Here is a 103,351-nt window from a genome sequence, read left to right on the forward strand (position 1 = left end):
ATTTCCCACCCTGCTGTAAGCCGAGGGTAATGCCTTACTCCTCCAATAGCCCCACTGACTTCACTGTGACTACTTGTCCTGTGAGGGACTGTTCACTTGTAATTGCATTATAATCTGGCTCTTAATTAACAGAAATCCCTCTGTTGCCATTATTATTTATTTGTATTATTGTAGTGAGGCACTGTACAAACACAGAGACAAAAAAATCTCCCTGTTATTTTGGGAGGGATCTGACTTGTGTTCCTGGCACAGAGTCTAGAAAAGTATTTCCTTCTCTGAGGCTTTCCATTGCGGTGCAACGAGTTTATGCTAAAAGCAGGGCAAGTATTTTTGCAGAATGGTTTATATGAATAGAGCTGTGGCATATTGGGGAAATAACCACTAATTTATTTCCCTTCTCTTCCCCACTCCCCTGCCACTGCTGTCATGTGGACGGTTACACTGGTGATTTGTTCAGCAGCCATCATCTACGGCTGGCTGAAATTCTGTTGCTGATAGACATGCCAGGCACAGTAATTATAGCTGTGTATGAGTCCTCTTTGTGTAGTTAGTAACTGCTTGTAACAGCTGTTTGAGTAGTACCATGGTCTGAACCAGCAGGCACTGGTATCACCTATAGCTTACCAATCTGTCACTCTCCTCCATTGTAACCATGAACATGTCATGTCCAATAGGAAATCACTCAGTGGGGGGCTGAAAGCTGTAGGACCTTGTTCCTTCCTCATTCCTATCTCTTGCTTTAGAAAGTCCCAGTGTTTCCTCTTGCTGAGGAATTTCCCCCACCCCTACCTCTCTCAAGCTACTTACAAATAGATCATGGCTTGGCCAGTAGTTCTGATCCGCTCACACTGACCAATGGACTCCAGAAAAACCAGAAAAAGCCGGGATTCAAGTGTGACTGTCCCTGGTGAATGCTGTCAGATGATAAATTTTTCCAAGTGAATGTAGCTATACAGGCCCAACTCCACAAAGGTATTCAGGTGCCTAACTTCCACTAATCCAGCCTAAGCACCTTTGTGGATCTGGGTCCAATTGCTTTACTGATATGACCAGCAAATGCTTCCTTAGCTAACACATCCCGCTGGTGAGGGGGAGCTTTTGGACTGACCCTGAACCCAGAAAGAACTTAGAAAATTCAACCAACTGCACTTAGCTGTGGTGGTGGGTTTTTCAGTTTAGGCAGGTGAACTGCTGGTGAGGACTGCGGGCACTGCACTGATGGGCATTTTTTTTTACTACCACAAGACCTGAAGCATTAGGCTTTTATGCAGGTAATGAAAGTGAGTGATGTAGCCTGGACCTAGCCAATCCAAGTAGTCTCACACATATTGTCATACGGGGGCACAAAAAATCCTTTGTGAGTTACTTTTAACTGCCTAACAAGCAATTCCAAGTGAGTGAGGAGTTTCTTCCCATGTTAAATGCCAATGAAGACTTGTCTCTATGTAAGCAGAACACAAACCCTTCAGGATTCCATTCCATGGCTAAATTTTGAATCCACAGTGTCTTAGCGGGTTGTAAGTTTGCTGAATTGGGTCCCATTATGTTTTTCACCCAGGATAAACATAAGCAAATTCCAAATGTGTAAACAGATCATCTCATCAAGGAGTTATGCATTTGAGAGTTCCAATGGGTAACTTCTGGGGGCAGGTTTTTCTTCGCATAGGCAATAACCCATGTGGGGCTAGATTTTTAAAAGCTGACCCTTGTACTGCAATTATCCATGGGCAAAAATGTCAGAGATCTAGCTAACTGACTGTATCCAAGATCAGGTTCCTAGCCCTCTAAGTGATGTTGATTACAGCCTCAAAAATGGTGGGTAAAAAAAAAGTGCAAAAAGGGGAGTCTAGGTTGTCATTTGTTTCCAAAAAGTCAGGACCTTTATCTGTCCAAATGCACATTGTGTTGCTTGCCCCAGCATATGAACGTTCTAATGGGCATAATTCAGAATTTTTTAAATGTGCAAAGAAAGCACCTTTTACCTCTTCACCTGCTCATCGCAAACTCCCCCACCCCCATTGTGTCTTCATTGTCCCTGACAGCAAGAGGTTTAACATACAATACATACATACCCAGAGCAGCATTCAGCATTTGAATTAATGTAGGTTCTGTAGATTTTGGACATGTTTCCACTTTAAGGAATGGGAAAAATACAGAATGGCTCTTTGGCCTTTACAAATCAAAATATTCAGAGTTCAACAACTTGTGTCCAGTATGTCCATCCCCTTAAATATATTTACTTTAAACATCAAATTCACAATGTTTTATATTTGTCCCTCTGCTGCCTCCCTTTTCTGGGCCCTGGGGATCGTGCCCTGACGACACTTTGTCTAAGCTGTAAGGCTCACTGATTTAGAAGTCACATTTAAAAGCTTGCCAATTTTGCCTTAAGTAAATAGAAAGTTGCCTCCATAGTTACAGTATTGCTTTAGACTTTACAATAGGAACGTTCATCATTCTGCAAATACTCACCTTAGGCAAAAGTCCTAGAAAATTACTAATGATGAATCCAATAGAGTCTGATACAAATTATTCAGTATTTACAGAATGTAATGATCTTCTTTCTATGTTTTGTGCACTGTCCTAGCTGGGTTATGACTCTCTAGACAAGTCTATGTAATTATTCAAAAAGATCGACAGAAAGGCTAAAATGTATTACATTCTAGACTTTTCCGTAAGGGTGAGGAATATTATTTAGTTACTGCATCTGAGCCATATTTTTGTAGGGAGGACTTCTGTATCTATCTTGGGTATTTCTAAGGGGCCTAGCAACATGGTTCCTAAATGTTGGATCATTATGGACTGGAATGTCAAGCGGGTTAGCTGAGCACAGTTACCAGTACTGCAAATGGAAATGCGTGATTGTGTATGCACATGACCACCACAAGCCATTTGTGTAGAGTTATCCAGTGTGCCCATAATTAGAGGAAATGTGCACACACATTATGTGTGTGTTGCTCCTTTTTTTGTATCTAAGCTTCTTTGTAGAAGCGATTCAAGAAGAGTCGGTCCAGATTTTCAAACGCCAGTGACATTTTATTCACAGAACTTGCTCTTCTGTGTGTCGATAATCCAGGTTCAGGAGCAATTATTTGAAAGCAGTTACAATGTAGCTCTGGTCTGGGACCAATACAAGCTGGTACAATATAAAATAACAAACTATTACCATTAAGGTGTTGCATTACTAGTATCAATATAAATTTGGTATGAATATGAATTGTGGCCTGTACAATTAGAATGTCAGACAATAACAAATACCTCTAGTATCCTACTGATAGAAGTGAGGCCTATGGCTATGCAGTATTCTATGTGATACAATGGAAGACTGTTACTAAGTGCCTCGAAGGCAGATATGGAAAAGGCCAAGGAGGTTACCTAGGCCATGCCTTGTCAATACACACATGCTCTATTTTTTAGTACTTTGCTTGAGATGTATAAAACTAGACTAGGCACCTGGGCTTCCACCATTCCTCTACAAAGGTGATTCCATAGTCTAATGATAGTCATGTATATAAGGAAACGGGGAGGAAGACTTCAAGATTGTGCCAAAGGCAGAAGCAGTAGCAACAGTATTAGACTTTATTCCATTGGCACCCCTCAGACAACATGGCAGTGTTGCCATTTTATGGATTTTCATCTTTCAGTACCTTGTGCTGTTTTGCTCAGCTACTGGTGACCCACAATAATGGCTGAAAAAATAAAGCACAAGTGGACAAACATGAGCCATTGCTCCAGACTGTTTCTGACCATTTCATATACCACTAACGTTACTTTTGGCTCAGCTCTCTTGTAATTTTGAAAACTTGAACCTTGAACTGTATTTCTTTGCCCTGGTGTGGGACTCCTGACATCAGTTCAGACACACCAACTGTCCAGTGCAAAATGGTTCAGATAATAACACAGAAATATAGGTGAGAGAGGATGACTAGATATTATCTGCATACAGTCCGGTTTTGTGGGTAGTGTTTTATGCTTAGTTTAGAGTTCTATACTTCCGTACAAAAATCCAGTGCAACCGGGGGAGGGGGGGGGGAGCTCCTATTGGGTGTTCAAGTTGCAGTTACACTCTGGGTAGACAGAACCTTAGTGCAGAATTTTCCAAAGGACGGAGACCTGTCCACAGTGGTCCATGCCTCAATCATCAGGGGATGAAATCTGCGTTTGGAGACAAAACCAGGAGATACTACTGAACAGAAGAATAAATACAACATAAAGTACTGAGGACGGAGGGTGCATAATTAGTTCTCCCTCCTTAACAATCTTCTCTCAGGCACCAATTAGTGTCTGTACTTTATAGGACTTAATGTAGCTGGGAATCTCTTATTCTATGAGATGGGGAGGTATATCAAGGCATTAATATATCCTGTCATTGGTACCATGAAAATGCCTAAAGTTAATTGACAAGATACGCCAATAACTAAATTGGGTAGTTCAGTATTAGGAGAAAAAGGGAAAATAAGGCCATCCATGTGGAAAATAGGGCCATCCATATGGAGCAGAAGCATCTTTAAAAATCTACTTTGCCTTCTTCAGGTGTGGTCCACATAAATGGAGAAAAAAGGAAATCCAGGTACAGTTAAATAAAGAAGCACAGCTTCATCTGACAGGGACAGTGAAAATATAATTCAGGAGAAGTTTTGAACCAGTTCCCCTTCCTGGACATGATTGCATAGAAGGCCAGGTTACAGACATGGCTGCTCTGAAAAAATGGCTATTTTGATGGGGAAGGTCAATATTACAGGCTATAAATGGCTAGTCACATGAGAATGCCTTATTGCAGTAGAAGTTTCTTTAATGACTCCAGATTGAATATAAGAACTAGAGATTAAACTGTGGCTTAACTATTTAATATTTTACATAGGCCAAAGTCAAATGTATCCAGTTCAAGGAGGACACGAGTGCCTTGTACTGACACCTCTTGAAGTGCATTATTGCTCTGCCAAGTGACCATGAGCTCTTCACCTATGAGAGGGATATGAATCTAGAAGGACGATGCAGCAGATAGCCTGGTGGCTTGTAGAAACCCTGCATAACTGCTTCTCAGGAAGAATTCCCTAGTTCCTTCATGAGGTATGGAGCAGAGGTCATATCCAAGTAGCTCTAACCCACCAGGAATAGCATTATCTCATGCAACCCAAAGCCTCCAAAACTGACTTTAGTTTGCCACATAATGTCTTTTGTTGTGAGAAGGGGAAAAATTATGTTAGAGAGAGATGGACAGACGAGTAAAGAGCAGAGCTATGCAGTTATTCCAACCATTGCTGAAGGTTCAGCAGCCAGTCAGAAGAACTTTTTCCACATGGTTTGTGTTAAGTACTAAGTAAAGAATGTTCTCCAGGATAGACTATCCTTGAAGCATAGGGAAAATAAATTAAGTAATAATAATAATAATAGTTCTCATATAGGTTAGCCAGGTAGCAAAAGATACATGAATGGGGAAGCTTCTAAAATCATCACCTTCATATAAAGAATCAGGACTTACCTCTTGTGCTTGCCCTGTAGCATCCAGTGTTAGCACAACCACCTGGGTAGCCAGGTGCCCCAGGATTGCCTCTGGCACCAGGAAAACCTGGAGGACCGGTGCTCCCGGGGGAACCCTTCAGACCTGACTCCCCTATGGCTTGTTCTCCTGGAGGGCCTGAAAAATGAATGGCATCTCAAACAGTACAGTATAACTCTGCTGGTCCAATGCAATATCTATTGTCTGATGGCGTACTGCCAGTTATCTGGGGACTTTCCCAGCTCCCTTTTGAAGGAAGATGAGGTTGGAGAGTCCCCACTGGATCCCGATGAAGACCTATGGACCTCTTTCCTATTTCCCACAATTTAACCCTTTCCTGCTGTTCACCAGTGCTCTAGAAGCTTTGTGATGTGGCCAGCATCACTCTGGCTGAAGAAAGCTAGAAAGAACTCTTGTCTGCATTCATCAGTGCTGTCTCCTAAACATCAGGAAGAAGAATTGCTCAGGAGTGTGATGACATATCCTCGCCCTGAGGGAGCGCTTCCAGCCCCTGGAGAGCAGGGATCAGGATTAGGGAATCTCATCACCATCTCCCATGTGGAGACTTACCAACCACCAAGCCCAAGATCCTGATGGGGTTCATTGGTTTTATATCTTTATATGTCAACAGTAACAATCATAAATATATGAAAAAATACTTTCTATAATGCTTCCCTGCTGAAGCCTGCTGTCACTTATGTCTGCAATAGTCCCATTGACTTCAGCTAAAGCAGATCAGGCTCTTAGGGACTGGAGAATTTACAGAGATTTTAGGTTCCAACGAAGTGGGGCCAATTTTCAAAGGGCCTTCCACTTTGTGAGCCATATCCTCAACTGGTTTATACCATCTGAACATCTGGCTGTGTGTGTGTACAAAACTCTGCAATAGTGTAGGCAATGTGAAAAGTCTGTGTGTAAATTGTGTAATTAAAACACACAATTACCTAGTTGGTATGCTCAGATATTGGGGATTTCTGCCTCTGCACTGGCAGATGTTTACCAAAGGGAGGCTCTTAGGAAAATATGCCCCATAGGGTCTTAGGAACAGAGCAATTGAAATCCTGGAGCAGACCCATGGGCCATATAGTCTAGTTTCTTGTCTCTGATAATGGCCAGCACCAGATGCTTCAGATGAAGGTGCCAGAAACCCCACTAGAGGCAGATTTAGGCTCATCTTTTGAATTTGGGATGTGGCTGTTGCAAGCTATGCCTAAACTGTTTGCTCAAACCCCTTGGGAGCACAGATGAAGAATCAACATTACGATTGAAACCACAAGACTGTATTCACTGTACCTGCTCGTCCTCTTGGTCCCTGGACTCCTTTCTCCCTGGCTCCAGCCATCCCTTTCTCACCCTTGGGTCCTGGTCCTCCAGTTTGAGGATGAGAGAAAGAGATGTCACTTACCAGAGCTTAACAGCTTCCCCTGCATTAACACCCTCTACTCCAGCCTCCCCATAAGGTGGCTCTCGGGTGCTATGGTCTTTTAGGAGGTTGTGGCCTTTAGTACCACACTCAGCAAAACAGGATCCCCTCTTTTAACCCCTCCCGTGCAGCCCGGCATATGTATCCTTGGACAGCCCTTGGCATTGTCCCTCAAATAGGATCATGCCCCTACACACTGAATTTAAGTTTGTGGCTATTAGTGGCTAAGTATAAATCAAGTCATCTTTTAATATTATTTATACCTGGTCTTTAAATACAGTGCAGTGTATCATACAGTGTTAGGGAGCCTGTTAACCCTTCACTGTTGAATACCATTTTAGTGGTGCAGTAGAAATGACATCAATCAATCTGTATTGCTCTGCTGTGCCTGCAGCCCTCTGTGCGTCAGAGCCAGTCTGCCTGAGCTCTTCCAGCTCTTCCTCCCCTTACCACCTCTAGGGACCAGCACACAGCTGCAGCTTTCTCAGGGCAACTGGGGCAACTGCATACGCCAGGCTCTAGCTGCTCAGGGAGGACGCACTGGAAAACGGCAATTCCATTGTGTGAAATGTTTTGGAGGTTTGGGAATCTGTTTCCATTCTGATGAGGAATGAAACTGAGACCTTGTAAAAGTTTCCACAGGGTCACCAGCCTGTGCGGGTGCTCGCCTCAAATTCAAGTCCCTGCTCTGACTCTAATCTGGTCTCCCACGTTCCAGGTCAATATCCTGACCCCTAGGCTAATGAGTTAGTCTCACCTTCCTGACGAAACTGTCATCACTGATATGCTTCCATACTGGCACCTGAAGAAAAGCTCTGTGTAGCTCAAAAGTGTCTCTCTCTCACCGAACAGAAGCTGGTCCAATAAAAGATATTACCTCCCCAACTCGTGTCTCAAGACATTTCTCTTGAGGAAATGGCTTTTTTTTAACAGAAGTTTTGGCAAAGAGATTCTGACCAGTTCTACACGTAAGTTCCACCTGTGTTCTTTGTCTAGGGGCTCCATCTCCTCACTTAACCAGCTGGAAATAGTCGCACGTTGCTTCGTCCCCTCTCCACTTTGTTGTCATTTCGATAAGCTTTACATTTTCAGTCCAGAATTGAATGACTGACCAGCTTGACCTAGCAGTTGGCTTTTCAGAAGGGTTCAGCCGCCACTGAAGCCAGAGCAGTTTCAATTAATGTTGCACGAGACTCTCCAATAAATATTTTACAAAAATATCCACTCAGACATTATCTCCTCCCATTAACACCTGGCTTTGCCTCTCCTACCATCAAAAACCTGCATCCATATGCGAGACCTGCTTCTGAAGTGGGGCCCTTTCATGGGAATACGTGCTTGTGAGGGAGAGCGGCAGGACAGGCCCAGGACTCAAACTGCAGAAGAACATTCAGTGCTTGAAGGGGTCCTTTGCGTTAGCAGCGAAAATAGTTGCTTGCCCTACGTCTCTTTTCAGCTGGACAGAAACAGAGCTTCAGTTTGTGAATGCGGGAGATTTTCTTGTAATGGGAAGAAGAAAAAACTTGTATTTGTTTTAAACCATCCCTCATGTGAAAACAATCTGTCAGTATGATTGCTATATACCCTTAGTGCTTGTTCCCCTCCTGTTCTCACTGGATGCTATGCATAAAGACTGGGGAAGGTGGGGGGAGCAGGAAACAATGGCACAGAATCGTCCTTGAGCGCTCCTGACAGATTCAGGTTGCTGTGTGAGTGGCCGTGTGAAACATGCCAATTAAACCACAAACTTAGACTAAAAATGGAAGGAAATTCTACATGAAAAAGGAGGGAGAGGCTCTCCTTGCACATGCACACAGCAATTTCCTTTTCTTTCTCTCCCAGTGTTTTCATGCTGCATGTGCCTCTTTGGAGCTGTAGCCAAAAGGTTCTTTTAACAGCCTGTCCGTAATACGCTGTTTTATTAAACCAATGGTGGCTGCCCGAATGACGGTGCAGTCAAGATTTGTCCTGTAATTAAACAAAAGTTCCAGCAACACTTTCTCCTTGCAAGTGCAGGAGCTTTAAGTTTGAGGCCAAGAGGCCAGAGATAAGAGACTATTCTCACCAAAGCTCACGAGTTCTACTCCAAAAAGGAGCCAGCAAATGCTTTGCCCACTGAGGGGGAGATAAGAAGCTTTGCACGTTGCTCTTATTCCTACACTGGAAAAACCCGTTGGCCATATGCTGGCACCTTTACTTAGTCCTTACATTGACTTCAAGTGGAGTTTTGACCAAGTAAGACTTTCAGATTTGGCCCTGTGAATTCCTTTTGTGCTGGCCTAAGAGGCAGAGACCCTAAAGGGTCCAGCCTTGTGCCCAGAGAAAATTGAGAGCCCACCTTGGATGGTGGGTGATGCTGCTGGGTAGAAGGGCCTCCTGTTTTTTGTTGGTTAATACTTATGGGCACATGTGTGTCTGGAGGCATCCATCAGGACTGCACTCCATTAGGCTGGGTGATGTGAACACACGCGCGCACGTACAAACACACATGGTCCCTACGCCAAAGAGCTTGCACTCTGAGATGGGTTACAATACAATGGGTGGGAGAAAGAGGTACAATCCAATACTGGAATCCTTCCTGCCCCATCAAACTTTGCTTCGGGGCACAAAGAAGGTTCCACCACCCCCATCTGTCCTGGGCTACTCTTTGCATATAATGGAAAGGTCATTGTAATATAAACCTCAGCCATACCTGGCAGAGCATTAAAGGATCTGACAATAAACACACCTGGTGTGTGTAAGCAAGCTCCATAGCCAGTCTATATCTGGTACAGGAGTACATGACACTGCATGTCCCAAGTCCCACAAGTTTCTCCCTAAGTACTGTTTGATGGCAGGAGGGATTCTTTTAGTTGGCCCCTTTTATGTATTTCTCCAGCTGCCCAATGGCACACCTGCCACAGCAGATGCTTTGGCTTTGGTCTTAACATATGTCCAGATATTTCCATCTTTTTTTTTCCTGTAGACATCATTAAATGGCTGATTTCTTAGAAACGACAGAGGTGAGACCTGCATGAGGTGAGATCAGCTCAGGAAGGGTATTCCACAAGTCAGGGGCAGTGTGAAGGGATGTGGAGAAGAGTCACTGGCAAAGCTGAGGAAGGGAGTGTGACAAGTGATGAGTGGCTCACAGCTACTTGAGAGATCCAGTTAGAGAATGGGTGCTGCGGGATCCACTTTGCGAAACAGCTAATGCCAGTATGAGATTACTGGGTCAGAAGTGGAGGGGAACGAGATACAGATATTCAGGCAGACCAGACAGACACTCGGGCATGATAATCCTAGGCAGACATTCCACTTGTTTGTAATATTCATGGGGTGAGTGTGACTCAAAGTGTCTTCGACCCATAATTTTGTAGTCACTCCTGAAAACTGGGTGAGACGGTACTAGGCTGCATATCCTGCTCATTGCGAGACCTAGAGCTGAATAAACCCCTCTGATCCAGTAACCTCCAAACTTTGTGGACACATGGATCGTGAGGGAATCTTTGTGGTTGGTGCCTATCCCTATACCACGCTGAATCAACGTGAAATAGACCTGAGCTCAGTGCTCATATCTATCTGGAACAAGAGTTCATTTCAGGTGAAGAAGCTACTCTTCATTAGCCACTATGTCTGAAAGTATGAAGGCCATGGTGAAGCCCTACTTAAGAACATTTCAGTCAGTACCTCTTTCCCCAGGATACCCATCTTTGCCTGGCTGTCCTGGGATACCGTCTTCTCCTCTTTCTCCTCTGGTACCAGCGATACCCGGAAGACCTGGTGGTCCAGGTCCTCCTGGCTTCAATGTGTTATCCCACACAGGAACTGGCTTCCTTGTATGTTCGTGGATGAATGAGTCGAATTTCAACACATGAGCTGAGAAGGCAAGTCAGACAATAAAATGCCTCATCTCCACTGCAGAGGAGATGTTGAGATGAGCAAAAGGCCTCAGGTCAGAACTTCTGCTGGCATAAATTTAACCTGTGTGGATAAAATAAGAAAGGGTCCAAGAGCATTTTGCCCACCCTTGGGCCAAGCCCTAACCTTTTACCAGACTCAGGAAAGGTTATGTAAGTTCTTCCAACCAAAGAAACAGTCGGAGTCTGCCAAATGTAGAGCTAGAGAGGACTTGGCTTAGGTTTGGAGCCAAGTCAGGGCCAGCATGTGGGTTGAGATCCAATAGTGCCAACAAATCTCTCAAAATATTGGCTGCATCTATACAAGACATCACCCCCTTCCCTCCCCCTCAAAAAAGCCCTTTCTGTTTCTGGATCTGTCACTACATTTAGTTCCAAGGACTCACATCAGAACCCATCACCAAGCCCTTGAAATCTGAAGCCGTTTAGAAGTCAGGTCCTCGTTTTGGCCCATTTTTAGTTTCCCATATGCAGTTCTGATGCCATAAGGTTATACTTTGGTTACATCACTTACATAGAGAGAAGGCAATACTGCAGCCAGTCTTAAAAGTGCAACGTACCTAACATCAGACCATAGAATCATAGAATCATAGAATATCAGGGTTGGAAGGGACCCCAGAAGGTCATCTAGTCCAACCCCCTGCTCAAAGCAGGACCAATTCCCAGTTAAATCATCCCAGCCAGGGCTTTGTCAAGCCTGACCTTAAAAACCTCTAAGGAAGGAGATTCTACCACCTCCCTAGGTAACGCATTCCAGTGTTTCACCACCCTCTTAGTGAAAAAGTTTTTCCTAATATCCAATCTAAACCTAACCCACTGCAACTTGAGACCATTACTCCTCGTTCTGTCATCTGCTACCATTGAGAACAGTCTAGAGCCATCCTCTTTGGAACCCCCTTTCAGGTAGTTGAAAGCAGCTATCAAATCCCCCCTCATTCTTCTCTTCTGCAGGCTAAACAATCCCAGCTCCCTCAGCCTCTCCTCATAAGTCATGTGTTCCAGTCCCCTAATCATTTTTGTTGCCCTTCGCTGGACTCTCTCCAATTTATCCACATCCTTCTTGAAGTGTGGGGCCCAAAACTGGACACAGTACTCCAGATGAGGCCTCACCAATGTCGAATAGAGGGGAACGATCACGTCCCTCGATCTGCTCGCTATGCCCCTACTTATACATCCCAAAATGCCATTGGCCTTCTTGGCAACAAGGGCACACTGCTGACTCATATCCAGCTTCTCGTCCACTGTCACCCCTAGGTCCTTTTCTGCAGAACTGCTGCCTAGCCATTCGGTCCCTAGTCTGTAGCTGTGCATTGGGTTCTTCCATCCTAAGTGCAGGACCCTGCACTTATCCTTATTGAACCTCATCAGATTCCTTTTGGCCCAATCTTCCAATTGGTCTAGGTCCTTCTGTATCCTATCCCTCCCCTCCAGCGTATCTACCACTCCTCCCAGTTTAGTAACATCCGCAAATTTGCTGAGAGTGCAATCCACACCATCCTCCAGATCATTTATGAAGATATTGAATAAAACCGGCCCCAGGACCGACCCTTGGGGCACTCCACTTGATACCGGCTGCCAACTAGACATGGAGCCATTGATCACTACCCGTTGAGCCCGACAATTTAGCCAGCTTTCTACCCACCTTATAGTGCATTCATCCAGCCCATACTTCCTTAACTTGCAAAGGCAAAGGGCGGTTTGGGTTTGAAAAAAGTACTAGCGGGAAACTTCATTGAGTTTGCAAAACCACAATTGGGGCAGGCAAAGGGCGGTTTGGGTTTGAAAAAAGTACTAGCGGGAAACTTCATTGAGTTTGCAAAACCACAATTGGGGTGGTTCAGATCCACTTCTGTTTTGTCTGCACCCCAAAGTTCAGGGAGAGAGAGGGGAAGTAGGGTGGTAGACAAGTGAAAGTGGTTCCAGTGTTGGCTCATACCTATTTTACATAGATGGGAGTCAAACTATGGAAACTTGTGATATTACAGAACCGTTCTCTAGTTCTGGTTTTGTTTGCAAAACTCATGTCAGGATGAATGATGTGGTCTGATTTTATTCTGTGTATTCTATGTTGCCCCATCTCTAAAAAACTTGATATATAAATAAAAATCACCAGGTACTATGATGTTGTCAGTCCAAATTGCAGAGGTCATGAACTGAAGAGGAAGACTCTGCGGAGTCATGGTCTTGCTATCTGACCTTGGACAAAGCACTAACTTGATCTCCCTGTGCATCAGTCGACCCCAAGCAAATCTTGCTGACAACTCTTCATCCCAGGAAAAGCAAACACACACATCCCTGGTGCATTCCATGGGCACTGCACTTGGTCCAGGATGCATCATCTGAGTTAAGCTTTCCAAGTTCCACCCACCCAAAATCAAGCCTCCTGTTTTTCTCTGCTGTAGAAACTGAGGGATCAATTAATGAAACATTGGAGTGATTTTTCCTAAAACAGTCAAGTTTCAATCCAAGCCTTTTCCTACCCTTGAAAGGAAAATCCAGTACATGATACCAGGTCGGACTGTTAAGTAATATTTCACAGGTCTTTGTGCTAATACAACTCGTGTTGGGGGGGCGTGGGGGGATGTTCAATTTTGAGGGCCTGCCTGAGAGATTCCTCCTCACTTTTAATGCTCACAGGATCAGACTCTTAGGGTATGATCCAAAGCCTACTGAAGTCAATAGAAGGCCCTTTGCCAATGGATTTTGGATCAGGTTCTTCATTATGTGGTAAAACGTCAAGTACCGTAGAAGCACTGTTGCCCAAGGAGACATGTGATACTCACTCTGAATCATCTGCTCACAAGCCTGACTAACCAGCTGGTAAATGGTGGCCAGGGATTGTGGTTCACCCTGAAGTAAAATTAAAAATAATTAAATACTTTTGAAATGAAGTGGATAGCATGTAAGTTTTCTGATGGCACATTCTTACCAACAGCTTGAGCTCTCGAGATATTCATCACCATGAGATCTCTATTTATTCATCAATAGGCTTTGAAACAATAAAATCTTAACTGGTAATATCAATAATTTTGTTTTTCCCTGTACCCACAAATTGATTAAATCAATTTTCAGTCATTAATAAATGAAATTAACCACAGCTGGAGAGTATATTTGCATATATGTTTATCTAGTTTGAAGACTGATAAGTGTGTCTAACATAAAAGTTAGTACTCAGTGATGCTTAAAATTAACATGATTAAATATAAAAATGTTATGCCTTTGTTTCTGAATCTTTAATGAATGAATCTTGACTCCTACGGTCATCATCTGCTGAATAAACAATGGTTGCTTTCTGAGTTTTTTCTTAAAGTTTTTGCACAGCAGGATATAAACTACTTGGAAATAAACGTTGATACTAGCCATGAAAATTCATAACTAAAAAAACTGAACCCTTCCAAACCTCTTCAGAAAACTTCCATCTGTGGCTGGTTCTGTTGCGATCGATGTGCAATCTTACACAGAATTCAACAAAAACTGGCCACAAGGCCCAGGAAAAACCAGCAACCACAACATAAAAAAAGTCCACAAAAGGAAGAGCTGGTGAAAAAGGGAGGTGACGAAATAGAAAATAGAAAAGTCTTGCACCCAGTCTCGAAGGCCATCGGGGCTGGAAGTAGGGGTGCTGCTGCCCTTCCTGGCTTGAAGTAGTAATAGCAACCCACATACATGGTTTCCGCCTTCAACACCCGCACTTTAAAAACTCTTCCAGCACCACTTTCTAAGGGTACATCTACTCTGCAAAGAAAATCCCGCGGTGTCAGGCCTCAGGGCCTGTGTCAACTGACTTGGGCTCATGGGACTTGGGCCGTGGGGCTGACAATAGCAATGTAGATGTTCCCGCTCAGGCTGGAGCGCAGGCTCTGAAACCCTGTGACAGGGGAGGGTCTCAAAACAGGAATGTCTACACTGCTACTTTTAGCCCCATAGCACGAGCCTGAGGCAATTGACCTGGGCTCTGAGACTCGGTGCCGTGTGTTTTTTCTTTGCAGCGCAGATGTACCCGGAGACAGGTGCAAAGGGAACCCACTGAGAAAGAGGCCCAGCAAAGAGGCTTCTCAGAGCATGAGCCAAAGCCCACTGAAGATAATGGAATGACTTCCATTGACTTCAATGTCTGTCAGTCAAGTCCTGCATGAGGAGAAACACACTGGCAAATTCCATATTTGCATCACCTACAGACAAGGCTTGAGTTTTGCCAGATCTCAGGTGTAATTTACTGGCTGACTGATTGCATGCTGGTACAAGAGCTGTGTGCATTCTCTGGCACCTAGTGCTACCTAGCAGCAGACAGGCCACGTAACAAAGGGTCAACACCAGCCAAGTCATTTAGGAGTGTACTTGAAAGTCAGTGGAACTTACGCTCCTAAGGCCTGAAATCAAGGGAAGGCAGGTGCCTAAGTGCTCAAGTCACCCTTGAAAATAGGACTCAGGCACTTTAGAAAATTTTAGCTAGAGTTGCCAGGGGAAAGCTCCCCCTCAATATCTAAACCCAGACTTTCAGCTGGTGGAAATCCCCTGATTCCAGTGGAGCTGCAGCTATTTACAGTAGCTGAGGATCTGACCCACAACATTTTGTTCTGAGTTAGTCAATTAGCATGAAATACATTTTTATAGAAAAATCCTTAATGAGACTCAAGTTGGTGGTGGTGGTGGGCTCCCTCCACTCCCCGCCATTACTGCGACTGAGCCTGTTGCAATATTATGTCAGGTTCCCATGGGACGGTCATTCAGGTGAATGGAAAGCCAAGAAGCAACAGGTAAATGAGAGTTCAGCACTGAAATGGCTTAATCACGTCACTGTCACTTGTACAGCTGCTTAGCGTGCGTGGCCCGTTCAGTGCGGCACTCAGTAACTGCACTGCGCAATATAAAGAACTCCAAGGAGAAAAACTCACTTTCTCTCCCCTTTCCCCCTTTGGACCAGGCAGACCCTGTTGAAAAACAGAGCAAAAATAAACACTTTTTAAACTGGGAGGAGGTGAAAAATGGGAAGTAAAAGGTCAATTTAATAAAAGCCAGCATGATTACAGTACTGTTGTGATTCTCAAGAGAACAGCCAGTGGTATGTTTACAGGCTAACTCCAAATTAAGGACCACATTTGCAGTGGATCTTTTCAGGTGCTCCTTCCAAAACTGTAGTCTCAGCCATTAGCATGCACAAACCCCTACAAATGTGCATGCAATTGTACAGGGGAAGCTGATCTGTACATGCACAGCCCGATTCTTTGATATCTTATGGTGTATATCACAGAATTATGCAAAATGAATGTACAAATGTCATTTTGTTTGGCCACAAACATGTGAACCAGTAAATACTGTGGCTGTAGTTAAGGAGATATACACTCCCCCCACAACAGAAGACCAAATGCATACAAATAATGGAGGGTTTTTATTAAGGATAACAACAAATAAGGAGCAACAGGAAAAGACTGATGCCATCAAAAAGGCAGAATCAGAGCTGTCAAAACACTACAGATCTGCCTTGATCCAAGGTAAGTTCTCCTCACATGCAAAGAGTTCTTCATCTGAGCTAAATGGACAACTGCAAAGTGCCGATGTGGGCTAAGGCTTGCCCAAAAAGTTTGGTTCTGTGGGTTTGGTTCAGGCCCATCTCTAGTGATTTCTTTCTCCAGTTCAGGATCTTACACAGGAAATATTTGACCACTGGATTTTATTTAGCTCAGAATCCTGCAGAGGGCAACGCCTGCCATGAACAACTAGCCCTGAGTCTACTCCAAGACATTTGCCAGCCAGGTCTTTGATGAATAGACAAAGTCCCTTCCACCAGAAGAGATGGATCTGAACTAACACCCTCAGAGCTACACACATTCAAACTTTGAGGAAGTTCAGATGCAGAGCTGAACTTTGCAGCTGCAACTCATCTCCATGTAGGACTCTGTCAGGTTCCATGCTCTCATCAGGCACTCCTGGAGTACCACAACATAAAACACCAGAACAAAAAACAACAACTTACTGTGGGTCCAACATCACCTGGAGGTCCTCGCTCTCCGCTACTGCCTCGGGCACCTGTTATTCCTTGGAAACCCTGCAGAGATTAAATTGTGAGATGCAGCTATAGAGAAGGCCCGGTCAGCTGCACACTTTCTTCTTCTGCTACTTGAGGCTGACATCTCCCTATGGCTCCAAGGGCACCAGCAGAAACAGTTTAGAGGGCTCAGTTAAAGGCATTGTGCCCTTAAGGTTCATGTCAGAGCATCATCCAACCATGAAGACAATGTTAAGAGTATATCATGTATAAGTCATGTTCACATCATTTCCTATTAATGTCTCAGTTATGGTCAGGAGAGCAGATGTGAGTTGTGCCCACGACCTGCAATGTGGTTTTCACCCTTCAGTTTTTAGTTCTTTCATTCTATATTGAGATTATTTTAGTCTTAACCCAGAGCACATCTATTTTTGGACAGTTAATGCCTCTCTTTTACAGCTGAGCTTCCCTCCAATGTGTAATTGCATCAATAATGAAGAATTGTTTAAAGAGAAAAAAAAACAACCTGCATGCTCTAGACATCTCCGTCTGCTCCCCGGTTGTATTTCTACTATTGCCAGAATTGTATAGGAAAAGGGCCAGTTATTGGCTATATATTTGTAATTTTTCACCCACTGGATTCCAGCCAATAGTGATTGACAGCTATTTAGTGGCCCAGGGGAAATGAGATGGAAGATTCAATGCAATTCCTAGTCCACAGGTGGCATCTTTGCTATTGAAAGGCTGGTCTGGTGGTTCATGCTGGGACTCAGTGAATCTGAGTTCACTTCCCGTGTCTGCCATGTACTGCCTGAAGTTCAGTAGTAGGTCATTGAGCCTCTCAATCCCCCATCTTATTATCTGTAAGGTGGGGACATAATACTTCACTACCTCAACACTCAATGAGACACTCAACACTAATGTGACTGGAGCCTTAAAAATATGTAGATGAACTCTAAGGCTGTCCTTGGTGAAACCGAAGCTAGGGAGCAGCTCAGGTCTCACTGGCTGGGCAGAGCTGAGTGAGGAGATCTTGCGTGGCATCATGCCCAGCTCCAGTTAGTGACTTCAGTCTAGCATCCTGTATGCCTTAAACTCATCCACCGAGGAACAGTAGCCAGCTGGACCACCTAACCCTGTGGCAAAGCACGTGTCCCTCTAGAGGCTGTCCACTAGATAAGTCTACTACTGCTACCAGCTAACAGAGTTACGCCTTAAGCTGAAGCAGTAGAGGTCTCTGCTGCAGTGTGGAAAGTCCCAGGTTCTATACCTGGGATGGACCCATGCCAGAGAGTGGTTACATTGGCTCCAGTGGAAAATGCAGCAAGTCAGCAGGAAGTGAAAGTTATTGCTGATGACAAGCTTTATACTGACAGTTTGTGCAAGCTCTTACCCTGGGTCCTGGTGGCCCCGGAGGCCCTGCTGTGCCTTCCAGTCCTCTCACCCCCTGCAAACCCAACAGTGTGTTAACGAGAGGGTCCTCACAGCATTGGTGAGAGCTGAGGGTACAGTGATGTGATGCCTTACTCCAAAGGTTGTTTAGCCAGGGCTTATCCACGGAACATAACTGCCAAACACACAAGAATGTTGGCAACTACTCAGCCACATAAATCTAGCTGAAGAATTTTTTGGACACATTTGAGATGTCTGGATCATCAATTCACCCATCTCTGCTGCCACAGGCTTACCCTGTGCTAGCAATATCAACTGCAGGGCAGAGAGTAGAGAAAACTGCCTCTCGACAGCAGAACGTCCATGCTTTACTCCAAGATGCTGTGAGAAGAATAGGACCCCAGAGCTCTTTGCTAGGTAAGGTGCCATGGGGGAAGTACCAGAGAGTAAATCTCTAATCCGCAGTCTCAAGCCAATTCCTCCCCTCTCCCCGTACACTTTGCCATGCACTTTTTACAGGAAGTGGTGCAGCTACAGTCTGGCCCAAGTTTTCAAACCTGAGTGAGTAAAGTTAGGCACCCAAGTCCATATTTGTGCACCTCAAAGCAGGCCAGTTTTCAGAGGTGCAATGCAACCTCAGTTTCCCACACACACACCAGGACCTGTGGGTGCTCAGCATCTCTGCAAATCAGGCCACATATGGAGTGTTAGGTGCCCAAGTTTGAAAATCCGAGTCTGTGTGTTTTTACCTTTGCACCCTGAATGCCGTCTCTGCCTGGGGCTCCCTGGGCACCAGGAATACCCTGGAAAACAGAATTGCTGGTTAAGTCTGGCGTCCAGCAATTACATTCCACTTCATATTTTTAATGGTGGAAACAGAGGCAGCCGCCAAAGAGGACAATCAAGCACAGCAGAACAAAAAAGGAACAGAGCACTAAAATGTCAACGAAATTCCATTTTCAACCTGCTCTATTTTCAGGTATATGAAACTGAACCCCACCCCTATTTACCATCGTAAGGTCAGACTCCTCTCTCCTCCCCTATGTCTTACATTTTAATAACACCTTCCACAACAGGGAGTCCCAAAAGAATTTTACAGGCCCAATTGGATTTCCTGCCTCTTCTGCACTGGGGATACTTAGGAAGTGGTAGAGAAGAGGGGTGGAAGTCAGTCTGCTGGCTCTGCCATTGCTTTACTGTTTGTCCATTGCCCAGTTTATTTTTCAGGGAAATGGGCCCCATAATACTTGCAAGATTGGTGGGAGGCTGAACTGATTCATGTTTGCCAAGCTCCTGTGCGGGCTCGGATAACAGTGCAACGTGTTCCTGCAGATTTCCTGCGTGGAGGAGATGGGGTTTCATAGTGGGGATGGCAATAAAGACAGCTAACTCCTTGGATTTCAAATGTTCAGCAGGAAAAGAGGTAGCTCTTTGAGTCAAAGGAGTGATATCGATTATATTACCTGCATGCCTGGGATTCCAGTGTCTCCTTTATCCCCTTTAATTCCTGGTGGTCCCTGGAATCAAAATGGAACAATAGAGTTGCATGCATTCTGCACCATCCCTTAAGTTGGGCAGCAGCCTATCTGTCCATGGCTACTCATCACTCATGGTCAGTTCAGCAGGGCCATGACCCAACTACCTCCACACAACCTTTGAAGTGATTTGTGCCCACAGGGATCCTTGCACACCTCCATAGCTCACCCTTTTGCCTGGCATTTGTAGGCAGGTATTTGTGTATATACACCTACGTAACCATTGCCCATTGCTTCTCTAACCATGATGACTGTGCTACTGAAATGTTAATACTCCGTTGGGCTCTTTTTCAGGGGCTAGACTAGGGATCAGCTATCCCACGTGGCCAGTTTTTAAACCAGAATTTAGGGTCTTGTCAACATTAGAAAAACTAGCCATCCCTACAATAGCAACAGCTCAGCTAGTAGTAATAGCATTGTAAGCACTGTCGTAGATAGGGCTCAGGTGTTTTTATCACCACATCCCTGTAACAAACAAAACCAGACCCCACATACAGTTGTATCTTTCACACAGAGTAAAAGATGGGATAAAAGCAATGGGAGAGATCACGTACCACTGGGCCCTGCACGGTGATTCCTTGGGAGCCTAGTGACCCTTGTTGTTCACTAGGACCCTCTGGTCCAACTTGTCCAGGAGGACCTGGCTCACCCTAAAGCCAGTCAAAAAAATTAAACAAAATGTCAGGAGGAACACCAGTGACTTCCATACGCATTGACTGTACCATACGACCTGTTTCAGCACAAAGCAGCTACTGGATGCAAAAGGAAGAGGCAAGGCCTGGAAGTGTCCAGTACCCTCAACTGTACAGCCCTTTGCCTTTGCAGTCCAAGGTTTTGATCTGGCTTCCAGGGAAATCAATGACAAAACTCCCACTGGTTTCCAGGGAAGCAGGAGCAGCCCTGCCCTATAGCAAATTATTCTAGTGATTGAAGCTGGACAAAAGATGGGGGGAAAGGTTCTGCAAAGACTTAACTGAAAACGGTGTCCATTTTTCAATGTCTTTTTCTGACCAGCTCTATCAATGATGTTGGCTTCTGTGCAGTTAGTTTGAAAAAGGAAAGCAGTGGGGGGTTTTCCCTTGCTTCTTTACTGGATTCTCTCAATCATGCTTTGATGGGTAACACATAGCAATGACTCCAATTTGCAAACGCTCTAAGTGTGGATTTCAATGCCTTCTCCACTCCTCCCAAATTCCAGGATGTTCAGATCCAGCTTTTGTTTCATGCTCGTCTCTGCTCCTTTTCCGCAGAGATATACCCAGTTTCTGTGGCTCTCCCTGTACTTCGCACCTTTCCCAAGCATGCCGAGGCACGGGGTCAAATCAGCCATGCACGGCAGGGAGAAAAAGAACACCACAAAACTGGGATAAACGTTTTCTGATGGAGCTGGGTTGTTTTCTTAGAAAGAAGCTTACTGGAGCCATGTAGTTAATCAACACAACTAGGTGTCTGGAGAATTTTGGAGCAGGGATCAGTCTATATCACACAGCTCTGAGCACCCACTTGGTGCTTAAACAATCATGTCATTTTCTATTTGATTACAGACATTTTCATTGTTCTATTTCTCAAAATCTCTGGATCCCTGCCCTAAGTAGGCAGAAGTATCATTAATGTAGGGATGAATTCAGACCTGGGGTAAGTTAATGTAAGTCCATTGAAGTTAATGGAGTTGCACTTGCTCATCCCTATGACCTATAGGCATATAGCTGTCTGAAAGAAAATCAGAGTCGGAGTGCTGTCATTACTCACCTTCGGCCCTGGTTCCCCTTGTGGTCCTCTTCTCCCAGGACTGCCCTGCCAAAGTGGGACAAAGCACAAGACTCTCCTGTTATTAATATTAAGTGGTGTCTGTGCTGCGGTAACGCTTAGGAACTGCAATACAGTGCCACAGTGCTAGATACTGTACACACACATCATAAGATGCTCCCTGCCTCCCAAAGAGTGTGTTAGAGGGGGATGTGACAAACAGAGCAGGACGCAAAAGGTAACAGCGAGACACTAGTGAGCGGTCACTGCACACCTGCTGCCGGACCATCCACCACAGCAGACTTCTAAGGAGAGATCTGAAGGGAGGACAATGAGGTGGCTTTGTGGATGCTTATTTCTTCCAGGCATGAGAAGCAGCACAGGAGAAAGCCTGAAGTTGCTTGGTTTTGTAGCTGTAACAAACGGGTGCCGAAGGCGACATCGGTGGCAGTGGGGGTTGACTCATTGTGGTTTTGCACTTCCATGGAAAATCTAGGATGGAAGGAACTTTTCTGCTCCATCTGCTTCGTTCCAGAGCAGCACGGGTTGCTCTGCAAATGGTGACGTTGACCCAAAGCAAAGAGTTCAGGTGAGAGGCGGCCCCCAAGAGGTGAAGAGTGGCTCTGAAGGCAGATCCAAATTAGGGCTTCACCCAATTTTGGAAGGACTCAGATCTGGCATTCTAGTTGAGCCCCATCTCTGGTTAACACTCAGCTCAGTCCACACAGGAACTGCAATCATGAAAACCCTCAGCGCGGCCGTGAGTGGATGTGGAAAGCTCCTCTCATGCTCCCGGCACAGACACATGATGGTCTTGTCCCCATATGGCCATAGCTAAGACTGTAGGCTGCCACAAATGCATTTTGAGAGGGCTGAACAGTAACAAACATCCCCATGGTTGCATCCCCTGTGGCAAGCTCCCCTCAGGTCAATGGTGTAAGAAAGATCAGAATCAGACCCTCCGTATTTTAGCATATTCCATAAAAAGGAAAGGTATTCAGTGGGACCATGGAAATGCAAAGGAAGCATTTCGTGATGGCACTGAGATTACACACTCATTTCTCAAAGTGTTTCTCATGGAGTCATGCTGATTAATCTCTATTCCAGACACTTGCAGCAAGATGGGGATGGAACAGCAGCTCATACTTGTACAGAGACTAGAGCACACATTCTACTTTACATAATCTCCAAATGAGCACACTCACAGCAGGGAAGAGTAGTGTTTCCAGGGAGACCTGGTTTATCTGCGCATCTGCATAACCACCGGATCTAAGAGGAATCTAATCTTCTAGCATGTACAGGTGCTGTATGAACTATTGACGTTTTAATCTGATGGCTTCTGTTCTTGAATCTAAATAGCAGTAGATTTGGATTAAGCAAGTCTGACTAGGAGCTTTGCTAGAGGTTGTTTATGGGGTGCCCCAAGGGGGCCTATCCCTGCTCAAAAAGAGTTCATTAAGGAAGAGTGGATGTGCATGAGACATCCTTGCTCACTATGGAATAACTTTTGACACGTTAAGTGTCTTGGCCCTGTAGCAAATCGATCAGCATTTCATGCTGCATGAAGCATGTTATAACTGTATTCCCAATCAGGCTGAAAGAAAACCCCTTATTCTCATGAGCTCATTACTATGCATGTAGCAGATTATCATAGGACTGGAAGAGACCTCGAGAGGTCATCTAGTCCAGTCCCCTGCATTCGTGGCAGGACTAATTATCTAGACCACCCCGACAGATGTTTGTCTAACCTGTTCTTAAAAGTCTTCAATGATGGAGATTCCATCACCTCCCTAGGCAATTTATTCCAGTGCTTAATCACCCTGACAGGTAGGAAGTTTTTCCTAATGTCCAACCTAAACCTCCCTTGGTGCAATTTAAGCCCATTGTTTCTTGTCCTATCCTCAGAGATTAAGAAGAAAATTTTTTCTCCCTCCTCCTTGTAACAACCCCTCCGTCTTCTCTTTTCCAGACTAAAGAAACCATTTTTTTTTCAATCTTCCCTCACAGGTCATGTTTTCTAGACCTTTAATAATTTTTGTTGCTCTTCTTTGGACTTTCTCCAATTTGTCCACATCTTTCCTGAAATGTGGTGCCCAGAACTGGACACAATACTCCAGTTGAGGCCTAATCAGAGCGGAGTAGAGCGGAAGAATTACGTCTTGTGTCTTGCTTACAACATTCCTGCTAATACATCCCAGAATGATGTTCGCTTTTATTGGAACAGTGTTATACTGTTGACTCATATTTAGCTTTTAGTCTGCTATGACCCCCAGATCCCTTTCCACAGTACTCCTTCCGAGGCAGTCATTTCCCATTTTGTATGTGTGCAACTGATTGTTCCTTCCTAAGTGGAGTACTTTGCATTTGTCCTTTATGGAATTTCATCCTATTTACTTCAGACCATTTCTCCAATTTGTCCAGATCATTTTGAATTTTAATCCTAACCTCCAAAGCACTTGCAACCCCTCCCAGCTTGGTATCATCCACAAACTTTATAAGTGTACTCTCTATGCCATTATCTAAATCATTGAGGAAGATATTGAACAGAACTGGACCCAAAACCGATCCCTGAGGGACCCCACTCGTTATGCCCTTCCAGCATGTCTGTGAACTACTGATCACTACTCTCTAGGAATGGTTTTCCAACCAGTTTTGCACCCACCTTATAGTAGCTCCATCTAGGTTGCATTTCCCTAGTTTATTTATGAGACGGTCATGTGAGACAGTATCCAAAGCCTTACTAAAGTCGAGATATACCACGTCTACCGCTTCCCCTCTATCCACAAGGCTTGTTACCCTGTTAAAGAAAGCTATCAAGTTGGTTTGACATGATTTGTTTTTGACAAATGACATACTGTGATGAAGCAATGTGCTGTGTAATTAACACTTCCATTGGAATTAACCACTAGTTATTATGTAACAAACTGTTAATTATGAAATTGACCTCACAGATGAATCCTAATATCTCACAGTCCTGTTTATTGGTGTGAGAAGGGCACATAGGCTGCTGCCCTGTCCCCTCACTCCAGGCAGAAGTGACTCCACATCCAGTCAGGGGCAGGTCCTTTTCTCAGGCCTTCAACTTTAAAATTAGCACAGCACAATTCTCCCTTCCCCATACTCAGGGTCTTCCTCAGGGGCCTATCTACTCCCTACAGGGTTCCATATTACAGGCCACCTGTCTGAGAGTCCAACCCTGCCCCAGAGCTGCCACAGAAGCCAGACAGCTTCCTGTAGTCCTGTTCTCCAACCCAGCTTCCGACCAGCACCTCCCTGCTCCTGGCAGCTTTCTCCTCCACTGGGCCACCAGCTGGATTTTGTAATCACCCGATCACTAGCTGCTCTCTCTCAGCTGGGAGGAAGCTGATCCTTCACAGATGAGGCTGGGCCCAACTCCCCTTAAAGGGCCAGCCACCCTGTGACAGGATATTTATTATTAAAACATATTTATTTGACACAGAGAAAGATTTTTTCTATGTTGTGAAAGATGCTCTGGGCTAGATTTTCAGCCCTTAGCTTCTTCATGCAAAAATTCCAATTGCACTCTGCAGGTTCAAATACCTGCTTGGTATTCCCATATCTCCGCTCCTTGTTTAAACAGTCCTGTGGGGAAATGTTAACATTTGCACCCAAAAAAACCCACTGCAGCAAGTTGGTGCATGCATTACATGTACACAGGGGAGAGTGGGTACAGCCTTGGTTGTAAACGTTCCCCTCTCTCTGTGTAATGTGCATTAGGAAACACAGAATTTGTGGTAATTATACAATTTTTCTGCAGTGGCTGAACAACAAATAGGAAGAACCAGAACTTCTGAGAGCCAGAGTCAATACACACTCCTCCTATGTTAAATCTTTATTGAATCCAGCCCTGAGTACACCTGGATTCAAGGTTGCCATGCCATGCCTTCTGCATTTCAAGTCTTTGTACAGGGTTTCAGAGCTTCCTATCCAACAGATCTGTACAGACAGACAAAAAGAGAAGCCAGCCCTTCTCCCATAAGAGGATTAGTACAGTAATGCTCTCTTGGCCCCCAGCTGTCACTGTTGCCTTGCAAGATAACTTATTTTGCTTTGGCAGTAGGAGAGGAAAATGAAAGGAAAGGCCAGCCCAGGTTGAGACGGCTGCCTTGAGAGACACGAACTTTGGCAGTTGTTATATTATTCAGCATTATAAAAATACAAATACCTATGCAGAGATGGGCTTGGACCATGATGCCAGCTCCATGCACCCTTTGCTTTGTTGGCACTTGGTATCTGGATCGATACGTTTTGGCTTCATTGCACCTCTGATATTCAGGGGTCTTAAACCTCCCCCAAAAGTTGGGAAGTTCAGAGTTCAGGATGGAAATCTGCCAGCATTTATTCAGTGTTCAGAACCAAGGGAAGAGGAACCCAGCTCTGCAAGTCAAAGTCACTGGGTCCAAGTTGAGCAGAGAAGGACTGCCACTCCTTTAGATGATAAACATGGAGTCACATGCCATGCAACATAGTTCATTGCTTAAACTCCTGTTTCTTTATGATGCTTTCCTTCTCTCCCTCTGTCCAGTGTCTGCCGAGATTGTGAGTTCATGGCAGGGACCTTGTTCTTTACACATGGCTGTTAAATGCCACATGGGTGCCAGACAATACAAACATTTCTAGGAACAAATGTCAGAAGGCAAACTTACAGGGAACCCTGGAGGACCTGGCGGGCCTGGGATACCTGGAGTGCAGGTGCAGGAAGGAGTTAAGGCAGGGCAGGTCTCTTCATTTCTCTGAAAGAAAGAAAGTTATGGGTAACCCTCTCAAAAATTCACTATGATTTTCATGACTCAGGCACCTAAGTCTCATTGAAAGTAGGGTTGTCGATTAATCGCAGTTAACTCACACGATTAACTCAAAAAAATTAACCGTGATTAATCACAGTTTTAATCGCACTGTTAAACAATAGAATATCAATTGAAATTTGTTAAATATGGTTGGGTGTTTTTCTACATTTTCAAATATATTGATTTCAATTATAACACAGAATACAAAGTGCACAGTGCTCATTTTGTAATAAAAAAGAATATAAATATTTGCACTGTTAAAATTATAAAAAAATTGTATTTTTCAATTCACCTCATACAAGTACTGTAGTGCAATCTCTGTATTGTGAAGGTGCAATTTACAAATATCGATTTTTTTGTTACATAACTGCACTCCAAAACAAAACAATGTAAAACTTTAGAGCCTGCAAGTCCACTCAGTCCTACTTCTTATTCAGCCAATTGCTAAGGCTAACAAGTTTGTTTACGTTTACAGGAGATAATGCTGCCTGCTTCTTATTTACAATGTCACCAGAAAGTGAGAACAAGCTTTCTTTTGCATGGCACTTTTGTAGCCAGCACTGCAAGGTATTTATGTGCCAGATATGCTAAACATTCGTATGCCCCTTCATGCTTCAACCACCATTCCAGAAGACATGCTTCCATCCTGATGATGCTTGTTAAAAGAAGAACTCATTAATTAAATTTGTGACTGAACTTCTTGGGAGAGAATTATATGTCTCCTGCTCTGTTTTACCCACATTTCATGTTATAGCAGTCTCGGATGATGACCCAGCACATGTTCACTTTAAGAACACCTTTACCACAGATTTGACAAAATGCAAAGAAGGTACCAATGTGAGCCTTTTAAAGATAGCTACAGCACTTGACCCAAGGTTTAAGAATCTGAAGTGCCTTCCAAAATCTGAGAGGGACGAGGTGTGGAGCATGCTTTCAGAAGTCTTAAAAGAGCAACACTCCGATGTGGAAACTACAGAACCCGAACCACCAAAAAAAGAAAATCAACCTTCTGCTGGTGGCATCTGGCTCAGATGATGAAAATAAATGCATGTTGGTCCGCATTGCTTTGGATTGTTATCGAGCAAAAATCATCGGTATGGACGCATGTCCCCTAGAATGGTGGTTGAAGCATGAAGGGACATATGAATCTCTAGTACATCTGGCACGTAAATATCTTGTGACGCCAGCTACAACACAGCCACATGAATGCCTGTTCTCACTTTCAGGTGCCATTGTAAACAAGAAGCAGGCAACATTATCTCCTGCAAATGTATTCAAACTTGTTTGTTTGAGTGATTGGCTGAACAAGAAGTAGGACTGAGTGGACTCGTAGGCTCTAAAGTTTTCCATTGTTGTATTTTTGAATGTAGTTATTTTTTGTACATAATTCTGTATTTGTAATTTCAACTTTCATGATAAAGAGATTGCACTGTGGTACTTGTATTAGGTGAATTGAAAAATAATATTTCTTTTGTTTTTTACGGTGTAAATATTTGTAATAAAAATAAATATAAAGTGAGCACTGTACACTATATTTGAAAATGTAGAAAACATCCAAAATATTTAAATAAATGGTATTCTATTATTGTTTAATAGCACGATAAATTGCATGATTAATTTTGTAAATCACTTGACAGCACTAATTTAAATGGTACTTAGCCTCCTAAGTCCCTTTTGAACATGGGACTTAGGCACTGCTGAAAATTTTACCTTATCATTCTAGTACTTAGCTGGATTACATTTCCCATGATGCACCATGGTCTCGCCTCTTGGTGATATGAGGCAGTGCATCATGGGAGTCCAAGGGCCATAGTGCATTATGGGAAATAAAGTCCAGCTGAGAAACAATATTCAAACTGAAATATTTTTGTTTTCATCTGAAATATTTCAAGTTTTAAGCTCAAAACCAAAACATTTTTGGATTTTGAGCATTCATTTTTTCAGAGAAAATCTAAATTTTCTGCAGATAGCAGATGGTTTGTGTGAAAAATTATGTTTAATCAAAGACCCAATTTTCCATCAAAAAACAATTTAAAAAGGAAAATTTTCCAACCAGCCCTACATTTTATAGTCACTGAGATGTACAATAAATATATCCTGAGGAAAAGAATCAATCTACTCCTTTCTAAATATTTGCCCAAAAAACAAACCTCCTCTCAGTTCAGGAGGAATAAGTTTTTTTGTGTGCAGTAGAAGCCGGAGTGGAAAGGAATAGCAGGGGAATGTTATAACTTCAACTGACAAATTCGGGATTTCCGGTTCACGGGAGAATTTGAAATATCAGAAGTTCCCACAGACTGGAAATCCCAAGAAAAAAATGTGTCAGAAACCTGACACATGGCACTTCCAAAACCAAACATAGTTGCCAGAATCCTGGCAGCTACTACTTAAAACTGACATTCTTGTCCGCTGAATGTCAATTTCAGACAGCAGCTGCTGGGCCAGCGACCTTGGGGCTTTCAGACTCATGGGCCAGCTGGTCCCCAAAGCTATTTTCACCAATCATTTTAGGTTTGATGAATTGGCATTTTCTGATGAAGCTTTGTTTCATCAGAAAATTTCCAACTGGCTGTAGTTATAACTCAGAACGGAAGGCCAACAGCCGAGCTGTGTGGCCGTCAGTGCTGGCTTGGTAGGTCTGATTCAGGACAGGAATTACGTGCCCTGGTGGAGATGTCTTTGAGAAGCCAACAGGCATTTTGCTATTAATTTCATTGGGAGTAGACACAGACTCACTTGGACTTAGATCGAGCTAGTTTTATTAGTTTCTCAGGAAAATATAAAAATTGATCTTCTGGCCTATCAATTTTCTATTTAAAGTGTCATTTCCTTGTGACGCACTCCCCAGTCTCATCCCAATGAGCACATAGGTCATTCATATCTTACCAGTGCCGGGAGATCACAACATCTATCTTCCTCTGCCCATGAGCCACTGCAAACTATCTGTAAAGACTGCAGCTGGAACTGTGGAGCAAAGAGAATTAGACGAGTCATGAGAAGAATTACAAATGTGACAGGTGGGTTGGCCGTGCATAATTATTCTACCCGCTGCTGAAGAAGAGAGGCCACCTAACGAGAATGTAGGTGTAGAAAAAAGGATAGAACTGCACACTTGTTTTTTTTAAATATAGTGCCTGCAGGTGTCCTGATGAACAGCAATTATACAGGTTATTGTACGTTCCCAGCAATAGCTCACGCCAAGTCTTGTTAAGATGCCAGTGAGAATAATAGCTCATCCTACTGCAAGCCGCAGGGTGGTCTGGCAGAAAGTTGTGTAAATTCTTGGCCACTTCTGGCTGCAGTAGAATGTAAAAATAACCTTATGTAAAAGACCATCATGCACTTTCTCCCCTCCCCCTAACCACCACCCATAGACACATTCTTTCAGAAGCAATTGTACAAACTGCAGACACAAGGCAACGAATACAGACTTTAGAAGGGGTGGCTGGTCATTGGACTGCATTGCAAGTCTCAGGCCTCTGAGGCCAGAGCCTTGCAAAGTGAACTCTATAAGCTCATCCATGCTAACGAAACCTCAGTTTCCGATTTATTCACATTTCAGCAGCAGCCGCTCCCAAGGCCCCAGGTAATTGGCTTCAACACAAACCAAAATGTAAAAAGACAACTTTGCTCCACTGCCACTCAAAGAAAGTGGTAGAAGAACAAAAGTAGCAGATATTCCTGGGAGATGCATCCTCCCCATCCAAATAAATCTGCCCTCCTTCTCAGCCTCTCCCTAGACTGCCAGATCTTTCCGTTTTGATTAGCAAAAGGGCAAATGCCGCATGAGACCAATAAAAGAAAAAGGGGGGGAGATATATTTAAACTCCACAGTTTTTAAGAATGCCATTTTTACCCAATCAAATCTTTTCCCCCAGACATTTAATGATGAGTGAGCAGTGCGACTGAAAGAGTGGGATGTGCAGCATATGGATAGAAAATGAGCCCCATACATCAAATGACACTTAGAGATGTCTTAAATAAGGTTTGATGATAACCAATAATGAGGCGCTCTGTCTCCTCAAGGGTGGTAGAGCTGCAGAAGACATGAAACTTTGTTAGGCTTGAAGCATGATGGGAGTAGAGAAGGTCTGGGCTGTTCATTAGTAGCTCTTCAATGACTGGATCCAGCTCGCTAAGCTGCTAAAAGGAAAAACTGGGGAGGGATAGAGGATATTTTCCTCCAAGGCAGAGGTCTGACATGGCTGCTGTCACTCTAAACCACCACAGTATTTCTTTGGCAAATAAAATTAGAGCTGCTTGAATCCCACTTTTATTATGAATCTGTTCCCATATGGTACAGCTCATTCCTTTGATGGCATTTGTCACGGTACATTGCATGATTCCACTTCCTCCTGGTGTTAGCTGAGGCTGCATGCAATACAGATGGGCCAGATTGCTTGTTCAATGCTGCCTTCATGTGTGGAACGTTGCAGTCAGCTGATCTGTTCTTATTTGCACTCCCTAGATCTATGGTCAGAGTGCTGTGGAGCACTAATTTATCCTTGCCCTGAACCCTGTGTAATCATTCAAACCAGTGCAAATCATTCCCATGAAATCAAGGGGAGTCAGGTGCCAAAATACCTTTGAGGATCTGGGCCCAGGGGCATAAAACACAACCAGATCAGCCACTGGAGTATTTTTACACTTATTTTGCAGCGGTGTAAATGGCAACATGAGGTATAAGGTAATGAAGAATCAGATTCAGGGTGCTTTTTGTCTCTGGTGCTTGCTTTTCTAATGGGTCAATCAGCCCAAGACCATTGATCTTCAGGGCACGGGGCAAAGCCAAGATGTTTATTTTTTTCCTTTACCTGTGGGGCAAAAGTGGGCTTTTGTCTGCTGCTGAGTCTGGTGTTGAGAGGGTTTTTTGAGTTGTAATTTATGGTGACTGCTCTGAGTATTGTTTGACAGTCATTCAGGGACAGTGCACTTTTGAGATTTTTAGACCAAATGAAACCCATCTGAACATGTTGCCCCCCGTGATTATTAGCATGTGGCTGCTGCCAGTCCAAGGGAGCTGATGTATAAAGCCTTCTCTTTTAGAAGCAATCTAGTAACCCTTCTGCCTTTTTCAGCCAATTACAACAAGATCTGTATGTCCTCGGGTTTCAAGACTATGTAGTATTAAAGCACCATGTAAGCTGCTCACCCACAGATCAGGGTGCGAGCTGACGTGGCTACGTGGCACACACATGCTGTGCTACATCTCATCACAAATTCCCAAAGGCAGGAGGAGAATGTGCAAAACATTGCATTAAAAATGCTCAACAAATTTCAAAAGCTTCCCTACTTCAGGGGGTGAACTCAACACAAGAGCAATGGGGGGAGGGGACAGTAGTTCTGCTCTGATTTGTATCCCATCCAATCCTGAATTTAGACACAAGACTCCTCATTAAAACTAATAAACGCTGGACTTACTGCTGCTGACCCACTCCTGGGTCCTCTGGTTCCTGTCAGTTTTCCTAGCATGATGAAGCCAGCAGTGGAGATGCTTCCCATAGCATTGATCGGTTTCTCTGCTATTTTCTTACAGTCCAAGTAGAGTTTGATCCTGAAATGGCTCACAGCTATGTGCACCTGGATAACAATTAAAAATAGATGCGTTGGACCCCACCTGTTGGACGGAGGATTCTTTTTAATCATGTATCTGGCAGAGTTCATATCCACTTCGGCAATCAAAGGCATCTTTTTTTGTGCATGTAATGATCGCAAAAGATATTGGGTGAAAGCCCTAGAGAGTGAACTCCTCCATGGACAATAATACCTTGTCCTAAGGGACATCAAAACCATTGGAGAATCAAAATTTCAGACGAGTGAGAAGGGGGTGGGAGGGCTAGTCCAACCAGCACTGAAATCTGCACTCAGGATCTCCTATTTTTAGCTCCCCAGACTATGAACAGCGGGACAGTTTTCCCAGGGACAGCCAGCTCCTCAGCTCCTCAATACTCCTGCAGAGTTTAGGGGCTATGCAAGAGAAGAGCTCTTCTTCAGATTCCCAGGCCTCTCCCCCAGCCAGCCCTGAGCAAGCCAGGAATCCTTGTGCGCAGAAGCCTTCAGCCCATAACAGTGTCAGTAAAGATGGCAAAAAGTGCTGTGAGCTTCAGCACACAGTTTCCGTCAAAACAACAACAAACAGCCCACTTTATGCACAGAAGGCTTTGGAGCACAGGACTTTTGGCATCCTCGTGGCCAGTTCTTGGGCTGGAGAAAAGGGACGCAGGATAGGGCTGAGAGCTGGAGCACAGTTCTTCTGCAGTCAAACCCTGAAAGACATACACGAGCTTGGGATAACCAAGAGTTTGAGTAAACGGAGATATAGTTAATTAGACTTTGCCTGCATCTACAGAGCCATAAGAGCCCACTGCTGGATGTCAACCCTCTTCTGGAGGAGCCATCCCTGGAGTTGTGATGTGAAGTAGATCAGCCTCCATAATTAGTTTCGTCCTTGGGTTGTCTACTGAGACAGCTGTTAAGTAGAGCAGGACAATTTTTTTGGCAAATAGTAAGTTTGCCAAAAAAATTATTTTTTTCAAAACTCCTCAACTATTCATGAATTCGGGTCGAATTCAGCAAAGCGTTTTAGCTGGCAAAAAAAATAAAAAGGAAAGCTTTTACCATTTTGTGTTGACGTTTCTGAAACAAAATGTTGAGACATTTTGAAACGAAATGGTGCTTTGTTTTGAAATATAGCTAATTTACAAAGACAAAAAAAAGTGAGAAAACACCCCAAACATTACCTGAAACAAAATGAAAAGACCCCAGAATTGTTTTGTTTGACTCAAATCAAACAACAAAAATGTCAGTTTCAGCTGGAACCAAACCACGCCCCCCGCCACCCCAAAGTTTTCAGATGGACTCCCAAACCAAAAAGTCCATTATTTGCTCAGGTCTAGTTGTAAGGTGCTAATTTGGGTGGAGGGTTTTAATTTCTAAATTAAAAAAAAAAGTTGGGGACTATTTTGATGAAATTTTCTTTTTAAAATGTTCCCTGATTTTCAGTCAAACAAGTTAAACTTTTTCTAAGTTTTTGAACTTCAAATCAATAATAAATAAATAAATAAATAATACACATAGAGGGGTGCAGGGAATTATTAGTTTTTCTCTCCCAACCAGTTATACTGTCATTAGCAACCTGGTCCAGATTTGAAGTGGTGAACTAGTGGTGAAAGAATACCCCATTAGCAGTCCCTGAGCTACGTTATGAAAGACCTCTGAAAATGGGCCGGTATTTTAACAAAAAGATCTCTCTTTCTGCCACACATGAAAATGCAGGGCTTTCCTTTTATAATCTTCTAGTGCTGGTCTTGGTCTCACAGTTATTATTCTGTTTGGAAAGTGGTTATTAACAGCAAATACAAGATGATGTTTGGTACAGATGGGAAAAAAGAATGTGTTTTTCTCTTGCATATTTAACACAAAACTAAACAAAAAACACTTAAAGATGAAAATGTATGCAGAACATTTAAGGTAATAGGCAGTATAGAGTGCACCGATTGATGGATGGGACATGAAATCCCCACTGTGTTTGTAACTGCTTTAAAGCACCATGAAAGGTGTTTTTGGAAACCTACTTCACTGTAGCTTTGAGTGCGACTGAAATCCATGCCTTCATCATGACAAATACTGTACACTACAGGCATTGCACTTTTGAGTGATCATACCTGCCACTGGGGGTCTGGTCAGGGGGTTAGAAGGCACACAGCCAAACGATAAGCAGCTTTAGCAACCTGAGAAGTCAGTTAAGGTTCAAAATGTACTGCCTGTCTCCACTCACAACTAGGAACGAATCCATGTTGAAATTAAAAATCTCAATCTAGATGGGACCTCCGCCATAGCTCAGGGAGGCAGGGTGGTCCAGCCTAGGACTTGAGTGACCTGGATTCAATTCCCTGCTCTGCCACAGATGGCCTGTGTGACCCTGGGCAACTCAATTCGCCCCTCTGTGCCTCAGTTTCCCATATGTAAAAGGCGGATAGTGGAACTACCCTCGCTCATGAGTAATGTGAGAATAAATACTTTCAAAATGGTGAGGCAGTCAGATAATATGGTGATGGTGGCCATAGAAGTACCTAAAATAGATATATAGACTAGTTAGATCTGCAGCTTTTGTTGACTCCATGACTGGAAGAGGACTGAGCTGTGAAGTTTGGAGCCAGAAATGAATGTACTCATAGATCAGGGATGTTTGGATTTGGGGCTTGATTTTCAGTCCATCTCAATTCTTTCTCTTCTTGTGCAGCTTCTTTGTAAAATAAAAAAAAGACCTGAACATTTGTAGCACTAAGCGTTTTAGACCTAGCAATGAAGACTGTGACAGATTGCCTTTAATATGACAATAGCTCAGATTCAATCTAAAGAAAAAGAAGTTCAGAGGGAACTAAAAGGCAAAAAGTGAGTCCTGCCTCTTTAAACTAAAGCAAACCAAGTTGGATTTATGTTGACACCTCCAGCCAAGATCATTAATATTCCAAAGCCTGGTCATAAGCTAGAAGAAAGGGCAGAGAGAGATGCTTTTAGGAGTAATAAGGTGGGCTGAGGAAGAACTGTGCGGAGACCCCTTCAAAGGAGCTTTTCAAGTTTTGGAAGGTGGGCAGTAAAACAGGAACTTAATCAGTGTCTCCAGTGCAGCAGCTACATTGCAGAGTGACTTCAGGAAAAATAAGAGACAGAATAATATTGTCCCCCAGTGTCTCTGCACAGGGGACTATTGTGTGAGGGAGCCTGAGGATGGTAATAAGCCAGGCACGTGAAAAAATCTTGAAAAGCATAGGAGCCAGGTCGGATGGCAGTCACCTGCAGGGCAGAGGCAATCTCACTGACAAACTGCCCCAGGCGAGGGGCCAAGGAGAAAGGGACAGCAGACCTGAGATGATAAATGTGACACGGCTTCTTTTCCATAATCTGAACTGCACCTACCTAGCTGAGATCTTGCCAGGCAGGGCCCAAGCTGCGCTATGCAGACGCTTCGTTTTACTCCCTCTTGAATACATTAGGCTTTTAATGAGAGTGTTCAAGGCTTGCATTGTGTCAAGGTAAAGCCACATGGAAGGTCCTAGGAGGGAAGACACTCTTCTAACCTCTTGCAAGAGGCATTCCGGAATAAAACACGACCTACTCTGGATGAGGCAGTCCCCTAAGGAGTGCCTGCTGCCTAGATACAGGCTGTGGGGAGTGCAATATTAAAAAGAACACACTGTCTTTACAAGGTGAGAAATTAGAGTGCCCCAGCTCTCGCCATTTTCCCCTCATTTCTCCCTGTCTCCAAATCCCCATCTATCTTGTGCTGACCCATCTATCTTTAACCATCCCCCTCTCCAGCCTCCAGAACACAGAGCTACTTCTCTTCTTGAAATCTTGTGTTACTTCTTGTGTTACTTGCCCCCTTTTATTCAGGTTAGAACTGAGCTTCTCTGCAAAAGTGTTTTATGGATCATGTATGAAGGATGCTCCACAAAAAGCCATTGTTTTCCACCGCTTTGTAATGTTGTTGTCCCAAAATCAAAAGGCAATAAACAGCCTAATTTCTAACAGCCTCTGACAAATCTGCTAGGTGCCCTCAACCTTGAGCTTAAAAAACGATTACTTCTGGCACTTCAGCGGGGAATAATACCACCACCTAGTTCTTATCTAGCGCTGTTCATCTTTAGAGCTCAAAGCACTTTAGAATGGAGGTTAGTATCATTATCCCCATTTTTACAGATGGGGAAATTGAGGCACAGGAAATGACGACACATGCCAAAGGTCACCCAGCAAGTCAGTGGCAGAGCTGGGAATTGGACCCAGGCCTCCTGTGTCCCAGACCTGTGCATATCCACTGGCTATATTGCCTTAGAATGTGCTCCATGGTAACTCACCTTTTTATAGGTTAGCAGAGTGAACAGCTGTGGCCATCTGACAAACTGTGGGTCTATCACATACCCAATTGCCTTACTTCAGTACCTTCCTGTTTCCTACGTTTCCCTTTTTAATTATTACTCTTATATGAGGAAGAAAGTGATGGGAATGAAAGAGAAACTGGTGACTCCAGTTAGATCCAGGAATAGAGCAATCAGCCACTGGGCAAGCTCCCCTGGCACTTGTGTGCCAGGGCACTTACACCCTGACCTGTAACCCCGTGCAAACCTAGCTTGGCCAGCCCTTTCACAGGTTATCCCATGTCCCCCCCAAACGCCTACTATTAGGATTATCCACCACAACCCCAGTTCATACTACAATCAGCCATTCCAGTCCTTTGCCTCTCGTGAGTAGACGATTCCTTCTGCTGAACTGAGTGGTGATTTTATGGTGGGGGTCAGGACTAGACAAAGACTCGCAAATTCTTTTGCACTTAGACCACGATTCTGCATAGACATACACATACCTTTAACTTTAAGGCCAATAGGCCTTCAGTAGTCTCACTGACTTCCACAGGACAATTTAAAAGCTTAAATCTTTGCTTGGCTGGGACTAGAGGTGACATTTCAACGATATATCCAGAGAAAAAGGGATAGTGCAGTTACATAAGTACCATTCTATTCACCACTGGGACTACAACACTGCATCATAAATGGACATGCATACACGCTAATAAACAGATCAGCTGAGCGACACATATCGGGCAATATTAAAATCAAGGCGAGTGAACTGAAAGAGCTACCATGTTAGCTCTTATAATGCATCCCTTATGGAGAAAAATACATATTTTTTCACAGGGTGGTTATATCTTTGCTAACGCGTTTATGTGAAAATATATAAAATATACTGTACAAAACTGGCAAAAATTTCATATTTAAAAAGGAAGCACGTGATTCAACATGTATTACATACATTTCACTACTGTAGCATTTCATGTTTCCACCAAATATTACATTTTAAATATGACAATTAGCCAAGTTTGTAATGTGTGGATATATTTTATATACTCATATGTCTTTTAAATATATCTAACTATGTTAGATATGTTCAATACTTGGAAAATATGTATTTTTCATATGGGATGACTCAAAATTCCTTACAATTGCAAATCAACACAAACAGGTTGGCCAATTGGCTAATGACTTTTTAAAGAACATTCTCATAACCACTCTTCAGTACAAATAATATATACTGACTGCATTTTTTTCTCAGCCTGCCCTTGTGAGATAATGATCTAAGTTACTCCCTCCCTTGATAAGGACCTTATGAAAGCTCCCATAGAATATCTTCTTCACTTCCTGTTGGTCAAAGGTGACTTCCTGTAAATCAGCCTTGTAGTCATGATTGAAATAGGTCAAGGATTTCTTACTGGCTACAGGGGAAAATAGGACAAATAAGAACTTAGAATTAAAATAGAATTTGATTTCACCTACAGCATGTTGAAAAAAAATATAGGCTTAAACATACTGAAACATTTAATACTTGTCAAGCTTTAAAAGCACAAAAAAGGAAAATAATGGTCAAAGTCAAGCATACATTGCAAAATGGAGTAAATAAAATTAGAGTTTTTAGTGGGTTTTTAACTATACAGAAAAACATTTCCATATGTTATTTCGATAGCTTCTGAAATGTTCATGCTGGACACTGGCAAGTTTCAATAATAAAACTGTCCAACTGAGTATAGAAGTTGGTTCTGTTACTCTTTCAAATACCTGAATCTGATCTATACTACATGAAACCTTACAGTCAAGTATAACCCCGAGGATTGGCTGGAAGTCCTCATCTGTTAGCTGCCACACGGCAAAGGGCACTTTGGGAGTCTCCGGAAGGAGCCGGAGGAGGATGCTGATGGTGTGCACAGACGGAATCCCAGAGAGAAGCACTTCACTGGAATGAGACAAGCAGAAGTCAGCTCAGTGACTAATGATAATGAATGGCAGGGAGCTAATGTTCTACTTTCCTGGCAACCAGAACAGTTCTGAGCTACATACAGAGTGGTGTTACTGAGGCATGATGGCCTGAGTGAGGCTCATTTGTGGAAATCAAATACAGGGTCAGATCCTTTGCTGGTGTAACTCGGTTGAAGTTGAAGGAGTTACCCCAGTAGAGAATTTGCTCCGTATTTTGTACATTCCTCTTGGGTTTAAAAAACACATGCCCTAGAATTTTGCATGTGCAGGGCATCCCTGTGGCCTTGTCATAGCATCAAAAGGGAGGTACAGGTCCAGCCATCATGGTCAATCTCTCACTCCCTGTGTTGGGTCAGGGAATGCTGAAGACACAGTGAATGCAGCCTTGCATTATTCAAAAGAGACACTTCTGGTAGCTTATCGAGTTACTTTGATGGGCTCTGAAAGGGTCCTATCCAAAACTCCTTGTCAAGAAGAATGAATGATGGCTGTGATGGATGGGGTAGAAAACTAGGGGAAGACCTTCAGGCCTTGACAGAGGTACTTAGAAGTACCTTGCAAAAAGACACATGAGCCATACTAAGATCACTTGTGAAATTTGGGACTCAAAAATGAAACCCGTGAGAGGACATGTAACAAGTCAAGCCATGGACTCCTGAGAAGGTCTTGCTTTCTCTTCTAGACTTCTGTTCCAAACTTGTTACAAAGCACTTACTGCATGCAAATGTCACTCAAAAGGCATAGGTCAAAAGTGAATGAAGAAAGAAAAATTTGCCATGTCACAGATACATTTGTAATCTGTATGGGCCACATTTGCATGGGTAGATACACAACACTTCAACAATCTTTTCAGGACTGCTTCAAACATAACATCAAGTTTTGTTTTGTTTTAAATTATATAATGTCCTTGGAAGGTCATATTTGTGTATCTGATACTCCTACTGGTTGAGCAAATGGATTTGTCTATGCTTTTTTAATTACTTAGAGCCTTCTGAATTCCCCTACTCTGTTTACTGTAAGAAGCTTTGCTTCTTTAAATAAGATTTAAATGTTCCCAGTGCTTTAGTAATTAGGCTTCAAAATAAAATAAAACTGACTATTAAGAGTCAAATCTGCCATGATTTATACTCCATAATGCTACTGGGGTCATTGGCACTGCCTGGAATGAAAGTTGACCCATGACAATGCATAGGACTTTGAGAAGGATCCCAACTAATGAGGTGCACAGTAAAGTCACATTCCAAAGTCACTGGTTAATCCTTCTTGTCAATCAAAGTCAAGCTGCCCAGTGGAGCTATAAACTTGTATTCTACAACAGTAATTGTCAGACTGCAAACCAGGAACATTAGGGGAAAGGGTGAAAGAGGTTAAAAAGGCCCGGCCCCAATCATGTTTCTAGCTGAAACTTTGCCTCAAAGTTTGGTCTTTTAAATGCATGTGGATGAGGAGAGGAGTGGTCATGGAAAGAATTAAATGTATCCCCAACAGAGGACAATTAAACAGAACTCAATGGTCATCACATGCAGTCTTTCAGCACTTAATTCTGGACAACAGCGATATTGAAGGCACACAGCTAAAACAGGGAAGGTGCCAGTAGGCACCTACAATCTGAGCTTGGCCTTGCAAAAGTTCAGTGCCCCAATCACCCCACTGTATTCAATGAAGTTCCTGTGACATGTCCCATCATGTGATCCATCTTGAGGCAGTTCAGGGGGTGATTTATCGATCAGCACAGAATACATGTCTTCTAAGGGGGGAAAAAATCTTTGCATGCTTTTCAGTTTCACTAGGGTGGGGTTAGCATTCATGCTATTTTCACTAGGAAATGGCCAGTTGAGTGTTCACTAGGCCAGTATCTACACCCACCCCCATCAGTCGATACCCTTCATTGTGTGGACCAGAGCCAATGTTTATGCAACAGACAGAGAATAAACTTTTGTTGGAATCAATGTGGTTCTCAGCTATCTTCCCAAACTACCTTGTTCTCTGGGTTAGCTGAATATCTCTGAAGAGAGTGTAAGTACGGGTCCCGCCGAACACATATGGTTCCATGGCCACTCCTTTAATGGAGGCATATTCTCTTTCCACCAGTCCAAAAGCCTCCATCATGTCAAATCCTGGTGCAGTCAGAGAAGGGCAGAGAAAGAAACACTTTGAGATAGTAGGGAAAACAATGGTTTGTAAGGGATCTGCCTGAGCAATGGTTGCTCTTTGTTTTCGCCAAGGGCAAGCACATTCCAGTAAGGAGAAGGCTAGTAGGTATAACGAATCATCAGCCTGATCAAAACACTCTGCATACTGTGTCAGTGTTCTGACTTGAATGCTCCGTGTTTCCATTAAAGTGCCCCTTTGGCCTAGAAGACATATGCATAGATCCATTTTCCAGATGCAGGTAACAGAGAAACAGAAAAATTTCAGGCTAGATTTTTCCAAAGTGCCCAGAAGGGAACTGCAAATTCTACCCATTTGGAACAATGGGCGGAGCACTTTTGAAACTCTGGTCCTCAGTGACTTGCTAAAAGTTATAGGGAAAGTTTGTGGCAGAGTTGGTGGGAACAGAACCTAATCCCTGAAGTGGTTGACCTTTGTCTACTCATTAGACCAGACAAAATGCTTCAGATCTGTGTTGGTTAGGCCACCTGCTGGATGGAGAGAGCAATGCTCACCCCTGTGACATTCTTTGAGATCCACAGATGAAAACTAACTAGGCAGGTGCAAAGAATTATTATTAAGCACATTTTTCAGCAGAGATAATTAAAAGCCCAGAGAGGCTGAGTGAGCTAGCTGGAAGGTAGTGTTGCTTAGTTGCTTAGGCACTGGCCATGCAACCAAAAGATTTATTTTGAGATAAATGATGAATGAATATTTATTATGGAGCAGAGTTAAGGTGGTTTTATGATAAAATATGATTTTTTTTACATTTGAGAAAAATGACATGTTTGTTCACTATGTGAGCAGTGTAAGATCCAGAAGGTCATTAACTTGTTTTCTTGCTTTAACATCCTTGAGTTTTATAAACGATAGGTAAATACAGTCTGTCACCTAGGAACCTTAAAAATATATTTGAGTTATTTGTTCCTGGAATGAATTAATTACGGTTTGTAAGGGCCTCAGCCACTGTAGCAGACCTAATAAATAAGAGTGGCATTTTTTTAAAATCTATTAAATGGAAAAAAAAACCCTAAAAAATTTGCTCTGAAAAAAAGCACAAGTTATAATGAGTTCTGCCTTTTCAACTTGATGCCAAATATCATAAAAGAAGTGGATTCTGTCCAGTAATTGCTTAGGAAAGGGAAAAAAGAGAGAATTATTCTCTGCTGCAAAATGTATCCTCTCATGTGCGAGAGTCATGAAAGTTGGTAAAGTAAAGTATTTCCATTTCTCTCTTCATTTTTCAAGTATTGCCCAGAGGTGTGATCTGCCTTATGCGGTCTATAAAGATTTTTCCCCTGACATCTTTGACATCTCATCTCCAGCTTCATGTAGCTTCATCTCTTTTTCCCAGTTCATCATTAAAGCTCTATGAGTCACTTTCTTATTTCAGATTTTAATACAAGCAGACCTTGCAGTCGGGGGGTTGGGGTTTTTTTAGCTTATCGGAACTTACAGCAGGCTGGGGAGGGTAAAGGGAAATAACCAGTTTGTTTTAAAGAGAAAGGGGGACAAGTTCATCACATCATTTCCCTTTCAATCTGTACTCTCCCACCTCAGCACCACTTACTATTGATTGGATCTTGGTTCTGGTGGGTATTTTGCATTTGGGCTGCTATAATGCACACTGTCACTATGCAGTGTTCAGAGAGCTCATCAGATTATTCTGACCGGTTTCAGACCCATTTCTCTCTGATTTAAGAACCCTGGGATTGGTATATTACCATGTCCATTAAAATGTATATCAAATATAATAACAATGTTTAAAAGCAAAATTTAAATTACAGTTATAACCATATTATTAATCCACCAGTGAGACAGTTATGGCACTGGGCTATTTCTCTTGATGAATCACCTGTGTCATGTAAGACAGGCACAGAGATGTTTGCTTGGGTATTATGGCTTGATTAGTTTGGCCTGGACATACACAGACTGAATAGTCTTGCAGGAATGGGGGGAAGAGAGGTCAAACAGGGCAGTCTATGGATCTTAGATACTTATCTGGCCCCCTTTACAAGAGGATCTGAGCACCTCCCAGTCTGTGACGTATATATCCTCACAACACCCCTGTGAGGCAGAGAAGTCCTATTATCGTTATTCCCCTTTTATGGTTGGGGAACTCTGGCAGAGAGAGACGAAGGGTATGTCTACATTTGAGCTGGGAGGGGTGATTTCCAGCTCACCATGGTAGCTCCGCCCAAGCGACACCTTAAAAATACCTATGTGTTAGCAGCACCACGGATGGTTCCCCCGAGCACTGCCTGACCCCTGGATGTGTACTCAGACAGCTAGCCTGAACTGTGGCCCATGCAGCCACAGATGCATTGCTATTTTTAGGTGCTAGCTCAACCAGAGCTAGCGTGGGTATGTCTACACGAGCTGGGAATCACAGCTCCGAGGTCAGTGTCATACTTAAGCGACTCCAAAGGACTCCCTGGCAGGGCTGAACCAAGGTCTTCTGAATCTCAGGCTGGAGCCCTGACCACTAGAACTCTCTGGGAAGATGTGGGGCTGGGGCTGCCATACAGGCAGTACAAGTCACTTCCTAGGTGGCAAACTATATATAATGGGTCCTACAGTGGGTAAAGGGGAAATAGAGTTCCCCTAGTTAAATATATACCATTTGAGTCCTAACAGCAGCCCTAGGCATGTCTACATCCTTTACAACCTGCAGAGATTACCTTGGGGTAAGCTTAGGGGCTTTGCAATTTCCAGCCTTTACCGCTAGCTGTTCCCCAAAAAAGGTTGACAGATGTGGATGATGGGAGAGCTACCTACTTAGCTTGGATGGATGAAATAAGATCCTCAGTACAACAGGGAAATGTATTTCTGTTGCCCAATGTGGTGGGGAAAGGGAAAGGAAATGAAGGTGTTGAGGGGAGACATTTGCTGAGCTCCCCCAGGTTTCCTGCATCAGATTTTCTGACACGGCAATAGCACTCTGGGTGTGGGGACGATGACTTTAATGTGTGCCAGGCAAGCTTTTGTAACAGCGATGCAGATTAAAGATTAGTCAGGATCAGACAGCGTGTCCACATTCATGACAGAGCCCACCTGGGACTGAGAACTAGTAAGGTACCTTGCAGAGAGCCTTCAGTGGAACTGATAGTGGGGCAAGCTGCAGGAGAAAAAAAAAAACGGGAAAAATCATGAGACCCAATGGAAGCCAAACTGGCAACTTATTACAGGAATAAAGCAGACATGGCTGTGGTCTGCAGCAGAATGGAAAGCACATGGAGACCTAGTGAGTGAGTCTGTATAGACATCTTGGCACAGATACTGCAGTACTCTACAATACCGTCAATTCCTTGAGGCCAGGACCCAGCCTGATGGTAGCAATAATCGTTACACTTATGGGCAATCTAATGGCATACATTTGGGCCATATTTTCAATGGCTTGAAGACACACTGGTTGAAAATTTGTATTCTTTGCAAACTTGGGTCTATGACAAGAAGCTGCATATGCACTTAGCCAATCTGCACATGCAAACATGGAAGTTTGCCAGGTTTTGTATGGCTCACTCATCACTCAAGCCTTTGAAATGATTGTCCTTTATCAGCAGGTCCCTTTGTCATAACTTTGTTTTGACTCAATCTTCTACTACTGCTCACCCACTGTGGACTTAAACGCAGTTATAATGCACTTTTTCTTTGACATTCCTGGTTAGTTGTAGTCTGGACAACTAAACATATAATGCATATGTAATTGCCAGTTTGCATAAACAATTGCTCTAACTGCATTGCAAAACAAAGAAACACAACTACCCAACCATTTGAGCATGGAGCTGAGGTTTCATTTTTGCAAAATGTGTCTCTCCGCATCATTGTTAAGTGGTAAAGCCAAGATCGTCAGAAGCGAGTAAAAGCAACCACATGCACAAAATCTGTGCAGATATTTACATACAAAATGTGCATATGCAATTGTGGTAATTGCACACAAAGACTATGCATGTCCATGTAATTCTGAAAATTTGAACTTAAGAGCATTCTTTCATTTTTATTCATTTGTTATTACATTTTGGAACTTAATCTTAAAAAAACAAACAACTGGATATCCTTTGCCAGTCACCTTCTCAGGAAATCCTCTGCTCAGTCTTATAGCATCCCTGAGGCAGCGAGAGCAAAATATATGGATGCTACTCATACAAATTAGGGACAAAGGACTAGAATCAAAAGCTCTTTGGTGACAAGTTATAAAGTGCTCTCCCCATTTAAGTGTTTTGGGTATGGCAGTGTTTTAGAAAACAGAGCATGAATGTTACTTTCAATTATTTGCTGCTGTTTAAATCCCAGGGCCATGGATGCCAGATGGAACTGGGACAAGGAAAATATTTGAAAGTCAGAGATGTCCCTGAAACTCAAGCACACTTGAGAGGTTGGCTATTTCACAAATGGTTTTTTAGGTCACTAGTTTAATGCAGCTTAGCAGCTCATTACATTAAGGTTGCATTATAAATGTTCTGTTGCTATTAGGTTACTCTGAAATACATCATATGGTATTTCATAGCTCACCACAAGCAGGGTTCCAATTTTCAGTACTTGACTACTGTAAAAGGTAGAAGGAGCTGGTCATTCCCTCCCCATTCCTCTTGGCAAATAAACGTGTACCTGAAAAGCCCAGTCCACTGTGTTAATTTGTGACCCCTCTCACCCACCAAGTATGAGCCACAGGCTGTTGGTACCACAGCACTCGGGTGTGAAACTGAATTGAAGGCTGTGAGTTTGATGGCTCTGGGACTATGGACATCAGGTACTAAACCAAAAGGGTGACATTTTCCATTGGCCTCCATTATTTTGAGGTACCTTGGTTTGCATACACATAAAGCAAGTTTTTCTTTCTGGAAAAGTTCTATAGACTTGGGATTAGAACCAGTACTGGGGGATAAAGCAATGGAACAGGGTTCTATTAAAATGGTCAGTTCCTGGGTAAGCTCCACTTCTGACCCCTCCCACTCTCTCTGAGAGCGCTCCTTCTAGGTCTTGGGCCATCTCCTCTGTCTTGGGGTGGAATCACACAATTCTCCCACTCTCAGACCAGGCCCTGGGTTGCAGTCTCCCGTGTATCAAGTGTGATCACCTCAGCAGGTCAGACTGACCTCCAGACCCTGCAATTCCCCGGGCAATGACAGTGCCAAACAGCGACCAAACAGCCTCCTTAACTCGAAGTGTCATTTGTTTAGAACAAAAGCGTTTCAGAGAAACCAGATCTCAAAAAAAGCAAAACAGCCTGCACACATACTTCCCCTCGCTGAGAAAGTGCATCCTTAAGCTTCAGAGTCTTCCCAGTTAATATCCCAGATGAGCCCCCACTTGTAATGCCGACAGACCCCGGTCATCGATAGGCGAGATGGAACCTGGGTCCTCTGAAGCTTAGCGTATGAGCCTCTACTGCATGAGCTAAAAGCTACATGCCTCTTAGCCCAGGCTGTAGCAGGCTCATCAATCTCTAGCGGGGGATAGAGCACCACACCAAGCAGGCATGGGTTACATCTACACCTGCTGGGTTTACATTAGACTCATGCTGGAAAGATACATGTCCCCAACATCATCTTCCATGGTGTGAGACATGACTTAAACCCAGTCCTACTTGAAGTGCTAAGCCCCAACAGCTTGAGTTGCCACTGCAAGAGGACGTGTGTGAATTTCAGCCTTATCACACATGACTTACCCTCTGTTCTGAAGGGAACGGAGCCTTGTGTTGAGGGCAGTTTAGCCAAGACAGAAGCTGTAAGAATAAATGCATTTGTGAGTCCTGATTCTGTGATTGGGATGTTTGGCTCACTATTGTTCATGGTTATTAGACCTTCCCTATGCTCCCTTCTGACTGGAAACAATAGCTTGGGAATGTGATATGAAATGGGCGCATTGTTTGAGCCATGTATTGGTCCCATTGTTTCAAGCGGGGACCTATTGTCTCCAGCCTCACTCCCCTTTTTAAAGAGGTTAGGTGTTCTTTTTCCTACTGGAATTTGCAAAAAGGTTGAGGACTTGGCTCTCTTTTCAGGGCACAAGTTGTACCCTGAAAACATTGCACCCTCATTTTTGTGCCTGCAGAATGGACCCTGGCTGTATATCCAAGTACATGCACCTCTAGCTACCTGATTCACAAACACAGACTGAAAAGGAGGACTTGTGGCACCTTAGAGACTAACCAATTTATTTGAGCATAAGCTTTCGTGAGCTACAGCGAAGTGAGCTGTAGCTCACGAAAGCTCATGCTCAAATAAATTGGTTAGTCTCTAAGGTGCCACAAGTCCTCCTTTTTCTTTTTGCGAATACAGACTAACACGGCTGTTACTCTGAAACACAGACTGGTAGCTACATCTATATTTTTATTTGTATTATTCAGATTTATACCCACAGTTCAACTGCCTGTGCAAATTACATCTGCAAAAAGGGTGGCCAACCCTTCTGAAAGTCTGGCCCTATACGCAAACTGCGTATCCTACACAAGCAAGTAAATCGTCATATACTTCCAGGGTGAAACTAATCTGAGGAGTATCTCTGTTGACTTCCACAGAGTTACACTGTGATTAATTGGGCCAAATTGGTCTCTGGCCCTTTAACTTTTAACGTTGCTTTTCCCCTGTTACTCTTTCCAAGCCCCAGTTTAATAGGGGTAATGACAGCATCACACCTTTGTGAATTATTGAAGATCTCTGGATAAAAGGCAATGCATAAAAGGTATGCACCTACTGATTTGCCTACCAGTTTGGCCAGTTGTCGACACAGCATCACTCTCTCCTGCGTCATGGACAGCAGAAACCATCACCTTGTATGCTGTGTTGGGAAGCAGCGACTGCAGGGTCACTCCACTGCTTTTACCAGAAACCATTACCTATGCAGAGATGAGAAAGACTCTGACACTCCAGCAGGATTCTCCATTCTGCTTTTATTCATTTGCTGATACAAGTGGGCAATACAGGGCAACAGAAAAGCAGTTTAGACTAAGAGCCGATGACCACACTCCCCTTCCCTGCTAGAGCTGGGAAAAGTTTTTCGCCAAAACCTTTTTCTGCCAAAACAGCAGGTTCAACAACATTGAAACATTTCTCAAGTTCATGTTGGTTTCTCCAAACGGTTTCAGTTGGTCGGGGGAGCGGTAATCCCAAAAAATCAAAAGGTTTCCTTTCAACATTTTCTAAATGAAACATTTCAATTTTTCGGTTCGAAATCACTTTCGATTTCAACATTTCTTTTCATTTTATTTTTACAAACATTTCTAAAAAATTAAAAATGAATGAAACAATTTTGTCTTGACAAAATGTTTCATTTGACCCAAAATGATTTTTCAGTTACCTGAAAATTTTGAAAAAATTCATTTTTCATTCAATCTGAAAATTCTTAAGATTTTTTTTTTTAATTGCGAGTGAAACAAAAAATCCTCTCTTCTCCCAGCTCTTTTCCTGCAGACACGCCCCACCCCACCCCCCTCCTCCCAGCCCTTAGATTCCCACTAGGCACTGAGACTGCCCCTCAGCTCATCAGGGAAGATTTTCAAAGGTACAGTGGGGAGTTAGGTATCCAGCTTCCATTGGAAGTTTTCTTATTTATTCTGGGAAATGTCCCCCGCTAGCATTTTCCTAATGGATATCCGAATTGGACAGGCCTATTGGTCTCAGGCCAATATTGCCTCAGTGAAATGGAAACACTGAGGGAGTTTCATCAGCCATGGTTTCTTGCTTTGTTTTCCTATTGAAGCTACAGACTGGAGGAAGAAAGTCATCAGATCAGGCTTATCTAGTTGCTGGGCAGCTCTGTATGAACATGGGGACATTCTCCATCCAAAGGAATTTCAAATTTCCTTATGGTACTGCAGTCTAACTGGGTCTAACCAGAGAATTTGAGTGCTAAAGATTAATGCTTAATCACTTTAGGTCAGAGCAGGGGATTTGTCCTTAATCCTTCACCTATTGGAAATGCAGCACTCCAGTTTATGGGGAGGAGGTGGATCAAAGAGGCAGCTGTAGTCTGAGGGGCTTTGACTGCAATGAATTCTCCTGATGTTTTATACAGAAATCCATGGAAGAGCCTAGAAGGCTTTGGTTTGAATTCACAACTGTCCGTCTCTAATGCACTGCCTTTAATCAGACGGAGGAAACGAGTTGCTCTTGTTCTCTTGACCAAATTTATCCTTGGGGTAACCCCACTGACTTCAACTGAGACACATCGGGATGACACTGGCTACGTGTCTTTTTAGTCAAGTGCCTGGCATGTCCAAAAGCAGCTGAGGACTTACTGTTTGCTGAGCACTGTCATCAGATTCAGGAGTGTAGGTTACTCGGTAGTATTGTATGTGGCTGCCAGGGGGTCTCCAGTGGACCTGCAGGCTATTGGGGGTCTCCGAGTCTACAACGAGGTCGGTGGGTGGGCTCTGGGAAGCTGCAGCAGGGAACAAAGATGAACTAGATGACAGGCAGATAGCGATGGATACAAACCAGGCCAAAAAGACTCCCTGTCTGGCACATTAGTAAGTGCTTCACTGCTCTGCTACCATAATAATGAAAGCTCAGAACAGAGACAGAGGGGGCGTCACCTTGGGGCAAGGGAACGAGAGAGACTGAGATCTTGGAGGAGAGTGGATTGCCTAAGGCTAGAAAGAGAGGACTCAACACTGAGACAAGAGAGGCCTAGGAGCTGCAAGAAAAACTTTGGAGTTGAGAAGGGAGACCTAGAAGCATAAAGAAATATATGTAATATATGTAAAGTGTACCCCATACATACCCAAGGTGGCATGTATATCTGACCCAAGATATAAAGAAGGCACATTGTGAAATGGCTTTAGAGATGGCTCGGAGTGTATTGGACACTCAGTTTACTCTAATGTCATTGCTAAGTTGATATCATCCAGTGAATGCAACGTCCGTCTGTCCCTTCTTGTTTTTAAATTCAATTTCTTACTAAAATATTAGCAACCTTGCAGAACATGACACTGCTTGGCTCACACTCATCGGACCACCCACAGACTTCTGAAGTCGTTTCATACAAAGTTTGGGTGTGATTCCTATCGTATATCCTGAGCTGAATGTGACTCCTACAGTGGTTAGGGTCTCAGAGCCCAGGCTCCAGCCCAAGCCCAATTGTCTAGGCTTCAATTTTTATGCTCCTGATTTGGGCTCTGGCCACTAGGCCCTGTTACCTCCACACCAACCATAATGGCAGCCTCCCACCCAGACCATTAGGCAAGACCACCCCAGCCTGCTCCATAGCACCCAGCGCCTCTCACAGGTTTGCTGCCTGTACCGACCATTTCATTCAGCTAGGATGTGCCACCAGTTCACTGTTTCCCTGTCATTCTTTTAAGATAACCCAATCTAACAAGATAGAATAAGTTAGCTGAAAACTTCAAAGTCGGAATTACTTGGAAAGCTCCCAGGGCCCTGCAGAATCTGACAGCACGGATCTGACAGACAGGGGAAAGGTCAAATTTCTAGGCTGCCCAGGGAGGAAGTGAGTATCTCTGACACAGAGGGTGCCATCTGGGTCAACCTCATCTGCTGCCCCTTAAACCTTTTCCACGCTTCCTTCACAGGAGGGTTTTCAGCCTTCGGATACCTCAGTCTAATTGGTACAATGTACATGTCCTCAAATCAGAGTAAATCTCTAGAGCTCTCTGCTAAGCTGCACGGCTGCCCATTTCAAATATCCCTTCGGAGCCTTATCCATCATTATTATCCAAACGATGCAGCTGAGTTTTTCTCGCCCTCATTGCTTAGTATTCTGGATTCTTCCCATCATTTCAGCTCCTCACCATTAGTCTCCTTAAACTTAGTTGCTAAACTAAGCATCAGCTTGGCCAAGTTTAAGGACCTATCTATTAATGACTTTGCCACTGTGGATGTTCGCTCCAGAGGTGACAGACCAGCCTGTGTTCTACTCCCAGGCCAGGTATTTCACTCCTGGGAGTGGGAAAACCCAGCTCGCTGTACAGTTGGAGTCCTATGTTTGTTCCCAGGCATGCCTTTAAATGTCACATCACACCCTATTCCTAAGAGGTGGGCGCTTTGAGTCACCATGCTGCACAATAATGCCAGGTCGCAATGCGCCGATGAAGTATCATCTCATGCTCACCCAGCATTACCGCACATTGCTGTAGTTTCGAACACAAGCACTGAAATGGGGAGTGTCCAGCTCTGATAATTCTGTCCTTCAGGACAAATGCAGAATGGTGGCAATCTCAGGGGAGGAAGAGTACTTCGCTCCAGGGAAAGGGGGTGGGGATGCCTCACTTCACTCATCCAAGCTTTTGAAAGAACAGTCTTGGTGGGTCTTAAAAAGCATCCCCATCCCATCCTTCTCAGGCAGACAAGAATGGCAGCTGCCTTACAAATCCTTGAAAGGGAGCAAACAGGAAGGTCATTAGGTCTATGGCACAGATATTAAAGACTCCGATAGGTCCCAAAAGATAAGCAATGTTACATGATATCCCATTACTGTGCATGAAGGGTTGTGTGTATGTGCTTTTGTGTTATTATTATTAAAAATTACTTGCATTGTGGTCGCACCTAGAGGTCCCAATCAAGAATCAGGGCCCCCTGAGCTAGATAATGATAATGAAAAGACAGTCCCTGCTGCAAAGACTGTACAATTTAAGTGTAACACAAGAGAGGACAGGAGGTTACAAGACCTACGTTGTTTCTAAACCACGCCCTTTGTAAAGGAGCACAACGCACTGCAGAGCGATGGATTTTTTTTTGGTAAGATGTGTCTGATGACAGGACCTGTTGTCTGAAAGAGAGAGATGTCCTGTAACGTCCATTGAGCACAATCTACCTGCACAGAGGTTTGTATGTGGGTTGAGCAAGGAAGTAGTCCTGATTAAAATGAACTTGCTGTGCTCACCTCAGCCCCACAGGGAGGTATATAGTTCTACACAGCAAAACCAGTACACAAAGGCAGTCATTTTTCTCTTAACCTTCAAGGAGGCCGTATTCTCCTGGGGAGAACAGAGAAAGAGAGGTGCTTGTGTTCCTCACGCTTCCTGCATAGCCTCAGGCTTCTAGGGCAAAAGCCTCACTTTAGTGACTGCCCTGAAGTTGCTGTATTTCTTGAAAGATGCTGCGCACATTTAAAAAACAACAACAACAAAAAAGAACAATGGCTTAGCCTCGTCCTATATGGAGGGATGAGAAAGAACACGAGTCACTTTTCACCCCACATATGCACCCCACTCTGCACCCAGGCTCTCTCAACACAGCATGTGTGCGCCTGCTGGCTACAATGGAAGATAAGCCTTTCACTCGGAGGAGGGCTTGGAAGATTTTTGACACATCAAAGCTTATGCTCAAATAAATTGGTTAGTCTCTAAGGTGCCACAAGTACTCCTTTTCTTTTTGACACATCATTGGTATTTCATAGATACTAAGGTCAGAAGGGATCATTATGATCATCTAGTCTGACCTCCTGCACAACGCAGGCCACAGAATCTCACCCACCCACTCCTGCGAAAAACCTCACCTATGTCTGAGCTATTGAAGTCCTCAAATCGTGGTTTAAAGACTTCAAGGAACAGAGAATCCTCCAGCAAGTGACCTGTCGCAAACACTTGGCTTTAAGAATGTCAGAGTGGGGAGGAATCATACAATTAAGCTGAATGATTTTCTCATGGATGCTCATTTGAACTTGGCCACAAAACAGAGTGTGAGGCTTTCCCATAATCTTGCCCAGCTCCTCCCCTCTCTACCAGGACACCTGCCGTCTTAGCCTTTTTCAAGCTATTGGGCAGGAGCTGCACGCTCTCTTTGAAACCACCTCCTTCTCTTACTTCACTTTTCCTCACTGGCATTTTCTCTTTTAAATTGAGAAGTCAGATTTTCAAACACGTTAGGCATCCAGTTGTGCACCCAAAATCCAGTCCCAGTTTACGTACGCACTTATTCTGATTGCACGTGCAAACTGAGTAATTGCACATGGAAATTAAGCATGCATTCTGGCTCTGTAACTGCTGGCCTAACTTGTTGAGCATCTGGCCCTTTGCATGAATTAAGTGGCAGTGAAAGACTGATATCCATGACACATGAAATCCCCTATTCACTCACAGGAAAGATATGTCATGGGCAGCAGTTGTGCAAGCTGCACCCCCTTCACTGTCCCACCGGTGTGTCTCAGACTTATTCCAGCACTAGCAAAGAATGGGATATACACACCTGAGGGTCAGTTCTGTCCTTGGCCTGTCTTCTGAGTATGCCAAGCACTGCCATTTGCAGTGAGTTGCGTGATGTGGATCTGGTCTGAGCTCACTGCTCAGGTTTGACATTGTGGAATTCACACCTTGAAACCTACCTGTTTGTTTACTGAAACCTCTAAATAGCTGCAATTATCCCTCTGTCCTGTACAATAGTATGATGCACAGTGACTCTGTTGCATCAATTCACCTTTGTGTTTTACAGCACTCGGAGGCTCACCTGAGGTAGCTTTACACAAGGATACATTATTATTATTCATTATTAATAAAAGCAGGGCTTTGGATTCCAAGACAGCAATTTACTCTGAGCTTCACCAGCTCAGAAAACACAAAACCAGACAGAACGAGTTTATTCTGCAAAGACTGTTGGGAACTTAGAGGAGAAGGAGCAGATCACAGATATTAAATGACTCGTGTTCCATTCACGGGCTGCAAAGCCATTAGACAGGGCGTATTCATTAAGAGGACCTTTGGGGAGGCCACTTTTTAACTTCATTCTGTCAGCACCAAGCAAGATTCAGACTTTCCCTCAGAGCAGAGTCGGACTGCAAGGCTCGCTCGCATTTTTGTAAGGGCCCCCAATGAAGAATGACTCAGCAATTAGGACTCCAAATGATTCCTCACCTTCCTTAATAGACAGCATGTTATAAACAAGTAACATTCATTAGGCAACATCTAGACAGTGAATTAAACAGCCTACAGAAAGTCCATGCAATCCACTCCAATATTTCTGTATCCTCTTATGGGGAAAAGGGAAACTACATTTCAAGGGTATCGAAAACTATTGGCTTATAACACCAGCCTGCTTTCTTGAGCAGACTGCAAATCTATAACACATCAGCCATCCAGCACACTGTCTGTAGCACTAGGGACTCACCCAATACATTTCACTTGAAGTTAAGAAGCAAATGCCGACTTTGTATGCAGTGGTACATTCCTGGAACATACAATGCCTCGTGTGGCACACGTGGCACTCCTATGGATCTACACGGAAGACTATGTTGAGACAGATGTCCTAGGTTATGATGATTTTTCCATGAGACTTTTAAAAGACAGATCCCTGATCACCAAGGAACTGTCACTCAGTGGGTTCATCTACAGCTGTGTCTAATAAGAAGGCCATTTTACATGTGGTTATAATGCATTTCTTCACTGGTCAAAATACTTCCTAAAAGTAGATCATTTTAGCCTTCCATCAATTCACCAAGAGGCATCGGAGATGCACAGGCAAGCAGTCACCAAAAGAAGTTCTAGGGTGCAACCCTGCCTCCACTGACGGTAAATAGAGTTTTGTTATTGACCAAGGTGCCATCTCACAGTTTTGCAGGGGGGAAAAGGGGAGCACGCGCCTGTAACTGATAAGTCTTCACATGCACCCTGCCTGCCCCCCCCCAGAACAGCTCCACAAAGATGGGACCTAATTTCCCCAGGGCAACTAGTGATATTGGCAGCCTTCATTTCTGGCTAACCCACCTGAAACACCTTAATAGAGGACTGGCTTTCAGAGGGCAGGTGCTCAAGACCCTATAAGGTCACTCGGGTTGGTCACCCAAAATCACCAATCACTTAGTTGGTCCCATAAAAGACAATACCTCACCCACCTTGCCTCTCAAGTCACTTTTAGATGTTTAGGCCTGGGACGTCCTGTTGGTCAAACCTGAGTTATTGGTCTGTGACTAGTCCTGAGACTTCCCTTCCCCGAAGCCCTAGAGTTTGCACGTTGGTCACTTACTAGTTCTGTGCAGAATAGAGACAGTGTCGCTTCGAGCTCCATCCTTGTAATATGCCCAGATCGATATCTGGTATTCTGTGTTCTTTTTCAATCCTGGTAAGCTGGCAGCAGCCAGGTTCCCAGCAACAGACAGCTGTAGCATGGAGGAGAAACGAACGTAAGTGGAATTCCCATGCAGCCGCAACTACCTGGTTGAGTATGGCATCTTAAAGTATCAAATCCTTTCATAACAAGAGGCACTGTTCTTTAACAATCTCTTCCTACAAAAGGACTGATCACCTCAGATAGAATGATCTGAATGCTCTTTGCATAAGGACACCCAGTGTTTGCAGAGTTATAAAGAAATGATGGCCCAACCAGGGTGACTATCATCAGGACCCTTGTTTCTGATGTTCTTGCAAAAGCCCAGCCACAGGTAAGTTGTTGACCAGTAAACAGAAGGGAGGGTTAGGTAGACGCTCTCCCAACTGTCCCCTGACCCCAGTTACCAGCTTTGTGATGCTGCTTTTGTAACCTGCAGGATGCTTTGTGAAAAGTTGTATGGCCACGCATGAGGAATTAGAGGTCATCAGAACTCTACCCCATCTCCCCTCCAGGCCCTATTTTTACTTTAAATGAACATTGCACAATAGGAGCTCAAGATCTCGGGAGATTTAAGCCGGTGGTGGGTAGAGAAGAGGAAGTACACACATCCTGAGGTACTGCACACTGATATAATTTAATTGCAGTCAATGGAGCAACGGTAATTCACACCAGCTGAGGATCTGACCCATCATTTTGCATGTGGAGAAGATAGGGGGTACCTACATGCTGGCACAGGACTCTGGGACCAAATCCTATCCTCAAGGCTTTCATAAGTGTAGATGAACTAGGGCAAAATTTGGCCCTAGTTAGTGTTCTGTAGATGCCCATGCATTCCGGATATGTTGATGACAGTTAATAGTTACTTTAATACCAAGTCTTAGGATACTCATTCAAAAAGCTCCAGTTACCTTGCATGTGTCCACAATCACTTCCCCACTCAGGACTACACTTTATAGACCACACATTAGTATCCATGTAGCCGTTGGCAGGGCACGTGATATATACATGCCCAGCAGCCCTTAAACAGGCCTCACACCGTCTGTGATGAAGTGGGAATTGTCTGCAATATTTTTATGAACTACCTGTATGACCCTGTACCTATCACTCTGGTATTGCTGCCCAGTGGGCGTAGAAAGGTTAAATTGCTGCACTCAGGGTAAAGCAGGAGACATGAGGTGTTTCATCACGTAGCTTCTGGGAGGCTATGAATGGGTCATTAAGGTCATTAAGGACTATATCAATGGAAGACCCTAAAGAGACAATGGGAACCCCAGAGAGCTAACTATTGACACTTACCAATGGGAGGATACCAGCGGGCTGAACATGTGAACTCAGCATGGCTTTGCAGCAGGTGGACAATTGGCGGAGGTGACAGAGAAAGGAAATTAAGAGGATCTCTATAGCAGCATGACTCATGGGAGCCCTGGCTTTACCCAGTATGGACTATGTCTTAACCTTGCCTTATTTATGCTAACCTAAGCACTTTCCTAATGCTATATTCCAGCCGACTAATAAACCCTTCTCTGTTTTGAAAAGGTGCATGGAGTCACTGCAGATACTTGCTGAAGTGCATTGACTCCCGAAGGAAGTATGAGTCTGAGCAGGAGTCTGCCTCAATGGGCAGGGCTCACAATGAGGAAACAGGAGTGCTGGAGCCCAAGGCTCAGCCGAGGGGACATTGAGGCCCCATGGTCTACCCTTGTATTAGTTTCAGAGTAACAGCCGTGTTAGTCTGTATTCGCAAAAAGAAAAGGAGTACTTGTGGCACCTTAGAGACTAACCAATTTATTTGAGCATGAGCTTTCGTGAGCTACAGCTCACTTCATCGGATGCATACCGTGGAAACTTCAGCAGACTTTATATATACACAGAGAATATGAAACAATACCTCCTCCCACCCCACCGTCCTGCGGGTAATAGCTTATCTAAAGTGATCATCAGGTTGGGCCATTTCCAGCACAAATCCAGGTTTGGGGGGTGAGAGAACCTGGATTTGTGCAGGAAATGGCCCAACTTGATTATCATGCACATTGTGTAAAGAGTTGTCACTTTGGATGGGCTATCACCAGCAGGAGAGTGAATTTGTGTGGGGGGGTGGAGGGTGAGAAAACCTGGATTTGTGCTGGAAATGGCCCAACCTGATGATCACTTTAGATAAGCTATTACCAGCAGGACAGTGGGGTGGGAGGAGGTATTGGTTCATATTCTCTGTGTATATATAAAGCCTGCTGCAGTTTCCACGGCATGCATCCGATGAAGCGAGCTGTAGCTCACGAAAGCTCATGCTCAAATAAATTGGTTCGTCTCTAAGGCGCCACAAGTCCTCCTTTCCTTGTATTAGTGTGACCCCTTGGAGGACTGGCACACTGAAGACCACTTAAAGGCCAGGGGCATAGCACAGATCCTGTAAATCCAGGACACCACCTCATGCTCCCCAAGCCTATATTGTACCATACCTCCTGGGAGCTCTCTTCTCCAAGTGCATTCCATTTAATCTGATAAACCAGGACATCAGAGGCAGCGGCTGCTTCCCACTGCAATCGGACATTGTTTCCTGAGAGTTCAGTCACCTTCAGGTCACCTGGTGGTGGAACCTTTACTGAAAGACGCAAAGAAAACGAGCTTGAGGCGCTGGCGGTACAGAGCCAAGGCACAGAGCAGGTGGTCAGGGAGAAAGGTATCCACTGGCAGCTGTCTCTCCCCAGCCTGCCTTTCACTTCTTCAGACCTCCAAATGACAACAGCTCATCATGAGGGACATGGATAAAATATTTGTAAACACTAATTACAGACAATTATCGTATTTGCGAGAGGCCGTGTGCAGTGCTGGTGCTGGTGCTGGGAGCAGGAAGATGCTGGGAATGGCTTTCAAGGACAAAGAGGTTAGTGTTATGCCAAGTGCTAAAATCCTGGAGAGGCAAGAGAGTCTTTTTGGGTGTCTTCCTTACTTTTATAACTTTGGATGAATTTATTTAAACTTTCGAGCTCCTAAGAGTTCACAGGACTCCCAGCGGCGGCTTGGGCCAGGCACGGTACAGACAAGCATACAGTGCAGCAGACCCATCTTGGCATATAGTACAGCTGGACACACAAACAAATCCTGCAAAGGTTTGTTTGAGTTTTGCCCTGATGGCTTTTACACCCCCTCCATTGGGTTCGCTCTCTGCGAATATTCTAGCACGTGCACATTTTAAGCCTGAATGCAGAGATACCCACCCAGTTTGGTGTGCTCACTGCACGTGGGAAGGGCTTTAACCAGGCTGCAAGTTTATTCGTGAAATTACATCCAAGGTTCCTGTCGAGGGACAGCCCAGTGCGGTCACTTGACAACCCCTTGATCCTTCGCCAATTCTTGGGGTGCTCCCACCGTGGGGGTAGTCAGTTATCACACGAGGAGGTTCCCTGCACGCCTGCACCCGCATCCCTCTCCCTTTCCGGGGTTGAAGTGAGAGAGGACTTCGACCTCCCAGCCAGCACTGCCGTAAAGTGCATTGGTGGGGTGGTCCCCCTGGGCTAGTGTCCTGTGTCACATTTGTTCCCAAGGGGTTAGACATGATGCCCCCATTTCATAAGAAGATGCTCTTGGGATGCCCACTGTGTTACCTCTTTGGATCTGGAGCCTAAATCAGCAAGTTCCTGCACTGGGCCCCTGCCAGAAGTTGCAATAACTAAATGACTCTCCCATAGGTCCCAGCTGTGCCCTCTGGGAGGGGGAGAATTCCAGCCCAAAACCCAGCCCCTAGGTTTCACTGCGAGGAAGGCGAAAAACCCCACCAGCCTCAGCCACGCTGGTGATATGGGGAAAAATTCCTACCCAGTCCCAAAGCTGCGACTAGCAAAGCCTGCAAGAACCCAGGAAAGGGGCATAGGGGCCGACTGCTGGAATGTCAGAATTTCACAGTCTGTGGATGATTCACAAATGGGAAAGCAGGAGGAATTATCTGAATAACTTAATTCTTGCAAATTATTTACTCAGACCTAGCTGTGATCCATTGGGTCCCGTATAATAAGAATGAAGGCAGGCTTCTGTGTGTCTGTTTTTCCCCTAAAATTGTGAGACTTCTTCTGCATTTCAACTTTCCTTAAAAAATATTTTCTATTGCCTTTTTCAATTTGCTGTCCCACTCTGGTAACAGGGAGAGACGTCCACTAGAGGGAAGGAATAGTAGGCCAGCTAAAAGATTCCAGGCTCTCACATATGCAGCAAAAAACAGGATAAAGCAGCTAGTGATGGTGTGAGAACTGAAATCAGAAACAGGTGGAAGTGCTAGAGGAGGAAGGTCAATGATTTAGGGAGGGACAAAATGAAATGGATATGGGAGGAACCAGGAAAGTTACTGAGGGAGAGACCCCCAGGTGGATGGGGGCAGCTAGAGGAATGGGATGGAGGGAAAGGGAACAGAGCATACAGAGGAAAAAAGGGCCAGAGAAAGGGAAAGACAATGGGACAAGAGCAATCAATTAAAGGAGATACAAAATGATTGAAAGGTAGAGGCATAACACGAGAAAGGACTGTTTGGGATGGAAGAGGTGGGGATTGTAAGAGACCAAAGGAGAGGGAGAAGACACAAACCTTTTGAATGACAGGGTTATTTATTAATTCCGGTGTTGTTATTTCCCCAGCAGAAAAGGGACGACTGTATTTATCTGCTTCACTTGCAGAGTTTTCCTATACAAATAAGGTGCCGCCCTCTATGGAACTTAATGCAGCTCTCAATGATGCAAACTGGGAAGTGGGAGGAGGGGAAAGTGCTGCTGGGAGCCTATGCCAAATCTTTCTGGAGCTGTTACAAAGCTCTGCAGTGACCTGGAGGTCAAAGGCTCCATCCCATTAGCCATCCCCTGACTACACTGAACAGAGCCCAGGAGAGAGCAGAGTACTGCCTGCCCACTGCACAGAGCTGCACCCAGGTCCGGAAGTGCTGGCGAGGCCCAGCAGCGTAACGAGTGGCCAGGAGCTGGAGGCGGACGTAAATGGATGAGGACTCTGCTACTGCAAACAGGAGACCTCCCAGAGCTCGCCCATCATAACAAAACGGCATCAAGTACTGGCTCGCCTCTGCTACTGGAAAATTAATAGTTTCTGCTGATTACATAATCCTCAGGAGAGACAGACAGACACAAACACCATCATTCTCCAGCCTTGTTTAAGAGCTGTCAGCCAGCATCTCTCACCAGTTCTCCTTGAGGGGCCATCCCAGAGGAGTTCACGTCAACCCCTTCCCTCCCCAACAAAACATTCTGAAAAAGCTGAACCATGTTTCAATATTGTCGAAATGTTTCCATTTTTCTGTTCAAAACAGCTTTTTGTGTAGAAATTTCCCTCGTTTTTATTTTTAAAAAAATCAAAAATGTCAAAAGCTTGAAATGTAAATGAAATGGTTTTGTTTGGGGTTGAACAGAACTTTTTTGCTTGACCCAAAATGATTTTTTCTCCTCGGAATCACCAATGCACCAAAACATCTGTTATTCAAGCAGAGCTAACTTAAAGACTGTCTTTCTAAATGAGCTGGTCTAGGTCAAATCCAAACCAGTAGGCTCGGTGCAAGTATTACAGCGTGAAATTCTGTGTCCCCTGCTATGCAGAAGGCCAGAAGAGCTGGTCAGAATGGCCCCTTCTGTCTCCAAGTCATTGCATCTATAAATAAAGGCAGGATTTGACCAACAGACTTTACTGAGGGCAAATGCTCCCAATGGAGAATCACAGTTAAGTGTCATTTTCTCAAATCTATGGATCATTCAGATGGTTATTGCACGACATCCAATGGTTACAAAAGTTCATTTCAAGGCTACCAAACATTTGGAAATTCCGGTAGCCTGGTAAAGATCTCCCAGCAGAATGAGTGACTGGCAATAACGTGTCCTATTTAGAAGGACCCTATTAAAGCAAGCTATTCAATGAGGGTTTTCAACCCAGTAAGAACCAGGTTCAGTGCCAATGAGACTTTTGGCCACACTAGGCTGAATTTTGGCCAAATTTGGGAGGAAAAAACCTGCCGTGACATGGGCAGAGAGAGATACTGAGGGGGGATTTAAGTCTTCAGGTAGAAACCTGGCAGAGCTCAAAAAATTTTAGTCTCGATTTGCTCTGAGGTCTAAAATTTGTTTGAACCAGAAAACCCAAGCTGTGAACATCCCTGAACTTTGGTGTCTGGGTCAGAACTAAACTTTTGGCTGTCTGGCAGCTAGGCACCTAACTTTATAATGGACCTTGAACCAAACTCCTGCTGACCCTCATACTCTGCCTCAACCCTACTTACATGTGGTAACATTGCCTGTAAGCGGAAAGGATTCGCCTTCACTATAAATGGAGCTGACACTAATGAAGTACTGGGTGAGAGAGGACAGAGGTCTCAGCACAGTGGATGATGCACTGCTGGGAACTTCGACCTGCAGTGAAACAGAAACACCAGGGTCAGGATTGTAGCACAGAGCAAGGGCAAAGAGGGGCTTGGAATTCAGGATAGTTGCCCCAAAACCCTCCCGTGTCGAGGCACCCACATTGTTAAAATGCTGCAGGCATGTGAGCAGCCGCTGTCAGGAGAGAGCAGAGTTCTTGACAGCATACGGTGATGGTGCCTCTTCGGCAAAAGGAAAGATGGGGAGGGTTTAATTAAAAGCCACACATAGGATGCGTGACTCCATATGAAGGGTTTGGACCATGTGAGGAAATTCAGGAAGGCCTATGGAAGTGCCTGCCCGTATTTTCCCGCTGTGCTCAAAGGATAGATAGGACAGCACTACAGCTAGGGCAGGGGTGTTTCCCTATTACCCTGTCTTCTGGCAATGCAGGGGTCACACCCTTGCACAGGTATAAACCAACTGACAAATCAAGTCCTACAGGGCTACAGTCTGTTCTCGGTTACATCAGGAGTCACTCCACAGCCAAGTCACTGGAGTTAACAGCGCATTCGCACTCCATCGCCGTTCTCCCGGTTTTCACACATTCCTGCGTCCCTAAGCAAGGACTTGCCTCCCCGGCATTGCTCCCTCTGCTTGAGATGTAGGTCACATGGTGAGCTCTCACAGCACGCGAAGCCGCGTCCCAGCTGACCTTGACAGCCCCATGGCCGATCTCAGAGAAACTTAGGTGTCTAGGAGGGCTCAGTGCCACTGCAACAATAATTAGCAAAAGGACGTGGTGAAGATTTTTAAGGCTACACTTGTAAAGCCACTGGTTGCCTCCTGCTGCTACCTCCATCTTAACAACTGGACTTTTCCCACTGCGGGATAGAAGAGTTTCTGATTTCATTGTTACGCAGGTCTATGTGATGCCCTGGGAGAACGACTGGTTTATGGGTAGAGAAAGGGTCAAATCAACCCACCTACTCCCCAAGATCCAAAGAGCTCAAAACTTTCAAGAACTTCCAGTCTAGATCCTGATCCTAATTTTTGTCCCTGGTCCCATTCCTACAGTGGGTCAAACCCACTGGGATAGGTGCTCAGATGCCGTGGCGGTAGGTGCGGTCTGAGAACCCAGGTGGATAAAGATATAGACGCAGATACGTAACCTCAGTTCTGAACACCCCAAACTTTGGAGCAGTTTGGATCCAGATCTGACCTCCCCATTCTGAATTTCAAGGTGATTCAGTCGCAGTTTTCCTGGACAGAACCACTCACTTTCACAGCCCTGTACCCCAGACTAGAGTTGTTCATGAGAAAGCCAATCATACAACTAGAGGTAACCTCAGAGAGCCACCCTACATTTAGCATTAGCCAGGGAAGAAGGAGCCTGTTTACAAGCTATGTGAAAAATACGTGAAGCATCTCAGTTAATAAGTCTCTCTTGCCAATCATGCACCAAACCGCTTATGCTCCTGCCAAAGGGTCAGCTGAGTAAAAGAAGGAAGTAAAACTTACAGGTGGTTTCCTGGATGCTGGCTGGATCACTTGCCTCTTCCCCGTACATTGCATACACTGCTACGGAGTACTCCGTGCTGGGAGACAGCCCGTCCAGCAGAACCTCAGGCTGTTCCACTTTCACCTATCATAGGATAAAGATGGACACTCAGAGAGGTATTCTGTGGTGAGGCTCTGCCATGGTTGGCTCCCCATAGCATCCTCTAACAAACCAAGAGCAAAACAGGGCTGCAGAGACAGGAGTCTAAGGCCACAGCTTGTCTGTCTCTTTGGGTACGTCTACACTTCAAGCTGGGGGTGTGATTTCCAGCTCGAGAAGACAAATTTGCACTGGCTGTCCTTGAGCTACCAAACTACAAATAGAATGTAGCCAGACTAGCTGCTTTAAGTACATATCCACAGGGGTAGGACAGATTTGTACTTAAGACGGCTAACATGCCACTGCTTGCCATTGCCCGTGTTACCAAGGCTACACTCTTTCTAGCATGCTCGCTCAACGAAAGCTGGACTGAATAGGTCTTTTCCAGCTCGGAATGATCCACCCAGCTCCAGCTGTAAGACATATCATTAGAGAGTACTTGTAACACGCCTCACCAGCCACGTAGCTGTGTCGTGGTCAATGCTCCTCCACTACCCAACCCAACAGACATCGTGCACAGTGAATGCAAACTCTAGAACTGGCTGGGAATTTTTCACCAGAATATTTTTTTCCACCCAAAAAATGCCAATTTGTTAAAACCAAAACAGTTCACAAAAAAAGACTGGTTTCGACTAGTTTTCCAACTTAAAAAAAAAGTTGAAGTGTCCTATTCTGATATTTTCTTCACAAAATACCTTCAGTTTCTTGGTTCAAAGTGACTCATTTCAAATTTAACTTAATTTGTACTTTAAAACTGGTTAACAAAGAGAAAAAGGTCAAAATCAAATCAAAATGTTTCAAGTGGTTTTCAAAAAAGTTCTCAAAAAGGGGCTGGAGAGCCGGTCTCGGATGGTTTAGGTGCAACAAATCCTGCATCTTGGCAGGGGGTTAGGCTAGATCAGTGGTTCTCAAACTAGGGCCACTGCTTGCTCAGGGAAAGCCCCTGGTGGGCCAGACCGGTTTGTTTACCTGCCGTGTCCGCAGTTGCGGCCGATCGCAGCTCCCACTGGCCGCAGTTCACCGCTCCAGGCCAATGGGGGCTGCAGGAAGGGTGGCCAGCACATCTCTCAGCCCGCACCACTTCCCGCAGCCCCCACTGGCGTGGAGCGGCGAACCGCAGCCAGTGGGAGCTGCGACCGCCTGAACCTGAGGATGCGGCTGGTAAACAAACCGGCCAGGCCTGCCAGGTGCTTTCCCTGAACAAGCGGCGGCCCTAGTTTGAGAACCACTGGACTAGATGATCCTTTTGGTCCCTTTTAACCCTGGGATTGAGACAAACTGGATTTTTTTTTTCAGTCTGTCAGGTTGCAAAAATTTGAGATTTTGACTTTTTCTCCCAATTTGGGAAGGGAAACATTTTTGAAATCTCAAAAGTACTTGTGGAATAGTAAAACCATTAGCTACCCATCCCTACTATACATCATGCTCCCTCCTCTTCCCGCCCGCTCACTATACTCTGCCCTTGCTTCTGGGTGAACAATTCTGCTAAATAGAAATGAATGGCAACCCAGCTTGCTTATGTTAGGGGTGGTAGAACTACAGTGGGGAAAACAGTGATTATTTTTCCTGAGAAGTACTTAACTGAACATAAAAATTAGTTAAAAATCAGTTTACTGAAAATGGGTTTGGGGTTTTTTGGCAAAAACCTAAAATATTTTAGGCAAAAATTTCAATTTTTAATGATTTTTTTTTAAAACAAAAAGGATATTTTCCATTGAAAAAAAATAAATAGATGGGAATTTTTCAGTCAGCTCTAAATAGAACCTAGTAGCCCAGATCACATGCAAGGACAATACACATTGCAGTCAAAAAATAAAAAATCCGATCCTTTGTGAGCATGGAGAAGGTATCATAACAGATAGATCACCATCTCCTTCATTCCCAGATATTCAGCACAGAAAAACATCACAGCACGATGATTAGGGGAAGAGATGGATTCCCACAGGATCCAGCTGTTTAACTGAACTGTCCCTAAGATTCCATGGGAGCACGCAAAGTTCTCAGCCTGCCAAGGCCCCAACAGGATACCCAGTGGGGAACAATGACTGAAGATGGGACACAACAAACAACTGCAGAGAAGAGAGTTCTCACAGTTTAACCATTCAATAGTTGTGATGTAAAATGCTTTACACTAGAGATGGCAGGGATGTGCAGAATGGTTATGAATTTGCATCTAGGCAAAAAGAAAAGGAGTACTTGTGGCACCTTAGAGACTAACCAATTTATTTGAGCATCAGCTTTCGTGAGCCAGAGCTCACTTCGAATTGGTTAGTCTCTAAGGTGCCACAAGTCCTCCTTTTCTTTTTGCAAATACAGACTAACACGGCTGTTACTCTGAAACCTGTCATCTAGGCAAAGAATGTGATATCCCATTTCCTGAGAGAGACTTGAAGAGCTATGCTTTCAGAAGAAGAAAAAAAACCCCACAAAACAAACAAAAAAACAAACCTTTTCCGTGGCTTTCCCATTTTTATACTTTGGTCATTACAACAGGATTGCCACCACCTACTACTTCCAGAGCAGAACTGTACCCACTTAACATGCCCAGGGCAGCTTGTTTTGCAATACTGCTTATTACAAAAACTCAATACCTGCCTTGTACTCAGAGAAACATTCTAGGAGTTTTTAATAGAAAGACTAGAATTTGATGGGGTGGGAAGCATTTGCTGGACACACCAAGTTAATTAACTCTTTCGTGGGTGGCCCATAGCTTTAGTGCTTTAATTTCTGTGTGAGGCAGGTGGAATAATTGTGGCACTGCCCAAGCACATATATATATAAAAGTTACCCCCGTTCACCCACCCCAATATCAGATCTTGAAGACACCATTTCTATACTGAAATACTGAGAGCAAAAGTGCAGTACAAACACGAACTACTGAATCTTCAGAGCAACACTGGGTTGCAGGGGTTACTATCCCCATCTTATTAGGTGGAAAAACCAAGGCAGAGCAGTTACACAACTTGCCCAAGGCCACCCAGAGAATAAGTGGCAGAGTCTTGGGAGGCCTGGCTCCCAGCCTCAAGCTCCACCAACTAGACCACGCTTCTTCTCAACACCGAGCAAGGAAGCCATAGACTTTTTCAATGAGATGTCAGGCTCCAAGTGCATCATTCTGTACGTTTGAGATAGTTCATTAAAAATGCATGTTGAATTAGATGATCTGAGAGCTCCTTTTCTCCTTATTTCTACTGTATGGTATTGTTTAAGGTTTATACAAAGCCGTAAGGGTGAGTCGTAGTTAAGTAAATAAAAACTGACCTGCCAAATCTACATTTTGAAACCCAAATTTTTTTTCATTTTTATATAGCAAGTGGATAGGGCACTGTACTGGGACTTAGGAGACCTGGGCTCAACTCCCCAGTCTGCCACTGGCCTGCTGGGGGACCTTGGACAAGTCACCTCCCCTCAGTTTTCCCCATCTGTAAAATGGTGATAATAATCCTGACCTCCTTTGTAAACCACTTCGAGATCTACTGATGAAAAGTGCTGTCTAAGAGCCATGGATTGTTCTTTCTAAATATGGGCTCACTCCACAAAAGTTTGGATACAGATCTAAACTTTCTTGAATTCCATGTTTAGACCCAGGGCTTACACTCAGACCTTTTATAGTAATAGAGGGTAGCCAGGAAGTTTGCAGATCTGAACCTTCCCATTGATTCAGACCCACTTTGACTTAGAGGAGATTTAAATGAAAGTCAGTTAAGTAATTCTCATGCAGACCTGGGATTTAAGTTTGGGCCTCGTATCTCTGACTATATCCAATGTGGCAAAAGGAATAATTATAACTATCTTCAGCTATACCTCTTTGGTATCATTCTCCGCTCCATTGGGGGCCGCTGAACAGAGCACCAGGTATTGAGTAGCTCCACTTGACGGCTGCCAGCTCAGTGTTAGACTGTTGTGGCTCACTTCCAGTGCGCGCAGGGAAAGGGGTGGTGACAAAGCTACTCAGATGAAGGAAAACAGAACAAAAAGATTCACAAGGAAGTTGCTCATTCCTGTCTTTAACCCTTCCCGCCCCCACACACAGATTCAAGGATATCTAAACTGTACATCAGAGCAAAGCAGTTGGGGTAAAGCTATTTTAGGAGATGTGTATATGATGCTTCTATAACAGAGAATCATCAGAATCCGGTCAGAAGGCCTTATTGGCTGTTTCCGTGGGCAGGGAATATCTTTGACATGTGGACCAAAGAAATGTATCCCTCCCATCACAATCTTTCTTTGTCACATGGTCATTTAACGCCAAACTTTCCTTCAAGGTAGATATTGTTTAGCAAACGTTAGCAATAAAAAAGAAACAATGTGCAGAGAAGGTACTTAGACTTGGGAACCTTTGGACAAACTTGACAGTGGTGAGTCAGCTGAGACGACTGCCTATCGCGCCAACCAATCTTGTCTCATTGTTTCCTTGTGCGCCCCTATCTGTATCTACCTGTTGGCTCTTGCCTTACACTTAGCTTGCAAGATCTTTGGGCCAAGTAAGAGGGTGAGTGTGAACACACCACCTAGCACAATGGGGTCCTGGTCTCCTAGACATTACCACAATACAAACTAATTACCCTTTGGAACAGAGGGGGAAAATCAGAAGCAACAGGATCAAAAGCCCTTCTAGCAATTTATATAGTCACAGCAGGGCAATCTAAAGGCACAGCTTGCTCCTTAATAGCAGTACCTGTAGATCATCTACCTCATGAGGCTTGTCTCTGCCTTTGCAAGTTTCAGCAGCCGACACAGAGTTCTTCCCCCTGGCTCACACCAATCAGCTCCAGTCAGTCTCAGTCTCATGAATGCATTTTCAATATCTATTTTTAAATTGGCTCTTTCTTGACCCTTCGGGGGACGTTCTGGGGAAAATCCTAGTACAAAAATCTCCCTCTTTCAATTATGGCATCACAGGGGAACAGCAAGGATCTCCAACATCTTAAAAGAAGAGCAGCAGGGGGTGAACAAGCCAAAAAAAAACCCATAAGGGAAGTGTGTGTAGGAGGGTATATGAGCATGTGTACCACACTTCCAGGCACTTGATGCCACAAAACTCCTGGGTGGGATGTCATTCCATTAGCATCTTAGAATTCAATCCTGAGAATGTGATCCAGGAATGGATGAGTAAATGTAGATACCTTAATTGTAAAAATAATAAAACCACAACAAAAAGCTTGATGCTGCGTCCAGCATATCTGGGTAACATTGTTTCTTCCTGCCAGAATACTAAATAGCTAATTTTCTCCCCTGAAGAATGTTCATTTTTTTTATGTTCAAACATTATCTCCAGAAGTCCTGATTTACCTCAGTCATGCAAAAACACTTACTGAAGTCAAAGGGGATTTTGCCTGAAGCATCAAGATTCCCACACACACACTTTATTTTTTTCAAATAGGACATCACCTATATTCATAGCCTGCTTAAAGAGCTTACTCGAACATACCCTATACATGGGGCAACCACTCAGGGATTGGGGAAGTGCTGAGGCGGTGAGGAAATCAGCACCAAGAGAACTGGGGCTTAAGGAAGGGAGTGAATGATGCTTGGGATCTGGGAAGAGAGAAGTTGTACAAAGCAGAGAGGGATGCCATGAAGGCTAGACTAGAGCTCTCTACTCATGACCTACATGTCGAGGTGATGCCCCTCAGCCCATCTCCAACGGCATTTTCATAAATAGGAAACACCGAAACCAGGTATTCTGTGTGCGAGGTCAAATTGACAAGCTGAGTGGAGGAGGTAGATCCGTCTAAAACTACCTGAAAAACACAGAGAAAGGCTGTAAGAAGTTGTGGTATCAGGAGTTCTGTAGCAGAGGAAGCAATCAAACAAACCAGCACCAGCCACAACTATACCTCGTAAGCATGCTGTGCCTTGAACACGAAGGCTGAAAGCCCTTGTAACTTCATACTAGCTAGCGTCACCCTAGACGCCTCCCTGCCTGCCCCAAATAAAGGAAGAAGAGGCCTTCAAGAAATAAAGCTTTTTAGTTTACTTTTCTCATCCACGGCATCCACCATGAGTCACTCACTGGTTCATGCTCAGTGTGATGTAGGAGCAGCATGCTCTCTGCTAGTGACATCACGCCCCCACCACACTGCAGATGGGAACCAGCTCAGTTATTTAGGTTAGTTGCACCAACCCTCTTGTAGCTGGGGGGAATAAACTCTACCAAGATTGCCATGGCAGCATGCCAGGAAAGGAGAATTTTAAGCAAAGATAGACTGAGGAGTGGGGATGGCAGCTGTGGGACTCAGAATCTATTTCCCTAGAGTATTTTGCAACCACAGCAAATCACAGTAACAGTAGGAACATGCCAAAGAGGGTGGCAGCCATGCAGGGAATCACAAACCAGGGCTGTCTGCTCAGATGAAAGCCTAGAGGTGAAATGGGTGGAGGTGTATATTTACTGAGCCAAAGGCTGCCCAACCCCACTCAATTCAATGGGGTTATACAATTGTAACTGAGGAAGAACTACCTAGAGCAAGGCTCTAAAAGTTTCAGCCAGGGCACCTTATTATTATTTCTATATTTCCAACAGTATGCAAGATACTTTACTGATAAGACTGAAGGGAAGGTCCCTGCCCTGAAGAGCTTAAAGTCAAAATAGACAGTCTACAAATGAGGTGATGAGGATGAGGGAGAGAAGAGAAAAGAGACAAGAAGAGACCAAATCAGCATAAGCATGACCAAAAAGTAAAGTTCCTGTCATTTCCGTGTAGCGTGCTGATAAGGCTGACACACACATAATATTTAAAATGAACACATTAGGCATCCAACTCCGATTGACGTCCAATGAGAGTTGGGTGCCTAACTGCTCTTTGTGTCCCTGAGAAGTCTACTCAAGTCTAGTCCAAGTCTGCTCTAGTTTCCAGCCACCACACACATCCAAACACAGGATCTCCTACCTCTTTGGGGATTCCTCCCCTGGATGGGTAATATACAATCCTATATTTCTTTGGTGGTCTCAGCGGAGGAGTCCAGGAAAGGTGCATGCTTCTGGAGGTCACCTCTGATATTATAAGGTTGGTGGGACTCAGATGGGGACCAGTGTTGGCTGAGACAGCTTTCACAGGACTGTCTATTGTTCAAAAACCTGTGTTACCTTCTCATATTACCTTAACGTGCCAAATGCACTTTCTACTTCTTTTTATCAAGTGACATGTCCTAATCCAGTTACAGTCTTCTTCCCTAAATACATAGGAAGCATTCCAGCCTACCATGAAATGAACATTTAAAAGGTGGTCCAAGGGGAAATATAAAAATCCCATTGAGAACAAACTGTGTAGTTATTTGGAGAATATACTTTACATTTGAATGTGAGTCACTGCTATCGATTCAACAGATGGCTCAGCATTTGCCAGTTCCAAAGATTTAGTCAAATTGAACCAGGAAAAGTCTGTTTAAAAAAAAAACCAAAACAAAACAGCCCATTTTCTCTGGAGTATCGAATGCCTGAGAAAAACTGGTCTAATTACATCAGAGCAGATACAGACTAATAGGGAAGAGTCCATTTACTTTGTCAAATTCCAAACCCACTTAAAGATACATTTGAAAGTTGAACTCTCCCATTGTATTTTAGGAAAACCTATGAAAAAATTAGCAGAGATTAAAAATTGAATGGGGGGGGGAACCCACACACATGTATAGTATTGGTGCTGGGCACTTAGCTTAACATTTGGTTGGGGGTGAGAAGGGGGGAGTCCTTCAGTCTAGTCCTAGCTTCTCTTTAGCTAGAAAAACCACACTTATTTGTATTTAGCTATCCCTTGGGAACATATGGCTTGAACTACAGGTGGAAAAAGCCTTGTACTCAATAATTTTGCAATCTCTCCCCACCCAACAAAAAGTGCTCACAAATTAATCCTTTGCTTTGGACATCTCAATGGTGAACCCAACAGGAAGTGATGCAGCTGCATAGGGAAAGTCTGGAAGAGACTCAGGTTGAGAATGCATTTGTTGTTCATGTGCACTGACGTGGATAAATCGGACAGGTAAGTCCCCCTCCTCCCTACACCGGTGTAGTCACCTCTTGTTCTTTATGTACAGTACCACCCACTACATACTTTCCAACCGCCTTCCCCCCCCACCCCACCCCAAGAAAGGTCTCTGCCCAAGCTGCTCACAGTCTAAGGACGGAGGGTAGGGGACGGGAAACCACACACATTTATACAATCATCAGCTCAGCTCATTGTAGGCAGCCTGGCAGAAGCAGGTCTTCGAGAGGGACTTCAGCATGGAGAGAGTAGGGGCCTTGCAGATGAACCACGGGAGGCTGTACCATGCAGAGGGGATCATGTGGAAGAAGGTGACCATGTGAGAGGTTGACAAACAGTGGGCAAGGCAAGGAGCAGTGGCAGAGCAGTGGAGACAGCTGAAAGAGAGGATATGCAGGGAAGGGTAGAGGTAGACAGAGCTCTGGAGGTGGTGACAATAAGCTGACAGCAGGTGGGGAGCCAATGGAAGGATGTGAAGAGGGGATCAAATGGATGGGTGAGGAAGGGGAGTTTAGGAGGTGCGTTTGGCATGGACTGCAGGGAAGCCATGCTAGCTGGTAGGACTGAACAGGGATTGCAGGCTTTAACTCACCTGTGTTTTCACTCTTGTGCTTCTCTTTGATCCTGGTGCACAAGACCCGGCTGAGCCTGCTGACCAGAGAGCTGAGCAGGGGGAAATCCAGCACGTTATAAACAGTGAGCTCCAGGGGCTCTGATGCCACCTGTCTCAGCTCTGCCTCATCTGCATTTTTCACCCCTAAAAAGAGAGAGAGCAAAGAGCCAGTCAGCTAAGAAAACTCCCAGGAGATGAACAAGACTCAGGGCCAGAAAAAGGTCTTTCCCCTATTTAATGCCCCAGTTCAGGAGCCGAGCACAACTTCAGTCTCTTGGCTAAAAATGCCTCCTAGCCTTCCCCATGGGGTGGTGCTTCTCTGCAGTGTCTTGGAGTCTTGCCTGTAGCTATAAGCACAACTGGCCTTTAAGGAGCAATATCTAGATTGTGTTTAAATACAGTGGAGTCAGGGGGTCTTCTGTGGTCCAGAGCGACACTTGCGAATCCTCCTAATAGTTCCCCTCTATCATGTTACTGCAGGCCTGGCTACCACAGAGGCTGATAATATTCCACTAAAAGACAAATCAGAACATATGTAGAAATCAATGAATGAATAAATAACACTTTGGTATTTATGAGATGCCAGCTTCCCCCACAGAGAATCTGCTGTTCACTAGAACATAAAGCTCCGTCACAAATCCTTGTTATTCTTTCCATAAATCCAGCCCTGCATATCATCTGTGCGCAAAGGGTCTGAATCTCCATTGCTTGCATCTTGTGTAGTAACTTACCCATATGTAAAGCAGGTCCCAATTTGGATAGTGTTTTACTTCTTCTCACTTGCTTTTCACAGATATAAATGCCTACGCAAGGTGCAGAACAGTGGAGAATCAGGCTCAACGCCTTATGCCTGTAGAATGCCTTGCCTTGCCCTTGAACATTAGAGATGTAGAGGGAGGTCCTGGTGTAAATCAGTGAAATTCCAGTGAGGTCAATGAAGCTACCCCATCTACATCAGATGGGGATCTGGCCATTAGCGTACAATCCTATGGGAAGAGGTTTCTCTCGAGATTTTCGTTGTGTAACAGGCAAAAAATAACCAACACCAAAAGGTACCTTGTATTTAACAAATATGCTCATCTTTCCCATCTTGATGTGGGATTAGAAATGAATCCAAACCAAAATTTTGGATTAAAACATCCCCATACTTTGGGAAAGATCCATCTTTGGCTGTCATGGCTTGGGTCCATCTCTAGCTGGGATCCACCTACATAATTTCTTGCTATATTATTCTTGGGCCAGGTAGTGTTTCCTTGTCTAACCCAGGACTGCTTTTTTGTTCTACATTTGTAAAGCTCCTAGCATAGTGGGATCCTGCTCCATGACTACAGCTCCTAGGCATTGCGGCAATAATTATGTGGGCAGGTGGTTTAAATCTCTTTCCTCTTTGGAGACTATAACTCAAGTTCTCACAATCTAGAGTCAAAATACACAAACACTGCAAACATTTCTAATCTAAACAACAAGGGGAAGTGACAAAGCAGGCAATACATTCAAATGCACAGGTTTTAAAGTATTATGCTGTCGACTCTATTACAGTCTGTGTCTCCATTCAGTATATTAAGTAAAGTACATTGCAAAAGATATAGCCATACAGTGGTATTCAATGAATTCTCTATGGTGTACTTACCATAAACTACTTCTAGTGCAGGGGGGTAATACTTTATTGTTTAATTTTACTCCTCTTGCATTAACCTTTACTAGATAAATTCAGTTATAATTGACAGCTCCTCTCCCAGTCATTTTATGCCTCCTTATTGCTGCCAGATGGCAAAGAGCTGATAAGACTATTAGAAATACAGAACGTTAATCAAATGAATGTATTTGGAGGCAGATTGCCAGATACAATAGGTTGGTAATTTAATCGAATGGTTCTCTTTGGAAATGGCCGATTCATCTAAACCAAAACTGATCGTGGGACAGGATCAGTTCAGCAAATTTTCAACTCAAAAGTTTTTTTTGAAAAAAAAAAAAAGTTTTGAAATTGTCGAAACATTTTTTTGGATTTCCTCAAAAAGAAAAATTCTGATTTTCCACTTCAAAGCAATTTTGTTTCAAAATTTAAGCTAATTTTAAATCATTTAAAGTGTTTCTATCAACCTGAAACCAAAATTCATGAAAATCTGAGATTGACTTTTTTGTCCCAATTCCGAGTGGGAACATTTTTTAACATCTCAAAATTGTCTTCAGAACAAGAAAACCATTTCATATCTAGCTCTCATAGGTTGTTTAATTCCATTTTGAGGTAAACAGTTTAGCAATCAATGATCTCCCATTATGCAAATCTGAGGCTGTTAGAGATTTTGATGTGCAGGTGGTGAGAAAACTTTTAATTAAAACTAAACTAGTTTTTAAAAATGAAAACACAACATCCCACCATTGGCCACCCCTTGAAGATTCTATCTATCTGTCATGTCTGAATGATACATTAATGACCCATCTGCTCATGGTAAAATGATATCAAATCAAGAGGCCAAACTTTATGGGTAATATTTTCCAAAACACTCAGTGTTGTCCTAAAACTGCTCCAATTAAAGTCCAATAGAGTTTTACCATTGATTTCAAAGGGAACAGAGTTAGGTCAACCCCACCTGGTGTTATTAATAGCTGTAATCTTACCAATGGCAAATATCTCTATGCCCATATTTTTCAAGGTCTGGGCAGACAGGTTGGCATCATCCTGTGATTTTCCATCAGTCAAGAGGATCACCAGCTTGACTGCATCTGACCTGGCACCAGCTTCAGGTTTCAGATTTTGTTCTAGGACATAGGACAAAGCAAGGCCTTGGGAAGAAAGAAGAATGGAATTAGATCCCTGAAAACAAGTCTGCAGAGATGCACATGCTTTGGGAAGTGCAAACACCCTTCTCAGCTCCTTAGTCGAAACTGGGTATACCAGTTCTGCATGAGGGATACAAACACAGCTCCTGTGCTGTGGGGATGATCTCCTGCATTGCAGTCTGAAGGAGACTGTTGTAAAAAGGCCTTTTAAACAAAGCTACAGTGGCTTGCTTTATAAATAAACCTTTGGAGGGTAACGGGTTAGACTTGACATTTCTGTCATTCCAAAGTTTTTTCTCACTTCATTGCAGACCTACATGCTGCTCTGTGACTGTGGGGCTGCTCACAGGCATGTGATGTTAGGTGCCTTGTTTCAAGGGACCTCTGAAGTTTCAGTTTCAAGTAGAACTCCACACACATGTAAAGAATGGTGGAGATTTTGCAAACAAACCAGAGAACAATGGTAAAGCAAACTGTGGGCAGATAAACCTTGACAGTGTCGCTTTAAAAAAATGCATGTGCAAAACTGTGTGCCTGATTTGCGTGCCTGTTTATTCCATTTTTTGCTTGCAATCAAAGTAGTTGTGCATGGAAACTAGGCTTGACATGCCACGCAGACATCTGATAAAAATCAGGCCGCAGATGTCTCAGCAGCGTAAACAATCCAAAACCAAAACACAATGAACGTTACCAAGTCACTTATGGACCTCTTACCTGATCATGAATATAATGAAACACTAATATCTTAAGCAAAGCCAACAATGCACTACGTGTTTTCCAAACATAAATGAAGGCAAATTTCCTGCCTTGAAGATCACACAGTGTACAGCCCTAACTCAGCAAAAGCACGTCAGCATGCACTTATCTCCCACTGTTTCAAGTACGGCAGTGCTCTGCTGAATCAGGGCCTAAAAGACAGACAGACAGACAAAGCATAGGGGAAAAGGGGTAAAATATAAGCCAAGTGGTCAAGATGGTGACATAATGTTTCATTCACACAATGAATTTCAGTAGAATATATAGATTTCCCCCAAATTTAACCATAATCAACCAGACCGTTTCTTGTAATCTTTACAGTAAGAGGATGACTTTCCCTTTGCAAAGTTCATTCTTCATCCTCCTCTTAAGCCCTACCAGATCCTGTACAGGAGTCCAAGGTTTCCAGATTATCTCTGGACCTCATTACCACTAGCTTAGGTCAGAGATATCTGCACCATGTACAGTGACTGCACTGTATTCTCGTAACTGATGCTGCTTTAGTCCTGTATCCAATTCAGACACATCCAGCCAGAATATTCCTCCCTTAATGTGGAGGATGCTAAGCTATTGGCTAATGATCATAGAGGAGTTCTGCATACAGCCCAGCCAGGGACAGAGAGCGGGGGAGCTGAAGATAAAGTTGTGTTACCTGTGAAAGTGTTGCCGCCTTTATATCGCAGGTTCCTCACCGCCTCTAACACCTCATCCCTTGTGACGTAGGTGTTCAAGTTCCACTCTGTCCGTGGATCACTGCTGTACTGGGACAAACCTGGGGAAGGCAAGAGCAGTCAATAGAGTGCAACCACGGGGTTTAGCAGCAAGATGAAAGCTGCTTTTTTCCAGGATTGCCATTGACAGGCAGCATTGTCTACTGGATAGAGCACCAAACTGGTGGCAGCAGATCTGGGATCTATTTCCAGTTCCACCGCTGGCCTTTTGTGGGCAAAGTCACCTCTCTCCAACTATTTCTCCACCTCTGAAAGGGGGATAATGGTAGTTAACTCCCCTGCAATACGCTCTGAGATCTGAAGTGCTTCGTAAGATCTAGGTATTATTGTAATTATTTCCCAGCACTAAAATTCAGGCACAATCCTAGCTAAAATTAGGGCAGCTGCCAGGTTCCTGTTCCATCCCACAATTCCCTTCTGCTCTTCCCTTTCACCTCCCACTCCATACATGCTTCACCTTTCTCCTTTTAGTTACACTGGCCCAACTTTTCTAAAGTGGCCTTTCAGCTTCTCCTCCCCAGCCTGTTACTATTTATTCATTGTACTGCCACGGTGCACAGAAGCCCTGTGCTGGACCAGGACCCCACTGCCCAAGGCACCGAAAGTCTGAAGTGCTCCTCAAAATGTGGGCCACAGCACACGCTGTAGTTGTCTATTACAACCACTAGAGGTCAGACAAGAATCACTGTCAAGACACAAGCTTATGACCCAACATGCATCCATGTGAAAGAGGTTGGCCGAGAACAAAGTGCAAAAATGCAAATCCTGCAGCTGCCTGGAGGGGCACTTAAACAAGATAGAGTTGGATGGGACCTAATGCCCTCCTTATCCTTCCAAGGACTGCAGTATGACATGGCACTCAAAGGGCTACGTTTATTAACCTTCTAGCTCCTCTGCTTAAAAATGCATTTGTTCAGCTTTGTATAAAACAGAGCCATTAGCAGATTATTTAGGCTCATAGAATAGTCACTAAGCACATCCTTTCCAGGTGTAGGAGACATTCCCAGGAGAGGAGATGTGCAGGGTTTTATGCTGATTCTGTAGCTGGAAGCATGGAGACAAGAAGCTCTCTTACCTATCCTTATCTTATCCCGGGCAATATTGAAAGGTGAAACCAAGGTGCTCAGGAACTCCCTGACAAGCTTGAAGTTGCTGCGTCCAATACTCCAAGACCCATCCACCAGCAGGACAATATCAGTTGTGGCAGATGTGTCACACTGAAACTGAGGACCTAGGGGACAAAGTGATTGAGATCAGTCGGAGGATGCAGGAGCTGTGACGAGAGATCCCCAGCACCACGAATCAAAACACATCCCTTTGGCTTTAAGGGCAAGAATCAAGTTTGTGAAACGCCAAAGCTGAAACTTTCATAACTTCATTAGAATCAGGAGCCAATAGACCCCATTTGGTGGTTAGATGGACTAATAATCTGTGATCCCCATAAACTGCAGTGACTAGTTTAGAGCATTAGTCCGTGATAGTACTATCTAACACTGCTGCAAACTCAGTTTATGTCTGGACAATCAAGCTTATGCTTTCTGTATAAGACTGCAGACAATGTACAGCAATCTGCCATTATAAAGTAGATGATTGATCAGCAAGGCAGAATAGAATCCCACTCTCTCCCTCTTACCTGGGTTTTGCCATTAAATAATCAACCAAGCAGGTCCAACTCTAAGACACAATCATTTGTGCCTCAGTAATGATTTGATGTCAAAGAGCTTAACAAGTATTATTTCCATTTCACAGGTTGGCAAAATGAGGCACAAAGAGATAAAACGATGTGCCAAGGCCAGAATCACAACCAATTTTCTTGCTTCCTTGGAGAGAGAGATCCACAACAAGGCATCACCTTTGCCTGGCCACTTGGCTGAGTACAAGCTTGCTTACAGCATCAGCACACAGGTGTAGAGGAGTGAAGGGGTATGTTCTTGAGGTAAAGAAGCTAAACCTTTAAGGAAATGTGTCTCGCCTAAGCACCGCTCTATGTAAACTGTCAGCTCAATTACATTCAGCTCTAATCCAGCTCTTTCCTTTATATCACCTAATTTATGGAATCTCAGGTGATTATTTAGTTCCATTCCAGCAGGAGATCCCCTACGGGCTATAATTATTCAGAAGCTTTCTCTATATTAAATCTAATCTCTTCCTAAACTGTTGGCACCATATATCTGTACACCACCCTCCCTAGCCCATGCCTGCAGGTAGCGGGGGATAAGATAAGGCACGTCACTGATAAGCTGCACCTTTCCTCTGATTTTTTCAGGTGGAGGTTTTACTTTTTGGGGGTGAACACCAGAGGGTATCAGGCAAGAGAGAACAGGCTGCAGAGCAGCAGAATGCATTCCTGCCGCATCTCACAGAATTACCATGTGGCAGCCAGGGATTCCACTGGTCTCTGCGGACCAGACTCAGGCACGCAGGGCAATCTGATTGCCATGGGCGATCCCCTGGGTTGATTCCTCCCCATGTGCTCCCAGACCTGGCCACTCAATTGTCATTCCCCATTCATGAGACTGAGGGAGCAACATCCAGTGTCACTTAGGTTGCGTCTCCATTAGGACGAAAGGTGTGTTCTTAAGCCGAGCTAACCAACACATGGTGAAACCCTTGTGAAGACCAGGCTTTGTACTTTTCACATGAGTTAGCAGGTGAAATCAAAGACTAAAAGGAGCCTTTAACTCGACCTGATAACTCCTGTGAAAACAAGCAGCCTGCATTCACTAGGATTTTACCTCAAGTTAAGAATACACCTTTTGTCCTAATGAAGACAAGGCCCCAGGAGACGGGACAAAAGGACGGGAGGAAACTAGAGTTTGCTGCTGGACACACTGTGCACTGTTGGTGCCACTTCTTGTAAAACTAGCCATTCCCCACCCTCCTGTTTGAAAATCCTTTGCATATGATCCAGATATCTGTGAATATATTAGTTATTCCCAAGTCTCTGCTACCAGGCTGCAATCATAGGAACTGTTATCTATCTCGAAGGTACTTATATGGGCCCTATCCTATTGGTATCCAAGTGCCTCACAACCTTTAGTGCATTAATCCTCACAACAGCACTGTCCCACCTCACAGGGGTATTATCCCCATTTTATAGAGAAACTGAACTTGTCCAAGACCCTACAGGAAGCCTGTGGAAGAGCAGAGACTTCAAGCCAGGTCCTCCAAGTCCCTGTCTAGTGTCCTAAGCACTGGAGCATCCTTCCTCTCCATCATAAGAAGGAAAGACAGATCTGCTGAATAATCTGGATGAAAATCTTTCAGTCTATGGGCTTTTCACTTTGACTGTTAACAATTCATTATTTGCTAAGTCAGCTAAGTCACACGGTGTTGTTCTTACTTCTTGAGTGGATGCCTGAAACTTCTACACGAGAGAATAATGAATGGAGAAGAGCAGTTAATGAGTCAATGCACTTCCCAGTAGGAATTTTTGCCCTAAGGTCTGTGACACTTTGCAGAGCTGCGAGCATTTCCATCAATACTTGGCAGTTCTCCAAATCGTGACCCCACACATAATAGCAAACTGAACAAACACCCTTATTCTTGACAAGATTCATGAATGTGTGTGAGCTAGTGGGTTTGTATTCAACCAGCTAGAGTGCAGATTGTGGGAAGGAAGGAACGAAGGAGGCTTCTTCTTGGAGATGCCATAAAAATACCTAAGTCTACTGGGAATACCCTTCTCCCTTTGCTTGGATTGTTCAGAGGCAATTGCCACTCTTTGGGTAGGATGGTCAATATTTTTAAGCTGAATAACTTTCCTGGGTGCATTCTGGAGAGGTAGAAGTTGTGTTAGAAACAAGACTCACCTCTCTTTATAGTTCCCTTTGTGTGTTTTTCTTGGCCTAGATCTCCTCGCTCAGATTTTGTGGGACTGCGCAGAGTTGTTTTCAGCGTTGTTGGTGTTTCTGTCACACTGAACTTGGCGTTTGGTTTCCTTCCGAGGGTTTCACTTGAGTCCTTGGATACTGCTGCCTTCTGTCTTCTCTTTTCAGGTCTGTCTTTTGCTGTACTCCACAGCATCACAAAAAGAAACAGCCCATTCCCCTCAGCACATCACACACACATCCCATTCAGAGGAACAAGCCGAATGTGCTGGAACACACTGGCTAAGTGTGTGTATCTCACCACTGAGTTCTACTGGATGGAATGGCAGACTGGCACAAGAGTGTTTGACTGTGTCAGACCCCCAGTGGCTGGATCACAGAGGCTATAAGCCCTAACCCTGCTGTTGCTAATGGAGCTTCTCTTCTCGGTGAAGAGGTAGGGACCTAGGTTTTTGGAAACAAAAGTCTTAAATTCGGTCACCGCAGTAGATCATGGACTCCTATATGGCCATGCCAAGTGTTATGAACTAGGGCTGTGATGTCTACATATAACCAGCCATGGATTTTTTTTAAAGGGGCTGGTGCTCAGTTATCAGATTTGAATGCATCCCTTGGATTTGAATTCCTGCAAGCCCCAGTGTGCACGGACAGGCTTTGTCTAACTGGAGGGGAAGCATATGCAGTATGCCGACTACTGTGTACCTGAAGTAAGATTTACTGCAGGGCTGAATTTGGCCCATTGTCAGGGTGGTTTTTAAATGATCAAAGGCTCAGGAAAAACAGGGCTCTGCATTCTCAGAGGGAGAACCCAGAGGTGATGTGAGGAGAGGTCTCATCCTTACACTTCCACAGGACCCTTAGGAGTCCTCCTGGATTCTCAGATGAGGAGTCCTGTTCCTGACCCAGAACTGATAGGCATCCTCTAGGAATGTTGCTGGGAAATATTCCCTTCTGAGGGCCAGATTATCATTTACTATTTGGATTGTGGTAGCATCTAGGACCTCCAGCCACAGACCAGGGCTCCATTGTGCTAGGAGCTGTACAAACACAGAACTGTAAGATGGTCCCTGCCCCATTCCCCTTCCTTCCCCCATCTGCCACCTTGCCTCCTCCTGGCTTTCTCTGGTTGTTGGCCTGTGCACTGACCCTGCAAATACCTGTCTGTGTTGAGGCTTCACTCGGAGCCGGTGACGTTGTCTTAGCCACTGGAATGTGCTCGGTTGCTGTATTTCTCAAAGGGGTGATGCTCTTTCCTGGGGAGGTCGCTGTGTTCCTTCGGGTATTTCTAGCCTGCGAGATGTTTTTCAGCTCCTGAACTGCACGAGCAGCCGCAGCAGCAAAGGAGAAAGTGGAGAAGTAAAGGGAGTCGGCGTAAACCTGGTGCCACTGAGATCGGCCCCACGAACTGCAGCTCTCAGGCTCTCCCTGTGCTCTCTACCACCACGATCACCACAGAAAGACAGTTCGCAATGCCACGTCTATGTCCAACCCCACTCATGGCATGTCGACACTGCCAGCACAGGGTGTGACTGCCGCTGGAGGAGACACACCTGAGCTAGCTCTGGTCAGGGACAGGGAAGCTGCAGGACCACATGCTTCAATATGGGCTAGTCCCGCATGTAATTACCCAGTGCTCCGGGAGGGCTTGTTCAACCCCCACTGAAATATGAGAGGCTGCAATTTCCTTGCTCCATGAAAGCTAGCTCGGGTGCATCTGCAAGGTGCAGTCACATCCTGTGACTGCAGCACAGACCTACCCTGAGAGGATTAACTCAGAGGAAACCCACCTGTCCAGGCACCGTAAGCCTCGCCAACAGGGACAGCACATACCGCGCATCATACTTACTCACAAATTTCCTTTTAGCAAACAGGGCTTCTTGGGAGCCATTGAGCACGTAGATTTGCAGGGTGTATTCCTTTGTGGGGCTTAGCCCTCCCACTGTTGCCTTAGGCGTTTTGGTTTTCAGCATGACTTCCTGTTCCAGGTCACCTGGAATGGGGTTTGCAAGGGGAAAGGCACAAAACAGACACCTTTGAAAACAGGCTTGATGCAGAATGTGGGAGCCTTCTGAGCCGTGACCGGGGTCTCAACTGCAGGACACAGACCAGCTCAGCTCTCGCAAATTCCTTCAGTCTAATGGAATGTAGGCCAGGCAGCACCCATCTCCCAATCCAAGGTACTTACACAGCCCCCTTTACTGGAGTGTATGAGCACCTCTCACTTTTAGTGTATACATACATCCTTGCAATGCCCCCGGCAGGTTGAGCAGTGCTCTTATCTCTATTTTATAGCTCCGGGAACGAGGCCCAGAGAGGTTAGGCCCAAATGTGCAAAACTGACTTCTAATTTTGAGTGTCCAGTTTTGTACACTTTTTGGGTTTTTTTTGGGGGGGAGGGGGCTCTTCAGAGGTGTTGAGCACCACAGCAGGTCAGGAATTTTTCAGTTAGCTGATTTCCCATCCAAAAAATATATATTAGTTTGTTGAAACCAAAACTGCTTGTGGGAAAGGGTCGGTTTTGATCCATTTCTCTACCCCAAAAAGTTGAAACATTTCAAAACTTGTTAGAACTTCCTGGTTTGATATTTTCTCAACAAAAAATTCTGGTGTCCTTGTTGGAAGTGAGTTTTTGTTTTGAAATTGGATTTAATAAAAAAATAGCGCAAATTGAAACAAAATCTTTCAGAATTGTCTAAGCAAAACGTATCAATTGATCCATACTGATTTATTTTATTTTAGTTCATGAACATTTGAGATTTCAATTGTTCTTCCTGATTCATGATGGGAGAATATTTTGGGAAAAGAAAAAAAAGAAAAAAAATTTCCTGGTACAAGAAAACCATTTCCTGCCCATCTCTGCTGAGCACCCACCCCTGTCCTTGGTTTCCTTGGGAGCCGTTGGTGTCTGGCACCTCTGGAAATCAGAACCATTAAGTCTAAAATTTGGTCACTCAAAACTAAGTGCCATGTTTGAAAGTTTATACCTAAGTGACATGCCCACGGTAGCACAAGAAGTCTGTGGCAAAGCAGGGAACTGAACCTAGATCTTCCGAACCAATTGGTGGCACCCTAACCAGTGGATCATCCCTCCTCTCTCTCTGTCACTTTCACCCCCAGCTATCTGAGCAAACCCCATTTCTCTCTGGCTGATTCAGTTGCTCTATCCAGACAGAGGCCATTTCTGGAAGTGACGCCTTCTGTCTGCAGGACTAGCCTAGGTTTCACAGAGCCTGTGACCAGATCTCACAAAACCCCCAACACATGCTTAGCTGCTACACAAGCACAGATGCCATTGGAACTTGGTAGGGATGGAGGAAAATGTTTTGCTTAATTTCAAACCATCAAACATAATGGAAAAGAGTCAGTGGGAAAATCTTCCTGGCTTGCTGCTGTGCTAGCTTGTGACACGGCTGTCCAGGGATGGATGAATGGATGGAGAGACAGAGAAGTTGAGTAAAAAGGGGAGGGCACTGGGCACTGACAAATCAAACAGTCCACGGCATCTCTATTACCATCATATGCCTGGCAGCCAGCTCTTGCTACTGAAGCTGTCAGCTGATTGGCGGCGGCACGTAGAAACGCTGGTTGCCCAGAGCAGCTTCACGGGTGACCGAAGGCTGAGGTGGCCACAACCCATCAGTCTAAGACAAGAGTTGCTGTGGGGAGCTGAGCTGTGACATTGCTGAGGGCTTTTATCTGAGGCGGCATTTCCCTGGGGTTAGGTCGCCGGCCCAGTCCTTCCTCCCCTTGCTGCAGGAACTTGCCACTCAAAACAATATAACTTGCCGTGCTGTAGAACTCAGTCCCGCCGCTGTAATATCCCTCAGTTGGAACCGCTGGAGGAACATTGCCTCCGCCAGCTAGCGACGTACGATATCTCAGCTGGGCCTTTGCATCTGGGCAGCTGCCACCTTCCTGTGGACATGCCCCTACTGAACCAACATGGCACGAAGCAGCAGAACAGAGGGGACAGCATCTACGGATTAACTGTCCAAAGCCGCAGCCAAATGCATGTAAGGGGGAGAGAGGAGCTGAGGGGTGGGAGGGGAGTGGTCACATGTTTCCTGTGAGCAGAAAGTCTGCTTGGCGCCACTGATTAGCTTGACAGGGTTGCCTGTGCCCATCATTCTCCCATTGTGGCCCTGGAGTAAGGTCTCATTTACCATCCATGATCACAGCAGCATCTGACCCCTGCCCGATAGGGAATGAAAGGTCTGAAGCTCCTGGAAAGATCTCATATGGCAATTCAAATAAACGTAGGGGAAGAAAGGAAGGAGTATCCTGGCTGCGACACAAACCCATGCTCGTTTGAACTATAATGAGGCATCTCTGGTGAGGCTGATTGAGTGGAGGTGGTAGACACAAAACCAAGAGGAAGGGGACATTGAGAGAAAGAGAAAGAGACGACTGCTCCCTGGACTGCTAGTCTGTGACTGACTGAGTTGACAGGTCCACACGTCTGAAACTACTATGACTGACGGGTTTCTGACCCTTAAGCTTTTGAACTGATGTCTTCTTTAAGGTCCAGAAATTACTCTCTAAATCTGAGCGCTAGGGAAAGCCTTAGGCATATAGCAATGAACGTCTGTGAGAAGGGAATTTCCTAGATCACTGGAATTCTGACAATCCCCAGTGCACACTGCCGCCCTGGTTGTAACTGGGGATGGGGAAGCGATAAACATTCAATTCCAGCTGAGCAAACAGGCGCTTCCAGAGTTAGAAGCAGGGTTGGTGAAAGCCCATCCAACAACAGGTGAGCATGCATGCATTCCTCACTGATAGCTACCCTCCTCTGCCTCGCTGCAAGGTCCTTCAGTGACAGCACCACACCACTGTGATCAGCAGAAGTGCTTGAATAAAATCCCTTGGAGTAAGAGAGCAGTAGATGAATGGATGTTGCCCAAGAAGGGTCCTCAGCTCTGGAATCTGCTCCCCAGCTTGGTCTCCTGGAGCCTGGGAATTCTACAAAATCCCCCTCGTCCCCCGCAAAACCCCTACCAAAAGGGGCAGCAGAATTAGATGGATTTTTTCTGTTGGAGGAGGGAGTTAGAAGTCTGAATTTGAGCTGTGTGCGCCCTTGTGTGAGATTTTACCATTATTTTAGTGGATTGAATGCCTGTAAAACCTTCAGGGCTGCAGAGAGAGGTGTCCTGCACATCAGAATAATACAAAAATGTAAGGCACCATACATGGCATTGTCAGCAGACAAGGTAGTGTCAAAGTGGGCCCCTCCCCTTTCCAGGGATGACAAAATCAGTATGTGACATATGTTTGTGCTGTAATTTCAAGGGGTTCTGGGGATCTTCTGGCACAGGACACTAAATCTTGCCAGTCACTCAGGGACTGTATTTATATGCAGAAGCTGATTCAATACCTCAAGAACCGGAATTAGCATGCAGGACACTGGTAAAGAGCTGCTCCCCCATTGCTTTGACATGACTACCTAGAAACACAAAGCATTCCAGGAAATTAGAGTGCGTGGACAAGCCAAGAGACTGTGTGCAAACGATGCTCTAAACCCCTGACGAAATGCACAGGCTGTAAATATGGACAGAAAGTAGGTCAGACGTTCCCCCACCTGGAAGCACAAGATAAAACACAGATACCCCATAGAGCTTTCAAGACCCTGGTGAAAAAGCAGTACCCTTAAAGTACTAGATTCCCAGTGGTGCCTAAGGGAGTTAGGAGCTTAACTTTCCTGAGTTTTGAGTGGAAATTGGGTGCCGGGTTCCTTTCGGTTGCTTTGAAAATCCCAACCAGAGACGCTGCTGCTTCAGCAGCCCCGGGAGGAGGTTGTGAAGGGGACAAGGAGGTTCTAGGGTCACTAGAGACTGAAGATTATTCAGACCACCACAGAAAGCAGCAGCAGCCTCCCCCCACTCAGCCGCACAGGAGGCAGTGCTCACAATGAGCTTATTGACCGTCAAACCCACATCCCCACCCCCCCGCCCCTAGACGTGCGCCCGCTGGAAGCTGGGCTCAGCCGGCTCCTGAAACCCGTATCCTTTGCAGAGTCAAATCCAGATCCCAGCAGGACATACCTGCCATGGGCTTCACTTGAACCTTGTACCCGCTGATGGTCCCTTCTGTTTCTCTCCATTTCATCTGTAGCCGGTCTTCCGAGAGGACGGTTAGTTTCAACCGGTTTGGCCCTGGGGGAAAAGCAGAAACATCACTTGTCTTAGGTCCAGAGGCCCCTAGCTGTGGCAAGCAGTACACAGTCCAAGCATTCTGGCCACCTGTCCGCTTTTCAGATGGATCCGTCAGTCCCCATAATTCTGGAGAAGCAGGTTCCACGTAGCTAGTTTTCCTTCCTCTCATCTAATGGAGAACCCGTCTGTTGCCACGGCTCAGACCAGCCATGACGTTAAGGAGTTTACCATAACGAGCAATTTACTGAGTAAGACTCCCTCCATTAATTGTTACCGATAAGATGAGCAGTGCACGTGACAAGGAGGGCAAGGATAGTTGTGTGGCCATCTCAGCACCTGCTAGATCATACAGGCAACGAAGTAGATCCAGGGCTTTTGTAACATCTACACTGTGAGCAAGGAGCATAACCAGGGTGGCGGGCAGGGCTAACGGCCCCGAGCACGCACCTAGCGTCTCGGATGGGATTCTACTCAAGGCAGCTAGCTGGATCAGAGCTAGCGTGGGTGTGTCTCCTTGAGCTGCGAATTACACCCCTGGCTCAAGGTGCAGGCTTCCCCATAGTGTACCACCAAACATCTCGGAATTAGGACTGCATCAAACAGGATGACATCAACAAGGCGAAAGGTATCAAATGACACACCCGTAAGACGTGAGCTGCCAAGGAGTACAACAGTCCCAGAGAGTCTGCGTTCCACAATTCTGCAGAGAGAGTTTCCCAGACAGTTCCGAGGCCAGATGTTAAAAAATACACAACCTGATCAAGGGCAAGTAACAACCCCTGACAGGACTATAATTCTGAAGGCAGCAGGCTCCCGCTTGTACCAGCCCCAACACCTCCTGCTGCTGCAGGGAGGCAGCGAACAATCAGCAACTGCAGAAGAAAATTAACTGCAAGCAAGGAGAAAGAAGCAAGACTTATAATGTGTTGGGCACATGCCCACAGTCTTGTGACTGGGACATGGGCAGTCATGCCTAGTGGTTGGAACAGGAGTCAGGCCTACTGGTTATAACGGGAGTCGGTAGCCAGGAGTGGAGCCCGGAGCCAGACCCACTGGTCACAGCCAAATCAGAGGCCAAGAATCAGAGCCGAGAGTCAGAACCAGGTTACCCGGAGTGTGGCCAGGCAGGGATGGGGCTGGGTTCCAGACAGGAACAAGGAGGTGCCGGAGCCGCGTCAGCCACAGACAAATGCTTTGAGCAGCCACTCAACTGCTGCATGCTGCTGCTGAGCTTAAGAGCTGGTCTGCTGACTCTTCCCACCAATCAGGTGGCATAGCCAATCAGGCAGCCTATTACAGCGCGGCTGTGCTCGTTAGGTTGCCACAGCCTGGCTCTGATGCAGGCCCTGATTCCTGACACCCGTTCCCTTCAATTCTCCATTTCAGAGAGATTCCCTAGCTTCCAAGTAGATCCCTAAACTCATGTTACTCTTTTAAATGATGACAGGTTTCAGAGTAGCAGCCGTGTTAGTCTGTATTCGCAAAAAGAAAAGGAGTACTTGTGGCACCTTAGAGACTAACCAATTTATTTGAGTATAAGCTTTCGTGAGCTACAGCTCACTTCATCGGTTGATCACGAAAGCTTATGCTCAAATAAATTGGTTAGTCTCTAAGGTGCCACAAGTCCTCCTTTTCTTTTTTTAAATGATGATGACTCTTAGCTGAAATATAGCTACAAAATACCTCTACTTGATTGGATGTACAGTGTAAACCAGGCAGATTTATGGTCCCTCCACCTGAATATAACATGCAAATTAAAAGCAACCTTTTCAGTAGGTTTCCCTAATTGCACCCATGAAATTCAACATGGGAGCGTGTCCTCCGACTGCATTTTCAAAAATGTGCAGAAAAATGTGGAAAGAATTGCTCATTTCATTTGTAATCACCATGATTGCAAGGCAAACTGGTAACTAAGAATGCAAATGGCCAATGACTACCAGAGTTGCACATGCAACTGTCGTAACTTCATGGAAAAATTAGGAGTGCAGTTGCAGATGCACAATTTAAAAAGCAGCATTTGCACATGTAAAACTGGTAAGTGAATGCACAAATACTGCATTGTGCATAGAAGTAGCGGTTGCCGTGACCATTCACTTTTTTGCAAATACAGATACACATCTGCATTTGCAAAATGTGCAAAGACAGAGAGACCCCCCCTAAAAAATGTAGGCCCTAAAAGATAAAATGTCAACAATGAACAACATTCTTGAGGAGGCAAACACAGCCTGGACAAACCATCAAAGTCGAGGAGTTTGACTATTCCTTAGAAACCATTTAGAAACCCTTTTCCCCTCCCCTACTTTGTGATTTAATGATAGTAAACTTATGAACACCCAGAGGTTCAATGTTCAGAACTGACCAACTGTGCTTGTAGGGAAAAGCCTCCCATTGAATGGCACTATCCTGAGTGCCCACTTGGATCGAACAGGTCTTCCACTCAAATGCCTTCTGCCAGCTTTTACTGGGTAGTCACAACCCAAGACACAAAGCAGCAGCTAGCAATGGTTTAGGCAATGAGGGCCTACTTGTTTCAGCCCAACATCTGCACCTTAACCTTTGGATTCAGACACTTCCTGAAAACATCTCAGCTAGCAGACAACTATTTTAGGAAAACAAGGCTCAGATTCACATACGACCCAGGCAAAAACAAAACGGAGGAAATGAAAAGTCTTTTTTCCTTCCCCCGCACCCTGTCTTTTAAAGAGCAGGGGCAGAGAGTTTTGGAAGGACTAGACCCAGAGTCAAGTCTAAGCAGAAATGGGGAAAGAGAATGGAACAATGATGGATTCATAGCGTGATGAAACAGGGAGCTGTCTTCTGATGGACACGTGCCATCCCGCTTTTCAGCCCTAATGCTAGGATCCCAAAAGTTAAAAAGGCCAGAATGACCGCAGATGAATATGAGAAGGACAAGACTCTCTAAAGAGCTGTTATATTCTGGATGCAAATGAGTTCCAGCTCCCTGAAAGCCCCACTGTCTGTCCGCTCTGGGTTCTACACGCACTCTTTGATATCGTAACCTTGCTGTCCAATCGACATGGAGTTACAGCCAGGGTCTAAACGGAAGCTTTGGAGGATTGTCAGATACACAGCATGGATATATGTCCTTTCAAATCCAGACAGACTGCCACCTTCCAAGAAACCCAAGAACTAACCACTTACCCAGAAGGTTCTGAACACAGCAGAACCAGCATGGACCTGCTGCTGAAAGGGGCAAGGTGCAAAGAGGCTACACAGGAGACCTTCACGCTCCCTGCATGTCACAGAGCACAGTTCACAGCAGTCTCCCACAGCCTTGTGGAGAGGGGACTGGAGGACAGGTTCAAGGGTGGGATGCAACTACTTAGATCCACTGGTCTAATCCCACTGCCACCTAAATCCCTAGAAGGTGACTTCATAACAGACCCCTGTGGGTATCAGAGCTGACTCTAGGCACAAGCAGACTAAGCAATTGCTTCGGGCCCCGAGCAGCTCAAGGGGGCACCCTATTAATGGGTATGTGTTTTGTGCGGGGCCCCCCAAAATATTCCTGCTTAGACCCCGCAATGGACTAGCACTGGCGGGTGTGTCTACACTGCGACTGGACGTGAGCCTGGGTAACCAGACTCATGCTAAGAGGGCTTGACCTAGCTTGCTAAAGACAGCAGAGGAGACATCACGATGTGAGCTGCAGCTCGGGATCTCAAGCCCACCCAGCCCCCTGGCTTGAGAGCCCAAGCCGCAACATCCACGCCAATAGCGTAGTTACGAGTAAATGCCCTTCACTTCTCACTTGGGGAATACAGCGTTTACTCGGCCCTGCTCTCCCGTGATAAGCAAATGCTGGTGGTGTGTGATCACTCTGCGGGCGAAAATGAGAGCCACAAATGCATTTTCACAGCACTTCTGGTTTTCGCCCCCGACGTCATTCTAGCTTAAACCCAATTCAAACTAAGGGCACCTCTTCACGCCTGAGTACCCACCCTGCTGTTGCCCTGTGTGGACACACAGAGTTAATTTACCCACTTATTTTTTTATCATGACACCACTGGTCCAAGGCAGCTATTTTTAGCATGCTAGCTTGAGCCCTATAACGTAGATCTATCTACCTGGGCTGGGAGGCTTACACCCCGCTGCAGTGTAGAGCTAGCTTGTGTCATTTTCCTACATGCAACTTGTTTACTCTGGCAGTTGTGCAGGGCCCAGAACTTGGACTGTAGCTAACATCAATGTAACCCACCAGCTGTTATGGACGTTATGGGGGCAGAGGTGATCTGGCCAATGCTAGGTTAGGAGTGATCTGTCTAAGGCTGCCCTGCTATTGATCTGACACAAAGAAAGAAGGAAAACCAGAACTGAGCTGGGGCAGTGAATATCCCTGTAGGATTCCATAGGCTTAGCAGGTCTTTCTAATAGTTGGGTTTATGTCTCACAGTCACTGATAAGAGCTACTAGGATATCACACTCATTGCCTTGGACATCAGCCTCCCTAAACTTTTATGGCTAATGTTCAGAAGCATAAATATTAACAGGGTCTGTCAGAGATGACAGGGACATTTGACCAAAATAAAGATGAAGGCAATGAAGCTAACTCATGACCTCTCTTCTGACTATTTAGATAGGTCTCTCTAGCATGCTTCCATTTGATCTGCTGTATAGCCATTATCCCAGTCCTCAACTTAAATCTTCTGTTATGTTTGATAACATTGCCTGTTTTCTCTGAGGCATATTTACTGTTAGTTTGCCCTGGACTCTTGTTTGGTAGAAAATTGGTTTCATCTTTGTCTCTCTGTGTTTTCTTCTTCAAAACTTTTCGCTTTATTTTTCCTTGTAAAGAAGAGGATTTGTGTAACCACCAGGCCTGCAAACCCAACCTCAGCTGTTAGAAGTCAACGTAAGCTTTTCCCTGCTCATTCCTCAATCCCAAGTAATAATTATGCCACAGGAAATTCATGAGCAATTCTACAGACCAGAATAGACTCCAGCTCTCCCTCCAGTTGCTGGATTGGCTCTCCAGTGCTACCAGCAGAAGAGATTATTTTCATCAGCAAAGGAAGTGGATCCATAACGTTTTAAAACCACTTTTCTGGCCATAACTGTACTTTAAAAGTCCCCCTAACCACATGTATCACCCTCCTCCAGTTACCCACCTGATCATCTGCCCAGCACATAGCAATGTCATCCAAGAGAATTAAGGAAACACTACTGCCAGCCAACCAGGTGGCATGGCAATCCACATTAGGAACACATGTGCTCTGTGTGTAATTATCCCAGTTGTGTTCAGACTAGTTCCGCTAACCGTTCTTGTGGTACTGCGACAGCTCAGGCCTAAACAACACAATGGCATTGAAAATATGAAGGGTCCTTTATTAATGGCTGCATTTTGGGAACCAGCCTGACTCTAAAGTGGGACACCTGGGTATGTCACTTGAATTGATCTGGCACTCAGGTGCCTTCAGACAATCCAGACCCTTAGCCATTTAGTGCCCGTCTCCGGAAGGCAGGAGATGCTGTGATTACATAGCCAGAGGCGGTGCAAGGTCAAAGAGGCAAAATCATAAGAAGTCTCTGTGTGGGAGCCTTTGTTAAGTGCTTATATAAGGGACGTACTGACTATATTTAGAGACGGAAGTATCCCTCCCTCTCTCCCCAGCACAGAGAGATGTGAGATGCCACAGAGCAAGCCACCTTGGCATTATTTTAATGCTGACCTTTGTTTGCAGGAAACCGGGGAGAGCTCTGATAATCAGACACTCGGTTCTGGATGTCACTGTAAAAAGCAATTTAGCTGGCATTGAAATAACAGGATTCTGCACTGACGAGGAAACCCTGCAAACTGCCAATGTAATTTGGACATGGTCAGCGTTTTGGCTGCTGATGGTTTATACCAGTTTTAGTCCCGTTCTTAATACAAAACCAAAGTCCTTCAGGGGGTTAGGACCGGGTTACCTTCTCCAGTGTGGACAGAGGAAGAACATTCCCTTTCAGCCCTCCCCAGTGCTGTGTCTGCCTTTCAGATTTGGGGCGTCTCATATCAAATGACGTCTTTCTGGGGCTACATTTTGGGATTCTGGGTCAGTACTTCCAGGTATCCAAAACAGAAATGGCTTGTATTGGATTTGACCCCCATTCCAAATTCCATCCTTTGGGTCTCTCTGTATAAAGGATCAAAATTGAACCCCAGATTGAAATCCTCCCCAACACACACACAACTTTTGAACACTGCACCAGATCAAAGGGTATCAGGTTACAAACAAACCGAGACATGTGATGAAGTTGAGTACAGGGCCTTGGACCAACTAGATTTGTTAGCTTAGCTCAGGTGACAGCCACTCCCTAAATTACTGTATCCAATGCCAATTTTAAAAGTGATCAGAGAGCCCCTGCTTACCTTGACCATGCACGTGTCCTGTGACATGGCTCGCCAAGGTTATGCAGGCAAACAAGAAGGAACGGTGACACAGCATGACGTCCTGGTCCTATATGGAGAGGAAAAGGCACTTTATGTCTAACCACATAAACAAAACCACACTTACCACATGGACTAATTTGGCTCCCTTGTTGATAAATAGGCAGAAGAATGAATGCTCCCCTCTCACGCCTAGCAGTGGTCACCCTAAGACTGGACTGAGGGGCTCACTGACAGGCAATGTAATGATGCCGTCTACGACGAGCCATTCAGCCTCCAGGACCATCACTAGTTTCAACACAGCTAACAGAGCAGACTTTGGCCACATGTTTCTTTACATCTGCTTGATTTAAACAACATTTTTTTTAATCCTTTCTCAGCACTGTGAAGCCAATAGAGGTAACGCAGTTCTAGGCTGCTGCAGTGTAAGTCTCATCAGCAAAATTGACAGTTCTGAATTCAGAATTGCCTGGGTTTTTGAAAATAAAATTAAAAAAAAATTCCCAATCATCACAGCAAAAGTCAAGACACAGCTACATCAGAATAACCCAGCGCCTCTCTCAGGTCTCTGGAATACAATATAAGGGGAGGTAAAGAACTGAAACAAGTCCTCACTTTATGCCCACCGGAGAAGCATTATTCAGTGAACACTCTTCAAAGCACGGATTGTATGACATTGCAATTGTTGTGATGATGGAGCAGGAGGGACGCAGCTTTATAATCACACACCTGATTGCGCTTGTAGGGCCGGCAGTCCAGAGATGAGGGCCAAGTTAATTCTTGGCATAACTTCACTGACGTTACACCAGGGACGCATTTGGATAGTTTTTTGTTTTGGCTTGTCTCCTGAGCAGGGTTGAAAAGAAGAGGAATATTCGGATTCAAAACTGAAGGTGTTGCCTGCTTTCAATGCGTGTTGAAACCCTAAGCTCAAAGCAAAACTCCGGGAACGGGATTGAGACTCTTGTACAACTAAAACATTGACAGTGACAAAATTCAGATCCACATCCAGGTCTGCGTGGACCCAGGGCTTCAATCCTACACCATTCGTGATGCAGACAGATGGACAGACCTGCAGTGCAAGCCCCTGCACCCATGCTGTGGCATATGATCCGAAACCCAGTCAGTGGGAGTCTTTCCCTCATGTTGGCAGATCCTTGGTCTGAGTGCTTTATGGTTTGTAGGTCAGAGATGCCTGCTCCACAAACTCAAGCTTTGGGAACGGCTTTGGGGGCTGCCTGACTCTGCCACTGCTGAATGAGCAATTTTCGTGCTTTGGGGGCGTAGGGAACCAGCAATTCAAAGAGCCAGAAGTTGCTATAAAAACAGCCTACAATTTCACAAATGCTGAATCCCCCTGCTGCTCCTGCCTCAGAACATCCTGGGGAATCTGCACACCTGCTAACACGGATACACACAGACTATTCGCTCCCACTCGCCAGGCCTGTGTTGGGCAACTTCACTCAGCCCGTTTCGCCTGCATCAAAACACCACCACAGTATGGAAGAGGCTGGCTGCAGAGTGATAGGAGCAATCCCACTAGCATATAGTGCTTGGTACCCAATTCCTCTACACTGCAATCAGCCCTCTCTCAGCAATGCCTTCTGCTTCACAAGATGAATGACGAAGGTAGAGCAAAGCACGTCCTCACAGGGGAGGCTATCGGTTTCAATCATGTCACTGCAGGACTCGCTCGGTGAGTGGTTTCCTCCATCTGCCTTCCTGCATTGCCAGGCAATCTCACCCCGGCTCCTTCAGCTTTCTGAACAATCAATGCCTGACAGCAAGCATCTCTTTATGTATTGCTTTCTGCCCCGGTGCCAGCAAGGACTTTCTTTTGATTCCTCTCTTCTTCCCCCACTCAGAAGGTGTTTTGTGGGTTTTCAAAGCAATTTGTTTCCACTCTCTCTCGCCAAAGCTCTCATTAGGTAGAAAGGCAACAGCATGATGCATGGCTGCACAGGGAAGGTGACAGGAGATCATGAGCTTGTCAGGTTCTCTGGGCAACACAAGGAAGGATGAAGTGCAATCAAAGGACGATTATAACTACAGTGCTTTAGGCTATATATTTGCACTGTCTAAGACCCTGATCCTTTGCTTTCCTTGTTCAATGGGAGTTAAGGGCACTCAGCACCTTGCAGGATAGGGCCTTCAAAATGTTACAGGCCTCTGGGGGGTAAAATCCAGATCTCATCCCCAGTTAACTATTTTTAAACATTTTAAACCCACAGTTTTATTCCTGAGAAATATTAAAGTAAAACTGATTATCATTTATGTAGGTCCTACAGAAAAACAAACAAACTTGTTGATTCTTGGGCTGCCCCAATAACACTGCTACTGGATAGGCTGGAATAGCCACTGCAGCTCCTCTAGGCCAGGTGCACAGGAGTGGAAGCCACTAGATCTGCATAAACCCAGATCCATGGTCCCACAGAGGCTGCACTAAGCCTTTGGTGCTGGCTTCTGAGCCAGCTCCCAGCTGCCGTGCAGCCATACCCTGTAGGGCTTGTGCAGGGACCCTTACAGTACCCCGCACAGCCCCTCTTCAGCACTGAACTAGCCAGTAGAACCTGTTAAACTTTGCACTGAAACTTGTTTCGTAAAAGAAAATTAAAACCACCAACACACAAAGGCTTTTGACAAAATTTCCAATTCCTCAATATTTTGCAGGGCTTCAGGCAAAGAGCAATGAAAACCTGAAAAAATCCACAAGATATTTAAGTGAAAATGATTTTTTTTCCAGTTTCCCTCTCAACTTTTCATGAAAAACAAAACACTTTTTTACCACCAGCTGTAACAGCAAGGGAGATCCAAACACTGGCCCTCCACACCACCAGTCAATTTTTCTTTTAAGGCATTACATGCATCTGGCTAAAATACATGGGATTAGGGGTGTTGTTTGTTTTATTTTATTTTAAAGAGATGGGAAGATGCCAACATTGGGCCTGCCAATCTTGAGAGCGAGTCCTTAATTCACTTTGATAATGGTCTCACGTGTTGGGCAAACAGTTGTCAATCTGAACCCTAAACTGGACCATCTGAAGTGAAAGGTCTGAGCCAAACCAGCAGATCCAAACTTGATGTGTAATATGAATCCAGACCTGAATTTTCTGACTGGTCCCCTCCTTATAATGCCAATACCCTAAAGCCAGACAGCCCTGGAATTTGGGACAGGGGTTCAAAATATGGATCTGGGTTTCCTAGTTCAGGCCCTTCTCTAACAAAAGAGGAATTCATCTTCATGCAGAAAAGAGGGATTTTTCTCTTATGGAAACATTTGGTTGGTTATTTACCCAGTCCATTTCCACTGCTCTCATCAGGAAGTGACAAGTCCTTCTTCTGTTGCCACAGTCATGAGACATAATGGCCTTGGCTCATTGCTCCTTCACATACCATTAAGAGCTTTGCAAGAACCTGAGGTATCCCTGGACAAACTGTTCCACCAAGGGGGAAATTCTATTTGGTGTTCTAAAGAGTGGATCTGAATCTACAGTACTGTAAGTGAGAGCACTGTTTATGAACCAAGAGTCTGATTCTCCTTTCTTACACCGGACAAAGAACCCCTTCCAAAGCTCACTAAGGTCAGTGGAAGCATTCCCATCAACTTCAACAGGCTGTGAATCAGGTCCAACTCCATTGAAGTCAATGGATTTACACCAGGGCAAAACGAAGTCAAGTGATGGAACACCAGCCCCCATGTCTCATGGTTTCTATGTTTAAAGTTTATTCTATTGGCCTTGTTTCACGTAGTCCAACATATAATCAGCATCTGCCATTCTACAGCCACACTGTTCAGTCTTATTACTTTTGGCGTAGACAGGTTGTATACCCTTGTTCTACCATTCACTCTACAGCGAAATTTCGATTTAGTACAAGATGATGGATAGTTACGAAGTGGTCTCTGGCAAATTTCTATTTCCCACCAATTGCGTCAGCTCCTCATTAGTTAAAAGGGAAAAATGGTAGGTCAGCCAGAATTTCCTACACTTTTAATCCAGGAACCGTAAAATGCTGCAATGGAAAGACATGCAAGTCGCAACATATGGTAGTTAACTTTCACCGCTGCAGTGCCCTGTATTCATTGCAAGGCACTCAGCTTTTGTGAAACAATTGCAATTTGCCATTGAAAATCTGAAAGCTTCAGCATCTTGCTTCTCATTTCTATTTTAGATAGACATTTTCCTGGAAAATATCCCCATTTTGAAATTGTGTTGAGGTAAAGATCAACCTTCATATCAAAAAATGCAAAGCCCACCTTTTTATGAATGCCTGATGCAAAGCCAACAATTCAGGATTTGCAAAAAAGGCCCTGAATTAAAATTAGGAATATTAATTTTTTCATTGCTCCTTATTTATTATGCCAGCAATCTTTCCCATAGCTCTGCTAGGAAGATCAGAGGCAAAGAGAATGCCATCTGGAGGAATAATATTGAATTGTACATGGGTTTCTCCACTTCAGCAAAGATTAAGCCGGATCCAAAGTCCATTAAGTAAAGAAAGCGAAGTAATTAATAGCACCTGGCTCTTATATAATGCTTTTCAATATAAAAAATCCCCTGTTTACATTAATGGGTGTTGGATCAAGCCCATTGCAATGTTCTGATTCAGACAGAAGATTGTAGCTTTAAGTTTCAGTAGGGAGAGTAATATATTTATCATGTTTATCAAGTGTTGACTCTGAAAATTACTCAAGGGTAAGAACAACACTTGCATCCTTATGGCTTAGTGCACAGAGCACTAAACTAGGACTCAGGAGACCTGGGTTCTGCTACAGGCCTGCTGGGTTACCTTGGGTAGGTCACGTCACCTCTGTACCTCAGTTTCCCCACCTATAAAGTGAAAACAACAATACTGAGCTTCTGGGTAATGTGCTTTGATATCCACAGCTGGAAAGTGTGGATGAAAGTTAGGCAGTGTTATCCCTCCTCCAACAGCAGATGAGTGAGATTTCAGCCACTAAGGGTTAACTGCTGAACGGCAGACTGCCTCCCATGTTGTTCCATCTGTTTATTTCTGCCATTAATGGTGTAAGCATTCAGCCATGCAGAGGTGAGGTGCAAGATACTGACAGGACCAATATGACATCATCCCTTCGGACAGCACAGAGCTTCTGGCATGTGGATTCTTTCTCCCATTACTCACTCAGGGAAGGAATTCATGGACAGGACATAGAGCACGATACCTATTTCCCAGTCACTAGGATTTCCTCTGTGTGGGAACATGCCACCTTTCAATGTGGGTCTAATAATAATATTATTATTGTTGTTTTAATATAGGAGTAGCGCTCAAAGGCTCCAATCAGGCTCAGAGTGCTTGGTGTTGCACAAATGCATCAGGAAAACCACAAAACCATAGGTTTCAGAGGAGCAGCCGCGTTAGTCTGTATCCGCAAAAAGAAAAGGAGTACTTGTGGCACCTTAGAGATTAACTAATTTATTTGAGCATCAGCTTTCATGAGCTACAGCTCACTTCATCGGATGCAAAACCATAGATGGTCTGATTTAAACAAGATGCAACAAGCTAACATCAGCAATAGGAAGGGATGAAGCTAGCAGCAAGAAGAGCCAGCAAGAGGAGCATGCATTTACATTGTCTGTCTTAGCTGGTTCCTGATCGTTAAAAACATTAAATTCATTTATATTAGCAACCTTCTCCCCTAGCCATTGTCAATTTGCAATTTCGCATCAGTATCAAGTGCATTTTGGGGGTGGGATTTGAAGGTTAGAGCCGGATAACATTTTCCAAGTTTGCGATAGAAGATTTTCAAAATTTTTATTTTCAACCAAAAAAAACTTAGGTTTTCTACAAAATTGTCATGCTTTTCAAGCACCTCTGCTGAAGGTGCCTTGTTATGGCCTAGGTCAGAGAGGATTTTCCATTCACAAGAGGCTTCATGAGAAAAACCACAAAGATACTCATGGGAGAAGATGACAGGTGAAGCCAGCATCATTGGCAGAGTGGAATTTCCCTTCAGAGATTGACACATCTAGAGCTGGTAAGCTCAGTTAGTTCTAAGCTTCCCAAACACCTTCCAGAGTCAGTCACCTGCTCCAGATCCCAGGAAGAGATACCTGCTTAGCATCATGGGGTGACTTGCTATCTCAGGACTGGAACATTTGCAAAATCAGACTTGAAAAAAACACCCATGAGAGTGGGACAGCTGGTTAGGAATTTTTCAAAAAAGTGTGAGTTTTTTGGTGAAAAATGCCTAGTCATTGAAACCAAAACATTTTGTGGGGTGCTTTTCCAGCACCTGCCACACTGTTGATGGTGTAGTCGGGGCTGCATGATGTGCTGTATAAAACAAGCAAAGGGCCAGGATTCCTCTAAACCAATATTTTCTCACGCCCCCCTGCAAGGGACTTAGCATCTTTGTTTTTGCTCCTATTATTTACCTTCACCATGTTCAACAGGTAAATTGCAGAGAATTTAAAGATGCTATTAATAGGATTCTAAAGGGACTTGGAAACTGAAGAAAGATTAGGAGAGAAAAACCTCAAAGGAATACTAAGGTACTAGGTTCCCTTACAGTGTGAAAATTCCCCAAACCATAGATAAGCTTAGTACCAGTTTGGTACAGGCATATAAACACAGAAACAGTTAGGGAAAAACAATCCAGACAACCAGGATTATCATCAGACCTTCAGCTGTGAGCTAACAAACCCTTCTAACTACTTCACTCCTCATAAGAAATTCCCTCAGGTTGTGTGCCACAAAAAAGTCACTCAAGATCGAAACTGGGCTCCTTTTTTAATGTCCACCACTCTCTAATGGAATCATTCACTATCTACAGAGCATCAAGTGATTATAAGAAGGACATTCCTCTCAGTTCTGGGGGAATTTACACTTCATCACAGGATAATGTGAGTTTACAAGTTACTTCACCTGAAAGAGATCAAAGTTCTAAGCTGTCAGGACCTGCTGTCACTATGAAATTGAGAACTGTACAAAACCATCAAACTTTAGCTAGGTCAATGCACTAGCTGGGAATTTCACAAAGCTTGCAGTCTATAAAAGTTCTTTATTCTGTCAAGAGAAAAGAAAGAGTAAAGGCAAAAAAGCACCCTCTACAAAACAATACAGCCCCCTGTAGCCTAGCACAGAGAAATCAAAACAGCTTAGAAACCAACAAGGATCTGTCACAAACCTTTGCTTTTCAATTTTATGTTCCCTGAAGTTGGCTGAGGAGGTGCAAAGAATCCAGCTACATTCTTGATCTCTGACAAAGGAAGCCAGCACTTCGCCCGCCTCTCAGAATGCTTGAAAGATTTCTGGACTGCTGACAGAGAGAGAGAGAGAGAACGTACTGTTGATTTCTCCCCCACCCTCTTTACGCACCAACCACAGAAGAACACTTCAGATTTGGGCTGCTACATATGGCTAATCAAACCTGGTTTGTAAAATATATTATTTTATTTTTCTGCAAACCATGCTTGATTTTGTTAATCATATTGGGAGGGCTCAAATACTAACCATCCAGCAAGGAGGAGATCTATGAATTTCTTGGGAGTGCAGCAAGGAAGGCAAGGTGGAATTCCCCTGCATTTTACTAACTCAGAATTAGAGATAGCTCAAGCTGGACATTTCCACATCTGATTAAGTTACCTGGATGTTTCAGAGGCCCTGATCCTCATGTCCTTGAGCGAAGTTAAGCACACCTGTAAGTTTTGCAAGACTGGGACCTGAATCATGGGAGCAGAGTTTGATGCTGCTGAAGTCTTATTAACTGCTGGATCTAATTTTGGCCCCAAATTGTGGAAGTTTCACAACATTAGCAGCAATTGCAAGATTTACACTGTTCTGGGCCAAAATCCTGTGAAACGAGTAGTGTTAGTGAAATACTGTCAGCTTTTGTATCTGACCCATCGCCAAAGCTATAGAGTCAAGTTTGCAACTGGAGATTATTCTGAAAGAAACCTCTTCTCCCACCAGCAGCACCACTGAGGTTCAGTGAAAGGTCCAGGGTTTAGATCCACTTGCCCAGAATACATCAGATGACAGTGGCATCCTAACTGTGTTATAATTTTAGACTAGATTTTAAAAGAGATCTCCAGTGATTAACAGTGGCATTATCCTATTTGTGTCACAATTAGCGCTGGTGAAAAACTTGGAATTTCCATTGCATGGGAAATTCCAACATTTTGGAATTTTCTTTCATCCTGAATCAGAATGAAAAGGCAAAAAATTTCCATAAAATTAAATTTCTGAAAAGTTTCATTTCAGAAATATTCAAATTACATAGAAGTGCTTTATTTTAAACTTTTAATATTATACAAATTATTATAATATAATACAGTTCATGCAAAAACTGAAACAACCAGCTTCAACCTTATCAAAAGAAAACAAAGTGTGTTTCATAATTCCTTCACTGTAATCCACACACTTCTCTCTTTAACTAAAGCAATTTACTTTTCTTGGACTTCCCACGGATTTTAATAGCTGCCTATAGTTGTTACTGTTTATCCTAAAACTAAAAGTATGCGTGAAATGAAACCCTGTGCCCCACCCTCATCTGAACTTTGGGGGAAAATCTTGATCCAGATCCAAACTTCATTATTGGGTTTGGGGCCTCTGCACTCAGTTCTGGATCCAAAGGAAGGTTGATTTTGTTGGGGATTGGTTTGATTTAGTTGGGGATTGGTCCTGCTTTGAGCAGGGGGTTGGACTAGATGACCTCCTGAGGTCTCTTCCAACCCTGATACTCTATGATTCTATGACTCTGTGGTATGGTATCCCTCTCTACTTGCCTTAAGTTCACTGCATGGGAACCTAACAACATGGACCTTTACTGGCCTTTCCTACACTTAGAGAGAACCCTACAGTTTGGAGTAGACCCTAGAGTTGACACACAACTTATGCATCCAAGTCAAACTGGAGTTTAAACTAGTATATCTATTAAGATGCTCTGGATACCGATCAGCTTTCTTTGCACGCTGTTTATTTCACCTGGCTGGAAATGAGAACTGTCAGCATCTTGATAAATGGATTGAAAGATTGCCCAGTTTCCCTCTAGTACATGCAAGGACCTCTGTGTATCCTCCGCTACAATATCTTGCTGTCCGATATTATAGTGATTTGCTGAGCAGTATCGCAACAAATCCCTATGCTAGCTGCACCAATGATAGGGGAATGAATAGTTGTCTTTCATCAACAGCAGAGGCAATGCAAGGGGCCGCAGTAAATCAATAGAGCAACCATTTCTACAGTCATGTCCATTAATGATGCACACTTGGGGACAGATTTTCACAAGTCTTCAGCATCTATAATCAAGCTCAGATTTTCAGAAGGTCAGCTCCTATTTAGGCCCCAAATTAAGTGGATTACTGGGCTGCTCACCTGACTGATAGGCAAGCTTTTTGGACTCTCCAGTTGCCTGGCTTGCTGACTGGGCATATTTCATGTCAGAGATACAGCAGGAATCTTTCAGTGTTCCCAAAAATAAAACATTGCAGAATTTCAGGACTGGGAAAAAAAATTGGTTTTGGCTTTTTTTGCCCAATCCGGGATGAAAAGATTCCAAGAAATATTCCCCCCCTTCGCCCCTCAGGACAGAAATTCCATTTCCCAGCCAGCTCCAGTAATGAATTAACTCACAAATGTTGGGAGCAAAGGCATATTTAGGGCTGACAGAAGCCTGTTGTAGATTTGAAGGGTCGGTTCTGATAACATTTAACAGCGTAAGCATAAGTAGAAGAGTGTATGTGTAAGAAACCGCAGAGTAATCCTGTTGAGTGTTGTGCACATGTAAGAAATTGTGAAGCAATCATGTTTGAGAGGACAAGAAAAGATAAAGTAACTAAAAAGCTATCAAAGACCAGTTTGAACTCACGCTAAACCTGTACTGACAGAGGAGGAGATTTAATATGGAAATGAGAGACTAATACATATGTATAACAAAAAGTTATAAATAAATTTGTGTAACAAAGAGAGGTTGAAGCTATATTGTCTCATTGACTGTGATGAGATCGTCCTGATAAGCTTCCCACTTGTGAGTAACTGATTACTACTCTGAGTGTTTTGCTTTAATAAATATTCGTTAGACCCAGCTGCTGAGTAAGCGATTCTTAATCCAACAACAGGGTGAAATCTTGTCCTCAACTAAATTAATTGCAAAAATTCCATTGACATCTATAAAGCCAGGTTTCCATCCCTAATGCCTAGAATCAGATTTCTCTGGCACAAATGCCTTGCCACTGATGGACACTGGAACGTGGAAGGGAGGAAAGCATAAGGTTTAAAACATCACTAATTTCTCTTCATTTCAAGCAGTCCTACAGCTTGAGGGACAAATTGTCAGCACGATGTACAGTCAGCTGAAGACTGTATGATTAATAACGTGCTGTATCTAATTCACTCCATAGTGGGCTGCACATGTATAATTTCCACTAGGATTTGCATCACCCTCAAAAGAAAGGGTAACTATTGCTAATAGTGTGGTTGTATCCCTTTCAATGGCTAGCACATGAACAGAGGTTTGAATTTGTTACTTCTTTTGAGCTAGTAGATATGGGGTGAAACAAGGGAGGCTAAGGTTGGACATTAGGAAAAACTTCCTAACTGTCAGGGTTGTTAAGCACTGGAATAAATTGCCTAGGAATGTGGAATCTCCATCATCAGATATTTTTAAGAGCAGGTTAAACACCTATCAGGAATGGTCTCGATATATTTAGTCCTGCCATGACTAAAGTCCCTTCCAGTACTATGATTCTATGATTCCATGTTGTAACACAACCAGATCTGAAAAAGATAAACCAACATGGCTTCTGTGAAGAAGAAATTGTGCCACTCCAATCTTCTCTTTTCTGGTGCTGACAGGCCAACCCATACAACTAAGAATCTGAGTCAAAGCCCACCAAAATAAATGAAAAGATTCCCATTGACTTCAAGAGGCTCTGGACCAGGCCCCATCTAGTTACACACCAAGTGGTTTCAAATGCCCAAAGCAAACTGAAATAGAGACAATTGCATAGATAGGCCATAAGGGATCGTTATTAGGGTTGCCATTTTTGGTTGGATGTATTCCTGGAGGTTTTATTACATGACATAATCTTTAATTAAAGATTAATCTTTAATTCCTGGAGATTCCAGGACAATCCTGGAGGGTTGGCAATCCTAATCATTATGAACACCTAATCTGATCTCCTGCAATTACTCTTAAATCCACTTCAGTTCTAGTAATGTTCTGTAAAACATTCAGAGAAGTGTGATTTTTAAGTTGACAGTTCCCTTAGAACATCCATAGGGCTCTTCCTTCCTCTCCCGAAATACAAATCCAATCCCACATTGGTAATTGTATCAGCCCTACTCCACATGAAGACAAAATTCCAAATTAGACGTTTTCCCATTGCAAAATCGATTTATCAGAACAGAAATTTTCCACAGGAAAGAGGCCCATCAGGCCCCATGGAAACTCAGCCGTGCAGAGAAATCATGATGTATGATGGGAGATGTATTATGGAGAGCAAGGCCCCTAGGGGAGAACGGGGCATTACAGCACCTCTGAAGGATGTAGAGATTAACATTAAAGCATTTTTCTATTTCCAAATTGACATTTTCTGGAGCTTCTCATTCTGAAAAAAACCTGCACATATTGAGATCATATCCGAATTCAGGAGGAAAACAAAATGTAGCAATATTCGTATTACCCATCAGATGGAAATTCCATTTTTCTGTCAGTCCTAATGTGGAGTCTTCCTACATTTTGGCCTTAACAGTCAAGGCAAAAAAAAAAAAAAAAGTTGGACACTACCCATCCTCCATGTTGCACCAATGTCACCATAAAAGATGATCACCGGATGTTGGATTAGATCTCTGCCTCCTATTGGATTTTAAGTCTCTGGAAAACAAGCCTGTGCCCAACTGGCACAACAGTT

The 103,351-nt window shown here is 44.3% G+C and overlaps 1 protein-coding gene across 1 annotated transcript; it reads right to left on the reverse strand.

Annotated features, from left to right (window-relative positions):
- Window positions 1-3,034: 3,034 nt before the first annotated feature.
- Window positions 3,035-98,700, reverse strand: COL20A1 (collagen type XX alpha 1 chain). Its single transcript, XM_084645589.1, has 40 exons — window positions 98,626-98,700; window positions 91,461-91,548; window positions 84,980-85,090; window positions 80,785-80,928; window positions 80,096-80,254; window positions 78,921-79,118; window positions 76,184-76,339; window positions 75,030-75,149; window positions 73,460-73,624; window positions 70,820-70,984; window positions 69,139-69,311; window positions 67,860-67,989; window positions 66,050-66,192; window positions 62,107-62,230; window positions 61,220-61,359; window positions 60,507-60,636; window positions 56,704-56,846; window positions 54,164-54,296; window positions 48,487-48,629; window positions 46,956-47,085; window positions 45,916-45,972; window positions 43,327-43,365; window positions 40,075-40,213; window positions 37,931-38,073; window positions 37,449-37,558; window positions 31,711-31,869; window positions 29,176-29,253; window positions 26,149-26,235; window positions 21,485-21,529; window positions 20,290-20,385; window positions 19,664-19,717; window positions 18,950-19,003; window positions 18,202-18,255; window positions 16,797-16,868; window positions 15,718-15,753; window positions 13,606-13,672; window positions 10,593-10,781; window positions 6,794-6,868; window positions 5,483-5,638; window positions 3,035-4,155 (listed from the first exon to the last, which is right to left on the reverse strand). Exons 2-40 carry the CDS (start codon window positions 91,534-91,536, stop codon window positions 4,142-4,144), a joined length of 4,407 nt encoding a protein of 1,468 aa, XP_084501715.1. The 5' UTR covers window positions 91,537-91,548; window positions 98,626-98,700; the 3' UTR covers window positions 3,035-4,141.
- Between the last annotated feature and the right edge of the window lie 4,651 nt (window positions 98,701-103,351).

Source organism: Lepidochelys olivacea (genome assembly GCF_965140295.1).
Source record: "Lepidochelys olivacea isolate rLepOli2 genome assembly, chromosome: 13".
Taxonomy (NCBI): Eukaryota; Metazoa; Chordata; order Testudines; family Cheloniidae; genus Lepidochelys; species Lepidochelys olivacea.

Excerpts from the sequence above, each read along its gene's own strand:
- COL20A1 (XM_084645589.1), bottom strand. The coding sequence starts at position 91,536 with ATGCTGTGTCACCGTTCCTTCTTGTTTGCCTGCATAACCTTGGCGAGC. Across the intron at positions 66,193-67,859 it reads GAGGGGCATCACCTCGACAT|CTTTGTCACCACCCCTTTCC; the intron begins GTAGGTCATGAG and ends TCATCTGAGTAG. Across the intron at positions 16,869-18,201 it reads CGGGGCCACCAGGACCCAGG|GGTTTCCAAGGAATAACAGG; the intron begins GTAAGAGCTTGC and ends TAATCTCTGCAG.